The 144,179-nt window shown below is 39.9% G+C and overlaps 2 long non-coding RNA genes and 2 other non-coding genes across 4 annotated transcripts; 2 read left to right on the plus strand and 2 right to left on the minus strand.

The window, feature by feature from the left end:
• The first annotated feature begins 3,978 nt into the window (after positions 1-3,978).
• On the plus strand, positions 3,979-26,650 carry LOC129630001 (uncharacterized). Its single transcript, XR_008703457.1, has 3 exons — positions 3,979-4,055; positions 25,171-25,230; positions 26,476-26,650. It is a non-coding gene; the product is annotated as an uncharacterized LOC129630001 (long non-coding RNA).
• Positions 26,651-61,812: 35,162 nt separating this feature from the next.
• On the minus strand, positions 61,813-61,885 carry TRNAG-CCC (transfer RNA glycine (anticodon CCC)). Its single transcript has one exon. It is a non-coding gene; the product is annotated as a tRNA-Gly (tRNA).
• A 4,120-nt stretch (positions 61,886-66,005) lies between these two features.
• Positions 66,006-68,686, plus strand: LOC129630007 (uncharacterized). Its single transcript, XR_008703461.1, has 3 exons — positions 66,006-67,211; positions 67,344-67,641; positions 67,746-68,686. It is a non-coding gene; the product is annotated as an uncharacterized LOC129630007 (long non-coding RNA).
• A 157-nt stretch (positions 68,687-68,843) lies between these two features.
• TRNAG-UCC (transfer RNA glycine (anticodon UCC)) lies at positions 68,844-68,917 on the minus strand. The gene has a single exon. It is a non-coding gene; the product is annotated as a tRNA-Gly (tRNA).
• Positions 68,918-144,179: the final 75,262 nt, after the last annotated feature.

Here is a 144,179-nt window from a genome sequence, read left to right on the forward strand (position 1 = left end):
AAATTCAGTATGGTGAGTACGTTGGGGTCCAGGGGAAAGAGAAACTGAGAATGAGATCATTAGGGCTTCAATTACATTTGTAATGCTTTATTACTTAAGCTGTGTAGTGTATACCCAGAGGCTTATTATATTCTTTATATTTTTAAAAGTATATATCTGAGACACTTCATCATAAAAATGATTATAAAAGAGATTGTCACCATAGTGATGTTGTACTGTGTATTTTATTTCATTTAATGGAAGATACACAGGGCATTTGTCATCGTCATGTGTGTGTGTCAAGCGAAAAGATAGTTTTCCATCCTAATGAGATAAAGAAAGGAGTAAGTTACTTCAACTACTGCTAGATTTAGTTATTTCCATATTAGACTCTGTTTCCTCATGCCTGTTAAAAATGTCACATACTATGCTATGCTATGCTAAGTCACTTCAGAATTTTAACCTACCCAGTGATCATGCTATTTCCAACGTGGGGAATAATTCTAGATTATCCAGAATAACAGCAGGATATATCTGAATCCTCTTTTGTGTTAAAAAGTCCCTATTAAATGTTTTTGCAACCAAATATTCTGTGGACGTTCTTTGTTCGTGCTGACTACAAGCATTACTGTTTAGTGATCTTGTTCACACAATATCTCTTAATCCAAGAATAGGCAAAGAGGAAGGAAGGGTTGGCATATAGAGGGCCCAGATTCTTTCGCATGTTTACTTAGGCTGGGTACTCGACTTGACTCCTTGTACAGACTCCCTCTTGTCCTCACAGCATTAAAAATAGTTAACATTTGGGGCTCCCCTGGTGGTCTAGTGGTTAGGGCTCTGTGCTTCCACTGCAGAGGGCACCAGTTCAATCCCTGGTCAGGGAACTAAGATCCTACAAGCTGTTCAGCATGGCCAAAAAAAACCCTTAATAATCACTGAGCACTTTTTTTGTGCTAGTGGTTATGATAAAACATTCTTGATGTATTATTGTAGTTAATCCCCACTATATCCTATAATTATCATTATCCCCTTTTATAATGAGGGAAACAGATTGATTAGCTTGACGAGATTTCACAGTTACTAGAACTAAGTTGAATATTCTAAGTAATTATAAAGGAGCTGTCTTCTCTCTGTCATATATGTATGTATGTATATATATATATATATATATATATATATACACACACACATATATATTGGAGAAGGCAATGGCACCCCACTCCAGTACTCTTGCCTGAAAAATCCCATGGATGGAGGAGCCTGGTAGGCTGTAGTCCATGGGGTCGCTAGGAGTCGGGCACGACTGAACGACTTCAGTTTCACTTTTCGCTTTCATGCATTGGAGAAAGAAATGGCAACCCACTCCAGTGTTCTTGCCTGGAGAATCCCAGGGACGGGGGAGCCTGGTGGGGTGCCGTCTATGGGGTTGCACAGAGTCGGACAAGACTGAAGCAACTTAGCAGCAACCAATGCAGGAGACTTAAGAGATATGGGTTTGATCCCTGGGTCAGGAAGATTCCCTGGAGGAGGAAATGGCAACCCACTCTAGTATTCTTGCCTGGAGAAGCCCATGGACGAGGAGCTTGGTGGGCTGTAGTCTCCAGGGTTTCAAAGAGTTGGACATGACTGAAGCGACTTAGCATGTGTGTGTGTGTGTGTGTGTTGTTAGAAACAGGGGTAGGGGGAGATTCCATTGTTCTATATTATATCCTCTAGTTTGGATTTGTTGTTGTTCAGTTGCTAAGTCATGTCCAGCACTTTGAGACCCCAAGGACTGTAGCACACCAGGCTTCCCTGTCCTTCACTATCTCCCAGAGGTTGCTCTGAATCATGTCCATTGAGTTGGTGATGTATCTAATCATCTCGTCCTCTGCCACCCTCTTCTCTTTTTGCCTTCAATCCTTCCCAGCATCAGGGTCTCTGAATACCACATAGCAGTAACTTAATATTACTAGAGCATCAGAAAGATTGGTGTAGCTGTTATAAAATGTAGAATTTAACTGATTTCTATTTAAAAACAATAAAATGTGAAACAGGAAAAGACAGGATGAATGAGCAGTGAAAAGCAGACTGGTTCATCAGGATACAAGAGTGGCTGGAGGGCAGAATACTTGTAAAAATAAGCTGCCTCTGACCATGGTAGAATACTTATTGCTGCTGATGGTATGTGTGGATAAGATAGATATGTAGCCTCTGGTTCTATGGTTTCTGTCATACCAAAGACTATTAAAAGGACAATATTGTCCTGGGATTCTCACCTTTGACCTAACCAAATAAAACCCTCCCCACATCACTAATGTTAGGAGAGAGGGGCGGGTGCAGGATTGGGACACAAAGATAAAGAATATAATGAATTGCCTGCTACAGGAAACATCCTATTTCTTTACAGATTAAACTCATTGCTTTTCAGAAAAGGAGAAAGAAGGGAGAATGGAGGGACAGAGAGATAGGCAGGAGGAAAAACTGATCCAATGCAGAGAAAATTATTCACTTCTATTTCTCTCTGTGACTTAGAGAAGATGCTTGTGTGACTATTTTGTGAACTTAACAACTTTGAAATCAAGTGATTTCATTTTAATGGAGCCTTGTAAAGAGCAAGGAAGGGATTGCTTTCCCTCAAGTTTTCTTAGAGAAATTCACATATCTCCAAATTTCATCTTGAAATTTTATTTATATTTCTGACTGGGGCTTGTGTTTAATTATGTTGGTCTGTTTCCATAATTCTGGGCTTGGGGGCACTTAGACATGTAGGGGCCCTTCATTAGATTAGCAATAAATCATAAATGAGTAAGTATAATCTCAATTACAATAATGCTTCCTCTATCCAGTTTACCACTGGCATCTATATGTGATCTAAGCTAAATCCCGCTATGATAGTATTATAATAATTATTAACAAGTTAATAATAACATTGGCTCATAGGACCCAGAAGCATGATTTAGGGGTGTGAGCAGATGTTTTCTTTTGCCTTCAGAATTTCACAGGTGTCCAACAACATTGTAAATGCAAGAAGGGGCCAGTCTAAGGACAAGTGCCCTGGGGTGACCAATAAATAGTTCTGCTTGCATGAATATTTTACTGTTTTGTAGTTTTAGAAATCCGTAATTAAATTAAAGGTCTTGTGGAAAACTGTGAATCTCTTTTCTCCAAACTTTCTTAGAAAGATTCAAGTATTTTCAGGGTGCTCTCTGAAGCTACATTTTGAGCTCTATTTGATTTCTTGGGCAGCTGCTCCTTCACTACCCTCTTCCCTTATGTTTCCTATAAGAAGAGTACAAAATTTTATGAGGAATCTTTTGCAGTTCTTTTGAAAATCTTTAATAAAATTTTCTTTGAAAAATTTATTCCATTTTCTGTACACAGGAAGTGAATAATTCAAATATTTTATAAGGTCCTTTATTGTTTACAAAGAATATTTATGCCCATTGCCTCATGTAGATGTTTAAAACAAATTTGTCAGGTAGATAATGTAGGTCACCCCATAATACAGAGGAAGCTGAAACCGCAGATAGTAAATGACCTAAGTCTTCTGACTGTTCATCTAGCAGTTTTTCCTTATTTCAACTTATTCCTTGACCAACTGCCAATGAAAGACTTCCATTTAAATATAGATTCTTGGGTTTTCATGCATGTGTGTGTGTGCTAAGTCATGTTCAACTCTTTAGACCCTATCCTATAGACCGTATAGGGTCCTCTGTCCGCCAGGCTGCTCTGTCCATGGGATTCTCCAGGCAAGAATACTAGAATGCGTTGCCATGCCCTCCTCCAGGGGATCTTCCCAACCCAGGGATTGAACTTGCATCTCTTACATCTTCTGCATTGGCAGGTGGGTTCTTTATCATTAACACCACCTGGGAAGCCCATCTCTAATACTGATTTTTTTGAAACTTTATGGAATCATTAGAACTATAAAGGTTGTTTGAGGGACAATCAGTAGTTGATAACAGTCTACCATTAACTGACTTTAGTTTCCTTTTCTGTGTATGTTCTGGGTCTCAGAAGTACAAGACCAAGTGTGAATGAGCTAAGGGGACCCTTCATCACTAAACAAGCATTTAACTGATTCCTGCTGAATGGTAAGCATATAATAAATGATGGCTTCAAAGAATATTTCAACATGATACAGAGGGAGAGTCTTAATTCAAAATTGTAAGATGTCAACAGCTTCATTAATGGAAGTTATGTGGGGATAAACTCACTTCTGGTTGCTTCTTTCTAGAACTTTGGTATTCTTCATATTCCTGTGTCATTACACAAGAGCAGTGTTAGCTCCAAGAATACAACCATGGTGCCCAAAGGTTGTGAACTCTAACACCACTGTGTTTATTTTTATGAGAATTAGGTCAAGATTAGCCTAAGCAAAGGCACCGAATAATTTAGGATCACAAGCAAAATGGGAAGGCTTCCCTTGTAGTTCAGTTGGTGAAAAATCTGCCTGCAGTGCAGGAGACCCAGGTTCGATTCCTGGGTTGGGAAGATCCCCTGGAGAAGGAAATGGCAACCCACTCCAGTATTCTTGCCTGGAGAATCCCATGGACAGAGGAGCCTGGCGGGCTACAGTCTATGAGGTTGCAAGAGTAGGACATGACTTAGCGACCAAACCACCACCACCAAGCAAAATGGGAAATAAAATGTATTTTATACTGAATCTTTACAGATGGATTTTGCAAAGAACCGTTAATTAACTGTAGTCCCAACTGGGGATACATTTTTAATGATTTACAGGAAGTTTAGGAAAAAGCTAGATAAAAAAAAAAAATTCTAGTCTCAATTGCTCTATAGCTGGGAATTAAAATAACCTGTGAATTTTTCTAACCAAAATACAAATACTAGTTATGAAATATTTCTTTTACTCATTGCCAATTCTTTAATAGTCCATTAGGTATTTCTAGGAGGTGGTGTAGTTGAAATGAAAATTTGAGCTCAGAAATCTGAAAGGCCAGAATCTTGGATAAACTGGCTGAGGTGAGATAGACCTGGGTGTGAAAGGAGGCTTTTTCTGTGGTAGATTTGCCTTCGAACTGGGCATGTGTTTCATTTGGGTAAGTCTTCGAAAGTTCCAGGAATCACTGAAAAGGGAGAGTTGAAGAAACTTTGAAATAACTACTTTAATCCTACTGCAACTGAAGAGTAGACTATTTCATGGAGAAGGCATTCAGTTGCTTCTGTACGACTTAGCTTAACTTCACTGTCCTTTGCAGCTTAAAAGTTAAGTTACTCAACTTGGTTACAGAATCCACTCTTTAAACCCATTCCATCTCCACATTAGACCCTTGTTATAAAACCAAGTTTCTTGTATATTGCCCCTCTAGATGGATTGGGATAGATATGGGCATTTGGAATTGACAGGTATACACTGTTATATTTAAACTAGGTAACCAAAAAAGATCTACCATATAGCACAAGGAACTCTGCTCAGTGTTCTGTAATAACCTGAATGAAAGAATTTGAAAAAGGACAAATACATGTATATGTATAATGGAATAATTTTGCTATACACCTAAAGCTAATACAACATTGTTAATCAACTGTACTAAAAAAAAATAGAAAGTAAAGAAAGGAAAAAGAGAAAGAAAGCAGTCCCTTTTCAGGGGCCCCTTCTTTCTAAGCCCACTTCTAACATAGGGACACAGGCATTATATTTATACCTACATTAAAAAGAAGATGCACTCATATGTGGCCTTATTTCATTGAGAACAGTTTTCACTTTCAGTTATAACTTTTATTCTTTTTTTCTATATGACCACTTCTTTAAATAGCAGCCATTTCTAGTTTCCTTCTTTAAAAACCACCTTAAGAAATAAAGCTAAAATAGGTACCTTCAACTTTTTTGTACCGTCGAGATTTTATTTCAAAAAAGGTGAAATCAAATTTCCTTGAGGCGAAAGCCGAAAATTCAGCTTTACTCAGGGTTCTTCAAGCTACTGGTTACCCAAAGCGGGGAAAAAATGAGATAGAATTATGGAATGTTAGCTCTAGGCACCATTTAGTTTAATCTCTTAACAGTCAAAGAAGCTAGAGCCCTATTGGCCAGCCAGTTCTCTAGTAGGTTATACAGATGGGTAGAAGTCTGTGGGGATTTCTTTCAACTCAGAACGATGTTGAACCCTGTGTATTTGGTTGGATTTGGCTTGAGAAGTGGTGAAAGAAGGGAGGCTAAGGAAAAACAACCCATGACAGCTTTATGGCCAGCTCGTTAAATTAAATCCTTCGCTTGACACTGTATTGCTTTCTTTGCTGGGTGTGGATTGACAGGTATTGATGAAACGTCTTGGTTCTAACTCAAAATGCAGGAGTGACAAGTTATAACTTTGACAAGTTGAGGTTATCAACAAGCCACAGGGTGAGTCTATGGATCCCAGGCTGCAGCAGCCACTCTACCACCTCTAGCAAGCCTCTTGCTTTAACAGGGATGCACTTGATCTCTTCACCCTCAAGGAGTAGATTAAGAGCTTCAGTAAATGTGCCATTAAGATACTTCATTGTACTAAGCCATTAATACACACCTCAAAGACACTGGAAGCTGAGGGCCTTCAGCCACCCAAGAAGCAAGCATATGAATAGCCTAGAGGAATGCCTAATGCTGTATCTGTGTTGATATTTCATTATTAAACACAGTTTAAAAATTGCTCTGAAGTAATTTTTCTATGGCTTTGAATAAAACCAAAGTGGATACAATAGCAAATTCCTTTCCAAACTACTCTAAATGTCTACTTTGTTGTGGTTCTGACTATATTAATTCCTTGACCTTGGGCCTGAGTCAGGCTAAAGGCTTTAGCCTTTTCACCACCAACTAAGCCTTTTTGAGATTTCACTTTCTTACTGAAGAAGCTAAATTCGAAGGACTTTAGAGATGTTTACTGTGAATGTATTTTTTTTTTAAGTTGTTTTTTTATGTGGACCATTTTTAAACTGTTTATTGAATTTGTTACAGTATTGCTTCTGTCTATTATATTTTTTTGGATTTTTGGCTACAAGGCCTGTGGGATCTTGTGGGATCTTAACTTCCTGACCAGGGATTGAACCCACACCCCCAGCGCTGGAAGGCAAAGTCTTAACCACTGGACCACCAGGGAAGTCCCTAGATATACTGTTTTGTTCTCTGCTATTTTTTTCTTTTCTTGACATAATTCTTACAATAATAGAATAACATGATAGAAGAATTTTAAACCACATTGGACCCAAGAGATATTTAACTCAACTCTTCATTTTAGAGGTGAAGAAATCATAGGTCAAAACTGTGAACGCACAATTTTCGTGTTGCCTTTTTGCCTTAAAGGAATTTGGTATCTGTAGCTTATTCTTTTCTTAAAACTATGAACTTATTTATCCTCTCTAATCCTTAGTCACAGTTTGGTTTTCATCACCTTCTAGTGATCGACTGAAGCGACTTAGCAGCAGTAGCAGCAGCAGTGATTGATATAATGTATTAGGTGTGAAAACTTAGAAACAAAGAGATGACTTGGCAAAGTCAGAGAGATTGAGGTAAGATAGAGAAAAATTTGGTGTTGAATTTTGGAGTGCTATTCCTGAGGAGAGACTCTTTTTTAAAAAGATTTATACTCATTCCTTTTGATATATAAAGAAAATTAAAAATCTGCATTTCCACATTGATCTTCAATATTTTCTGTGGTTCAAGAAAGTCTTCTGAGAGTCAGATACATCCTGCAAATTTTGTAGAACAGTCTTTCAAATGGCTCACCTGGAAAGACACATGGACTTATTAACTGCAGATAATTTTATAGCTCTCTTGTCTTTGTTGAGAGGAAAGGGTGGTTATGATTGACTTCAGTGAATGACTTAAGGCTAAATTGACAGAACCAATAATGGATGTGAATGTTGGAAAAGTGTTGTCCATGGAGAGCCTCTTGAAAGGAACTCTTGTGGTACTAATATCCAATCATGTAAGAAGCCGTCTGCCTCATCATATAATGATCACTATGTATTCTACAGATTCAACTCATTCACTAAGTTATTGTTGTTGTTCAGTAACTAAGTCATGTCTGACTCTTTGCGACCCCATGGACTGCAGCCCTCCGGGCTCCTCTGTCCGTGGGATTCTCCAGGCAAGAATACTGGAGTGGGTTGCCATTTCCTTTTCAAGGGAATCTTCCCAACCCAAGGATTGAACCCAAGTCTCGTGCATTGCAGGCATGTTCTTTACCATCTGAGCCACCAGGGAAGCCCCAAGTTAGGATCTAGTAATTCTTATTATCACTTATAGTTGAAACAACCAAACCAAACAAAAGCCATTGCTCTTAGGCAAACCCCTTTTTCCCTAATTAGCTCTCAGGATATATTTTATCTGAAAAATGAGCAGGTTTCAGGTGTTTATTATTCAGAAATATAATAGTTAAGAATAATGAAGTCATGGGATTTTGAATGATTTTTTAATATTTTATTTGTTACTTTTATTATTTCAGTTTTTTAAAATATCAGAAATAAAAACCAAAAAGTGACATTTTATGTTGATTTTATTTTCTGATCAGATCCCTTGTTAGTGCCTCCATAATGCCATATCATAATACCACCGTTGAATTTCATTTCTATTCAAGTGCACACATTTCTAGGGATCCTAGGCATCAGGAATACAACAGTGACTGATAGCCCTATCCTGTAAAACTATGTAATATTCATTTGCACTCTCTTCTCCACTAAATCTTAAGTTGTCCCAGGACAGAGACTGTGTCTTACTCATCTTTATGTCTCCAGTTTATAGAACAGTGATGCAATCAAAGAATATCTTTTGGATGAATCTGTGAATTAAGCTCTATAATCCTGGTGTCCCTCTGAATTTCCTCGGAGGGGCATAGAATTCCAATTCTGAATGTATAAAACAGGGTAGTGTCCTAATTTGGCATCATAGCTCACTTCTGTATAACTTGATACTGCTGTTAAATAAACAGGGTGGATGCTGCAAAGCATAAGAAACAGTGAAGTATGTGTCCCTATCCAAGCTGATGACATGGTTTTATTAACACAAACCAGGATTTTCCTTTAGAAGCTGCAGAACCTGTTGTTGCCTATTTACTGTCAGAACAGTTTAACATCAGCTGTGCTCAAGGAAAACCATTGTATTTGACAGACATTCTCCAGTATTTAAATGAACAATACTAAGTAACCCCATACAACAGGTCAACTCATTCAGCTATTGGAATGTATATTTTGCAGCCAACCTACCCGGGTGGGTCCATGCAGACACAATTCTATTAAAAAAAAAAAAAAAAAAGCAGACATTCACCAAAGGCTAGGCTGAACTGCTTTTATGGTCAAGGCAGCCAACTGGTAGTTTTTAAGAGTGGCTGCTTGGTAGGAACCTCCCCTCCTCCCGGTTTAGCCAAGGGGATCCTAATCCCTCCTCCCAGCCTGCTGCTTGCTCAAGATTACAGGAGTCTTGAGATTCTGAATAAAACTGCCAGCTGTCTTGACAGGAATAGAGATAAGAGAAGCATTCCTGAGAAGAGGGAGTGGCCTGGGGTAGCAGGGAATGGAGTAGGGTTCTGGGAGGGAGCTGAGGGGATAAAACCAAAAGAAACACCCCCAGAACAAGTTCAGAGAAGCAAACAAAGGCAGCTCAGCGCCTGGGTCAAGATAGGAGAGACCACCAGGGTGGCGCAGGAGGATGGCCAAGGGGTACGTAACTCACTGAGCACATGTGTCATGGGAGAGAGCCTTAGGAGGGAGGGGCTCAGCTGCCCACCCCGTTTCTGCCTTTGCATCCAGGGCCTAACTCGCAGGGAGAAACCATTGCTCTACTAATTTGTTGTTGTTCAGTCACTGAGTTATGTCCGACTCTTTGTGACCTCGTGGATTGCAGCACACTCATTCCATTGAGTCCGTGATCCCATCCAACTGTCTCATCCTCTGCCTCCCCCTTCTACTTTTGCCATCAATCTTTCCCAGCATCAGGGTCTTTTCCAATCAGTTGGCTCTATGAATCAGGTGGCTAAAGCCTGGGAGCTTCAGCATCAGTCCTTCTAATGAATATTCAGGCTTGATTTCCTTTAGGATTCACTGGTTTGATCTCCTTGTAGAACAAGGAATTCTCAAGAGCATATTAAGAAGTAGAGACATCACTTTGCTAACAAAGGTCCATATAATCAAAGCTATGGTTTTTCCAGTAGTCATATGGATGTGAGAATTATACCATAAAGAAGGAAACTATAAGCAAGGTGAAAAGACAGCCTTCAGAATGGGAGAAAATAATAACAAATGAAGCAACTGACCAAGAATTAATCTCAAAAATATACAAGCAGCTCATGCAGCTCAATTCCAGAAAAATAAATGACCCAATCAAAAAATGGGCCAAAGAACTAAACAGACATCTCTCCAAAGAAGACATACAGATGGCTAATAAACACATGAAAAGATGCTCAACATCACTCATTATCAGGGAAATGCAAATCAAAACCACAATGAGGTAGCATCTCACATGGGTCAGAATGGCTGCTATCAAAGTCTACAAACAATAAATGTTGGAGAGGGTGTGGAGAAAAGGGAACCCTCTTACACTCTTGGTGGGAATGCAAACTAGTACAGCCACTATGGAGAACAGTGTGGAGATTCCTTAAAAAACTGGAAATAGAACTGCCATATGACCCAGCAATCCCACTGCTGGGCATACACACTGAGGAAACCAGAATTGAAAGAGACACGTGTACCCCAATGTTCATTGCAGCACTGTTTACAATAGCCAGGACATGGAAGCAACCTAGACGCCCATCAGCAGACGAATGGAAAACAAAGCTGTGGTACATATACACAATGGAGTATTACTCAGCCATTAAAAAGAATACATTTGAATCAGTTCTAATGAGGTGGATGAAACTGGAGCCTATTATACAGAGTGAAGTAAGTCAGAAAGAAAAACACCAATACAGTATATTAATGCATATATATGGAATTTAGAAAGATGGTAACAATGACCCTATCCGTGAAACAGCAAAAGAGACACAGATGTAAAGAACAGTCTTTTGGACTCTGTGGGAGAGGGAGAGGGTGGGATGATTTGAGAGAATAGCATTGAAACATGCATATTATCATATGTGAAACAGATCTCCAGTCCAGGCTCGATGCATGAGACAGGGCTCTCAGGGCCGGTGCACTGGGATGACCCTGAAGGATGGGATGGGGAGGGAGGTGGGGGGGGGTGTTCAGGATGGGGAACACATGTACACCCATGCCTGATTCATGTGAATGTATGGCAAAAACCACTACAATGTTGTAATTAGCCTCCAATTTAAAAAAAAAGTCTTGAGCAACAAAAAATTGATGCTTTTCAACTGTGGTGCTGGAGAAGGCTCTACTGATTGGGTGACTGACATAGAAGAGCACAGACACCACTGAGACTGGTTCTCAACCTATGGAAACACTCTGAGCGGTCAGAGAGATGATGCTGTTCCTAAAGGAATTATTGCCAAGTATGAAGCCTGGTGACTAGTAACACCAGGCTTCAGAATGTCTCAAGCCCAAATTATCTTTCATGTTTATGGCACAGAACCCTAGGGTCTCGACTGAATACTCATCTGAGGATATGAGCAGAGTCAACAGTACTTTTTTAAAAGAAATATTTGTTTATTTCGCTGCCTCGGGTCTTAGTTGCCATGCATGGGCTAACCACCATCCCCATGCCCTGCCCCTCACCACCCCCCAGCATGCAGGATCCTTATTCCCTGACCAGGGATCAGACCTGCATCCCCTGCCTGGAAGGCAGAGTCTCAGCCACTGGACTGCCAGGGAAGTCCCCATCATTACTTTTTGAAGAAAATAATTTGGCCTTGTTTATAAGGAACACCCATGTCCCATTTCTGCACCAGAATGCAGCATGTCTAATACGGAATATCAGGTTTTCAAAAACTTTGAAAACGTAAGGTCAGTTCTATCACACAGGGATCTCTGATATAAAAATGGGCTCTTTTTTAGTGAGCACCGTAGATTAGCGGTGTCTCAGATTCCCTTTCACTTTTCACTTTCATGCATTGGAGAAGGAAATGGCAACCCACTCCAGTGTTCTTGCCTGGAGAATCCCAGGGACGGGGGAGCCTGGTGGGCTTCCGTCTATGGGGTCGCACAGAGTCGGACACGACTGAAGCGACTTAGCAGCAGCAGCAGCAGCAGATACCAGGAGAGAATTCAGTTACGAAATTCCAACAATTCGATTGCCAACGCATGGCTGAAATATCTGTTAGGTTAGAAAGATCAAGTAAACACTGTAGAAAAAAAAGTCTGTTTTAATGGAAAATTGTGTCTCACCTGTAGCCTACCTTTCCAAATAGTCTGTTTCTAGCCTGGTTTGTTGTCATGGAGCTATTTTAAGAGTCCCTGTAAGTTTTAGGTAACTGATAGATGTGTGTTATGTCTATTCTACTAGTGATTTTATTTCCTCTCACACATGGAAAAGCTAGTTTTGGCCCTCTAAACTCAGGACTAGTTTACTCCTTATAAATTTGTGTTTAGATTTTTCCTTTGAATGGTTATAACATCTGTCTGGTTCTCTCATATCATATAATTTGTTAAAAAATCTTTAACACATGTTTATTTTTATACCTCTATGGGAGTCTTGCATTTACCTTTTTCTGAAAATTATCGTTTAGTCTCTAGACTCTTACCCCTGTTTCTCGACTAGAGGTAAGAAGGGACACTAATAGTTACATATTTTATAAAATGTTCAAGTGACCCAAGGAATCTCTGAAGCAAATTTGTACTCCAGCCTAGCTCAAGTCCTACCACTAGCCTGACACTTTTATCGTTTATCTAGACATTCAGGTGCTCTCTCTGGTACCTATTTCCTTTCCTCATCACCCAGACTCTTGCAGGCTTGTTCTCTCCATGGAGAAGTAGCATCAGAGCTTCTAAGCATCCATAAGGCAAAGCTTGCCAATTCCTGCCTATTTGGGTATGTTGCAAACTGCCCTAAAGCTTTTTTGAAGAAGGTGGATTATATTAATCCATAATGGCTTCCCCTCCCCACCTCCATTTCCCAACTCTTAAAGAGTCAAAAGAGCTGAAAGTTTCCCTGATAAAGTTGAAAATTACAAATCATATCTTAAGATGACATTTTCCCGGTGTAAGGAACTGTTAAGAACTATAAGGAAAACTTATTTTGCTCAAGAGCAGAGTATTTGGGGTATTGTGACTTAGTTCTTATTATACAGTAATAATTGTAGTCCAGTCAATGCTTACTGAGGCCCACTGTGAGCTAATAACTCTGCAAGAAGCTCAGGGTACAAGACCAAGTAAAACAAAATCTCTGCCTTCAAGGAGCTCGCAGAAGAAAAACACATGTGCACCACTAATCATAAAATACTTAGCAGTATGAATGCCATGGGAGAAACAAAATGGATCTGAAAAGTGAATATGATTGTTTGGTAAAGAAATTTATCTACAATTTTAATTGAAGGATTGTCCAGTCACTTTACAGATAAGGAAACCAAGTCCCCCAAATGTTATAGGATCACAATTCATCCATAATGTAAGCAAGCATAGATAAAAGTTATAATGGGTGATTGCAAGATGATTGAATGGCATGTACATTTCAACTCTTAAACTAGAGCTGCTATTTCTTCCATACAGTGAATTAACCTGCAAAGTGGGTTGCTGTGTTTCCAGCCTACTTCTGAATGTAAAGGAGTCATTTGTAAAAGGCTTTTGGCAGGCCTGGGGGAGAATTTACTGTTATCTGAGCTGTTATCTGAGCTGCAGTCTTGGGAGGTCTCCCTGGGCTAAGCGGACAATCCAGTGTCTGGGGAGACTGGGATGGTAGTGGTGGCGGTACCCCTCGCACTGCCTGCCTCCTGGGCTGGCAAGAATTCTGCGGAGTGAGGGCTACAGCTTTTTTGGCTGAAGTTCAAGGCTGGGCTTCTATCCCAGCAGGGAGCTAGGGTGAAAACCAGAAGCTGGGCAGAAGGCCAGTGAGATCAAATGGTAGCTCATTCCCAGGAGTCTCAATTCACCTCCAGGAGCATTGGATAAACTGCTTCCAGATTCTGCTCACTCATGAGATGGAAGCTTCTGACATGGGGACCAACTGAGCCATTCCCAGCTGAGATGGGGAGCAGCTGGGTGGTGTTGGGACACTCAGAGATTGGTAAGGATGAGCATGATCTGTCATAGACTTGGGGTTTCTTATATAAAAAATATACTTGTTTATAGGAGAAATTACAGGAAAAAAAAAAAGAGGAAGATTTAGAATGAACAATGAATTCAAACACTTTCAGGCTTTTCTACGTATGTGTGTATGCACACATATATAACAAATGAAGATAATATTGTATGTAGTATTATTGTTTTTCCAGCCAATATTTTGTACACATTTTTGAAATTATTGAATGTCTATTTTTTATTGGAAATAACTTTTCTTATTACACAAATATAATGGACAGTTGTCTAAATTGATCTTCTCCCTGTTTGTATAATTAATTTTAACCCTAATCATGGAGAGAATTTAAGAGTTGAGGGGCATGTGATAGTCATCCTGTCACTTTCCTACAGATACAGAGACCGAGGTCCAATTTGATTGAGTGATTTGCAAGTTTAAACACAGCAGGTTTAAACAGAAACAAGGCTAAAGACACTCCAGGGTACTTTCTGCTGTATAGTGATACCCTGAATTATTTATTTCATGTGTGTATGGCTTGTCTGCTTTGCCAGAGATAGTGTTATGTGATGCCTTGCTACTTTAAGTGTGTCTGCCAGCCTTAATGGCATCATCTGGGAGCTGGTTGGAAATGCAGATTCCTGGGCTCCACCCCAGGCCTTATGAATCAGAACCTACCTCTAACCAGATGCCTGGGTGATTCATATCCACGCTAAAGCTTGAGTAGCACAGGAGGAATGATCATTAAATATCTGTGGTTGCTATGGTGTCTGTGACCCCACCAACTTCACACGTTGAGACCTAAACCCCAGTGTGATGGGGCTTGGAGGAGGGTCTTTGGGAGATGATTAAGTCATCAGGGTTGAGCCCTCCATCTGTGAATCAGGAAGTGGGTCTTCACCAAATACCAAATCTCCGTGTACCTTGATCTTAGACTATCCAGCCTCCAGATTGGTGAGAGATACACTTATGTTGTTGATATCTGGTATTTTGTCATAGCATCCTGAACAGATTAAGACAATGGTATTACTTGAGTCTTTTGTTAATAGCAAAACTGACTTCAACTACCTTAAAGCAGAAACAGGTATGATAGTATTTGTTAGAAAGAGACAGGTGTACCGAAAACCAAACCTTAGAGATAAAGCTTCTAAAGGACATTAGAAGTGGAACTTGGTTGACCCTGTTGGGGAGCTCTCCCATAAGCCTGATGCCCAGTTTCAGTGTCTTTACATAAGTTTTGGGCTTTCCTGGTGGCTCAGACGGTAAAGAATCCGCCTGCAGTGCAGGAGACCTGGGTTCAATCCCTGGGTCAGGAAGATCCCCTGGAGAAGAGAAAGGCTACCCACAACAGTATTCTTGCCTGGAGAATTTCATGGACAGAGGAGCCTGGTGGGTTATGGGATCACAAAGAATCGGACACAACTGAGCGACTAGCACTGACTATGTAAATTTTAAATGTGCGCATGTGAGAGTAAGGGGGCGATGAGGGAAAGAGAGAGAGAGAGAGGGAGAGAAGGAGAATGTTTGTTTAGGTTAGGTTTTATGTTCTCTTGATCAGTAAAGGTGCAGGGTCATGTTGCAGCATGGCCACTGGACCTCACTGCTATAACTGTGATACATTCCCAGAGATGGGAGATGGTTCAGAGATGGGTATCATTACAAAAGTTGCCTGCTGTAATTTTTAAACCATATTGGTCACATTTTCCATAAATAATTGGGCATAAAAGTATTTCTAGTCTTTCTACCTCTGCAGCCCCTGTTTCTCTGACTTTCATTGTTGCAATTTTACCATCAACGAGAGCATACATCCTACTGATTTCAGCAATTAACATTTTGCTGATGACACCCAAATGTGCCTCCAGCTTGAATCTCTTTTCTGAGTTCCAGCCTCCTATCTCCAAATGTTCTGTCACTACTTAAAGTTCAACAGGGCCAAAACTGAGTTCATCATATGTCCTTCCCAATTTCTTTATTTTTATCAAGATGTGACTGTTTTCCATGATAACTAGCATCTGTGCCTCCTTCCTTATTTTTCAAATGCCAAATCCTGAACTTTAAAATGTGAATGTCTTTAATATCTCCCTTGCATCCTTGCTGCCAACCAGAATGCAAATCCTTATCCTTTCTCATTACCTAACCATGACCCTCCTCCTTTCCAATCTTTCTGTCTCACCAGTAGATTTTTCTTAGACTTCACTTATATCATCTATGGCCTACTTCAGAAAATATTTAATGTTATTTCAGGGCATTTTATATATAGGTCTGAGGTCATCACCACAAGATAACATTAGTCACTCAAAGATCCCCATTGTCAGGGATGTACTTAAAAATTATTTGAAAAGACAATTTTTCTAGAAATGTTCTATGAAACATTTAATAGATGCCAATCTATTAAATCTATTAATCTATTTAATTAACATCCAATAGAGTAGACAACTCTATTACAAATGAGGGACTTCTCCGGTGGTCCAGTGGCTAAGACTCCACACTCCCAATGTAGGGGGCCTGGGTTCAATCCCTGGTAAGGGAACTAGATCCCACATGCTGCAAATAAGAGTTTGCAGACTGCAACTGAAAGTTCTGCATGCTGCAACTGAGAAAAACAACAACAAACTCCACATGCCACAACTTAGACCAGGCACAGACAAATAAATAAATAAAAATTTTAAAAAATAGTCCATTCCTTAAAAAAAGAAATGAATAGCATAGTGTTGACATAAAGAATAATACGTTAGTATAACCGTTAACCCATTAAAGGAAAAACTGTTTTTTTCTATTCACACAGACGCTCTGACACCAAATCTGTAGGTTTCCCACACCAAGCAATTCTGTATCTGTCTGGACACCCAACTGGGTGTTCTATAATTCAGTTATAACGCTAACTACCTGAAGTTAGCAGAGACCCCACAGATCAAGCGCTCTGGCATACAACACTGCCCCTCGCTTCAGATGCCAATCCCAAGTACAGGCTGTTAAACTGTGCTCCTGACTAAATGTCTATGTCAGTTTAAAGAAAAATGCGCGACGTGAGAGTTGGGAGCTTAAGTTTTATTTAGGGTCTTTTTGTGGACAGTAGCCAAAGAGACAGTCTCTCAATAGCTCTGAGGAAACCACTTAGTTTTAGACTAACCACCTAAGACTTAGAGGGAAAGCCAGCTTCTAGATGATTTTCGGCTAGGGAATACATGCAGTCAGGCATAAGTAAGTGAAAGTGTAATGGCTCAGTCATGTTGGACTCTTTGCGACCACATGGACTGTAGCCCGCCAGGTTCCTCGTCCATGGGATTCTCCAGGCAAGAATACTGGAGTGGGTAGCTATTTATCCCCTTTTTCAGGGGGTCTTCCTGACCCAGGGATTGAACCCAGGTTTCCCACATTGCAATGCAGTCAGGCATGTATCTCAGGAAGAGATTACTGCTACTCAGAAGGAACAAACATCTCTAGTTAATGATTTTAGTGCTTTTCTGCTCTGGGAAGATGTAGCAATCTGAGTTCATTAAATTTTTTCTGAGATACACACTAAGAGGCGTGTTTTCTAAACTTTTACTTTTAAACACATGGATATAAGGAAGTATGTAAAAAAAATAGTAACTGATAAGCATAATTTATTTTAGGTTTCAATCGTTTTCTGTTCCCTAGAGAAATCCTCTAGGTGAGACATTCTTGACTCCTGGTCTCATGATATTGTTCACAGTATCATCGTGAATGTGTATGAGCACTTTCCTAGAGAGAGGAGCATAATTTTATTCAGATACTCAAAAGAGTTTTCGATTAAGACAGGGATGTCTTCTTCATGTCTAGATTCCCAGTATCTACAACAGACCCTATTACAATGATAGGTATGCAATAAAGATTTCTTAGATAAATAAAGCTTATTTATTTCTGAATTCCATTCCATGTATAGCTTTAAAGTGTTAGATGATTATTACTTAGTTATAGACTATTTTTATATTATCCACTGATTGTTATATAATTCATTCTTTCATTTTAGTTTCTTATCCACGAACCTAGATTGTAAGGACAGAGATCATGCCCTATGTTTATTTTCTTTGTCGTATAATACCCAGCACAGTGCCTTGCATCTAGAAAACTTAAAAAGAAGTCTGTTAATTGGCTTGTCTCACTGGCTCATTGACCCAGGAATTTAATTTCTATATACTTAAACAGAAATGTGAAGGGCAGATCCACAGGTGGCCTGGAGAATATGATGGAGACCTGAACAGCTACTACATCCTTCTAAGGCAACTTGCAGGTCCTTACACTTATGGGAATACAAAAAAATAATTATTAATTTCATTCATGTTTTTTTCACTGCCTACATATTCATTCATTGATTTATTTAACAAATACTTGTTGGGTTTCTACTCTGTATCTGGTGCTGTCTGAGGCACTAAAGAAAAAAGAAGATGGTTGTTCCCTGTCATTGAAGACTTTATAGCCTATTTGTAGGACCAGACCTGTAACAATAAACTGTAATGCATTATGCTGAGTCCTGTTATGGAACTAGCTTCAGGATGTTATCAAAGAGTGAATAAGTAGCTACAGAATCCTGTAAGTCTTTATAGAAGAGGTGACATTTGACATTTGGTGAATCAGACTGACATAAGCCCTTATCTTCTGAAACTTACAATGTAGCAGAGAGGGCAGAAGTTAAAGACACAGTGCAATGTGGGCATTTAATACGGGACCTTACTTACTCTGAGAGGGAGGGAGCAGGTATCCAAGGAAGGTAAGCTGAGCCTTAAAAGATACACATAGAGGGGCTGGACAGGAGAGGTAAAAAGAGATGGGGGAAAAGATAGAAAAAAGTTCTGTTACAGTTCTGGGACAACTGAATATTCACATGCAAAAGAATCAAACTGGACCTTTACCTCACACCATATATAAAAATTAACTCAAAATGGACCAATGACATGAATATGAGTTAAATGCTATAAAACTCTTTGAAGAAAGTTCAGTTCAGTTCAGTTGCTCAGTCATGTGTGACTCTTTGTGACCCCATGAACTGCAGCATGCTAGGATTCCCTGTCCATCACCAGCTCCTGGAGCTTGCTCAAATTCATGTACATCAAGTTGGTGATACCATCCAACCATCTCATCCTCTGTTGTCCCCTTCTCCTCCCGCCTTCAACCTTTCTCAGCATCAGGGTCTTTTCCAGTGAGTCACTTCTTCACCTCAGGCGGCCAAAATATTGGAGTTCCAGCTTCAGCACCAGTCCTTCCAATGAATATTCAGGACTGATTTCCTTTAAAATGGACTGGTTGGATCTCCTTGCTGTCCAAGGGACATTCAAGAGTCTTCTCCAACACCACAGTTCAAAACCATCAATTCTTCTGTGCTCAGCTTTCTTTATAGTCCAACTCTCACATCCATACATGACTACTGGAAAAACCATAGCTTTGACTAGACAGACCTTTGTTGACAAAGTAATGTCTCTGCTTTTTAATATGCTGTCTAGGTTGGTCATAACTTTTCTTCCAAGGAGTAAGTGTCTTTTAATTTAATAGCTGCAGTCACCATCTGCAGTGATTTTGGAGCCCAACAAAATAAAGTCTGTCACTGTTTCCATTATTTCCCCATCTATTTGCCATGAAGTGATGGGACCGGATGCCATGGTCTTAGTTTTCTGAATGTTGAGCTTTAAGCCAGCTTTTTCACTCTCCTCTTTCATTTTCAAGAGGCTCTTTAGTTCTTCTTCACTTTCTGCCATAAGGGTGGTGTCATCTGCATATCTAAAGTTATTGATATTTCTCCTGGCAATCTTGATTCCAGCTTATGCTTCATCCAGTCCAGCATTTCTCATGATGTACTCTGCATATAAGTTAAATAAGCAGGGTGACAATATACAGCCTTGACGTACTCCTTTCCTGATTTGGAACCAGTCTATTATTCCATGTTCAGTTCTAACTGTTGCTTCTTGACCTGCATGCAGATTTCTCAGGAGGCAGGTCAGGTGGTCTTATGTTCCCATCTCTTGAAGAATTTTCCACAGTTTGTTGTGATCCACACAATCAAAGGCTTTGGCATAGTCAATAAAGCAGAAGTTTTTCTGGAATTTTTCTGGAACTCTCTTGCTTTTTAGATAATCCAATGGATGTTGGCAATTTGATCTCTGGTTCTTCTGCGTTTTCTAAATCCAGCTTGAACATCTGGAAGTTCACAGTTCACATATGGTTGAAGCCTAGTTTGGAAAATTTTGAGCATTACTGTGCTAGCGTATGAGGTAGTTTGAGCATTCTTTGGCATTGCCTTTCTTTGCGATTAGAATGAAAACCGACCTTTTCCAGTCCTGTGGCCACTGCTGAGTTTTCCAAATTTGTTGGCATATTGAGTGCAGCACTTTCACAGCATCATCTTTTAGGATTTGAAATAGCTCAACTGGAATTCCATCACCTCCACTAGCTTTGTTCGTAGTGATGCTTCTTTAAGACCCAGTTTACTTCACATTCCAGGATGTCTGGTTCTAGGTGAAGAACATGTTCCTTTCTTTGAAGAAAATGTAGGAATAAATCTTCATGGCCAGGGATTTGACAATTGATTCTTAGATATGACACCAAAAGCACAAGCAACAAAAGAAAAAAAAATAAGCAGACTTCATGAAAATTAAAAACTTCTGTACATCAAAGGGCATTACCAAGAAAGTGAAAAGACAACCTACAGAATGGGAGAAAGTATTTGCAAAATATTTATCTCATAAAGGTTTAGTATCCAGAATATATAAAGAACTCTTACAACTCAACAACAGAAAGACAAACAGCCCAGTTTAAAAAAATATCTGAAAAACAGATATACAAATGGCCAACTAGCATATGCAAAGGGTATAATCAAAATATTAGATAATAACAAGAATTGATGAGCAAAAAGTCTACAAACAATAAATGCTGGAGAGGGTGTGGAGAAAAGGGAACACTCTTGCACTGTTGGTGGGAATGTAAATTGATAGAGCCACTAAGGAAGATGGTATGGAGATTCCTTAAAAAACTAGCAATAAAATCACCATATGACCCAGCAATCCCACCCCTAGGCATATACCCTGAGGAAACCAAAATTGAAAGAGACACATATATCCCATTGTTCATTACAGCACTATTTACAATAGCTAGAACATGGAAGCAACCTACATGTCCATCAACAGATGAATGGATAATGAAGCTGTGGTACATATACACAATGGAATATTACTCAGCCATAAAAAGGAATTTATGGCATTTAAGTCAGTTCTAATGAAAGGGATGAAACTAGAACCTATTATACAGAGTGAAGTAAGTCAGAAAGAGAAAGATGGATATAGTATTCTAATGCATATATATGGAATCTAGAAAAATGGTACTGAAGAATTTATTTACAGGGCAGCAATGGAGAAACAGACATATAGAAGAGACTTATGGACATGGGGAGAGGGGAGGAGAGGGTGAGATGTATGGAAAGAGTAAGATGGAAACTTAACATTACCATATGTAAAATAGATAGCCAATGGGAATTTGCTGTATGGCTAAGAAACTCAAACGGGCTCTGTATCAACTTCGAGGGGTGGGGTGGGGAGGGAGATGGGAGGGAAGTTCAAAAGAGAGGGGATATATATATATACTGATGGCTGATTCAGGTTGAGGTTTGACAGAAAACAACAAAATTCTGTAAAGCAATTACCCTTCAATAAAAAAATTTTTTAAAAAGAGATGATGAGGATATGAAGAAGTTGGAACCCTCATTCATTGCTGATAGGAATGTAAAATAGTTCAGCTGCTGTGGAAAACCATTTAGTGGTTCTTCAAAAAGTTAGTAGTTAAGCTACAGTTACCGTATGACTTGAAATTCCATGCTTAGATATATACCCCAAAGTAGCAAAAAACATGTTCAAACAAGTGCACGTACAAGCACATTCAAGCTGTATTACTCACAATATCCAAAAGATGGAAGTAGCCTGGATGTTCATTGATAAATGAATGAATAAACAAGTTGTAGTATATATGTACAATGGAATATTATTCAGCAACAAAAAGGAATGAAGAACTGATACTTGCCACAAAATGAATGAACCTCTACAACATTATGTTAAATGAGAGAAACCAGACCCTAAAGGCCACATATTGTATGGTTCTATTATATTTACATGAAATGTCCAAAATATGCAAATACACAGAGAGAGAGCAGGTTGATGGATGCGGGGAGATGAGAGCAGGGAAGAGAAACTGCTTACTGAGTAAAGGGCTTTACTTTGACTTTTTTTCAGCGGTGAAGCATGCCACATGGCTTGCAGATCTTAGTTTCCCAACCAAAGATTGAAAGTACAGAGTGGAAGCATGGAGCCCTAACCACGGGACTACCGGGGATTTCCGTAAAGGGTTTTACGATGGTATGATGGAAATATTCTAGAACAATATGGAGGTAGCGCTTGTACAACAGTGTGAATGTACTAAATGCCACTGAATTAATCATTTTAAAATGGTTAATTTTGTCCTATGTGAATTTCACCTCAGTAAATTTCTTTAAAAATTATGTTATCAGTGGTCTATAAAGCTGAGGCAGTGGAAATTGTCTGTGTGAAGGCAGGAAGACTCCAAAAGAGTCTGAAGCATTGAAATACGATAATTGTGGCCCAAATGTAATAAACTCAATAGAAGAACTAAAATGTAGGCTGGAGGGGGTAGACAGAGGCCAATACTGAGGTGTTAATAATAAGGAATTTGTTGAGAGGAAATTTAAGGATATATCATCATGATATAATTCATGTCTTTTAGAAATTTTCTCTGCTGTTTAGAGAGTAGATTTTACGGGGTCATGGAGCATTCAGGGAGTCTGTTTGAGAGGTTCTATTAGAGATCTAATCAAGAGACAATGGTGGCTAAATCTAGGATGAAAGCAATGGGAAATAAAGGGACATGAAAAGATTTGAGAAATATTTAGGAGCTAAATGTTTGGTTAGATTTAGAGGTGCTGTGCTGTGCTCAGTCGTGTCTGACTCTTTGTGACCCCATAGACTGTAGCCCACCAGGCTCTTCTGTGCATGGGATTCTCCAGGCAAGAATACTGGAGTGGGTAGCCATTTCCTTCTCCAGGGGATCTTCCCAACCCAGGGATCGAACCTGCATCTCTTACATCTCCTGCTTTGGCAGGTGGATTCTTCGCTACTAGTGTCAGCTGGGAAACCCAGATGTAGAGATAAGATTGCCAAATACAGTTACATTTAATTATTTGGGAAATATTAATACAAAAATTTAACTTTAGGATATGTTGAGGTACAGGGAAGCCTCTCATGCTGCACTCCATGGGGTTGCAGAGTTGGACATGATTGAGTGACTGAACATCAACAACAAAACAAAATTATTCATTCTTTGTTTTTTAAAAATATTTTTTGATGTGGATCATTTTTAAAGTCTTTATTGAATTTGTTATAGTATTGCTTCTGTTTTATATTTTGGCTGTTTTAGCCATGAGGCATGTGGGATCTTAGCTCTCCAACCAGGGATAGGACCCTCGCCCCTTGCAAGACAAGGCAAAGTCTTAACCTCTGGACCACCAGGGAAGTCCCTTCGTTGTTTATTGAAATTAAAATTCAGTTGAGTGTCCTGTATTTTTAATTGCTAAATTGGGTAACTCTACACGGAAGGTAAAGGAAAGAGAGAATTCTGACATTTTGATTTCTGGCGCTAGCACCTGGCAGGTGATATCTGTTCTTACTGAGACGAGGAACACTGGGGGAGGAATGGATTTTTCTTGGAGGAGGAAGACATCATACATTCAATTTGAAAGTAATTGTATAGTCAGTCGACTAATAAGATTTACAGAATCACTCAGGGAGTGTTTGAAGAATGAAAAGAGAAAAATGTCCAGGATGTTATAGGCCCATCAGTAATTAAAAGATGATCAGAGAAAAAGAAGCCTGCAAAGGAGACTGAGAAGGATCTAGAACATTGGAGGATGAGATCCAGGATGGTGATTGTGTGGAAACCCAAGTTGGAAAGGGTTTCATGGAGGAAAAAGTGCTCTACCTTATAAGGTAGAAGTTACAGAGAAGTCAAATCACTTTTGACTGAAAAGAGACAAGCAGTTTTGGCAATTAGGAGATTTGGGAATACTTGAGAACTACATCCGGTCCCATTACTTCATGGCAGATAGATGGGGAAACAGTGGAAACAGCGGCTGACTTTATTTTTCTGGGCTCCAAAATCACTGCAGATGGTGATTGCAGCCGTGAAATTAAAAGACGGTTACTCCTTGGAAGGAAAGTTATGACCAACCTAGTCAGCATATTAAAAAGCAGAGACATTACTTTGTCAACAAAGGTCTGTCTAGTCAAGGCTATGGTTTTTCCAGTAGTCATGTATGGATGTGAGAGTTGGACTATAAAGAAGGCTGAGCACCGAAGAATTGATGCTTTTGAACTATGGTGTTGGAGAAGACTCTTGAGAGTCCCTTGGACTGCAAGGAGATCCAACCAGTCCATTTTAAAGGAAATCAGTCCTGAATATTCATTGGAAGGACTGGTGCTGAAGCTGGAACTCCAATATTTTGGCCACCTGATGCGAAGAACTGGCTCATTGGAAAAGATCCTCATGTTGGGAAAGATTGAGGGCAGGAAGAGAAGCGGATGACAGAGGATGAGATGGTTGGATGGCATCACTGGCTCAATGGATGTGGGTTTGGGTGGACTCCAAGAGTTGGTGTTGGACAGGGAGGCCTGGCGTGCTGTGGTTCATGGGGTCTCAAAGAGTCAGACACGACTGAGGGAATGAACTGAACAGAACTGAAGAACTCCTTTGGTGTGATGGTTCAGAGGAAGGAATGCACAGATCTAAATTTAATGGATTATGGAATGACCAGGTAAGGAATAGAAGAATCTACAAATTAGTATTTAAAGGAGTTTTGCTGAAATAGTTGTGGTGGTATAGAACATCAGTTCTGTATTCTATATGTTGTCTTCATCTGATCATTTACTTTCTGCAGACCACTGAAGCAAAAAATTAATAAGAATCCACTTTCTAGACTCTAGACAAATGTAAAATGAAGGCATTCAGTTTTTCAAGGTACTTCCTTTTGTTTTTTTTTTGTTTTGTTTTTTTTTTTAATTTTATTTTATTTTTAAATTTTACATAAGGTACTTCCTTTTGTTCTGCAGAGGAAGACCACAACTTTCGGAATGAGAATCAACTTTGATGTAAGTAGTACCACTACAACTAGACTCTAGACAAATGAAAAATGAAGTTTTCCCCCACCCTGTTCTTAAAAAAAAAAGATTTGTTTGATTTTTCAGTCCCAGTGATTAATTTTTTTATTTTTTATGTTAAAACTTTTTTGAATTAAAATTTTTTCCCAGTGATTTTTATAGTCATTCTTTTTAATATATGGAGGGTTGATTAACTGTATTTATCACTTTATAGTATGCAGGACAGGTGTGTTTGTGGCTTATAAGCTAGAGATAGGAGATTGTGTCAAATGCTAAGTCAATTAACATTGATTTGGTACATAGTGAAGCCTACCATGTTATAAAAAACAAATATAACTTAAAGGCAAAGAAACACTAAACACCCAGCTAATTTATGGCAAAGCATACTTAGTTTATGATTTTGGTTAATACGTACTTTAACTAGAACAGTGTTCTATGCTCATTTTTATTAAATACTGTAGGTGTTTGCTGGGGCATGAGGTAATAACCCAAATACAATTAAAATGACCATAAAATTAGGGTCTCCACACAGGCTCCCAAGGATGGGTCTGTTTGAGGCTTCTAGTCATCAGCATTGGGTGGTCTGCTATTGGTGCATGATACTTAAATAGAGCTTTTTCCCCTTTAGGTCTGTAAGGTGTTAAGGTGTTTTTATAAAACCCCATAAACCCTCGTTAAACACTTTTTTTTTCATAAAGAAAACTTCAATCTTTATTTGACGTATTTTCTGTGGCACTATTTTGGCATTTTAACAAGTTCTTTAAAGAATCACTCTAATAATTGCATGCACCTCTGGGTGGGGGTGGAGGGGTATTTATTCAGGTTTTTGTACATCACACTGCCTGATCCACTAAGCAACAAGCACAGCATTTTGGTACACTTTAATTTAATAAGGAAAAAAAGATCAAAAGAATCTCCAGGTGGAGAAAGTTAGGCTAATTTGGGTGTTGCATATTAACTGATTGAAAGGAAGGCTTGACTACTGACTGAATTAACTATAATTCAACTGTATTAGATTATTTACTACCGCGAGGGCTTCCAACACTGCAGAAGAAATAGCAGCACTTTTCCCCACCTTGACACTCCTTATTCCCTTTCCCTGCTTTATGATCCCTGCCTTTGAAAATAGTGTATAACATTTGTTGGTGTTTACTATTTTTGTGTCTGTCAGAATGTAAGATTTATGAGAAACAGACTTTGTCTTTTTGTTCCCTGTTGTATTTTTTTATTGTCTAGGACAGTGCTTGGGACATAATGGCATGCAATAAATATTCCCTGAATGAATGAATGAATGAGTAAAGGAGTGAACGAATAAATCACATTCTATTTGTTTTCCAAGATATATCATGAATATCAGCTCTCTCAGAGTCCAGATTTCATATGCATGTAAGTTTCTCATAAAGATCTAATTTCTCTCCGCTTTCACTCCACATTTTGAATCACAGAATCTTGGCATCATTAGGAATAATATTTGTATGTTTATAGGAATCACGTGAAGTCAGATCATGGTTTTTTTGATGATGTCATGAAGCACTATTCCATATAAATACATTTGCACTCTAGAATTTCTTCCAAGTAAAAACAGGTGGTCATGTTAATGTTTTCTTTTTTCTTTTTTTACTTTAAAAGAAAGAAATCACCTCAGTTACAGCAATGTTGATATTTGCAGACTCTGTATTTTTAAAAAATATTTAACTGAGGAGGGGGATTCTGGGAAGATGGCAGAGTAGAAAGCACCAGAAATCTGTCCTCTCACCTAGAAAACAAATGCACTAGAAGATGCAATTATTTTGTAATCTGGAGTCTATAGAAAGCTTGCAGCTTCCAGGGAAAGGCTTGGACAGTAAATTGCAATTAATTTTAATTGATTTCAACTGTTAGCACTGTAGCAGCTCCTCCCTCTCCAAAGCACCAGCCAAGGTAGATAGCTGTGTACTTGATCTTGGAGCAGCTTGAATGCAGTTTGCAAGAGCAAAGATAGGCATTGAGGACTCTGTACTCTAAATATTGAAGATGTGTTCTGATTGCTTCTTCTGATTGCCTGATCATGGAAGTTCAGACACAGAGGTGGCCAACTATTATTTGTACCACCCCCCTCCAATGTTGAAAGCCTTTCTGCTTCTGGTCCAAGTGAATTCCAGGGAAGGTAATGAGTTGGCACCTTCCTTTTTTTTACCCTCCTTCATTTTTCTCTTTTTCCTCTTTTGAAGTCAGACAGAGAAGAAAAGGACATTCAAAAGGAACTGCATATCCAGGGGAAATTAGAAAGTCATTATACATGCCTAGGAAAAGGCACAGGCTCAGAAAAGCCCTGCAAAGACCGTAAGTTTATACTTCAGGGCAAGCTTAATCAAAATAAGAAAAAACTGAAACAAGCAGACTCTTTAGAAAGGAGGAGAATCTAATTTTGAGAGAACCACATTATTAGATTCAAATATCCATTTTCAACAAAATAAAATCTCAAGAAATATAAAGAAACCAGGACGTATTGGCCAATCAAAGGAAAGAAATAAACAGAAACTATCATTGAGATAGACAAGAAAGACATACTGCACAAAGATTTTCAAACAATTGCTGTAAAAATACTCAGAGAACTAAAGAAATATGTGGGCAAGATCATAAGAACAATGTATGAACAAAATGGAAATGCCAATAAAGAGAAAATTTAAAAAGATGCCCCAAAGAAATTCTAGAGTTGAAAAGTACAGTAACTGAAATGAAAAAGTCACTGGAGGAATTCAAAGTCATATTTGAACAGGCAGAAGGAAGAGTCAGCAAACTTGAAAATAGGAAAATGGGAATTATCAAGTCTGAGGAACAGGAAAAAAAAAAAAAAAGAAAGTTCAAGAAAAGTGAACAGATCCTAAGGGACCTGTGGGACATCATCATGTGGAACAACTTACACATTGTGAGAGTACAACAAGGAGAAGAGTGAAAGGGAAGGAGAGATTATTTGAAGAAATAAAGGCCAGAAATCTCCAAAATTTGGTGAAAGACAGAAGATAAACAACTAAGGTTGATGAAATTCAAGTAGCATGGATTGAAAGAGGTTCACACTGATATATACATTTTAAGAAACAGTTAAAAGTCAAAGACAAAGAGAATCTTAAATGCAACAAGAGGAAAGCAAATGGTAACGTACTAAGTGTCCTCAATAAGATTATCAGTAAGTAGTTTTATTATCAGAAAATTTGGAGGCAGGAAGGCAATGGGTGCATATTTTCAAGTGTTAAAGAATCTGTCAACCAAGAATCCTATATCCAGCAAAACTGTCCTTGAAAAGTGAAGGAGAAATTAAGACATTCCCAAAATCTGAGCTATTTCTTTGCCAGGAGACTTGCCTTGCAAGAAATCCAAAAGGGAGTCCTGCATGTTGAAACAAAAAGATACTAGACAATAGCTTGAAACTTTATGAGGAAATAGAGATTGTAGTAAAGGTAAGCATATGGATATTTATTAAAGTTAGTATTACTGTAACAATAGTCTGCAAGGAGATCCAACTAGTCCATCCTAAAGGAAATCAGTCCTGGGTGTTCATTGGAAGGACTGATGTTGAAGCTGAAACTTCAATATTTTGGTCACCTGATGTGAAGAGCTGACTCATTTGAAAATACCTTGATGTTGGGAAAGATTGAAGGCAGGTGAAGGGGACGACAGAGAATGAGATGGTTAGATGGCATCACCGACTCAATGGACATGAGTTTGGGTAAACTTCGGGAGTTGGTGATGGACAGGGAGGCCTGGCATGCTGCGGTTCATGGGGTTGCAAAGAGTCAGACATGACTGAACAACTGAACTGAACTGAACAATAGTCTATGATTCCTTTTATTTTTTATTTTTTTGTTTTCCTCATGATTTAAGAGGCTAATATATTTTAAAAATTTCTTGCTGTAAAAGTATTGTAACTTTTGTCTGTAACTTCACATTTTGTTTTCTACATAATTTCAAGAGGCTAATGCGTTCAAAAAACAAATTAGTAGTTTAAGTTTTGGACACACAATATACACAATATTGGACACACAATAAAATTTTGTGACACCAATAACTGAAAGAAATGAGGACATACCTATAAATGAGCAGAGTTTTTTAATGTTTTTGGAGTGAAGTCAGTATGAATTCAAATTAGAGTATTATAACTTTAGGATGTCAAATGTAATTATCATGATAACCATAAGGAAAATAGCTATAGAATATGCACAAAAGGAAATTATAAAAGAATGAAAGCATTTCACTATAGGAAAATTAGCTAAATTTTTACAAAAGAGACTATAATGCAGGAAATGAGGGACAAGAAAGCTATAGAGCATATAGAAAACAAATAGCAAAATGACAGAAGTGAGTCCTTCTTATCAACAAGGACTTTAAATGTAAATTGATTAAACTCACCAATCAAAAGACAGAGATTGGAAGAATGTGTTAATAAACAGAGCCAACTAACTGCTGTCGACAAGAGACTCATTTTAGATCCAAAGACACAAATAGGTTGAAAATGAAAGAATGGAAAAAGTTATTCCATGCAAATGCTAATCAAAATTTAGCAGGGGTGGCTATATTAATATTAGACAAAATTGACTTTAAATCAAAAAGTTACAAAAGACAAATGAAGACATTGTATATTAATAAAAGATTCAGTACATCAATAAGATATTACCATTATAAATACTTATGCACCTAATAATGGACCATCAAAATATATGAGGCAAAAATTGACAGAATTGAAGAGAGACATTTTCTACAATAATAGTTAGAGACACCAATGTTTTTGTTTTTTCAGTCGCTAAGTCATGTCTGACTCTTTGCAACCTCATGGACTGCAGCATGCCAGGCTACTCTGTCCTCCACTGTCTCCTGGATTTTGCTCAAATTCATGTCCATTGAGTCAGTGATGCCATCTAACCATCTCATCCTCTGCCGCTCCCTTCTCCTTTTGCCTTCAATCTTGCCCATCATCAGGGTCTTTTCCAATGAACTGGCTCATTGCCATCAGGTGGCCAAAAATATTTAACTGTCAATAATGTATAGAACAACCAGACAGTAAGGAAATAGAGGGCTTGAACAATGCAGTAAAGCATAATAATAGGTGTAATGCAGGACATTCTATTTAATAACAATGAAATGCACATTTTTGTCAAGTGAATTTGAGATGAGTATTCTCCAGAATAGACATATATTACATCACAAATGAAATCTCAATAGATCTAAAGATAAAGATATCATACAATTATCTTGCACTCATTTGACATGCTAGCAAAGTAATGCTCAAAACCCTTCAAGCTAGGCTTCAATAGTATGTGAACCAAGAACTTCCACATGTACAAGCTGGATTTAGAAAAGGAAGAGGAACCAGAGATCAAATTGCCAACATCCATTGGATCAAAAAGAAAAACAAGAGAATTCCAGAAAAACCTTTACTTCTGCTTCATTGACTTCACTAAAGCCTTTGACTGGGTGGATCACAACAAACTGTGGAAAATTCTTAAAGAGATGGGAATATAAGACCACTTTACCTGCCTCCTGAGAAACATGTATGCAGATCAAGAAGCAACAGTTAGAACCAGACATGGAACAATGCGCTGGTTCAAAACTGGAAAGGAATACAACAAGGCTGTATATTGTCACCCTGCTTATTTAACATATATGCAGAGTACATCACACAAAATGCCAGGCTGGATGAAGCACAAGTTGGAATGAAGGTTGAGGGGAGAAGTATCAATAACCTCAGATATGCAGATGACACCACCCTTATGGTGCAAAGAGGAATTAAAGAGCCTCCTGGTGAAGGTGAAAGATGAGAGTGAAAAAGCTGGCTTAAAGCTCAACATTCAAAAAACGAAGATCTTGGAATCTGATCCCATCACTTCATGGCAAATAGATGGGGAAACAATGGAAACAGTGGCTGACTTTATTTTCTTGGGCTCCAAAATCACTGTGGACAGTGAATGCAGCCATGAAATTAAAAAACACTTGCTCCCTTGGAAGAAAAGCAACGGCAAACCTAGACAGCATATTAAAAAGCAGAGACATTATTTTGCCTACAAAGGTCCACATAGTCAAAGCTACGGTTTTTCCAGTAGTCATGTACGGACATGAGAGCTGGACCATAAAAAAGGCTGAGCGCCGAAGAACTGATGCATTCAAACTGTGATGCTGGAGAAGACTTGGGAGTCCCTTGGACTGCAAGAGATCAAACCAGTCAATCCTAAAGGAAACTAACCCTCAATATTCATTGGAAGGACTGGTGCTGAAGCTGAAGCTCCAATACTTTGGCCACTTGATGTGAAGAGCTGACTCATTAGAAAAGACCCTGATGCTGGGAAAGATTGAACGCAGGAGGAGAAGAGCATGACAGAGGATGAGATGGTTGGATGGCATCATCGACTCAATGGACATGCGTTTGAGCAAACTCCAGGAGATGATGAAGGACAGGACGTTTGGTGTGCTACAGTCCATGGAGTCGCAAAGAGTTGAACATGACTGGGCAACTGAACAACAACAACAGCGCAAAGTATCTTCTCTGACCACAGTATAATGAAGTTAAAAGTCAATAACAAGAAAAACTGAAAAACTCACAAATTTGTGGAAATTAAACAACCAATGGATTAAAGAAAATAATCACAAGGGAAATTAGAAAGTGCTTAAAGACTATTATTGTGGGTTTCCCTGGTAGCTCAGATGGTAAAGAATCCACCTGCAATGCAGGAGACTTGGGTTTGATCACTGGAACAAGAAGATCCCCTGGAGAAGCAAATGACAACCCACTCCAGTATTCTTTTTTTTTAATGATGATAAATTTTGGTACAATTTGTATTGATAATAATATATTATGCAGTATTATAATATTTTTAATTTTTTATTTTAAATTATTTTAATTGGAGGATAATTAGTTTACAATATCATGGTGGTTTTTGCCATACATCGACATGAATCAAGCCTCGGGTGTACATGTGTCCCCCATTCTGAACCCCCCTCCCCCATTCCAGTATTCTTGCCTGGAGAATTCCATGAACAGAGGACCCTGGTGGGCTTCAGTCCATGGAGTTACAATGAGTTGGATAATACTGAGTGAATCACATTTTGTGTGTGTGTTTTTGTCTTTTAGAGACTATTATGGACTTAATGTTTGTGTCCCCCTCAAATCCATATATTGAAAATTCAACCGCCAGTGTATCTGTATTTTGAGATGAGACTCTTAGGAAGTAATTACAGTTAAATGATGTAGTAAGTGTGGGGCCTTGAGCTGATAGAATTAGTATCCTTATAAGAAGAAACACTAGAGAGTTCTATCTTCCTCTCTTTCTTCACTCTCCAGAGAAAGGCCATGTGAGGGCACGCTGAGAAGGTGACCATCTGTAAACTAGGAAGAGAGCTCTCACTTTGATCCTTCCAGCTTCCAGAATTTTGAGAAAATAAATTATTGTTATTTGAGCCACAGAATCTGTGATATTTTGTTACAGCTGCCCTAGCAGATAGATTTTGGTACCATGAAGTAGGTTGCTGCTGTAAAAAAAAAAAATACCTGAAAATATAGAAGTGGCTTTGGAACTGGGTAAAGGGTAGAGGCTGGAAGATGTGGGGATACATGCTAAAAAGAAATAAGCCTCGATTGCCATGAAGGGGCTGTTGGTAGAAATATTGATGTTAAAGGTGTTCTGCTGAGGAATCTTAGAGCAAAGAGAAGAGCCTCCACCTTCTTAGGGAATACATAAATAAACATAAAGAGAATGTTGATAGAAATATAGATGTTAAAGGCCTTTCTAGGGGAGATCTTAGATGGAAATGAAAAACAGGTTATTGAAAATTGGAAGAAAGGCGATCCTTGTTATAAAAGGGCAAAGAAGTTGACTGACTTGTGTTCTAGTATTTTGTGAAACATGGAAGTTGTGAACGATGAAATTAGATATTTAGCTGAGGAGATTTCTAAGCATAATGTTGAAAGTGAAACCAGGGCCCCTTGACTGCTTACAGTAAAATGCAAGAGGAGAGCTATGAATTAAAGAAGGGATTGTTAAACAAAAAAGAACCAGAACTTAAAGATTTGGAAAATTCTTAGCCTTTTCATATTGCAAAAAAAACAAGAAAGCATGCTGTAAAGAGAACACCAAGAATGTGGTTAGACTGTAACTCAGTGAAAAGATTATGGGATTATAAGAGCAGAAACACTACCAGTTTGAATGGAAGGGGACAGGGGTGAACTAAATGAAGGAAGGGGTGAACTAATTTTGGAATTCTTGGATTTTACAGGAAAGGACAGTATGGCTATTTGGCTGTAAACATGTGCTATCCTTCAAGAAAAGGGAAACATGGTTCGGAAGGTAATTCAGAGATCATCAGGGTCAGGGCCTCAGTTTCAATGAGCCAGACAGCCTCTTTCCAGCAGAGCTGTGGGGACAAGTTCCTGCCTGGGAGAACTGCAGGGGCATGACTCTTACCCAGTAGAGCTGTGGAGTTGGGGCCTCTGCCCCAGTGAGTCCAGAAGGTGGGTCAACCATCACAGTGGGTCCAGAAGGCAGAGCATCAGACAAAATAGGGTTACAACTGGGCCTTAAGATCTAATGTAATTTGCCTTGCTAGATTTTGAACTTGCTTGGGAGCCATCACCCCTTTCTTCCTTCCAGCGTTTCTCTTTTGGAATGAGAATGTCTATTCTATGCCTGTCCCACCAGTTGTATTTTGGAGGAACATGACCTGTCTGGTTAATAGCTGGACAGGAATTTTGCCTCAGTACAAATTGTACCTGGAGTTTCACCCATATGTGATTTAGATGGACTTTAAACTTTAGAATTTGGTGTTAAGACTTTTGGGGCTGTTGAAATGGAATAAATGTATTTTGCATGTGAGGAGGACATGAATTTTGAAGGCATAATGTTATGGATTTAAGGTTTATGTCCTCTCAAAATTCATATGTTGAAGCCCTAACCCTGGTGTGACTGTATTTGGAGATGGGGCCTCTAGGGAAGAACTAAGGTTAAATGAGGTAAGAAAGCAGTGTCATGATCCAATAGGATTAGTGCCTTATAAAGAGATATCAGAGAGTTCTTCCTGTCTCTCTTTCTATGTCTCTCTCTCTCTCCCTCTCTCCACATTCATAAGAGTTCATGTTAGCACATAGTAAGGATAAAACCCAAAGGGAAAGTTCTTACCAGACACCAGCTCTGCAGGCACTTGATCACTCCCCAAAACTGTGAGAAAGTAAATTTTTTTTGCTTAAGCCACCCAGTCAATGATTTTCTGTTACAACATCCCAAGCTCACTAAGACAGAGACAAATCAAAATGAAAGCGCAGCATACCATTTATGGGATGCTGTGAAAATAGTGCTAAGGGGGAAGTTTATGGTTATAAACACTTACATTAAAAAACCAAAAAAATTGTAAATCAAATAAACTTAATTTCACAATTTATGAAACTAGAAAAAGAGAATAAACCCAAAGTTAGAAGAAGGAAGGAAATAATAAAAAGTAGAGCAGAGATAAATGAAATTGAGAATAGAAAAGCAATAAAGAAAATCAACAAAACAAAAAGTTATCTATAGTATGGAAATGGGTATGAAAATATGAAAATGGGTATGATACATTCAAATAAAATGTTTCAATAAATATTCTAATTAAAAACAAAACAAAACAAAAATGATCAACAAATGATCAAATGATCAAACAAAATGTACAAACTGTTAGCTAGACTGACTAAGAAAATAAGAGAGAAGAGTCAAATCACTAAAATCAGAATAGAAAGTGGGAACATTGCTAATGACTTTATTAGAATTAAAAGGATTATAAGAGAGTATTGTAAGTGATTGTATGTCAACAAATTAGATAATTTAAACGAAATGAACAAATTCTTAGAAACACAAAACCTACCAAGACTGAATCATGGAGGATTAGAAAATCTGAATAGACCTGTAACTAGTAATGAAATTTAATCATTAATCAAAAATTTCCTAACAAGGGAATCCCTGGAGTTGGTGACTACACAGGTGAATTCTACCAAACATTTAAATAAGAATTAGTGTCAATCCTCAAACTTTTCCAAAAATTGATGAGAAGGAAATACTTCATAATTCATTCTATGAAGCTACCATTACCCTGATAACAAAGCCAGAAAAAGAAACTACAAAAAAAAGAAAGTAGACCAATATCTTATGAATGTTGATGCAAAAATTGTCAACAAAATACTAAGAAACTGAATTCAATAGCATATTAAAAGGATTATACACTGTCACCAAGTCGGATTATTTCTGGAGTACAAGAATAATTTAACATATGAAAATCAATGTAATATACCACATTAACAGAATGAAGGGGAAAAAAATCCATATGATCATCTCAATTGATGACGAAAAAGCAACTGACAAAATTCAACACCCTTTCATGATGAAACCGTTCAACAAACTAGGAACAAAAGGAGACTACCCGAAAAACATAATAAAAGTAATACAAATATATGAAAAACCCCACAGCAAACATCATTCTCAATCATGAAAGGCTGAATGCTGTTCCTCTATGATCAGGAAAAAAGTAAGCATTCCTGCTTTTGCTATGTCTGTTCAGTGTCTGAAAAGCAGAGACATCACTTTGCTGACAAAGATCCATATAGTAAAAAATCAAAGCTATGGTTTTTCCAGTACTCATGTACGGATGTGAGAGTTGGCCCATAAAGAAGGCTGAGCACTGAAGAATTGATGCTTTTGAACTGTAGTGCTGGAGAAGATTCTTGAGAGTCCTTGGACTGGAAGGAGATAGAACCAGTCAATCCTAAAAGAAATTGACCCGGAATATTCATTGGAAGGACTGATGCTGAAACTGATGCTCCAATACTTTGGCTACCTCATGCGTAGAGCTAACTCATTAGAAAAGACCATGATGTTAGAAAAGATTGATGGCAGGAGGAGGAGAGGGTGACAGAGGATGAGATGGTTGGATGGCATCATTGACTCAATGGACATGAGTTTGAGCAAACTATGGGAGATGATGAACGACAGAGAAGCCTGGAGTGCTACAGTCCATTGGGTCCCAAAGAGTTGGACATGACTTAGCAACTGAGCAAAAACAATTCAATATAGTATTGAAAGTCCTATCAAGAGCAATTAGGCAAGACAAAGAAATAAAAGACATCCATGTGAAAGAAGCAAGTAAGATTATCTCCATTCATAGATGATAAGATCTTATATGTAGACTCTTTTTCTGCCCAGAGCTTTAGGTAGATACACTTTATTTCTACAGCTCAGTTAGTACATTTTGTCTAGTCTTTTTTTTTTAGTTACTAGAAGCACTCTTGGATCCCTGAACTTATGTATGCAGTTCTGTTTTAGCTCCCGGGATAAAGGTCTAGCCTTGAATTCCTTTTCTTTTCCAGGTTTGACACTCTAGCTCTTAGATAGTAAGGCTTATCACTGGTCCTCATTACTTAGTGAACCTCATTTTTTTTTTTTTGGCTTCAGCTTACCATTTTCATTAGTTTGATGGGTCTGCTGTAACACAGTACCCCAGACTGAGTGACTTAAACAATGAAAATTTATTGTCTCGTAGTTCTAGAGGTTAGAAGTCTGAGATCAAGGTATCAGCAGGCTTAGTTCTTTCTAAGGGCCCGGAAAGAAAATCTGTTCCATGCTTCTCACCCAGCTTCTGGTGCTTTGTTGGCTATCTTTGATGTTCTTTAGCGTGTAAGACGGAGAAGGCAATGGCACCCCACTCCAGTACTTTGCCTGGAGAATCCCATGGATGAAGGAGCCTGGTGGGCTGCAGTCCATGGGGTCGCTAAGAGTCGGACATGACTGAGCGTCTTCACTTTCACTTTTCACTTTCATGCATTGGAGAAGGAAATGGCAACCCACTCCAGTGTTCTTGCCTGGAGAATCCCAGGGACGGGGGAGCCTGGTGGCTGCCGTCTATGGGGTCGCAGAGTCGGACATGACTGAAATGACTTAGCTTAGCTAGCATGTAAGAACATCACCCTAGCCTCTGCCTTCATCTTCACATGATGTTTTTTACATGTGTGTGTCTGTGTCTAAACTTCTTTGTTTTATAAAGATACCAGTCATATTGAATTAGGGGCTTGCCCTACTCCTATTATGACCTTATCCTAACTCAAATAATTGCATTTGCAGAGAAACTAATTCCAAATCAGATCATATTCTGAGGTACTGTGGGTTAGGACTTCAGTGTATGAGTTTTGGGGAAGGCACAATTCAACCCATAACACCGCTCTTCAAGTTCCTTCTTCATTTCTAGCACCTGCATGTTTTCTTTCAAAAACTTATAACTCAGTTATTTAATTTTGTTCAGTTGTACTATTTTGTTCAGCATAGGTTTGTATTTGAAGTGAGGGGGCAATGTCCCACATCAATAAAATCCACAAATTGACTGGAATTTTTTTTCCCATGATTTAAATGGTAAGAAAATTAAAAAAGAATCACCAACTAATATTTTAAAGAAAATTAAATAATTAAGGGCATAAAAGAAGGAACATAAAATGTAAAAAAGATATTATCAATAAAAAAAGGTAGATTTGAAAAATAACAGAGCTTCTAGCAATGAAAAATATAGATATTCAAAATATAGAATTCAATGGATACATTAAACTGTATGCTAGACCCAGCTGAAGAAAGAGTTCGTGAACTGAAAGATTGATCTGAGGAGGTAACAATAATGCAGCACAGAGGGGAAAACGGGAGAAAAGGTAAGAAGAAAAGAGTAAGAAAGAGGGGTTGAAAGATGAATTTTAATTTAAAATTGATATAGTTTTAACTTAAAATGATATCAGATGTTTGCTTCATGAGGAGCTTCAGAAAACATGGGAGGAATAGAGAGAACTAGAAATTCCCATATACGAACAGATAAAGCAGGGACTTCTTCAGAATTGAGAAAGGCATTGATTTAGAAAATGTCAACTGTGGTTAATTCCTAATTATTCAAGAGTTGACACTTGCCCCACTGACTAGGTAAGAAAATGCAAAGGAAGATTTTTAATTTTGTGTTGGTATCTCTGGGAAAAGATTTTGTTGTGGAAGAGGTTGAAACCACTGGCTATGAGGTAAAAAAGACTTATCTGAAGCCTTCTTACATTTTTCTTCATTTCCAACTCATATTAATGACAATGATAAAAATTATGCCCTTTTAGTTTTTGAATGATATAGCATCAAACTAGAATTTAGTGCATTTGTGATATTGACCAGGTTAATGAATTAAATACTATATTAAGTTCAACTTTTCCCTTAAAGAAAATTTAGAAAATGTTTAGACTTGAAGCTATGGACATACATTCTTAGGGTGTGGATTATAATGTTAACTAGTATGCAGTTCTTATTCTGAATGTAATTCTTGTTTTGAAATTTAAACAATAAACAATATTTTATACATATTTTTGCTTAAAGTCACATTTTGTCATATTTGGCTGCAAAGCATATAGTAGAATCAGCACAGTGCCTGTCCAATGGAAATATGAACAGGACCACACAAAACGGTTCCACTGTGTCATTTTGTTCAACGTGGCTTCAAGAAAATAAACTTTTCTCACCACAAAAACTTGCTTGTCGTTTCCCACTTTTTAAAATGATCACTTTTAACTTTATTTCCAGCACCTTATCCCTTTTCTAACCGTTGTCTACTCTAAAGTGATTTGTTTCTTTTGCTCTGGAATCCCTCATTCTTCATTTTTTTTTTAACCACATTTCTAACTATAAAATGCATATTATTAAAACATGTTAAGCTTTTGGGATAGTTTGATGTTGGTAATGTAAGACTTTTGGCTCATTCACTTAGAATTTTGTGGTATTTATATTTTCAGTATATTTGATATTTTTTCTATGTGTTTTAACTTTTAGAGATTTTCTTTTAGTGCATAGTTGAGAACTGGCTTAATTCTCTAAAACATTCAACTTAAATTTTATTCCATTTTCTTTTTCAGTCTGTTTATCAGACAATGTATTGATGGGCATTTTTTTATCCGAGAATCTTAGATTTTCTTGATTCTAACCCAAGACATAGAACTGAGCTTCAAAACAGACATGAATTATTTCCAGATATTCTAATAGGTGAGAGACAGAGTAACAGCCTCATGTGCCTTGCACCAGCAGAAGCTCAAGACTTGGGCAATCATGATACTATTTCCAATCCTTCACAGGCTGTACTTTCTAAATGGTAACATCCTAAACAGAACCCAATATTCTGATAAGGATTTGGTACAGAATATTGTTGAGGGGAATTTTAAGTTCCTAATGTCATTCATTTTAATACATCCTTATATCACATAATGTTTTTACTTATTTGCTTCTCAATTTCAGTTCCACTGAAAATTTGGACCAGAGAGTTCTCTGTTGTGGACAGCTTTTGTTGTGTGTAGGAGGTGTAGTAGTTCCCTGGTTTCTATCCACTAGATGCCGGTAGCACCCTGGTCAATCACGACAGTCAAAAATGTCTCCAGACAAGCTGCCAAATGCGTCCGTGTGATGAAACCATCTCTTGTTGAGAACAACTGGTTTAGGGCATTGTATTGCAAACTCATTCTGCTCGTGATCAAATCTAGTCTTGACTCACTCCCAGGTGTTTTTTCCTTAAAAACCTGTCAACTATGCTTTATTCTGCATATGAATGATTTATTTTAGTTTCTAAGCATACACATTTTGTCTTCATTTTCACCTCATTGTATAAGAAATTTACCCAGCTCATCAAAGTCATTTGAAACTTATCTTTAACAGAATACAAACAACTTTATATATTCAATGTTTAAAAATTTCGAACATTAGTAAAGATAAGAAATATAGGGATTATCCCTGTGAAGCACAACTTGGAAGTGTTCTCCAACTTGATAATGTATCACTAGTAATTGGCCTTGGAGAAGGCAATGGCACCCCACTCCACTACTCTTGACTGGAAAATCTCATGGACAGAGGAGCCTGGTAGGCTGCAGTACATGGGGTCTCGAAGAGTCGGATATGACTGAGTGACTTCACTTTCACTTTTCACTTGCATGCATTGGAGAAGGAAATGGCAGCCCACTCCAGTGTTCTTGCCTGGAGAATCCCAGGGACGGGGGAGCCTGGTGGGCTGCTGTCTATAGGGTCGCACAGAGTCGGACACGACTGAAGCGACTTAGCAGCAGCAGTAATTGGCCTTTGAATGTGACCCCCAAATCAGTCATTCATTTCTTTAATATAACATGGCCCCAAGCCTACTTTTCTAAATGTCTTTAACTTTGTTTTGTGAAACAGTGAGAATGCCCTATCAAAATCAGGAAAGATTACTTCTGTACTTACTCCATTTAATTGTCTCTCAGAGTTTCTTTTTCACACAGTCACATTGGCTGCTTGCTAGTGAGTGAGTGGAATCTTTCTTGAATTACAGAGGAGGGCACTGTGTAGTCTGTGCTATTCTTTGAAAATGGGGTATACTGAGGATGGTCAACATCTGGTGATAAACACATTTTTATAAGTCACAGATGGTGAGGAGTGGCACTTCTCTTATAGACAAGAAAACCTATATGGTAGGCAGTGCAGTGGTAAAGAATCGGCTGTCAATGCAGGAGACATAAGAGACGCAGGTTCAATCCCTGGGTCAGGAAGATTCCCTGGAAAAGGGAATGGCAACCCAGTCCAGTAATCTTGCCTGGAGAATTCCATTGACAGAGGAGCCTGGCAAGCTACAGTTCATGGGATCGCAGAATCAGACATGACTGAGCACTCTCACTTTTTCAGGCATTGTCAATCATCTTTTCTCCCAGACTTCTTCCATCCCTCCCATTCTTCCTTCATTTGTTTATTGTCCATTGACCTATTTAGTCAACTAACAATTACTGATTACTCACTGTGTGCCAGGCATTAAGAATACAATGAAAAAAACAGTAGGGACCTTGGTTTCACATAGCAGAGAGACAGGTTTAAGGAGAGAGGTGCTAGTGGTAAAAGAATCCATCTGCCAATGCAGGAGATGCAAGAGACACGTGGGTTTGATCCTTAGGTCAGAAAGGTCCCCTGGGGAAGGACATGGCAACCCGTGCCTGTATTCTTGCCTGGAAAATTCCATGGATAGAGGAGACTGGCGGGCTGTAGTCCGTGTGGTTACAAAGAGTCGGACACGACTAAGCACACAGACACAACAACATGTGAAGGAGACAAGTGAACAGTTATCTGTATGACAATGTACTGGATGTGGTGATATACGCTTATATTCCATTAGAGGAATGTGCACGGGAGGTGGTGCCAGGGAGTGCTTCTCAGAGTGATGTCTAAATTCAGAATTAGGAATTGTTCTGGAGAAAAAGTGGGAAAGATATTCCAGGTTATAGGAGGGGAATGAAAGAAGGCATGATTGGGGAAACACAAATGATTCAGTCTTGATAGAAAGTTCTCCTCTTTCATCAGAAATAAATTGAGGAGGAGACACTGAATATAGACCACCTGTGATTTATATAAATATAGTTAGTGCCCACAGCTCATGACTATTTGTTTTTTCCTCCCAAGTGTCTACTGGCAATGGGAATATCTAAAAATTGTCACATCATTTTTGAGTGGATATTTCTTTATGGAGACATAGATGGCTTTTTCTAATGGAGTATCAGCTAAAACACTATTGCTTGACATGATGCTGACTTTCAAGTTGGCATTAATTTATTCTATTTCTCTATGAGAATAATACCATAATACCACATTATGCTATTTTATGCCAGTATTTTTAATTGTCATGCCTAGTGAAAAAAGAAGGTAGACACTATATAACCACTGTTTAAATCCCAAGGAAATAAACATTCTCTTTCACTTATTCACAATAGTGATGCCCTCTTTTCTTTCTACGTCTTTTTTCTTTTCTCATTCCTTATTTTCTAATTCATTCTTTCTTTATCTCTGGCTTTAGAACTCTTGCCTTCATCCTACCATATCTTGTTATATATAAGACTAGACTATGCTGGCTGTTCTTTAAGGGGATAAAGATTTAGATCATAGATAATAAATAATACTCATATTTGCTTGTAGATGGGCAGAATCATTTTTGTACCAGTTTATTATAAGTTGAGAGCAGAGACTAATCTTTCTCATCTTTATTTAGTAATTCAAAAAAATTAAACCAAGACATGGATAACTACCTCAAAATTACTATCCTACACTTTGCAGATAAGGGAAGATGTAAAATAAGCAGTGGCCCTGCAGAGAGTTTGTAGTAAGTCAAAGAATCTATCAATATCAAGCATGATGCTTTGAATTGATTCTGCATGTAATTTATCAATAATATACAGAATAATTGAGGTCATTGGATGATTTTTTAATCCAACTGTTAATTGAATTTCTCTTTAATTTTTTAAAATACTTAGTTATAATACATTAAATTACAATGGATGTTCATTTCTGCCCCAATTTGATTCCCTATATTAAAGTTCTTGTTGTTTTATTCTATTTTCCTATTTACTGTCATCACTGCTGGTGAGTGCATGCCAAGTTGCTTCAGTCACGTCTGACTCTTTGTGACCCTCTGGACTATAGACCACCAAGCTCCCCTGTCCATGGGATTTTCCAGGCAAGTATACTGAAGTGGGTTGCCATGCCCTCCTCCAGGGGGTCTTCCTGACCCAGATATCGAACCCACATCTCTTTTGTCCTGCATTGGCAGGTGGGTTCTTTACCACTAGCACCACTTGGAAAGCCCTCAATAATATATACAATATTCCTATGTGCTTTCAAATAACCATTCTTATAGTTGAAAAACCATGATATATTCTTGTACGTTTCAACAATGATTGCTATTTCAGTGATAGTTGACATTTCTAGAATTTACATTGGGAAGATATAATTTGTTGTCATAAACTCTCCTTGATATCATAAGCATGTCCTAAACAGCCTCGCTTGAGAAGGTTTGGCTCACACTGTTAGGCATCAATATCTAAGGTAGTCGGAAAAAAGAGGTGGGATAGCCTTGGTTTTATAGAAGGCAGTTATGGCCCTCAAAGATGTCCATGCCCTAATCTCTACAACCTGTTAATGTACTATGTTACAGGGCAAAGAGGAATTAAGGTAGAAGACAGATTGAAGATTCCTACTCAGCTGATTTTAAAATAGGTGAGTTTGATGTAATCCCATGGGCTTTTAAGAGTGCAAGTGGGAGGTAGGAGAAGTCAGAGTAGAGAGATGTGAAAAAGTCTCAATCCCTTGCTGGATCTGAAGGTGGGAGGAGGCCAGAAGCCAAGGAACGTAGGCAGCCTGGAGAAGCTCAAAAATATAAGGAAAGAGTCTTGCTTGGAGCCCCCAGAAAGGGATGCAGTCTGTTGACACCCTTATTTTAACTCAATGATACTCATGTCACACATCTGACCTCCAGAACTATGAGATAATAAATTTGTGTTGTTTTAGACCACTGTGTTTATGGTTAATGATTACCAGACCAACAGAAAGCTGATATACAATTACAGAGAGGGAGTTGAGATTGGATGAGAATTCATCCAAGTAGAGTCTACCACAATACCAACTTTCCTGTGATTTAGAAGAAAAGATTATATAAGAAGAATTAGAGCATTGGAATATCAAACAAGATGTCTTCTAATTAGACATAAATAGCCTGTGGTAATGGCAGAGTCTGATGTAAACTAAATGCATCTGAATAAAGAACTCACATTTTGCTAAATCCAATCAATTATTCTCAATTATATACTGAATTTCCTATCATCAGTTGTTTTTTGTCTAGTCTTTCTAGGGGGTAAGAATAAGATTACACTCGACATATCGACAGCCAATTTTCTAAAACATTTGCTTATTTATGGCCGTCCTGGATCTTTGTTGCTGCGTGGACTTTTCTCTAGCTGTGGAGAGAGGGGCTACTCTCTAGTTGCAACGTGCAAGTTGCTCATCCTGATGGCTTGTTGTGGAGCGCAGGCTCTAGGCTCATGGGCTTCAGTAGCTGTAGCACCTGGATTCTGGAACGCAGGCTCAGTAGTTGTGGCACATGGCTTGGTTGCTCTGCGGCATGTGGGATCTTCCTGGATGAGGGGTCAAACCCATGTCTGTACACTGGCAGGCAGATTCTTTACCACAGAGCCACCAGGGAAGCCCCAACAACTGACTTTTTGACGATGCTATAGCAATCACTGTTCATACTGTTCAAAAAGAATACCCAGCTGTGGATGTGACTGGTGATAAAAGCAAGGTCCGATGCTGTAAAGAGCAATATTGCATAGGAACCTGGAATGTCAGGTCCATGAATCAAGGCAAATTGGAATCAAATAAATAACCTAATTCTACATCTAAAGCAATTAGAAAAGGAAGAAATGAAGAACCCCAGGGTTAGTAGAAGGAAAGAAATCTTAAAAATTAGAGCAGAAATAAATGCAAAAGAAACAAAAGAGACCATAGCAAAAATCAACAAAACCAAAAGCTGGTTCTTTGAAAGGATAAATAAAATTGACAAACCATTAGCCAGACTCATCAAGAAACAAAGGGAGAAAAGTCAAATCAATAAAATTAGAAATGAAAATGGAGAGATCACAACAGACAACACAGAAATACAAAGGATCATAAGAGAATACTATCAACAATTATATGCCAATAAAATGGACAACGAGGAAGAAATGGACAAATTCTTAGAAAAGTACAACTTTCCAAAACTCGACCAGGAAGAAATAGAAAATCTTAACAGACCCATCACAAGCACGGAAATTGAAACTGTAATCAAAAATCTTCCAGCAAACAAAAGCCCAGGTCCAGACGGCTTCACAGCTGAATTCTACTAAAAATTTAGAGAAGAGCTAACACCTATCCTGCTCAAACTCTTCCAGAAAATTTCGGAGGATGGTAAACTTCCAAACTCATTCTATGAGGCCACCATCACCCTAATACCAAAACCCGACAAAGATCCCACAAAAAAAGAAAACTACAGGCCAATATCACTGATGAACATAGATGCAAAAATCCTTAACAAAATTCTAGCAATCAGAATCCAACAACACATTAAAAAGATCATACACCATGACCAAGTGGGCTTTATCCCAGGGATGCAAGGATTCTTTAATATCCGCAAATCAATCAATGTAATACACCACATTAACAAATTGAAAAACAAAAACCATATGATTATCTCAATAGATGCAGAGAAAGCCTTTGACAAAATTCAACATCCATTTATGATAAAAACTCTCCAGAAAGCAGGAATAGAAGGAACATACCTCAACATAATAAAAGCTATATATGACAAACCCACAGCAAACATTATCCTCAATGGTGAAAAATTGAAAGCATTTCCTCTAAAGTCAGGAACAAGACAAGGGTGCCCACTTTCACCATTACTATTCAACATAGTTTTGGAAGTTTGGGCCACAGCAACCAGAACAGAAAAAGAAATAAAAGGAATCCAAATTGGAAAAGAAGAAGTAAAGCTCTCACTGTTTGCAGATGACATGATCCTCTACATAGAAAACCCTAAAGACTCCACCAGAAAACTACTAGAACTAATCAATGACTATAGTAAAGTTTCAGGATATAAAATCAACACACAGAAATCCCTTGCATTCCTATACACTAATAATGAGAAAACAGAAAGAGAAATTAAGGAAACAATTCCATTCACCATTGCAATGGAAAGAATAAAATACTTAGGAATATATCTACCTAAAGAAACTAAAGACCTATATATAGAAAACTATAAAACACTGGTGAAAGAAATCAAAGAGGACACTAACAGATGGAGAAATATACCATGTTCATGGATTGGAAGAATCAATGTAGTGAAAATGAGTATACTACCCAAAGCAATCTATAGATTCAATGCAATCCCTATCAAGCTACCAACAGCATTCTTCACAGAGCTAGAACAAATAATTTCACAATTTGTATGGAAATACAAAAAACCTCGAATAGCCAAAGCGATCTTGAGAAAGAAGAATGGAACTGGAGGAATCAACCTCCCTGACTTCAGGCTCTACTACAAAGCCACAGTCATCAAGACAGTATGGTACTGGCACAAAGACAGAAATATAGATCAATGGAACAAAATAGAAAGCCCAGAGATAAATCCACGCACATATGGACACCTTATCTTTGACAAAGGAGGCAAGAATATACAATGGATTAAAGACAATCTCTTTAACAAGTGGTGCTGGGAAATCTGGTCAACCACTTGTAAAAGAATGAAACTAGAACACTTTCTAACACCATACACAAAAATAAACTCAAAATGGATTAAAGATCTCAACGTAAGACCAGAAACTATAAAACTCCTAGAGGAGAACATAGGCAAAACACTCTCCGACATACATCACAGCAGGATCCTCTATGACCCACCTCCCAGAATATTGGAAATAAAAGCAAAAATAAACAAATGGGACCTAATTAACCTTAAAAGCTTCTGCACATCAAAGGAAACTATTAGCAAGGTGAAAAGACAGCCTTCAGAATGGGAGAAGATAATAGCAAATGAAGCAACTGACAAACAACTAATCTCGAGAATATACAAGCAACTCCTACAGCTCAACTCCAGAAAAATAAATGACCCAATCAAAAAATGGGCCAAAGAACTAAATAGACATTTCTCCAAAGAAGACATACAGATGGCTAACAAAGACATGAAAAGATGCTCAACATCACTCATTATCAGAGAAATGCAAATCAAAACCACTATGAGGTACCATTTCACACCAGTCAGAATGGCTGTGATCCAAAAGTCTACAAGTAATAAATGCTGGAGAGGGTGTGGAGAAAAGGGAACCCTCTTACACTGTTGGTGGGAATGCAAACTAGTACAGCCACTATGGAGAACAGTGTGGAGATTCCTTAAAAAACTGGAAATAGACCTGCCTTATGATCCAGCAATCCCACTGCTGGGCATACACACTGAGGAAACCAGAAGGAAAAGAGACACGTGTACCCCAATGTTCATCGCAGCACTGTTTATAATAGCCAGGACATGGAAGCAACCTAGATGTCCATCAGCAGATGAATGGATAAGAAAACAGTGGTACATATACACAATGGAGTATTATTCAGCCATTAAAAAGAATACATTTGAATCAGTTCTAATGAGGTGGATGAAACTGGAGCCTATTATACAGAGTGAAGTAAGCCAGAAAGAAAAACACCAATACAGTATACTAACGCATATATATGGAATTTAGAAAGATGGTAACAATAACCCTGTGTACGAGACAGCAAAAGAGACACTGATGTATAGAACAGTCTTATGGACTCTGTGAGAGAGGGAGAGGGTGGGAAGATTTGGGAGAATGGCATTGAAACATGTAAAATATCATGTATGAAACGAAAAAATAAAATAAAATAAAAAAAAAGGCAAATTGGAAGTGGTCAAACAAGAGATAGCAAGAGTGAATGTCAACATTCTAGGAATCAGCGAACTGAAATGGACTGCAATGGGTGAATTTAACTCAGATGACCATTATATCTACTACTGTGGGCAGGAATCCCTCAGAAGAAATGGAGTAGCCATCATGGTCAACAAAAGACTCTGAAATGCAGTACTTGGATGCAATCTCAAAAACGACAGAATGATCTCTGTTTGTCTCCAAGGCAAACCATTCAATATCACAGTAATCCAAGTCTATGCCCCAACCAGTAATGCTGAAGAAGCTGAAGTTGAACAGTTCTATGAAGACCTACAAGACCTTTTAGAACTAACACCCCAAAAAGATGTCCTTTTCATTATAGGGGACTGGAATGCAAAAGTAGGAAGTCAAGAAACACCTGGAGTAACAGGCAAATTTGGCCTTGGAATATGGAATGAAGCAGGGCAAAGACTAATAGAGTTTTGCCAAGAAAATGCACTGGTCATAGCAAACACCCTCTTCCAACAACACAAGAGAAGACTCTATACATGGACATCACCAGATGGTCAACACCAAAATCAGATTGATTATATTCTTTGCAGCCAAACATAGAGAAGCTCTATACAGTCAGCAAAAACAAGACCAGGAGCTGACTGTGGCTCAGACCATGAAGTCCTTATTGCCACATTCAGACTGAAATTGAAGAAAGTAGGGAAAACCACTAGACCATTCAGATATGACCTAAATCAAATCCCTTATGATAGTACAGTGGAATTGAGAAATATATTTAAGGGCCTAGATCTGATAGATAGAGTGCCTGATGAACTATGGAATGAGGCTCATGACATTGTACAGGAGACAGGGATCAAGACCATCCCCATGGAAAAGAAATGCAAAAAAGCAAAATGGCTGTCTGGGGAGGCTTTACAAATAGCTGTGAAAAGAAGAGAAGTGAAAAGCAAAGGAGAAAAGGAAAGATATAAACATCTGAATGCAGAGTTCCAAAGAATAGCAAAAAGAGATAAGAAAGCCTTCTTCAGCAATCAATGCAAAGAAATAGAGGAAAACAGCAGAATGGGAAAGACTAGAGATCTCTTCAAGAAAATCAGAGATACCAAAGGAACATTTCATGCAAAGATGGGCTCGATAAAGGACAGAAATGGTGTGGACCTAACAGAAGCAGAAGATATTAAGAAGAGATGGCAAGAATACACAGAAGAACTGTACAAAAAAGAGCTTCACAACCCAGATAATCACGATGGTGTGATCACTCACCTACAGCCAGACATCCTGGAATGTGAAGTCAAGTGGGCCTTAGAAAGAGCATCACTACGAACAAAGCTAGTGGAGGTGATGGAATTCCAGTTGAGCTATTCCAAATCCTGAAAGATGATGCTGTGAAAGTGCTGCACTCAATATGCCAGCAACTTTGGAAAACTCAGCAGTGGCCACAGGACTGGAAAAGGTCAGTTTTCATTCCAATCCCAAAGAAAGGCAATGCCAAAGAATGTTCAAACTACCGCACAATTGCACTCATCTCACACGCTAGCAAAGTAATGCTCAAAATTCTCCAAACTAGGCTTCAAGAGTACGTGAACTGTGAACTTCCAGATGTTCAAGCTGGATTTAGAAAAGGCCGATGAACCAGAGATCACATTGCCCACATCTGTTGGATCATCGAAAAAGCAAGAGAGTTCCAGAAAAGCATCTACTTCTGCTTTATTGACTATGCCAAACCCTTTGTCTGTCTTGATCACAGTAAACTGTGGAAAATTCTGAAAGAGATAGAATACCAGACCACTTGACCTGCCTCCTGAGAAATCTATATGCAGGTCAAGAAGCAACATTTAGAACTGGACATGGAACAACAGACTGGTTCCAAATAGGAAAAGGAGTTTGTCAAGGCTGTGTATTGTCACCCTGCTTATTTAACTTCTATGCAGAGTACATCATGAGAAACTCTGGGCTGGATGAAGCACAAGCTGGAATCAAGATTGCCAGGAGAAATATCAATCGCTTCAGATATGCAGATGACACCACCCTTATGGCAGAAAGTGAAGAAGAACACAAAAGCCTCTTGATGATAGTGAAAGAGCAGAGTGAAAAAGTTGGCTTAAAACTCAACATTCAGAAAAATAAGGTCATGGCATCTGGTCCCATCACTTCATGGCAAATAGATGGGGAAACAATGGAAACAGTAACAAACTATTGTTTTGGGCTCCAAAATCACTGCAGAGGGTGACTGTAGCTATGAATTCAGAAGACACTTGCTCCTTGGAAGAACAGTTATGACCAACCTAGACAGCATATTAAAAATCAGAGACATTATTTTGCCAACAAACGTCTGTCTAGTCAAAGCTATGGTTTTTCCAGTAGTCATGTATGGATGTGAGAGTTGTACTATAAAGAAAGCTGAGCGCTGAAGAATGGATGCTTTTGAACTGTGGTGTTGGAGAAGACTCTTGAGAGTCCCTGGACTGCAAGGAGATCCAACCAGTCCATCCTAAAGGAGATCAGTCCTGAATATTCATTGGAAGGACTGATGTTGAAGCTGAAACTCCAATACTTTGGCCACCTGATGCAAGGGACTGAGTCATGAGAAGAGACCCTGATGCTGGGAAAGATTGAAGGCAGGAGGAGAAGGGGACGACAGAAGTGACTGAACTGAACTATATCACTGTCCTCCTCTAGTCCATCGATATTGCTAACTTTACCCTACTAAATATATGCAAAATCCATGGTATCCTATTTTGATGCCAAAATGAGAACTTAAAGCCATGTGGAGTGTATTTATTTTCTAAAATATTATCTTTCAGAAGGAAAAGCATTGCTGGTTTCTTGCTTGTCCCTAGGGAAATGGTCTTCTATTGGCTCTGGACTTCTTTTTTTGGAATGTCAGTTGTTAGTTTGTGCCCTCGTATGTCACAGTAAAAATATTCTCTTGCTTTTTTCTTTTAACCCCTATTATTTCATTTTCGGTGAAGAAAATCATTAACCTATATTCATGATTGGTGTGATAAATTGATGAAAAAATTGGTCTCAATTCTCTATCCCTTTTTGTAATGATACCCTTTGCAATATGATTTTATAACATCTTCAATCCCCTGAATCTGGGATGGCTTTGTGACTTGCTTTGATCAAAAGAATGAAGCAGTAGCAACAGTTATGAAATTAGGCCTTCATTATTTCAACTCTCTCTTGGACACCTGTCTCCACTATGAGAATAAGTCCAAGCAGCTTGCTTGAGGATGATAAACTGTATGAAATGGGGCCGAGGTGTCCTTGCCTCTAAGAGCCAGCACCCAGAAGCATAAGTGACACCCATCATTGACCTACGGCTCACCAGAGTGGTAGAGGGGAACCCATGTAAGACTAGAGAAATCACTCAGCTGAATCCAGCCTAAACTGTCATCAAAGAAGTTTCAGGTAAATTGTGTGGTCTTAAGCTATTACTTTTAGGTTGGTGTGTTATGCAGTCAGTAATAGCTAACTGATGCAACATGGAGGCCTATGAATGCTCTGAAATTTTGTTAAAATTTGGTGTGTATTTTTGTTTTTATAGGAAGAACTTTTAGCATTTAGCAGTTCTCAGACAGCTGTGGTCCAGAAATGTTTTATAAATCATTGCCTTCCTTACTGATTTAGTGATATACTTAATCACATTCACCTATTACATGAAACTATTTGGATTCTGATGAAGGCAACTTTTCATTAGAATGGGAATAAAAACAACAAACAAACAAAAAACAAAAAGAAACATTTCATGAGTATAGGTGTGCATGCCCATGCACACTTCTGTCAATTGAACTGAAAATCTTTGGATCTTTTGTCTAGGTAATATATCTTTGATGTCATTGATTGTGTAGTACTGAAGTCTTTTGTGCATTGCTTATAATTAAACACTAGAGATATATAATTAGATTAAAAGATGAATTTCAAATGCTAATTCTCTGCTTAATCAGATTGCCACTGCAGATTACATTTGTTACATAAATTCTTTGATGAATTTGCTATTAAAATACCTTCATAATTGATGGTGTAGGATGCTCTTTCATCCCTTGCCACTTGGATCCTCATTCTGAGCTGATCCCCTCCTACTTCACAGAAAGAAGGCAAATCCTCAGAAGGTACCTTTGTGACCTCTCGGATAGGACAGCAATCATGTGAAGTCAGTAAAACATGTGACATAATGACCTGTTGCTTAGTTAATAAGGCTGATGGAAGCTTTAGCAATTGTCCAATTGTTTTAACATTGAAAAGCTAATTTTTTAAAATTTTATTTTACTGGATTCCTGTCCTGAAGGTTAAGGAGTATTATATTATTTTCTAACTGATGCCTGTGTTGTCCTTGGTGGGCTGATGAGGCCAATGCACAGGCTCTGCTTGAATGCGGAGCATTTGCTCTGCACTTATCTACCATGTGCCAAACCTTGAGAGCCGTGCATTTTCCTCAAACTCAGATCTTCTGGCTCATTGTCAGTCAAGTCATGCCAGAGCTGCTAGCCAACAAAAGCATATAGGGAAAATAAATTTGTCATAGGAAAAGTACAGAGAAGTGATCACTTTCGGGCAGGACTACAGTAAGAACACTGTTAGGCTGCATTGCACTAATGTTAAAAACAAAATGCCTTGCCAAATATCTTAAAAAAAATTTTTGTTTTTGGTGTGTGTCAATTAAAGTGCAAGTGTTTGGATACTTTGAGCATAGAATTAGACCCAAATTCAATTATCCACAGTAAACCATAGATATTGGCAAGAAGTATTTATTCAGGAACGAAGATGGTTTTGTTTTAACCCTTCCCCCACACCCAAGCTAATGTGCTTTCACTAGCCAGTGCCCAGGTGTGAGTAGTGGAGGGGTGGGGGTGGGGCAGGTGGGATGGCTTGTATTTCAGTAACGCATAGCAGGTGTAATGGTGGTCTCAGAGAAACACCTCCTTTCTTTCCACAGAATAACAGGTCATTTTATTGAGAAAAGAGCTGCGTTTTCACCAGCACTTACACCTTAAAGCTTCAAATTCAGACCACATAGAGAGGATTTCCAGTGATTACAGAAGGGCTGCTCTAAACACCTAGTGGCTGGGAATAGAGGTTTCTATCAGTGCTTTGTCTCTCCTCTAAGGGAAAGCACAGTAGTCAAAGTTTTGTTCCCTTCTTTTTGGCTCTGAAATACTTGGAAAAGCATTAACAAAGATAAAAAGAAGGTTTCCCTGGTGGCTCAGACGGTAAAGAATCTGCCTGCAATGCAGGAGACTAGGGTTTGACTCCTGGGTTGGGAAGATCCCCTGGAGAAGAGAATGGCAACCCACTCCAGGATTCTTGCCTGGAGAATCCTATGGACAAAGGAGCCTGGCGGGCTACAGTCCATGGGGTCACAACAACAGCACTTTTAAAATTATTTTCATTTTTGGCCACGCTGTGTGGCAAGTGGAATCTTAGTTCCTTGACCAGGAATGAAACCCATGCCCCCTGCATTGGCAGTGTGGAGTCTTAACCACTGGATTGCCAGGAAAAGTACCCTGATTCTACGAGATTGTGTCACCCAACACGTTGAATGGAATAGAAAGAGAAATCTGAGGGGCCCTTCACATGCCATATTTGCCACAAAATATGTTTTGTACATTGCTCTGACAGGAACTTGACGTTTGGTGGGCTCATATATTGATGCCGTGAGGGCCTGGCACCAGAATTTTCTCAGTGGGCAAAGTAGGCGCTTGCTACCCAGTGAAAAGGGGAATAAACCACACATAAAATCTATACAGCATGCAGCAGTGATAGAGGGTCCCTTTATTCCTTCCAGATTCCCCAAGTCACGTGTTCTTTGGTTCCATCTGCATCCTTTCTTTTCTTCAGCAAGGTGGGCATCAGTGTCCATTTCCTCTAGATATCTGTATAAACATTTCAGATCTGCAAGATGGGAGATACACACTGTGTTTTGCCCTGACCCGCATGTCTCCTTAAGGAAGGCTGTGTTTATTACATATCATCTTCAGAAGATGAACACGATTTAGGGACTGCTGTTGTGCTTGTCCTGGGAGGTACGTGTTGGAATGAAAAAATCCCACACAAAGAGATTAGGCACAAGTTGAGTGCTGAAGTTGCATGCTCTGTTTCCTTTCATTTTTTTCTTTTTAAGAAAATGTTCTCAGATTTTCCTCTTGCATCAACTCAAGATAGTCTTCTGAGCAACTTAAAATTTTTCAGCTGCCTCCACCCTCTGTTTTTGGATTGGTTTTGTTTTTGAACTCTTGCGGCCACTTAGTTATTTACTCATGGTTGAAGAAGTGTCATAAAGCAGCAATGTTACTTGCTAGATATTCATAAATACTGACACACACAGAAAATATATACACACATCCACTCATGTATAAATTGATCTCTGAATGGATTCTAAGCTAGCAGGGAGAGAATATACAATTGATCTCATGGAGCTAAACTTGTTTGGATTAATTTTTTCTTATAGCAAAAAGAACTTTAAAAAAAGATTCTGCAATAGATGAACCTTAACAATTTTTTTTCTTAAAAGTATTTTGTGTCATACAGACATGCTCAACTATTTTAAAATTTTACTGAATCTGTTTCAACTTAGGCTTTTCAGAAACTTTAGGGCTCGACTTTTTCCTTAGTTCGTATGATGATTATCTACAGCTTAGAAGCAAGAATGCAGGCAATGATGGAGTCCCTGAAAACAAACTTGGTTCTCTGAATTGTCATCACTGACGTTCTGAACTTGGTCTGAAATCAGGAATATAAAAATGTTAGTATTTAGGAAAAGTTAGGGGATCATATGGTTGCAATTTGAGCTATACATTAAATGCCATAGAATTTTATAGTTAAAAGAATTCTATGGTGAATATGTTTATATGTATGTGTGTGTGTATATATATATATATATATATATTCATGAAAAAAGTGAAAAGTGAAAGTGTTAGTCACTCAGTCTGTCAGACTCTTTAAGACCCCCATGGACTGTAGCCTGCCAGGCTCCTCTGTCCATGAATTCTCCAGGCAAGAATACTGAAGTTGGTAGCCATTCCCTTCTCTAGGGGATCTTTCTGACCCAGGGATCAAACCCAAGTCACCTGCATTGCAGGCAGATTGTTTACCATCTGAGCCACCAGGGAAGCCTGGTGTAAGAACTGTCTTGGAGTCTATTGGAGTCTATTTTGGATACAAATCCAGACCTTCGTCTTTCTGGCTGAGGTGATGCCCTTCCCTTTTGCAGATTCCCAGTTTCTTAAAAGTAGTTTGTGTCATACAGACATGCTCAACTATTTTAAAATTTTACTTAATCTGTTTCAACTTAGGCTTTTCAGAAACTTTAGGGCTCAACTTTTTCCTTAGTTTGTATGATGATTATCTACAGCTTAGAAGCAAGAATGCAGGCAATACTGGAGTCCCCCTAAACAAACTTGGTTCTCTGAATTGTCATCACTGACTTTCTGAACTTGGTAGTATTATCTATATCATGAGTTCCATTTCATTACTTACAATGCATACAATCCTCTAACATGACTTCTGAAATTTTACACCAAAGTTCCCTCAGTGGTACCTGACCATGAACTCTGAATTCATCTGCCCTGAGGAAGTCCAGCCCAAACTGGTCCAAATCATATTCAAATTTTCTTTGAATACTTTACCTCCAATATTAATGCAACGTTTATACTATGATTCATAACAAGTCCTTGCTTACTTTAATGTAAAATGTTTAAAATGACTTCCCATTGTGTAAATTTGGGGCATTAGAAAGAGGTGCCGGGTTCATTCCAGCATGCCCCGCATGGCTCTAAGACAGTAAAGAGGATTCACATTTTTATCCATTCATTCATTGACATATTTAGCAAGTGGTTTCCTTTTTTTTTTTCTTTTGAGTGCTTCCTCTGTGTTCAGCACTGTGCAAGGTACTGAAAGAAGAGAGATTCTTTCTTTAATGATTTAGTAATGTAGTGCTGGGGGAATGGGGGAATAAACATGGAAACTCTTAAATATAATAAAGTCTATCAAGGCTATGATTGAATTGTGTACAGTTTACACAGTTGGGAGTTTGGAGATGTTTCAATCTTGGAGTCCTTGGTGGTACAGTAGGAGGGGAAAGGCGTGAGATGAGAGATAGGCAGAAGCTAGATTGTATTGGGATTCATCTGCCATATTTCAGCACAGGGTTTGTCTCACAGATAGGAATCCCCAAAGAGTTTTAGGTGTGGGGCTGATGTGATCAGTTTCATAGCAAAGCGGATAATGAATGGAAGAAAGCAAGACTTGAGGAGAGAAATGGTACAAAGAGTCTGGTACAAAGTCATGACGGCTTGAACTAAAGCCATAAAATGGAGGATAAAGATATCAGACTCCCTGGAGGTCCAGTGGTTAGGGCTCCATGCTTCCACTACAGGGGGCACTGGTTCGATCCCTGGTAGGGGAAGATCTCACGTGCCAGGTGGCAAAAATAAAAAGAGGAAGGGCCATATGTGGGACATGTTACAGAGCTAGAATCAACAGAACTGGGTCATCAATGTGATATGGGAGGTGAAGAGAGAAAATAAGAGTTTAGAATGATTCTGGAGTTTTGGTTGCTGCTGCTGCTACTGCTGCTAAGTCGCTTCAGTCATGTCCGACTCTGCGCGACCCCATAGATGGCAGCCCACCAGGCTCCCCCGTCCCTGGGATTCTCCAGGCAAGAACACTGGACTGGGTTGCCATTTCCTTCTCCAATGCATGCAAGTGAAAAGTGAAAGTGAAGTCACTCAGTCATGTCCGACTCTTAGCGACCCCATGGACTGCAGCCCACCAGGCTCCTCCATCCATGGGATTTTCCAGGCAAGAGTTTTGGTGGGGGATGGCAAATAGTGCCTTAACTTAACACAAGAGGAAGATCATTTTTGTTTATCTGTTGGTCGATCCTGGGTGTTTGCCTTTGCCAACACAAATGGTACACCTTGTTCCATCACAAGAGCCTCCACTGGGGCAGCAGGAAGTGTGCATTTTGAGACAAAGAATAGGCGTCTTCCTCAGTGACTGAAGTACCCGGTGATCTCTAAGTTCTGCTACCTCTGCTCTTGGCCAGCCTCCCATTGAGGCCCTCAGATGGATATTCTGCCCAAACATTTCTAATTCCAGCCTCTGCTAACCCAATGCCAAACTTTTTAAATTCAGTATCATGGCCATTTCCTTCCCTGTCTAGGCAAATAATTATAATGAGGCCAAGCAATCTCTAAAGTGACAGGGACTAATGCCACTGCTAGGCTGTCTGGCCACACTCCTGTAAATGCAGCTGAAAAGGAAACTATGAACCAAACCAGGTTGCTTTTACTCATGGCTCAGCAGGAGAATTAGCTTCATGCTTGCATCCTCCTTGTATTCCCCGAGTCTTAGGGACCATATGGAACCCCCCAGTGAGCACCAAGCATTCAGTGGTCTTAATACTGACTAGGGTCCTTGGCCATCCCCAATCCATAGAAATTCACTAGAGGCCAGATGAATGATTCAAGCAAGGTTTTATTGGGGCCCCTGTGCCAGCTGCAGGAGAGAGTGAAAATAAGTAATGTGTTCCCTTGCTCACTCTCCAGCAGGGTAGGGGCAGTGAGCTCATTCCTTATATGGGGTGGCGTGTGACCAGAGGTTGGTCTGGAGAGGTGGCTTAGGTGGTTTGCCCACCTCTTTTGTGATGTTCAGTTCAGGGGGGCATGTGCAGTACCCTACTTTTGCTCCTGACACCCAGTTTTTTGCTCCTAGCTCTTCAAAAATGGCAGAAATGGTTTTTTATTTTATTTTTTGTCATTTTGTATCTTTTGGTACAGGACTGCCCCAGTGCATGCACACATTTATTTTTAGTCCCATATGGTTTCTTTGAATTTTGTATCTCAAAGAGAGGTGTGTCTAGGGGCAAGGTTTGCAGTACTGCAGGAAAGGGTCCCACCCAGGTCTCAGGCCTGTCTCAGTCTGTCAGAGATGAGGAACTCTGCATGAAAACACCCTCCAATCTGAAAGGCACTGCTAGCAAAGCTGCCCAATCTGGGCCCATGAGGGGGAAATTATTTTCCTGGTTAAGTGTCAGGTCAGTTTATTTCTCTCCCTTGGTTCTTGTCTCAGTGCAACAAAAATTTGGAACAATGGACTAAAAGGGTTTAAAACAGTGGACAAGTTACAGCTTAAGTAGACAAATTTTTTATTAAACAGACACTCCGAAGATACAGGAGCAGGCCAACCTGCAAGGAATCGTCATAACAATCCCTCTTGACTTTACCCTTTTCATACTTCCTGTCTCTTCCTTTTGGATGTGCCCTGGGTGGGCTTCTCGTTTTGGTGGCTTTTTCTTGTTGCAGAACACAGACTGTAGGTGCCTGGACTCCATAGTTGTGGCTTGTGAGCTCTAGAGAGTAGGCTCAGTAGTTGTGGCACATGGGCTTAGTTGCTCCATAGCATCGAAGGATCTTCCTGAACCAGGGATCAAACCCATGTCCCCTGCGGTGGCAGGTGGATTCTTATCCACTGTAGCACCAGAGAAGTCCCCCTACCTTGCGTCTTGTAGCTTCTGGAGATGGCTGGCTTTCCTTGGCACTCCTTGACTGTGGCCTCATCCCTTTAGTCTTTACCAGCAGACAATGGCACCCCACTCCAGCACTCTTGCCTGGAAAATCCCATGGACAGAGGAGCCTGGTGGGCTGCAGTCCATGGGATCGTGAAGAGTCGGACATGACTGAGCGACTTCACTTTCACTTTCATGCATTGGAGAAGGAAATGGCAACCCACTCCAGTATTCTTGCCTGGAGAATCCCAGGGACGGGGGAGTCTGGTGGGCTGCCATCCATGGGGTTGCACAGAGTTGGACACGACTGAAACGACTTAGCAGCAGCAGCAGCAGCATCTTCACATCACTATCTCCTCTATGCGTTTGTGTCTTCTCCTCTTCTGTTTGTTACACATCCTACAAGGACACTTGTTATTGAATTTCGGGGCACCTTGGATCATCCAGAATGATCTCCTTGTCTCAAGACCCTAACCTAATTAGATCTTTAAAGAACCCCCCTTTTTTTTTCAAATAAGATAACATGTACACTTCCACAGAGTAGGACATGAAATTTCTTTTTAGGTGACTGTCATACAGCCTACTACAGAAAGGGTCAAGAATAGAGGTAGAAGGAAGAGTCCAAAAATAGGATACAAAGAGACTGGAGGAAGGAAGTGAAATAAGGATGTGTAGAAATTGGAGTGGGTGGTCAGAACCCAAAGAATTCTCACCTAGCAGCCTCAGATGTCTCTGTGAAGCAGCAGAGAGGGTCATATGTTCAGAGGACTTGCAGTAGGGATAGGCCTGAAGATAGGAGAGAAGTGAAATATTCTAAAATGGCATGATGTGGGAGGAAACATTGACAAAGAACAGATGAAGGGCAAAGGGGCGGAAGAGGGTGAGATGTGGGGGATGATATGTTTGTGGACCTTACATTTGTAGACTTGACCATATCTTTATGCACATTTTGTTATATTTTTCATCAAGAGGGTGCAGTAAAACAAAACAATTAGAGCATCAAAAAAAGAAAAGCAGGGCTTTCTAGTAGCTCAGTGGTAAAGAATCCACCTGCCAATGCAGGAGACATGGGTTCAATTCCTGATGGGGGAAGATTCTATGCACTGCAGAGCAACTGAGCCCATGTGCCACAACTACTGAGCCTGAGCTCTAGAGCTCATGAGTCACAATTACTGAGCCCCTGTGCCCTGGAGCCCATGCTCCCCAAAAGAAGCAATGGCAACGAGAAGCCTGCGCACCACAGCTAAAGGGTAACCCCCGCTCTCCGCAATTAGAGGAAAATCCATGCAGCAATGAAGACCCAGCACAGCCCCAAAATAAGTACACAAATACAATTATTTTTAAAAAATGTTATAAAGGAAAAGCAAAACAAATGCCCATGAAAATGAAGCAACAGCCTGCTAACTTCGTCTAGACCAGCCCAGCAAATCCACTGCTTTCTCACCGTGAAACCTAGGGCAACACCGGGTGGCTAAGGCACAGCCAGGATTAATGTGGGAGAGAAGGGAATGAAAGCCTTCAGTCATTGGGAGCTCCATGGGGAACAGGGCAAATTGAGCTGCATTTTCTTTGGCTTCTGATCTAAAGTTTCTCTAGAAAAGGCTTTTCGAGGAAATGAGAGAAATGCCAAGAAGGGGAGTGTGCTAACTGTGGGGTAGATAAGCCTCTGAACTGAACATACTGTACTTGTCCAAATGATCAAACCATAGGAACAAACTTCAGTCTGTAACTTTAGCCTTATTATCATTTTAAAAAATTAACAGGGGGCTATTTACTGGGCACCAGCCATGCGTTGGCCTCCATATTGCCCTGAGTCCATATTTTGGTGGAAATAGTGCCAGCGTTTATATAAATGACTCCGAGCCAGTTCTGATCTTGAGTCTTCCCACAGTATACCATTAAACCCATGTCCAAATGTCTAGACTTTCATATGATCAGAAGAAAGGATCAGACATTTTTTCTGGCCTGTTTATAAGTCCATGAGTTTAAATGGAATCTTGATACTTGGATTAATGAAACAGAGATTACGAATGAACAAGAGTTTATTGTCTGAGTCCATGATATTCATTTCTTGGTCCCTCAAGTTGAAAGCTGAAATGATGTGGATTATAGTACATTGTAGTTGCTAGATTTCATATTCTGTGTTTGTGTCCTCTAGGCACCAGGAGCCTAGAGAGTGGCTGTATATACCTTATAGTAGGACTTCTCAAACTTTATTTTTTTTCATAATTTTAGTAATAGCTAATATTTATTGAACACTTACTCTGTGACAAGGTCTTTACTCTGTCTTTATAGCAACTTAAGATGTAGACATTTTTACCTTATCCTTATTTTTTTTAAACGGGCCTCCCTGGTAGCGCAGTATTCTTGGGCTTCTCTGGTGACTCAGAGGGTAAAGAATCCGTCTGCAGTGTGGGAGACCTGGGTTCGATCCCTGGGTTGGGAAGATCCCCTGGAATAGGGAACGGCTACCCACTCTAGTATTCTTGCCTGGAGAATTCCATGGACGGAGGAGCCTGGCAAGCACCCTGATGCTGGGAAAGATTGAAGGCAGGAGGAGAAGGGGACGACAGAGGGTGAGGAGGTTGGATGGCATCACTGACTCAATGGCCATGAGTCTAAGCAAGCTATGGGAGATGGTGAAGGACAGGGAAGCCTGACGTGCTGCAGTCCATGGGGTCACAAAGAGTCGAACATGCCAGAGCGACTTTCACACACAAGTATTTAAAAACATTTTTGCTCTGTTTTTATTTTGGGCTGTACTGGGTGTTAGTTGTGCATGCAGGATCTTGGTTGCAGCACACAGGCTTCTCTCTAACTATGGCATGAGGGCTCCAGAGCCCGGGTTCAGTAGTTGTAGCACAGACAGTTGCCCCTTGACAGCATGTGGGATTTTAGTTCCCAGAGCAGAATCGAACCGGAACCCCCTGCAGTGGAAGGTGGGTTCTTAACCTCGGACCCACCAGAGAAGTCCCTATCATCCTTATTTTATTGCAATGGACAGAAGGATTAAACAATATGCCCAAAGTTGCCGTTTTTAAAGGTTGAAATCCATATTCAAACCTGGACAACCTGACTCTGGAGCTAAGCAACTACCTCTTCATTGCTATTACTTTTCCTAGTTTGTCTCCATAACGTCCAATTCCTGTCCCGCCACTCTACAGTATTGCATTCTTATAGTCACAAATAATCATCTCATCATCAGTTCTCAATGTCCCCTTCTTGACTTCTCTATAATTTTCAGTGCAGTCTGTCTTGAAGCATTCTCTTCCCTTGATATCCGTAAATATTCTTGTTTTTCTTCTGCCCTTTTCAACACCTCTATCTCCTTTTTGGACTCTCTTGCATTTTTCCCTCTAAGGGAGGGTTTGTCTCAAGCCTTCAAATCTGGGCCCCCATCTACATATAGTACTTTAATCTCCTTTAGGAATAAAAGATCCTTGAAGGAAATTCTCTGAACAAAACCCCTTTTACCCTAGTAGAGCGACATACTGTAACTTCCACTCCAGGCCCAGCCCGGGGTTAGTGCTTCTCAAACTTTAATGTGCTTACGAATCTCCCGGGAATCTTGTTAAAATGTGGATTCTGTAGGATTGGGGATGGGCCTGAGATTTTTGCATTTCAAACAGGCTCCCAGATGACTGATACTACTGGTCCAAGGGATATATTTTGAGAAGCAAGATGTTAGACTATTTTTTTTAAATATTTATTTATTTACTTGGCTGTGCTGGGTCTTAGTTGTAGCACTCAGGGTCTTTGATGTTTGTTACAGTATGTGGGATCTTTAGTTGCAGCATGTGGGATCTAATTCCCTGACCAGGGATTGAACCCGGGCCCCCTGCATTGGGAGCACAGAGTCTTAACCACTGGACCACCAGGAAAGTCCCCAGACTATTTTAAAAACTTGTAGAATACTTGCATATTGATCCAAAAGTTTGTGGATTTGTAAATATAGGGTCCGAAAAAATCATGTATAATAATAAGCTGGAAATGTTTCCCTTATTTTTTGAGAAGATTCACAATTTTTTAGACTCTCAGTGTCTTCATATTGACCATAAATCCACTTAGTTTTCTCTATGGTGAGTACCTAGCAATTAAAAGGAGCCAAAATATCTACTGTAAAGATAGTGAGAAATTTCTTAGTTTTGAGGTTGATGGGTTCCAAAAGTACATCCCCAAGAATGTATAGGATTTTTCTTTTTTCTTTTTCTTCTTAATATTAAACCTCATGAAGAAACTAGACAATCTCTTGAGAAGATAGAGCTTTTTGTTTTTATAATCAAGATTTCAGTTGTAGTGTTGGAGGCACTTTTACTAAGATTAATTAAGCTATTTGCAGAGTTAGCTATCGGAGAGGATTGTATCGGTTCCTTATTCAGCATCCATGTTCTTCCTTCTTTTCTATCAAAGTGCAATTTTGTGAAAGTATTACCCGGATACCATGGAGCTACATGTTTGGGGATAACTGATGCCTCCCCAGCTCCAACAGTGAGTCTAGTCCACTGAAGGGTAACCCATTCCTTTGGCCAGTGGTGACTCAGAAATGAGATATAGAAGCTCCCAGGGGAGCCTCTTGGACACATTTTCTTACTCCTAGGAGAGATCCACAGGACAGAAAAGTCTGTCATCTGTAATTTGAGGACGCAAGCTCTGAAACTGCTGAAATCATCTTGCAACCAGCTTGAGAATAAAGCCAACAACAGTGGAGAGATGGAGTGAACTGATAATCTCATTAGCCACTGACTTAACCAATCTCACAACCCTCCCGACTTCTGGGCCTTTTAATATGTGAACTAATTTCTATTCTGTAGTATTCTGCCTAGTCTGGTTTGAGATCTCTGTTACTAATAATTGAAAACATCCTTCTTTTTTTTTTTATCTTCACACCAAATAAAGTTGAGAAGGACGAGGCCTGGGGAGCACACATCTCTACATAACTTGCTCTTTGAATCCTCAAGAGGACACAGTGCAGCACGAATACATAACGATCTTATTAAAGCTTTAGAAACTCAGTTTGGCGACACTGAAATAACCAGGCACAGTGATTCTCATCTGCTTGGTGAATAGATGAATTTCTTGAATGTTAACAAAGTTTTCCCCCAAAAGATATTATTTAAAAAAAAAATGTTCACATTACACTGATAAATCTGAGAACCAAGCAGCTTTTTAAAACATTGATTTATTTACTTTTATTTTCCATTTTACGTACTCTGTGTGGCTCCTGATGAGTGGCCCTAGATTATTCATGACTGCTTCTACTGTGCGGAGGTATATTTTAAGAAAAACAAGTCACCAGCCACTCTTTCTGCACTTTGAGCACACACATCGCTAGAGTGGATACTGTTCAAATGTGAAAAATTAGAACTCACGTTACAGTTCAGGCTGCTGCAATGCTTTGACACTGGCTTCTCCCAAAAGTAAATAGTCTGAGTTTGTTGATCATTTGTTGTTAAAACTCCATTTGTGAGTGCTGTGAAACATGAAATAATCTGTACATTTGCAGCACTGAGAATGATGCTGTGTGAAGCAAAGTGGCTGAAGAATGACTTCTTTATAATAGCATATGGCAAATCTCTCTAATGAGAGGCAGTTTACTGGACGAGCCTACACGTGGTCCTTGACAGCAGGTGTCTGGAGAAAATCCTGTGAACATTTTCAAGTATACTGTTCCTGGCAATTGGCAAGAAAAGGGGGAAGAGCTGAATGTGGAGGATCGAACCAGAAAGGGGAAGAAAATGCAAAACGATAATGAAAGAGAGGGGAAAAAAGGAAAACCTAAACTCCCCAGCTCACCAGCTTGTTTCTGCATTAAGGAAGCGCATAAATAACTCCATTAGAGGGCACTAAACATGACATATTACCTCCATGGAAGAGAAAGGTCTTATTGTGCCCACACCACTAAGTTACCTAAGGCTCCTTTCTCAATAGAGAATGGATGCAAGTGACCAGCTCATGTCAGTGGGGAGTTTAATTAAACCACTCAACGCTGGTCTGCAGCAGCTGAGAATGAAATTTATTGGGGGAAAATATTCATTTGGACAAGTTTTACATGAGGGTTTTGCATCCCATGCTTAATGTCAAATGCAGGGCTGTCACTCATAATTGTGTTCTTGTGCGCTTGAACAAAGGCGCCTGGTCCAGGAGGTGAGTGGGGGCTGCCGTCAAAGCCACGTTGCACTTGCCAAGCCGGAACCCTGGCTGAGCGCTGCATTTGCCGGGAGCCAGGGGTGCATTTTTTTTCATCCCACAAAGGTACTTTCTTCAGTGAAGCCATGGGCTCTCCCACAGGGGCATCTTTTACTAATTCGCCAGATGGGAATGAGGGACTTTTTTTTTTTTTAATGGCGCTTTTTCTAATTGGTCCACCTTGAGAAGACACCTTTCTTCCTTCTTTGGCACAAAGGCCCATATAAACGAACAGCTGCCCTGTTCAAGAAAGCTGAGTCTGCCCCCCAGATTGGACCCTAGGAAAAGACTAACATAGAGGGCGATGGGCATGTGGCTGCTGATGTGTAGGTAGGCTACGTTTGTACTTTGAGAACTCTTATTTTGGAAGGGTGGCCATGGGCTTGCTCTGTGCATGCCCTTCCAGGAACTGGCCTAGTCTGCTGATGAAAGTTAATCAGTTGCAGGAAGAAGGAATAGGCTTATGTCCCTGAAATGTGGACTCTATAATCTTACCTTTCCATTGCCACTGAGTGTCTGCCTGGTCTGGTTGTCTTAGGAATGCAAACTGCGCAGAGTTGATGGGGAACAGTTTTTCTTTTATTCCATACAACATATTACACTTTATGGATGACTAGAGAAGGAGAGAAAACAAAGCAATCAAGAGCAAAAGGAAGGACTTCCCTGGTAGCCCAGTGGCTGAGGTTCTGTCCTCCTGCTGCAGAGGGCCCATGTTCGATCTCTGGTTAGGGAACTAGATCTCATATGCCGCGACTAAGAGCTGGTGTAGCCAAATAAGTAAATACATAAGCATTCTTCTTATCACAATGTTAGTGATGATTTTTTTTTATAACTCTTTCATTAATTCTTTTGCTTTGAGAAAAGGCACAGTTCTCAAAAATTCTATTCTTTACCAATGTGGTCAATTTTATTATTTAATATTTCTCCAATTACTTAGTCTCCTTTCCTTATGAGAAGATTGTACATTTTTACCCTGCAGTTCCCACTGGTTAAGAAGTATTCTTCCAGGCTTCCCTGGTGTCACAGTGGGTAAGAATCCACCTGCCAATACAGGGGATACGGGTTCGATCCCTGGTCCCAGAAAATTCCACACATGGAGAAGCAACTAAGCCCCTGAACCACAACTACTGAAATCCAAGAGCCAAGAGCCCATGCTCCACAATAAGAGAAGCCACGGCAATGAGAAGCTGGAGCCCCACAACAAAGAGTAGCCCCCAGTCTGCAGCTAGAGAAAGCCCACACAAAGCAACAAAGGCCCCATGCAGCCAAAAAAAAAATTAATTAATTAAAAAAAAAAGAAGTATTCTTCCTTGTCCCACTGGTATTGGGTTTGGCCATGTGGCTTCCTTTGGCCAATCATATCTGAGCAGATGTGCTCAGATATAAATAGTTGGCATTTATATTTACAACTCAGTCTTACCTATGCCACCCATTTACTTCCCTTTGCCACTGAGGATGACATATCCTTTATAAGGGCTGCTTCCCTAGCCCGAATCTGAGAATGAGAAGTCCTGTGGAGCAGACACACAACCTACCTGCAGCCTACGTGTAACACTAGTGCCCAAAAAAAGCCTTTATTTGATACATCACAGAGATTTGATGGATCATTTGTTATTATAGCAAAGCTGTCCTAACGAAAATCTTACAAGAAGTGGCATTGGCTTTTGGTCAGTGTATGGCAAGAAAACTTTAATTAAAGATGGGGGAGAATGGCAATCTACTGGATTGGCCAAAATGTTCTTTTGGGCTTTTCTGTCACATCATATGGAAAAACCTGAACGAACTTATTGGCCTACCCAATATGTTATGGAATGGTGATTATTTGGTGTATTGTCCATCCACAATCATTTGAAGACAGAAATACACTGAATGTACCCATGACTTTCGGTTAGGATGTTGTAAAACAGAATGTCCCTGAAGTGCCATAATTACTATTAGATAGATTAGATTAGGCAAGTAACTGTAAAGTAGTGAACTCAGAAAAGAATTATGTAAGCTGGGATGAGAGGGAAAAGAGAATTTAGAAGTGTTGAGATTTGCAGGGTTGAAATATATAACCATTTCTTCCATCAACCAGTAAAAGATAAAATTTAGAAATGCTTTGCAGAGAAGGCAATGGCACCCCACTCCAGTACTCTTGCCTAGAAAATCCCATGGACAGAGGAGCCTGGTAGGCTGCAGTCCATGGGGGTCGCTAAGAGTCGGACACGACTGAGCGACTTCACTTTCATGCATTGGAGAAGGAAATGGCAACCCACTCCAGTGTTCTTGCCTGGAGAATCCTAGGGACGGGGGAGCCTGGTAGGCTGCCGTCTATGGGGTCGCACAGAGTCGGACACGACTGAAGTGACCTAACAGCAGCAGCAGAAATACTCTGAGTTCTGGGAGTAACAGCAGTCAATTACAACTTAATCTTGGTCAAAGGTCATGATGACCACATCCCTTGTTAAAATCTCTAAATATATTATGGCATCCCCCTCCTGCAAAGAAATTGTCTCAACTGGACAGAGTGGATCAGAGAAAAGAGAGAAGGGCAGGCCTATCTCATAAAAGACCAACAATCTTGAACTACCTGTAAGGGAAGGTGTGGAGGAGTGTCTTGAAAAAAAACCGTGGGTGTGGCACAGGGCTCTAACTGGAATCAAATAGGTATAAAGCCAAGAGTATTTTGTGTATGTGCGATGTGAGTGGGGAGAGAGAGAGAGATCAAGAGATCGTCAGAAGAGCTACCAGCTTGAATTAGAAGAAAAAAAGAAAAGACTGTTCAAGACATAAAAGCAAACCTTTGGGTCCCTGAATATCTACAGGCAGAAAGCAGGCTGAGAAGGATGCTGACAAAGACCCTCAGCAGCCCTCTTTTTGACTAGTTCCCCTTCCCACCTCCACTCTCGCGAGAATTCCTCCCATTTCTGGGAGGAATCACCCTCAATATCTGGGTCAAACAGTCCCTCCTCTCCCACCCTTGATATCTGATCACCCTGGCTTGCCTTCAGCAAGAACCACGTTACCTTGTTTTCGCAAGTACCTCTCGCCTTGATGTCTTCCTCTTAGTAATTTTCCACCCACTGACCCCCTCATTCTGCTTATTGACCGTAAATCCCTACTTGTGCTTGCTATCTGCAAACTGAGCCCAATTTCTCTCCCCTATTTCAGGAGTCTCGACATCAGGAGTCTCAGCAACAGTTGAAGTGGTCCTGAATAAAGTCTTCACCATTTCAGCAAGTGTCCTTAGCAGAGCTCAGCCACAAAGGAGGGGATACTGTCCAGTGGCCTCTGCAGACGAGGTCAGGGAGGATAATAACAAAAGAAGGTCCTCTGGGAGGGCAGAGGCAAGAGCCATGGAGAGAAGGACTTGTAGGAAGTAGAACTAGTGCTGGATCCAGGAGCACTTACTCTCCACTGAGAAGGAGGCCTTTGCAACACTTTGCCCCGGAGGTTAACATTGTTATCGGTAAGTGACCAATACGTATCTCCCTTTCTTTCTGAATGGTGTTTCTTACTGTTATCATATTTCTGAGATACTACTATGTCTTGTGTTTGTAACTTGTGGTTTAGTCCATGCCTCTGAACAGAGACTAGACCTACCCAGATATGGAATAGAGACAATTAGGAGAACCTGGACTTTTGAGTGTGATTGGATGGAATTGCGCACCTGTGCGGAGGATGAGAGCAACTCTCCATGATCCAGAGGGTGGACTAAGGTAGCCTGTGCCATTGTCCCCTCTCTAATTACTCTCCCTTTTCCTTAAAGAAGATGATTCATTCATCCTCACTCATTGCCATGTGATTTGCAGGAGCCCTCCCCATCCTCCCTGCCACCATAGGAGGGGTGTACTTTGTGGAAACAAGCAAAGACCACCCAAAGGAGAACAAACAGAGGCTATTTATTCAGAGGCTGTTACATAGCAAGGCAGTCAGCCTCCATCACTTGCCTTTGGCAGAGAGTCAAATGCAGGCAAGGGAGCAGGAGAGCTATTTTACAGTGAAAGAAAAGGAAGGCTTCAGGTATACTGATTGAGGTTGTTGGCACGGAGACCCTGGAGGCAAGCTCGCTGGAAACGGGGAATGTTGTGTGATTAGTTTGGGAGGATATTTGGCTTCTCTGGTCAATCCTGAGTTGGAAGCAGGGGCAAAAAAATCTGGCAGTCATTGACCAAGCGCTGACCATGTGGAGCTGACTGCTACAGATGTTGTGGTTTGGCTTCCTGGGCCGGTTGCTGCCGAGGCTGGAGGTCAGGGTTTTATTGCGTAGGTCTGGCCATTATCCACTTGTGTGTTCAGTCTCCACTTTATCTCATTGACATTGAGCTTAGCAACGGGAATTCTTCAGCCAATAGGATGTGAGTGGGCATCCTCTACGTCATGTTTGAGCAGAAGGCTTGAGAGCCCTTGTGTGTTTTATTCTGAACTTCTTTCCCTTCTGCTGTGAGACTGGCATTTCTGATGTAAGGGGCTGCTTCTTTAATCTGGGTTCCCGAATGTGAAGACACGTGGAGCAGGGCCATTGCCTACCCTCTGCCAAAAACACAGCTGCGGTGGACCTGGAGTCCCCATGAAATGTCAATGAAAAAATAAACCATTGTTTTGAAAGCTATTATCAATTGAGTTTCTTTCTTTTTTTTCGGTCGAGTTGCACAGCTTGTGGAGTCTTAGTTCCCCAAGCAGGGATCGAACCCTGTGCCCCCTGCAGTGGAAGCACAGAGTCCTAACCACTGGACCACCAGGGAATTCCTGAGGTTCCTTGTTTAAGCAAAGAAGCTAACTAATGCAGTCATCCTAGATCAGAGAGACTCTGATGGTTCCAGACCCTAAATAAAGAGTTAAAGGCATGTTTTTTTTTTTTGTATATTAAGAAACAGAATATCTGCACCAATGAATAATCATAATAAAGATATTGATAACAGCAGCTACCGTCTATGTAAAGTAAGCTTGTTTGAAGGCTCTCAGTCGTGTCTGACTTTGTGACCCTCTGTCAGTGGAATTCTCCAGGCAAGGATACTGGAGTGGGTAGCCATTCCCTTCTCCAAAGGATCTTTCCAACCCAGGTCTCCTGCATTGCAGGAAGACTTTTTACCATCTGACCCAGCAGGGAAGCCCACCATCTATACTTAGTCATTTAAAAATTTTTCATGTAGTTCATGAAAAAAATGTCATTTACCAGAAATTCTCTTAAGAATCTGTCTTTCTAGAATAATACTCAAGTGACTGGCAAGGTGAGACAGTGGGAGGATGTAGGTGGGACAGAACTCCTCTGAACAAGTAGAGGGGTGGTTTTTTAGGTTGTTGTTGAACCAGAGAAAAAGGGAGACAAAGACAAGAGGGAGATAGGAGGTGGAACCAGTGACGTGGGAAACCCTGGGGCTCAGTGTGCTCTATTAGCCCTTCCCTCTAAATCTCAAATACATTTGTGAAACTGATGCAATGTCTGGGTCAGAAAACTTGGTGAACCTGCAAGGGACTGGGGCTTCCCTCCAGATTGATATGCTGAAGTTGCCTGATGGGTGTAGAGATATCAAAGTAGAGATTACTATGGCCATGGGACACTACAGGAAGTTATAGAAAGGGATTTTAATGGTCACAGGCTGAAGAGTTGGACCAAATTTAACTAAATTTCTTAAGTCTTAGAGGGCTGCTGTTGGTAGAGAAATGGCATTAACCAAAGCCTACATGTAAATACTATTCCCGTTTCACCGATGAGGAAACTGAGACCCATAACAGTGGCATAACTTGCCTTGAATCATGCAGTGAGAGATTTGAATAGATGGGATGAAAGTCTGATAGGAATTCTTTTAAGGCTGTGCTCTTTATTCTGTTATTCTGATTCCATGTGAAATGTAAATCTTGATGATACATTGGTAGCCTCTCAGGAAAATTTTAATAAAGGTAATTATTTAGGGTAATTTTTACTAAAAGTTTTCCTTTCTTAATGAAATTTTAGTATTGTGCCTACTTGGCTGTATTCAACACCCCTTTTAAAACCCACAAATTGTTCATGTGACTCCTGGCTTAAGACCCCGTGGAGGTGAAGGATCAAGTCCAAATCCCTTCGTGGGGCCCCATGTCCAGGCTGACCTGGGCTACCAGGCCCCCCGCTCAGCTCACACCACACTCGGCCTCTGTCTGAGTTCCAGCTGCAGTGACTTCCTCAAAGGCACCACTGTGCTCTTCATTTACCCTTTTCCTAGAAGGTTCTTTCCACTACTCACACACTCTTCTCAAAAAAGAAGGGGAAAAAAAGACTTTCATGGAACTAAACCCTACTCATCTTTCAGGTTTCAGTTTAAAATATTTCTCTTCAGTGTAACCTTTTCTAACTCCCTGTCCATTCACTCCAGATTAGGTCATGTCCTTCTGTTAAGTATTCTTATAGCTCTTTGTGGTGGTGCTTTAGTCGCTAAGTTGTGCCCATTCGCAACCCCATGGACTGTAGCCCGCCAGGCTCCTCTGTCCATGGAATTTTCCAGGCAAGAATACTGGAGTGGGTTGCCATTTCCTTCTCCTTTATAAGTACTTACCTTTGGTTGTCACTATCAATATAAATCCCTATGATCATTAGCTTAATGAGAGGCAGTAGGGTTATCCTGTTTACAAGAGAAAGTGACGCGGCCACATTGCCTGGATTCAAGCCTCCGTTGTGGGACGTATTAGCAGGGAGGGCCTGGCCCTGTTGTGTGAGATCTGTGTCTTCTTTTCCTCTTCTGAATAATGGACATGAGATAATAGTACCTACTATCTGGGAAATCACTGTTCCTCTCCCATCTCAGATCACTTTTTAATCTGATTCTATTTATTTATCTTAATTGAAGGATAATTGCTTTACAGAATTTTGTTGTTTTCTACCAAATATCAGCATGAGTCAGCCATAGGGATACAGATGTCCCCTCTCTCTTAAACCTCCCTCCCATGTCCCTCCCCATCTCACCCCTCTAGGTTGTTATAGACTCCCCATTTGAGTTCTCTGAGTCACACAGCAAATTTCCATTGGCTATCTATTTTACATATGGTAATGTAAGTTTCCATATTATTCTCTCCATACATCTCACCCTCTCCTTCCTCCACCAACCCCCACCCTGCCCACCCTGTGTCTGTAAGTCTGTTCTTTATGTCAAAATAGATCACTTTGGATGTGTGTGATTTTTCTCCCCATAACAGAACAACTCAGGGACTTCCCTGGTGTTGAGGGGCAAAGACTCCATGCTCCCAATGTGGGGGCCTGGGGATCAATCCCTGGTCAGGGAACTAGATTCCACATGACACAGCTAAGAGTTCTCATGCTACAACTAAAGCTCTCACATGACACAGCTGAGATCTGGCATAGCCAAATAAATAATAAAAATAAATACTGAAAAAAATTAAAAAGCAATGCAACTCAATTTTCAGGTGAAATCTACTGGATGTCCCACAACTTAACTCAATTATGACTCTGCCCAGAGTTTGCACAAACTTCACAGGTTAAGGGCTCAGTCCAGCTAGACCATCTCTATTTCAGACACCAGTCACAGTTGGTGGGTCCCCAGCATACCTACAACTTTTGTCTGACTTGGCTACAAATCCGGGGTTTCCATAATCCCCTCCTCAGGCTTAACTATATGCTACAATGACTCACAAAACTCCAGTAAACATATACTTGGGTTTTCCAGGTGGTGCTAGTGGAAAAGAACCAGTCTGCCAATGCAGGAGACTTAAGAGACACCGGTTTTATCCTTGGGTCAGGAAGATCCCCTGCAGAAGGAAATGACAATTCACTCTAGTATTCTTCCCTGGAGAATCCCATGGACAGAATTAGCCTGGTGGGCTGCAGTCCACAGGGTTGCAAAGTGTTGGAAATGACTAAAGCAACTTAGCACACATGCATGCACCATTTTGTTACAAAAGAAACAGAGAAATGACCAGATGAAGAGGTCCATTGGTGAAGTCTAAAAGGGTCCTGAGTTCAGGAGCGTCTGTCCCTGTGGAGTTGCATTTTGCCAACCTGGAAGCTCATCAAATCTCTTCTTTCAAGAGTTTTTGCAGGGCCTTAATTCCCAGCCCTGCTCCACCCACTACTTCTTAAAAGGGTTGGTGATTGGGGCTGACCATTATCTCTTAGTCTTTCTGGTGACCAACCCCGCTGTGAAGCCGTGTAACATAAACTCAGATGTGATCTTTCTTCATATGGAGGTTATAAGTGCTAACTGAGTCAGTTCTATGGAGTGCTTTGCTGTTGTTGTTTTAATAGTTTTTTAAAAAATATCTTGGCCCAATTTATTTACTTATTTTTATTTTTAATTTTTTAAACTTTTTGACCACTTGGCATATGGGATCTTAGTTGCCTGACCAGGGATTAAACCCAAGCCCCTGTAGGAGAATCATGGAATCTCAATCACTGGACTGGTAGGGAAGTTCTTCTATGGAGGGCATTGTATGAAGAGGGATCATTCTTCAATTTAAATGAGAAACAGACTTACTCTTACAATAGTTTCCTTGGAGGTAAAGCAAATCAAAAGATAAATGATATATACAAGTGCACATACATCTTTCAGGACTGAAGGAAATTAGTATACTCAGAGATAAACAGATTGAAAGTGTCATTTTGTAATATGGCTTTTTATTGGAGGTAGAATGGTATGGTTGTGAAAACTAAGTTTAAAAAAATGAGTTTCAGTATCCTCTGATCTACTTGATGAATGATGTGTAATTATTGCTTGTTAACCAGTATGAGCGAAAGTTATTTAAGTTGAAGGTCCAAAACTTAATATAATAAATTTAGTCAGGGGAAAACATATTGACAGAATCTAAAAGACAGCATTTATTTGTTAAATAGTCAGTCATGTGATACTTTATAATTTCTCTCATTTCTGTAGTCGAAAAATATAGCTTCTTGTGTATTAGAATAGCCAAAACAATTTTTGAGAACATCCTGTGAAACTTACCCTACCAGATATCAAGGCTTATAAAAATTAAGACAATGTGTTGCTGCTACAAATACAGATAAGTAAGCAATCAAAAGCTAGAGGACCCAGAAAGAGTCCTGCGAGTATATAGAATCCTGGAATAGGACAGAAGTAGTATAACAATTTGGAGAAGGCAATGGCACCCCACTCCAGTACTCTTGCCTGGAAAATCCCATGGATGGAGGAGCCTGGTGGGCTGCAGTCCATGGGGTCGCTAAGAGTCAGACACGACTGAAGAACTTAGCAGCAGCAGCAGCATAACAATTAGTGCAGTAAGAATGAACCACTTAGCGGACAGTTCCAGAATAATCAGTTATCCACATGCAAAACATAAAATCACATTTCTGTCTCATAGATCCACAAAAGTAAATTCCAGATCAGTTACAGAGGTAAGAATGAAAAAGTTCAAGACCTTAAAAGAACACATAGAAAAATATCTTTATGACATGTAAAAAAAGATTTCTTAGATAAGACAAAAGCATGAACAATGAAGGAAAAGCTTAATACATTTAATGTGAAACTTTGTTGTCTAGCAAAAAATAACTTCAGTAAAATGAAAAGGCATGCCACTAGATAGAAGGTATATGCCATAGCCAAGACTTAGTAGCCTTACTATATAAAGAACTCACATAAATCAATAAAGAAATAAGCAATTAAACACAAAAATGAGCAGATTCACTGAATTTGTTCCCTGTGGACTATAGCCCGCCAGACTCCTCTGTCCATGGGATTCTCCAGGCAAGAATACTGGAGTGGGTTGCCATGCCCTCTTCCAAGGGATCGGCTTGACCCAGGGATCTCCTGTGTCTCCTGCATGGGCAGGCGGGTTCTTTAACTGGCACCACCTGGGAAGCCCAGTAATATCTTTCTCCAGAACTGAGGGACAACCTTATACGGTTTAAACTGGTAATATATGCTGCTGCTGCTAAGTCACTTCAGTTGTGTCCGACTCTGTGCGACCTCAGAGACGGCCGCCCACAAGGCTCCCCCATCCCTGGGATTCTCCAGGCAAGAACACTGGAGTGGGTTGCCATTTCCTTCTCCAATGCATGAAAGTGAAAAGTGAAAGTGAAGTTGCTCAGTCATGTCTGACTCCTAGCGACTGCATGGACTGAAGCCTACCAGGCTACTCTGTCCATGGGATTTTCCAGGCAAGAGTACTGGAGTGGGTTGCCATTGCCTTCTCCCCAGGTAATATCTAGTACAGTTTAAAATGTATGCAGTTGTCCCTCAGTTATGGGGGAGACTAGTTCCAGGACCCAGCAGATACCAAAATCTGTGGACACTCAAGTCCCTTATATAAAATGACATAGCATTTGCACCAAACCTTTGCACATCCTCCTATATACTTTAAATCACCTCTGGATTACTTGTAATACCCAATGCAGTGTAACTAGTTGTTAATACAGAGCTAGAGCTATGTAAGTAGTTGCTGGTGTGTGACAAATTCAACTTTTGCTTTTTGGAACTTTCTGGAATGGAGGGGTGATATTTTCAATCTGCGGTTATTTGAATCCACAGATGTGGAACCCATGGATATGGAGGGCTGACTGTATATGCCATGACCCAGTTAGTAGACTCCTGGGTATATACTGTGGAGAAACTGACATATGTGTGCTCTGTATCAATCAGGGTTCATTTTCAAGGAACAGAATCCAGTCTAACTATAAAGCAGACAGGTGTTTATTAGAAGTTATTTAATGGCTTTAGAATTTTCAAGAAGGCTAAAAACTCTAGGCTGGGCTTTCAGAAATGACTCCCCCAAATCATGGAATTGGGCCAGCAAAGGAGCTGTCACCTCATCTACAGTCAAGACACCTCTGGCTCCAGAATCTTGTCACTGCTGTCAGAGTCAATAAGTTGTCACAGGAAGTAACTGTCATACTCAGGAAATCATCACAGTCAGAAAGTTACTGCTAGTGCTGCTGGATCCAGATCAATGCCGTGTCTGCTGTGATCCACCCAACAGAACAGATACCTTGCCCCAGCTCTCGACACCTGCAAAGCTCATGACTGGCCCCTGGGATGTGGCCAGCACTCATGGCATGGTTATGCTTGCCAGCAGAGGATACCGAGCACAGGCAGGCAGGCTCTGCTTCCCTTTTGCGTCCCACATCTTGAGTTCATCTGATTGGCAGAATGTGAATTAATTATACATAATCACTAATTTCTGTGATTCTTCTTAGAGATGTTGTATTACCTTTGGTTTGCTATTGTGGAAAGAACTAGTAGTTCTGGAAGTTTCCATTTGGCTTTTCTGCCATATATAATGGACTTCCCTGGTGGCTCAGATGGTTAAAAAATCCACCTGTAATGCAGGAGGCTTGGGTTCAGTCCCTGGGCCAGGAAGATCTCCTGGAGAAGGGAATGTCTACCCACTCCAGTATTTTTGCCTGGAGAATTCCGTGGACAGAGGAGTCTGACAGGCTGCAGTCCATGGGGTTGCAAAGAGTCAGACATGACTTAGTGACTAACACTTTTTTCTCCATATATAATAGCCATAACTCCAGAAGTCAGAAAGCTATGTGAGGATTCTTCTAGTTGTTGTTGTTGTTTTTTTTTCAAGTCTGCATACAAGTATGGAGATATAACCACAAGATGTGTTCAAGAACACACTGGGCTCAGTGTGAGATCAACTTGGATCAAAATTCCATGTATCACTTGACCACAGGAAGTCCCCCTTCTTAATAGTTGATCACAGGAGCAATGCTGGACCTCAAGGATTAGCATTCACTTAGAGTCAGAGCCCAATAAGTCTTTAGATAAAGATCTAGCTAGTTCCCTTTTCCCGGGGCACAATTATGATAGTAAATATCAACAGGTCTTTGGGGGCAGCCTAGCTTACAGCCATGTCTCAGCTCTCAGCTTTCTTCTTCAGGTGATCCTAGATTCCTCATTCATGGGACTCTGGTTCTCAGATCTTGGAACTGGGCCAGCAGCACCCTTGGTTCTCTGTCATTTTGATTCAAGCCAGGCCTCCATTTATCAGTCAAAGAGGCTTTGGGTCTTTGTTGAGTGGTATGGAGAATAGAGCAAACTGTCCTATCATCAAACCCTTGCTTTCTATGTAATGAGTCTATTCCTTTATCTCTAGTTGTTACCTGCTGCTACATGGTTTTTGCTACTCTGGGTTGGCTTTGTCCTTATTTAACTCAGGGTTCTATTTCTGAGTGACTTCCCTGGTGGCTCAGATGGTAAAGCATCTGTCTACAATGCAGGAGACCCGGGTTCAATCCCTGGGTTGGGAAGATCTCCTGGAGAAGGAAATGGCAACCCACTTCAGTACTCTTGCCTGGAAAATCCCACAGATGGAGGAGCCTGGTAGGCTACAGTCCATGGGGTCGCAAAGAGTCGGACACGACTGAGTGACTTCGCTGTCACTGTCAATGTCTATTTCTGAAGAAATATCACTGCCTTGATCCCCAACCTGCAAAAATTGAGGCTGTGATGATTTCCAATGTTTTGGTAAAGAGAGGTCCTCTGAGCACTTTCAAGGCCCACAGCTATGAATGAGTAAGTCAGGCAGGCACGTTAAGCTTTCTTAGATTTCCCTACCTCCCAAAGTCTCTGAAAACTTTCCTCTACCTTATATCAAGGAATTTCTAGTAACTAGCTTTATTTAGTATAGGCCACTGTTGAGCTCAGGTTCAGTTAACTGGGTAAGTGAGCACTTAAGACTACTTCCAGCTCTGTGAACTAGAGCACCGAATCCCGAGTCTCTGGTAAATGCATGTATATTCAGCCTCAACTCTCACTCCCAGAATCCATCCTCATAATCCTCTAGGTATTTATTTGTTTGTTTTACTTTTTGAAATTTAATGAGTTTGTTTTTATTGGAGTATAGTTGACATACAATTTTGCGTTAGTTTTGGGTGTATAGCAAAGTGATTCAGTTATGTGTATGTTTCCTCAGATGATTTTCCATTATAGATGACTATGAGATAATTGAATACAGTTCCCTGTATAGTGCTATTGTTTATATATTTTATGTACAATAGTTTGTATCTGTTAATCTCATACTCCTAACTTATCCTTTCCCTTTCTCCTCTGGAGAAGAGACTCGGTACCCACTCCAGTAGTCTCTCCTGGACAGTTCCACGGACAGAGGAGCCTGGGGGGCTACAGTCCATGGAGTTGCAAAGAGCTGGACACGACTGAGTGACTAATGCTTTCACTTTCACAATCATAAGTTTGTTTTCCATGTCTGTAAGTCTGTTTCTATTTTGTATGTAGATTCATTTGTATTATTTTTAGATTCCACATATGAGTGATATTTATATCACATATATAATATTTGTCTTTTTCTATCTGACTTACTTTACTAATTATAATATTCTCAGGTCCATCCATGTTGTTCCAAATGGCAATATTTCATTCTTTTTAAAGGCTGAGTAATATTCCATTGTATATGTATAACACATCTTCTTAGGCCAATCATCTGTTGATAGGCCCTTGGGTTATTTTCTGTGTCTTGGTTATGCCTGGGTAACATAGTTTTAAGCTTTATAAGATAACTATCTTGATTATTGTAAATAGTGCTCTATTTGATAGTAATTTTGTAGTATCACTTTTATAAAGAGAATAAGGTATTTTAGTCTTTTTGTTGTAACTGGAGTTTCGTTTTATTGATAGTTTAGAAAATTCCTTTCATCTTTACAACTCATTATTGATAATGCCATGTAAAGTTTTAGAACTATTGCCAAATTGTTTAGAAAATTGAGAAAACCACTGTCAAATATCTCATTTTTTTATATGAACTATAAGATTTGGGAGTTTTCTACAGATTGGCCCCTGGCTCTGTCAGTTTTAAACTTTGCTGCTCTTCTACCACTCAGTGGAACTTACAGGCATGTTCAGACTGTGGTATGATCTTTGGATCTGTCTTCTCATATCACAAAGCCATGAGATCACACACTGGGCATTAGGAGACATTGTAAACACAAAACTGTGCCTGTTAATCTAAATGTATACCTAACTCAGTTTTTTCTTAACTAGACCCCAAAATGCCTAAGGCCACTCCATCAACACTGGAAGCAAGTGTAACTGAGGGGAAGTTTGAGTGGAAAGAGACAGTAGCCTTAATTTATAGCAGTTAAAATATCTTACTTTTGCAGTTTTTATAAAAAACACATAAATCCATCTCTGATGATAGAGTATTGAATAAAATCATTAGTAGGATGAAGAAATAGACCCTTGGTTGAACTTTCAGGTATGACATCCGAAGCTACAGGAGAGAACAGATGACTGAGCCATAAACACAAACCATCCAACCCGCTGAGCAAGAAACTGCCTCAATCACAAGATGATCATGTCATCAGGAAGCAGTTGCTGCCACTGCCAGTTCCAGACCCACAGCAGAGCTGCCATGATTCACAGTGACAAAACAGATGCATGACACCCTGCCTCTCAAACCTCATGAGTAACTGGACATTAGGACCCCTTCCATCACTGTGTGAAAAAACCCAGTACCTCCATGACCACATTTATCAGCAGCAGCAGAAATGGCAGGCATACAGAGTCTATCTTACTATCATGTTGAACACCTTTCATGGTTGCCTTTGATTGGCCAGACCTAATCATACATGGATCTCGTGCTATGAGGCAGCCTGGTAAATTTTTAAAAATTATTATTTATTTATGTTGGCTGTGCTCGGTCTTCATTACGGCACATGGGCTTTCTCTGGTTGTGGCACCCAGGCTGAAGAGCATGTGGGCTCCCTACTTGTGCCTCACAGGCTTAGTTGCTCATGGCATGTGAGATCTTAGTTCCCTGACCAGCGATCAAACCCACATCCCCTGCACTGGAAGGTGGATTCTTAACCACAGGACCACTAGGGAAGTTCCCAAGTCTAGGTAACATAGTTTTAAGCCTTTTAAGATAACTGAATTAAAGGAAGCACACAGAAGGAGCATAGAATAGATATTGTTCACTAAGGTAGTGAATGCAAAACAAGAGGTGCAATAATAGCTTACATTTATTGAAAGCTTTTGATGCTCTCATTTTAAAAAAACAGAAAGAAGGAAACCCCTGAGCGTGCCCTGAAAGGCATATGTCTAATTAAGTAAACTGGTTTATTCATATAGTCATCCTATTCAACTGTTAAATTGAATGAACTGGAACTAGATGGATGTATCTTAGAAAGATAATGTTTTTTCATAAAAAGCAAGTTGCAGAAGGATTCATAAAGAATGATAATTTCATACTAAGTACAAAGAGAGGAAATCAATACTAAGAGATACATATATAATAAAGGTATAAAAATGGGCTTGAGACTAATCAACAGCAGATTCTGGACAGAGTTCCTGAGTGATCCAAGGAAGTGGTTACTGGAGTTCTTGACTGCATGCAGGTTTTGCTCAATCCCAGGGGACACCCTTCACGTAGAATACAATGTGTTATCACCCACAGGGGTCATTCACATTCCATTCTAAGAAAAGTACCTTCTGCAATTGCTCCACATGGCAGCCCCATGCTCTGTATTTTCTGCTGACAAGTGTGCTCAGTAGGCTGTCTGTTTTTAAAAACCTGGATGAGATGAGTATACCATTGTTCATTACAATATTTTCTACAAATTTGTATAGATAAGAAAGGTTTATAATAAAATACACTATGGATCACAATACAAAGTTCTAATTTCACCTTTGAAATTCTGTGTAAGCCGATCTGAGAAACATCATCTTTCAAATTGATAAGTTTGTTAGCCACGTTCTACTTCACAGCTCTTGTTCCTAGAATTTTATGTTGAATGATGAGACATACCTTTTTTCAGTGATAGGCCTCATTTTAGCAGTTCTTTGGCACTGATGGACCAAAAGTGGCTAAGAGAGCAAAGCCTAAGTGTGTGATAAATGATCCTAAATTTTAATGAGAATTTTTAAGAACTGACTCATGGCATTTTGAGGTTATTAATTTTCACTGGCCTTACTGCTTGGGCTCAGGATTCTGATAGTTGAACAATAATTTTTCTAGTTGAATTTTTTCCCCTTTGTTTTAAATACAACAATGATAATTATCCCTAACATTTATTGAGTACTTAATGATGTACTAGGCACTCTTGTAAGTGCTTTATATACAGTAATTCATTTAAATCTCACAACAATTTTAGGAGGTAGGTGCTTTTATTATCTTAACTTTACAGATGAGAGCATTGAGTAATAAAGGTTAAAGAACTTGTCCTAGGTCACAAGACCAAAAAAGCGATAGGGCTGAATCCAAGTATCTTGTTGTTTTAGTCACTAAATCTTGTCCAACTCTTTTGCAACCCCACGGACTGTAGCCTGCCAGGCTCTTCCATCCGTGGGATTTCCCAGGCAACAATACTGAGTGGGTTGCCATTTCCTTCTCCCGGGGATTTTCCCAACCCAGAGATTGAACCTGTGTCTTCAGCACTAGCAGGTGGATTCTTTACCACCGAGTCACCTGGGAAGCCTGAATCCAAGTATAGCTAACCCTAAAGCTTTTGTAAATGTTCTATCTCTAAAACACATTTTCCTAAATTCTCTTAGTTTTTCACGCAGATGCTGTAGAAGTAGATTCCCCACTTTCCCTTAACCCCCACTTTCCAGATTTATGTACCTTAAATATTTAATACTATAGGAGATATAACTTTCATCCAGGTGAGAAAGTCACTCTAGAATATCAAGTTGAAGATTAGTCAGTAGACAGAGGAAATTCTAATGTTACTCTGGAATCCAGTAAAATTCATATACACCAAACCCATACATCTTTAAAGTGAGGATTTCTGAATATTAGTTTCATATTATTTACATAGTCTGGTGAATATAGCCTTTTTGACAATTCCAAACCTATCTCTCACTCTGTGTTTTTGGTTTGTATAACCAATTGTTTGACCACTTCTAAAATTACTCTCCAAAGCTACATGGAAGAACCACCTCAAACATTCCCATCTAGAGCATTTATCAGGGAGAAAGACATCTGGTGAGAAGCAAAGTGTATTCATGGAAATATTATGTTTTCAAAAACAAACAAATATGAGCAGTGAGACCTAGGGTCCTGGTTCAAAGATTTGGCGTATTTTGTGCATCGTTTGTAAGAGTGTGAGCCAAAGCCTTCCTATTTTTAATAGTTCATTTTAGAGAGATTAAAAAGTGATTTCTCTGAATGTTGACAGAGAAAGAAAAGTCGAAGAGGCCCTGCACACTCAACCTTGGCCCAGCGCAGTAGCCAGGGGGCTAGAGGTCTCTGTAGCAATGACCTATATTGCATAATGCCTCCCATCTGCCCACAGCTGTGAGTTTGCTCAAATGTTTTATTAGATTTTTATTACACATTCATACAGCTCCAACCCATCTGCATTTGCCAGCCTGGGTGCAATTTCTAAACTATCTAATCCATTAACTATTCAATACATGCAGATATATGTTGAGATACATTCTCTGACCAGGTCCTTGGTACTGTTTGGGTGATACCGACACATATTTCATGGATATAATAAATAAAATTGATAAGGGGGCGATGATGACAGAGATGTCTGTCTGGGTCAGCTCAGAGCCAGCAAAACTTTAAATGAGAATTAGTGTTGCGTGGTTGATAACATTCATCTTTCTCCCATCCATTCATCATCTGATCTTCAAGGAAACAAGACAAGGAAAACAATAATAAAACAAAAACAGTTCACATCAACTTTGCCTTAGCTCAGGCATCTATAACAAAAATATCACAGACTGGGTGGCTTATAAACAGCAGACATTTATCTCTCATTTGGAGGGTTCTGTAGCCCAGATTGTTCTCCAGACAGTTCTGGAGGCCAAAAGTCCAAAAAGGAGGTGCTAGAATGGGTGGGTTCCAGAGAGAGCCTTCCTCGGGGTTACAGACAGCTGACTTCTCCTTGTACCCTCACGTGGTGGATGGCAGAGAGGGGAAGAAAGCTCTCCTGAGACTCTTTTAAGGGCACTAATCTCATTCACAAAGAATTCACCTTCATGGACTCATGTAATTCTAATTACCTCTCAAAGGCCCCACCTCCTAATACCATTACATTGAGAGGTAGGGGTTTTTGGACTTGTTTTTAAATATCCACCTATTGTGGTTTATTCATATAGTGAAAAAACAATACCCAGTTGTGGATGTGACTGGTGATAGAAGCAAGGTCCGATGCTGTAAAGAGCAATATTGCATAGGAACCTGGAATGTTAGGTCCATGAATCAAGGCAAATTGGAAGTAGTCAAACAAGAGATGGCAAGAGTGAACGTCGACATTCTAGGAATCAGCTAACTAAAATGGACTGCAATGGGTGAATTTAACTCAGATGACCATTATATCTACTACTGTGGGCAAGAATCCCTCAGAAGAAATGGAGTAGCCATCATGGTCAACAAAAGACTCCGAAATGCAGTACTTGGATGCAATCTCAAAAACAACAGAATGATCTCTGTTCATTTCCAAGGCAAACCATTCAATATCACAGTAATCCAAGCCTATGCCCCAACCAGTAATGCTGAAGAAGCTGAAGTTGAACGGTTCTGTGAAGACCTACAGGACCTTTTAGAACTAACACCCCAAAAAGATGTCCTTTTCATTATAGGGGACTGGAATGCAAAAGTAGGAAGTCAACAAACACCTGGAGTAACAGGCAAATTTGGCCTTGGAATACAGAATGAAGCAGGGCCAAGACTAATAGAGTTTTGCCAAGAAAATGCACTGGTCATAACAAACACCCTCTTCCAACAACACAAGAGAAGACTCTACACATGGACATCATCAGATGGTCAACACTGAAATCAGATTGATTATCTTCTTTGCAGCCAAAGATGGAGAAGCTCTATACAGTCAGCAAAAACAAGACCAGGAGCTCACTGTGACTCAGATCATGAACTCCTTATTGCTAAATTCAGACTTAAATTGAAGAAAGTAGGGAAAACCACTAGACCATTCAGGTATGACCTAAATCAAATCCCTTATGATTATACAGTGGAAATGAGAAATAGATTTTAGGGCCTAGATCTGATAGACAGAGTACCTGATGAACTATGGACGGAGATTCATGACATTGTACAGGAGACAGGGATCAAGACCATCCCCATGGAAAAGAAATGCAAAAAAAGCAAAATGGCTGTCTGAGGAGGCCTGACAAATAGCTGTGAAAAGAAGAGAAGTGAAAAGCAAAGGAGATAAGGAAAGATATAAGCATCTGAATGCAGAGTTCCAAAGAATAGCAAGGAGTGATAAGAAAGCCTTCCTCAGTGATCAATGCAAAGAAATAGAGGAAAACAACAGAATGGGAAAGACTAGAGATCTCTTCAAGAAAATCATAGATACCAAGGGAACACTTCATGCAAAGATGGGCTCGATAAAGGACAGAAATGGTATGGACCTAACAGAAGCAGAAGATATTAAGAAGAGGTGGCAAGAATACACGGAAGAACTGTACAAAAAAGATCTTCATGACCAAGATAATCACAATGGTGTGATCACTCACCTAGAGCCAGATATCCTGCAATGTGAAGTCAAGTGGGCCTTAGAAAGAGCATCACTACGAACAAAGTTAGTGGAGGTGATGGAATTCCAGTTGAGCTATTTCAAATCCTGAAAGATGATGCTGTGAAAGTGCTGCACTCAATATGCCAGCAAATTTGGAAAGCTCAGCAGTGGCCACAGGACTGGAAAAGGTCAGTTTTCATTCCAATCCCAAAGAAAGGCAATGCCAAAGAATGCTCAAACTACAGCACAACTGCACTCATCTCACATGCTAGTAAAGTAATGCTCAAAATTCTCCAAGCCAGGCTTCAGCAATACATGAACCGTGAATTTCCAGATGTTCAAGCTGGTTTTAGAAAAGGCAGAGGAACCAGAGATCAAATTGCCAACATCCGCTGGATCATGGAAAAAGCTAGAGAATTCCAGAAAAACATCTATTTCTGCTTTATTGACTATGCCAAAGCCTTTGACTGTGTGGATCACAATAAACTGTGGAAAATTCTGAAAGAGATGGGAATACCAGACCACCTGACCTGCCTCTTGAGAAATCTATATGCAGGTCAGGAAGCAACAGTTAGAACTGGACATGGAACCACAGACTGGTTCCAAATAGGAAAAGGAGTACGTCAAGGCTGTATATTGTCACCCTACTTATTTAACTTCTATGCAGAGTACATCATGAGAAACACTGGGCTGGAAGAAGCACAAGCTGGAATCAAGATTGTAGGGAGAAATATCAATAACCTCAGATATGCAGACGACACCACCCTTATGGCAGGAGGTGAAGAGGAATTAAAAAGCCTCTTGATGAAAGTGAAAGAGGAGAGTGAAAAAGTTGGCTTAAAGCTCAACATTCAGAAAACGAAGATCATGGCATCTGGTCCCATCACTTTATGCGAAATAGATGGGAAAACAATGGAAACAGTTACAGACTTTATTTTTTGATGCTCCAAAATCACTCCAGATGGTGACTGCAGTCATGAAATTAAAAGATGCTTCCTCCTTGGAAGGAAAGTTATGACCAACCTAGATAGCATATTAAAAAGCAGAGATATTACTTTGCCAACAAAGGTCCATCTTGTCAAGGCTATGGTTTTTCCACTGGTTCATGTATGGATGTGAGAGTTGGACTGTGAAGAAAGCTGAATGCCAAAGAATTGATGTTTTTGAACTGTGGTGTTGGAGAAGACTCTTGAGAGTCCCTTGGACTGCAAGGAGATCCAAGCAAAGGATCAACCTAAAGGAGATCAGTCCTGGGTGTTCATTGGAAGGACTGATGTTGAAGCTGAAACTCCAATACTTTGGCCACCTCATGCGAAAAGTTGACTCATTGGAAAAGACCCTGATGCTGGGAGAGATTGGTGGCAGGAGAAGAAGGGGACGACAGAGGATGAGATGGCTGGATGGCATCCCCGACTCGATGGACGTGAGTCTGAGTGAACTCCGGGTGTTGGTGATGGACAGGGAGGCCTGGCGTGCTGCGATTCATGGAGTTGCAATAGTCGGACACGACTGAGCGACTGAACTGAACTGAACTGATAGTGACAACAAACTATAACATCACGAATAAACATGAACGAAAAATTTCAAACACAATATTGTGCAAAAATCAAAGTTATGGAAGAACCCATATGATATACTAGTTGAAATCATGCATCACTGTACTTTTTTAAAATGGAGGTATAGTTGATTTACAATGTTGTGTTAGCTTCAGCTGTATAGCAAAGTGACTGTGTTAGCTATATATATGTGTATCTATTCTTTTTGAGACTTTTCCATTGTAGGTTATTACAAGAGAATGACTATAGTTCCCTGTGCTATACAGTAGGTCCTTGCTATTTATCTGTTTTATACATAGTAGTGTATATCTGTTAATCCTAAACTCCTAGTTTTCCTCCCCATTCCTTTCCCTTGTAGTAACCATACATTTGTTTTCTACATCTGTGAGTCTATTTTGTAAAGAAGTTAATTTGTGTCCTTTTTAAAGATTCCACATATAAGCGATATCATGTGGTATTGTTTTTCTCGGTCTGATTTTCTTCACTTAGTATGATAATCTATCCATGCTGCTGCAAATGACATTATTTAATTTTTTTATGGTCCATAGTCCATTGTTATATGTACCACATCTTCTTTATGGGAGTTGGGATTTTAGCATATACATTTGGCAGGGCAACACAAACATTCTATTGCAAACTCCATGTAATTTTTTTTTTCACGGATAAAAGTGATTTGAACAATTTTTTTCTCTGTTCCCCATCAATCATTTGGCCTTGTGAGTAATGGAACTAAGAGTTCTCTCATTTTGACACCAATAATAATAACACCTTCATCATTCTGAGACATTGCTACCATGAGTAGCTTGAGAGGTTCGGGATGAGAGAATTAGACCCTTTTCCTTCTCCACGAGAAGAAGCCATATCTATCTTGTTCACACCCCAGCTTCCATCATGAGACTCAGTGTGTGGTGGGCCCTCAATAAATATATACTTAGTCAGTGATGGAACGGATATAGGTTTGTACTGGGTGTGTCTTTTCTGGGTAGCTCCTAGTGACCAAATGCTTGACGAATCAATAGATTTCTAGTCTACAGCCCACTTTATATTTTGTGGTAGAATTTTAGTTAGTCATAACCACCATCCGTCATAAAAAATGCAATCTTGTAACTCCTCTGAGATCCTAAGAAAACTTTCAATTGCGTATTAGAGATTCCATGCTGGATAATAGTGGCTTTCTTAGGCTGAATTATTCATATGGTTAGTTGGAAAGGTCTGTATAATAAAGCTGGATGATTTTCATCTTTTGATTTAAGGGTAGGATTTGTAGGAGACTAATTTTATTCCTTAACTTAAACCGAGAAAGCTTTTGGTTTTGTTTTTTTTCTAGTATTTCTGGCAGCCCTCTATCAATGGTTGGAGTTTCTCTCTTTTACAGTCACATAAGCAACTGTTCTCTTCAGATGCCATTTGTGAATGTAATACATTTTCAAGTTGTTTGTTCCAGTACAAAATGTGCTTCACATATACTGGAAAGTCAAGAAACAATGTCTTCTCTTTTATATTTTAGCATGTGCAAAAGTCATCATGAAGTTATCATGTGATTCGTTATTTCACTTTTAGTTAAGAGGAAAGTAACAACAAAAGCAACATGCAGTAGCATTTGTCTGGTGGGTAGGTCCCTGACTTCCTAGTTCTGATTCCATGCCTGGCCAGATTCAGTCAGAAGAGGAGAAATGTTTGCAGGTGTCATGGGATTCCTATGCTTCATTTGTACTGGGTAACCTTAGAAAGGGGAATTTCTGTATGTGAAGCCAATGTTGATTTGTCCAAAGAAAGCATCCTTGAGTCTCAGGCTGAAAATAAGGTATTTGGTTCTATGAGAGGATGAGCCTAGCAGTTGGTAACCCACCAGAAGATTCTTCCCTGAAAAATTGTGATTATTTTCCACATAAGGAAAGAGACAAAGGAATATCATTTTGAAACCTGTATCTGATTAAACACACAAACCAAAAATGCATCTACCTACATCATTTTAAAAGAAATCCAGTGGGGCTTTGACAGCATGTGAGCTATTCCCATTGACCTTCTTTCACTGAATGTTTCTCACACTTATTTGCTCTTTATTTTCCTGTTTGTAAAATGTGTTCCCAAGCCCTTTAGGATAAAATCAACAATAGTGCCCAGGGCTCCAGCTAAAGATTCCCAGTGGGAGGGTCTGAACCTTTTGTTCTGGATGATCTAATAGAGTGCGGAGCTGACACAGAAATGGGAGGATCATTCACTTAAATAAGTCTTCGTCCCTTCATTAGCTGAACTTGAAACTTCACGTTTCTGAAGTTCTGCTAGGTTACTTTTTCCTAAAATTCTGATTTAATCAAGATGAACAGGGAAGCTCGTTAAAATCTCTCTTATTTTTAAAAAAGAGAGTACAAAAAATCCCATTTGTTTGGTTTAGTTAATATTCCTGATTTTTTAAAATGAAATTTTGGAAAAATTAACTTGACTCTCAAGGGTACATTATTCTTAATCATTAATGAAGGGATCTTTTTTTTTTCCAAATTTCTGGTTAGAGACTTCATTTTATTTTATTAGTTTGTTGACTTTCTCAGCCCCACTGGGAAAGGTGAAGAGTCAACAGCCAGGCCTTTATGTGATTAATGAGCTAATGTGATTAAATAAAATTTATCTTTATTATTTTTGGTTTGAGGGAACTGTTGAAAGTGAGAGGAAACTTTTGACCACAAGTGTTATTTTTGATCTCCTAACTACCATTTCAGACTTGCTGTATCTTATTTCTAATATCAGCTCATTTCTTGCTTTCTTCAGTTGGCAGAAGAACAGTGAGAAAATTAAAATACAATGATTGAGGCTGTGCAGATAAGTGACTCTGGCATTTCTATGATATTGATTGTACAATTCCTTTGTATTTCCAAATTGCAGGAAGAATTTATTGCCAAAGCCAGTGAAACTTGGTCAGATTCTAATACAGTAGACTCTATGAGGTAGCAGTTTTCCTTCTTTTTGAGAATGGAAATTTCTCCTCTTTCTATCTCCCTGGTTACTTCATTCATCAAGACGTATGATCTCAGTTCTTCTGTATTATCTTTCCAAGTGAAGGATGGTAGGGAAAACTAAGGAAAAGCCTGATCAACTGAAAAGGAAATTTCATTTCATATTTTTTAAGTCTTTATTAAATTCTTTGCATTACACAGAACTCCCTATATTACCCAACTCTGTGTGTGCAAATTCTTACTGCTCACAGCTGCTGCTGCTGCTAAGTCGCTTCAGTCGTGTCTGACTCTGTGCGACCCCATAGACTGCAGCCCACCAGGCTCCGCCATCCCTGGGATTCTCCGGGCAAGAACACTGGAGTGGGTTGCCGTTTCCTTCTCCAATGCATGAAAGTGAAAAGTCAAAGAGAAGTCGCTCAGTCGTGTCCAACTCTTAGTGACCCCATGGACTGGAGCCTACCAGGCTCCTCCATCCATGGGATTTTCCAGGCAAGAGTACTGGAGTGGGGTGCCATTGCTAATCTCCCTAAATTTCTCTAAATGTTGACATTTTGTTGCAGTGGCTTGCCTATGAATGAGCATTTTGTTGCATTGACTTGTCTATGAATGTCTGTGAATGGTGGAGCAAATATGTTTGTGCCACCTCAGTAAACTCATCCCAGAAAACTTTTCTAACATTACAGTCAAAGTAGTTGCTCCATCAGTGGATACACTTAAACAATTTTCTCTTAAAATATGTTTTTATTAAATTTACTATTGACACCAATGAAGACTCCATGAGTATGAATAGGTACTCGATAATAAATGTTGGTTGAATGACTGCTGAGAATATACATTCTCTAGTATATAGATAGATAGATAGATAGATCTATATATAGATAGATAGAGAGAGAGAGAGCAAGAGTATATATATATAGATAGAGAGAGAGAGAGACAGAGAAAGAGAGAGCAAGAGAGAGAGGTGCCTATGCACTGATGCACACATTCATACACATGAATCATTGTATGTTTAACTATTGAAAATGATCTAGCAAGTACCATAACCTGAGATATATAGAAACACCTGTGCTTTCATTCATCTATAAATCAAACTCCAATGCTGCACAATACACTTTAATTATTTCTAAAAACTTTAGCATTTTTCTGTGTGATAAAGGAATATACCTTTGTTTGTTGCCATATTGTTATACATATATTATTTTGCCATTTTAATACAAAGGAAAGAAAAAATGAGGAGAATCCAATTGTTTGTGGGTTTTGTATTTTGTTATTGAATCGGTAATCTCAAAAGAGGCTTCTAAACATCTATCAGCAAGGTTAATAAGTTCTTTTCAAAATAAGAGATTGGGTATAGCATGAATTTAAGCTGCTAAATTTAAATAACCTAGATTAAATCAATATAATCTAATATAGAAGCTTATCTCCAGCTTATTTTACATTTACTTAAGTATTTTGTTAATTATGATATGTTCACATTCTTATTAGCAATGTTATATATGTATGATGTGTATATATATATATAGACATATATATAGTGAGGTTCTTTATTATAAGTGGATATAAATATGCATTTTAAATAAATGTACTTTCTTTGAGAATTTTTAATCTGCTTCAGATTTTAATTTTTAATTTTAATTTGCTTTAATTTTAATCTGCTTCAGATTTTAAAGTAATTTAATAGTCTTTTTTCAAGCCTCAGACTATGACTGATAGAGTTAAAAATATGAGACGCTGCAACTCTGGTCTTCTCTTCTTACTGGCTTGTGCTCGGATTATTAGTATTATTTTTCAATTTGTGACATTTTTGTAGAAATCTTTTTAAGCCACCTGTTCATTTCACGAGATTAAGTTTCATGACAATGGTAAAATCTGTGAGAAGGGAACACATAGAGAGAGATACACTGCATTACTCTGAGTGCGTGAGGACCTCTGTGGTGGAGGCTGTGCGCTGTTCAGCGGGATCCTTTTTCCTCTTCCTGGGCTAATAACCAGGTACATTTTCCGCCCCACTCCTCCCCTTTGTGGTACTTGGCTATGAGACCAAGTTCTAGTCAAAGACAGGGGAGCTGAAACAATATGTGCGACTTCTAGGCTGGGACCATAAAAAAACATTCGTAGGGCTGATTCTCCATGTCCTGTCCTCCTTCGGGCTGGGAGACATGCAGATGGCCATGCTGACCCTGAGTGGAAGTTGGCAGAGTTTCATTAACCTGAGTGCCTGAGTGACTTGAGTTACTCTGCTGATCTGATCACCAGAATGACTCCCTGAGCTAAAAATAAAACTTCTTTTGTGCCAAGCCATGACATATTTGGTCCATAATTACTGCAGTCCAGCCTCCCTGCACTGAGGCAACCTGTGTCACACCGTCAGCACGGTAGAACCCTGAGCTTCCTTCAGGAAGACTCACAAGCCCCAGGTGCTACGGGATCCTCAGTCTATATCTGAACCAAGCTGACCATCAGATCAGATCAGATCAGTTGCTCAGTCGTGTCCGACTCTTTGCGACCCCATGAATCGCAGCACTCCAGGCCTCCCTGTCCATCACCAACTCCCGGAGTTTACTCAGACTCACGTCCATCGAGTCAGTGATGCCATCCAGCCATCTCATCCTCTGGCATCCCCTTCTCCTCCTGCCCCCAATCCCTCCCAGCATGAGAGTCTTTTCCAATGAGTCAACCCTTCGCATGAAATGGCCAAAGTACTGGAGTTTCAGCTTTAGCATCATTCCTTCCAAAGAAATCCCAGGGCTGATCTCCTTCAGAATGGACTGGTTGGATCTCCTTGCAGTCCAAGGGACTCTCAAGAGTCTTCTCCAACACCACAGTTCAAAAGCATCAATTCTTTGGCGCTCAGCCTTCTTCACAGTCCAACTCTCACATCTATACATGATCACAGGAAAAACCATAGCCTTGACTAGACGAACCTTTGTTGGCAAAGTAATGTCTCTGCTTTTGAATATGCTATCTAGTTTGGTCATAACTTTCCTTCCAAGGAGTAAGCGTCTTTTAATTTCATGGCTGCAGTCACCATCTGTAGTGATTTACCTGGTGTCATTTTCATTTTAACTATTAGCAAGGCTTACTCTCTTATTTTTTTAGATAAAAAGTCAATAGAACTAAAAGTTCTAATATTTCTTCCTGCATCCTGGGATATGTTGTACTTAACTTAGCAACTATTACATTAAGAAACTGCAGTCTGTGGATTTCCCATTTCTTCACTGGGTCAACCTTGTAAGTGCTTTACGATGACAGTGTAAGTAGGAGTTTGGCATTGTTAAGATGCATTATTCTGTAAGAAGAGGGAAAGAGATCTGATTCTCATTCTCCTGGTAACAGAAATAAGAACAGCATGAAACGTGACTTTCATTTGTTTTTCATTGTATATATGCCTTACACGGCATTTCACGATGAACCTTCCTTACTCCATAGATCCATCAGTTGTTAATTTGCCATGGGCAGAGAGTTTCAATGTTGCTACCATTTTCTTTTTTCTTTTTTAAGTGAATGATGGGAAATAGAGTTACATTTGAGTTCCATTCCCATTTGGTGGGAGACTGGGCAACGCGATCCAGCCCAGATCTGACTCTCTCTCACTGGGGTTAGTTTTTGCTTGTGAAAGAATGCTCTTCAGTGAGCTCTGTCCCCTGTCCTCCCACGCGTGGAATAAATCACAAATGCAGAAGAGAGCTGCAATCCAGTTGAGACACTGCCACTAAATAGCTTCATCCTATTTTCCTGGCCCCTTCCCCACCTGCCCATCTTCATTTTATATGAATCAATATTAAGCAAATCTATAACCACCCAAAGTAGACGGCACTTTTAAAATGAGCAGGGCAGGCTGAATCTCTACACCCTGGTTGACAGAATTAAAACTGATGAGAGAGTAAAACATTACTTCAAATGTTTGCTTAAGGATGGGGAAGTCGGGCCCAACCCCTTTGTATAGCCAAATGTTACATGGAGGATTGTAAAATCAAATTCTCACATCTTCTTGTCCTCCCATTAGATCACATTAAGCTCTGGCAGCGAGGCCAGCCCGCCTTGGTGGTTTTCTGATTTGTGGTTTGCACTTGGCTCTCCTCGCAGGCTTTAAAAATGATTTTATTTTGTGAACAGCCAGTGATAGTCAGACTCTAGAGTAAACTTGCCTGGGCCAACATTTGCAGTAATAACATTTCACATTATCAAGAGTTTCCTGAAGGACTGCAAAGAATGAAAACAAAGAGGAGCCTTTCTGGTAGTGGTTGTTTTTCTTCAGATGCTGGTAACCTCCCGCGTGGAGAGGCTGTGAATTTAGGCTTTGAAAAGCTGTTCATAAGCATCTACAGTCTTGTGCCTTTAAGGTGAAACTGGAGAACTGGAACAGATTTGCGTTTTCTTGTTCCTTGCCTTGTTGAATATGTAGCTGATTCTTCCTTCTTTTCTTGAGTGGCTTTTCTGATTATCTCGTTTAGCTTTCTTGTGGCTGGGAGGTGGAAGGTGCTGGGCTGGGGAGAGGTTTCCCTGGGGGGCAACGAAAGGAATGTTGAGGTTAGGTGAATCCATCGAAGAATTCCAAAGAAGGACTTTCTCAGAGCTCTTCTAGTGTTTTTCACCAAAAAATATGTATGCTGCTTGTATGATGAAATGAAAAGCAATCTTTGGAGTAAAGCACGCAACTGGTTTCCTAGACCATCTGATGATGACAGTCTAGATGAAAATGATGATTATGATCATAATGATGAAAAATAACAAATAAATGAGTTTCAGAAATTTAAAATGAATGCCAGCTAGGTACATACTACCTTGAAATGTTTAGAGATTCAATTTCTTTTATGTTTAGTTTCTGTAGTTTATTTTTAAAATTGTGGTAGAATATACATGGCATAAAATTTTCCATTTTACCATTTTTAAGGGCACCATTCAGTGGGATTCAGTACACTCATATGGTCGTGCAACCATCCACCTCCAGGGCTATTTTTCATCTTAAAAACTGAAGCTCTGTACCCATTAAACAATAACTCGTCATTCACCCCTCCTCTCAGTCCCTGGCAAACACCATTCTTCTTTCTGTTTCTATGAATTTGGCTAGTCTAAGTACCTCGGAGGAGTGGAATCATATAATGTGTCTGTTTATCACTGGCTTATTTCACTTAGTATAATGTCTTCAAGGCTTATCCATGTTGTAACATGTGTCAGAATTTCTTTCTCTTTAAAGGCTGAATAATACTTCATTCTCTATAAAGGCCGTGTTTTGTTTATCTATTTATCCACAAATAGACACTTGGATTTATAGACTCAGTTTTTTCCAACTAAGTTTGAATGGCAAGGCCAATCTTTTGGAGAGAACTGAATAGTCATCCATATTATCTTAGTTTGAAATTCTTATGAGCCAAGCCAGGTGGTCAAAACTATATCAATTTACTGAATTGTATTTACCAAATGTCATAAGTGACCTCTTTCTCGCTTTAAAAAATAGTTATAGTCTTTTATTATTACACAGATATGTCACTGTAAAAAAAGAGACATATAGAAAAATTTAAAGACAAATATAAAGGACACTTGAAAATTGTAACCTGTTAATACTGTGAATATTTCGGGGGTTCGTGATATAAAAAATGATATAAATCTTAATACAAGAACTACAGATATAAATATAAAGAAGGATTTTTGTAGTTTTGCAGAACTGGGAACATGTTTAACTGCTTGAAAACTACCTTCCTCAATTAGCAATATATTGGGAACAAAGATATAGCTGTATTTTGGTAGCTTTTAAATACTTTAAAGTAGTAGGAAGGTAGCTATTTTGAAGTAAAGGAAGGTAGAAGACCCTTCCTTCACAGGAACACTCAGAATACAAATTTATAAAAAATGGAAAGTTTCTAGTTGAAGTGGGCAATAGAATTCCAGAATTTACCATCTCAGGACCAATAGTTCCAGTGGTTTTTGGGGAATCTTCAGAAACCCTAAGACTCTGTTGTGGGTTAAACTGTATCTCTCCTCCCAAAGATGGTGAAGTCCAACCCCAGTGCCTGTAACCTGATTTGGAAATAGACTTTGCAAATGATCAAGTTAAGATGAGGTCTTTAGGGTGGGCTCCAATCCAATATGACAGGTGTCCTTATAAAAAAAGGAGAAGTTGGACACAGAAACAGGGACAAACACGCATACACAGAGAACACTATGTGAGAGGAAGGCAGAGATAAGGGTGAGGTAGCCACAAGCCAGGGAGCCCCAGAGATCACCAGCCACACAGAAAGCTAGGAGAGAAGCATGGAAGGGGTTCTCCCTCCCAACCCTTGGAAGGAGCTGACACTCGAGGCACCCTGACCTAAGACTCGTTCTAGCCTGTTGAACTGTGAGACGGTACAGCTCTGCTGTTCTAAACCACCTAGTTTTTAGTACTTTGCTGTGGCAGCCCTGGAAAGCTAATGCAGACTCCAGAAGCATGATTTGAGAATCACTGCATTACACATGCGTGTGTGCTCAGTCGCGTCTGATTCTTAGCGACCCTGTGGACTGTAGCCCACCAGACTCCCCTGTCCATGGATTCTCCAGGCAAAAATACTGGAGTGGGTTGCTATTTCTTCCTCCAGGGATCTTCCCAGTCCAGGGCTGGAACCCGGGTCTCCTGCATTGGCAGGTGGATGCTATACTGCTGAGCCAACTGGGAATCCCCCTACTGCGTTATACTCTCATGCTAAAAAGCCTACAAGTATTCCATTGTACAGAAGAGCATAATCTACTTAATCATTCCCTTATTAATGTACATGAATAGTGAGAGTGTCCCAATATTTTAAAGAATGATGCTGTGACACCCTTTTCGGTAAATCTTTGCATATCTGCCGTGTTGTTTTTCTTGAAATAATTCACCAGAGGAGGAATTGTTGGATTTGAAATTTTGGTATTTTCTGTCAACACACTCTCTGGAAAGCTCATAATAATTTATTCTCTCCCTATAGTGTCAGAGGATACTCTGACAGAAAGTACCTGATATACCTTTCTCCACATCCTTACTGGGTATTGTTACTCTTTCTTTTTTAAAATCTGAATTTAATGTTAATTTTTTTTTTTTTTTTACCAAAGTACTACATGCAGATACTTAAATAAGTGAATGAGTTTTAGGAGACTTGCAACAACAAAGCCCTGCAGTCCTAGACACATCCCTCTTGACATCAGTTGGCACCACTATCAATTCTTAATTCTCACAGCTTCGTCTGGCTTTCACATTTATATTTCTAAATATAAACATTTCTAAAGAACATGCTACTTCTTTTTTAAAGTTTTAGATATTATCTACTGACTTCCTACTATGGAACCTAAGGAATTGGCTTTCATACATAAACAACTCCTCTTCTCATCCCATTTTCCCAAACTGGTTCTCAGCACCATTTTGGTTAAATCAATATTTAGACTTTACCTTTAACATTATTGTGACAATATATATTATTTGCCACTGAGTCATATAGTGTACTCGAATTCAATTAATTTTCTTAAATAACTCTCCCCCAAGTTAATAGGTAACTAATTTTTTCTCTTTGCTTACTTTTCTAGATTCCTATTACTAATTCACATGAAAACTCTGCTGAAGTCTCCACCTCTGCATAATACATGCTAATACTGTTCTATCAGTTTCGTCTCTTCCTTTTTCTTGGAATTATCCTTCCTGTAGCCGTTCAACCCCCTACCATTACTCCCTAGACCTGATGCACATCTGTCAGCCTGGATTTTTTTTCCGCCAGATTTTTGGGGCTTTCCGTTGCCTTTTTCCTGTGTTGAATCACCTGTTTCCTGGATCATATGTCTTCCTTGCGGTAGAATAGTTTCTACTGAAGCATTACAAGAGTGGCGGAAACTTTCACTTTAGTGAGAATGATCTTTATGATTCATGGAAGGCATCGTGTAGGTTTCTGGCAGTATCGTCTATCAAGTTGCTTAACACAACTTTTCTTATCAGGATAATCAGTAATTTTGGTAAAAGTCTTTTCATGTGTACTGAGAGAATGATATAATTTTTCTCTTTTAAGCTCTTAGTGTTATGAATTACAGTAAAGGACAGGCTAATGTTAAACTATCCCAGCATTTCTGTGAAAAAGACTACTAGTCCATGATGTAATTCTCCTAGTGTAGTGTTGAGTTAAATTTCCTAGTATTTTATTTGGCATTTTTGCCTCTATTTGTCTTTGAGTTTCTTGTTTTGTTTGTGGATGGTTCCCCGCCCCCTCTATTTTTATCTGGTTATGATTCAGTGTTATGCTATATTTGTAGAATGAGCTGAAAGCTTTCCATCTCTTTTTATGTTCTTAAACAGTGTCAATAATACAGGAATTATCTGTTCTTTGCAGGTTTAGTACAGTGTGCCCAGAAGATCATCTGGGCATTGTGCCCTTTTTAGGGTTTCTGTTACCTCTTAAATTTCTTTTGTGGTTATTGGTCTTTTCAGGATTTCAGTTCCTTTCTGAGTCAATTTTGATTAGTCAGTTTTTCCTAAAGTATAATCAATTTCAACTAATTTTCAAATTTATTTGGTATAAATTTGTATTTGACTTGCTTATAATTAATTTTTTTCCATCTTTTCTTTCTCAGTCCTAAGATTATTATATGTCTTCCTTCTTCACCATGATCACATTTGACAAAGTCTGCTTATTTAATTGCTCTTTTAAAAGAACGCTTATAGGAAGAACTAGCTTTTCATTTGATTAGTCATCTACTTATTTTTGTTTACTACTTTTATGTTTATTAACTTATTTTTTAGCTTATTCAGTTATTTGTTCCTCCTCTCTGTCTTTCTCTCTGTCTTTAGCTTGAATTGGTTCTTAGTTCATTTAGTCACAGGATCTTCCTCCTATTCCAACATGTAGATTTTGATTGTATTTGCATCAGTTGTAGATTCTGCAAATATATTGATGTAATTTATGCCAATATCAGTATAAATGTTCTAACAATTTTTTAAAATTTATTTGACTGTGCTGAGTCTTTGTTGCTGCACATGGGCTTCCTCTGGGAGCAGCGAGTGGGGGCTGCTCTCTAGCTGTGCCGTGGGCTTCTCACTGCGGTGGCTTCTCTTGTTGTTGAGCACAGGCTCTAGGGCTCGTGGGCTCAGTAGTTGTGCAGCTGGGTTCAGTTGCTCCTCGGCATGTGCAGTCGTCCCAGACCAGGGATTGAACCCATGTCCCTTGCATTGGCAGGAGGATTCTTAACCACTGACCACCAGGGAAGTTCTAAATGTTCTTAATTACTTTTATCTTATTCCTGTTTTTTTTCTTATATTAATATTCCAGAATTATTTGTCTAGTACTTATCTTTTAAATTCTTTGCAGTAGATTTTTTCCGTGTCATTTTATTTTACACATACCTATTACAATCATCATATAGCCGGCTCCTGCCTCCTGTCTCTTTGCTCTGAACTTAGCTGTATTTTGTATTGATTGCTGATTTGCTTGGATTTATTGTTTCCATTGTATTTACTGTGCATTTTTTCTTTTTCTTTCTGATTTCCTGTCACTGTCTTCCAGCATCGAATTTTAGAGATAAGAAAATGGATACCAATCCGATACTTATTTTTTTGTGAGCAACTCCTTACTCTACTCTTGACATTTTTAAGATTTGTTCTTTATGCTTGGAGTTCTGAAATTTCACCAGAATGTACGTAAGGCATTTTTTTCTTCATTACTTTTAAAGCTTTAAAATCTTTGTGTTCATTACTTTGGATAATTTTATTTTTTTATTTTTAATAATTTCATTTTTTCATCATCTTTCTTCTGGAGTTTCTATTTGGCATGTGTTAGAACTCCTGTATGTATTTTTCATGTCTCCATTTTTTCTGCTTGCATATAGTACCATGCTGTAGTATTGTGTTTTGGGATAATCTTTCATTTCAGTCCTCCAGCTAAAATATTTGATGTTCCTCTATGTCCATACTCCTATTCAGTCTATGTATTGAATTATTTAAATCAATAATTATGTCTTAAATTTCCAAGTCTTTCTAAAATAATTTCGTATTATTTTTCATACATAGATGTTTTATTTTATGAATTCAATATATTTAAATCTCTCTGAGAATATATATACTCTGATATATGTGTATGTGTGTGTCTGTGTTAGTCGCTCAGTCCGTCCAGCTCTTTGTGACCTGATGGAATTCTCCAGGCAAGAATGTTGGAGTGGATTATCATTCCCTTTTCCAGAGGATCTTCCCACAGGGATCAAACCTGGGTTTCTTGCATTACAGGCAGATTCTTTACCATCTGAGCCACCAGGGAAGCCCATGTGTACCATATGGTTTATATATGTACCATTTAGAGGCCCAATAGTTTCTTTGGGAGGTGGGATAGGGATGCAGGGAAAGAGTTATCTGTCCTTAGATGTATGTCAAGTTCTCACTAGGTCTCTGTACTGAAGATTCAATTGTTTTTATAAATTCACTTTTCATCTACTCTGTTCTTTGTGTAAAAAAAAAAAAAGAAAGAAAGAAAGAAAGAAAGAAAAGAAACACACGCATCTAGGGAAACATAGTTTAAATTCAGTATTTAAGATAATGAAAGTAAGTAACGCTCATTATTTAATAAATTTTGTAAAATACAAAGTAAAAGAAATACTACTATGTATTAAAAAAACAAAACAAAACAAAACAACTTTTCTGATGGTTCCCTGAAGCAAGCAGCATTCAGCAGCAACATTTTCTGCATCTCCCCAAGTGAGAGAAAGTCTGCTCTCAGGGCCAGTCAAGCTCTAGGGTAGCCAGGGAAACAGGCTGACTGAAATTCACAGAATACGTTTTGTCCTCCAGATGAGGCTTCACCTAAGGAGGTTCCCCTTTGGTGAATTTTCAGTGGAACATAGATACTCTTTCATTCTTTGCAATTTTTGGGAATCCCTCCACAGACCTTTTCTGCAGACGTTCTCACAATCAATTCTCTAATTTTGTTCCTTTAGCATCCACAACCATCTGGCCAAACCATATTCGATTGCCTATGAGTGACTGAAGAATCCATATGTACATGCTAAGTATCTTCATTCGTGTCCGACTCTCTGCGACCCTATGGATTTAGCCTGCTGGGCTCCTCTGTCCATGGGATTCTCCAGGCAAGAATACTGGAGTGGGTTGCTGTGCCCTTTTCCAGGGGATCTTTCTGACCCAGGGGATCAAACTCGCATCTATTTTGTCTCCTGCATTGGCAGATCAGTTCTGTACCTGGGAACCCCGAAGAATCCATACCTATCTCTATCTCTCCTTTCAGAAAAAGTGAAGAACTAGGTACACAGCTTACAGTTTTGCCTGTTGGAATCCTGATGACCTGACAGTGCTGTCTCAAACACCATTTCCTCTAGTTACGCTTTATGCATACCTCCAGGAGGATATGCTTCCTCTCCTTTCAAATTGCTTCACATTTTATACTTTTCTCACGATACTCCTCTTACTTCACCTGGCATTACTGTAATATTTGCAAATCACTAATCACCTTCTCCTATAGCACAAAGATCTTGGGATCATTTCTTAGTCACTTTTATGTCCCATGTAATACTAACAAAGTATTTTAGACGTGTGTGTCTAATAAATATTTGTTGACCAATTGAAATACATCCACTAACACTCTAGTAGATATTGTGCTAAATATTAAGATGAATATAGATGGTACTCTTCAAAAAGTTTGTAGACTGCTCATATTGAAGGATATCTCAGCTCTGCATCCTCAAAAAGGACAAAGTTTATAATATTTCAAGTGGCGCTATAATGAGTGGGTTGTGCTGTTTGTAACCTACTGGGTCAAGATTAATAGAAGTGTGCAGATAAGGGAACTTATTTCCTTAGAGCTCATTTTTTCATGAATAAGGCTTTACCATAGGAAGTACTTGAGCCATAGGAAAGAATTAATAAAAGTGTCATAAATTTCTTTTTTTTGCATCTAAGTACTGCATTTTGGACTCTTTTGTTGGCTATGATGTCTACTCCATTTCTTCTAAGCGATTCTTGCCCACAGTGGTAGATATAATGAGTTAAATTCACCTATTCCAGTTCATTTTAGTTCGCTGATTCCTAAAATGTTGATATTCACTCTCGCTATCTCCTGTTTGACCACTTCCAATTTGCCTTGATTCATGGACCTAACATTCCAGGTTCCCGTGCAATATTGCTCTGTACAGCATCGGACCTTGCTTCTATCACCAGTCACATCCACAACTGGGTGTTGTTTATGCTTTGGCTCCATCTCTTCATTCTTTCTGGAGTTATTTCTCCACTGATCTCCAGTAGCATATTGGGCACCTACTGACCTGGGGAGTTCATCTTTCAGTATCCTATCTTTTTGCCTTTTCATACTGTTCATGGGGAGTACATCATGAGAAATGCTGGACTGGATGAAGCACAAGCTGGAATCAAGATTGCCAGGAGAAATATCAATAACCTCAGATATGCAGATGACACTACCCTTATGGCAGAAAGCAAAGAAGAACTAAAGAGCCTCTTGATGAAAGTGAAAGAGGAGAGTGAAAAAGTTGGCTTAAAACTCAATATTCAGAAAACTAAGATCATGGCATTCAATCCCATCACTTCATGGCAAATAGATGGGGAAACAATGGAAACAGTGACAGACTTTATTTTTGGGGGCTCCAAAATCACTGCAGATGGTGGCTGCAGCCATGAAATTAAAAGACACTTGCTCCTTGGAAGGAAAGTTATGACCAACCTAGACAGCATATTAAAAAGCAGAGAGATTACTTTGCCAACAAAGTCCGTCTAGTCAAAGATATGGTTTTTCCAGTAGTCATGTATAGATGTGAGAGTTGGACTATAAAGAAAGCTGAGCACCAAAGAATTGATGCTTTTGATTTGTGATGTTGGAGAAGACTCTTGAGAGTCCTTTGGACAGCAAGGAGATCCAAGCAGTCCATCCTAAAGGAAATCAGTCCTGAATATTCATTGGAAGGACTGATGCTGAAGCTGAAACTCCAATACTTTGGCCACCTGATGTGAAGAACTGACTTATTTGAAAAGACCCTGATGCTGGAAAAGATTGAAGGTGGGAGGAGAAGGGGACGACAGAGGATGAGATGATTGGATGGCATCACCAACTCAATGGACATGAGTTTGAGTAAACTCCAGAAGTTGGTGATGGACAGGGAGGCCTGGCATGCTGCAGTCCATGGGGTTGCAAAGAGTCTGATACGACTGAGCAACTGAACTGATGGACTGAAATTTGTTTTCCTTTCTAGCCAGAGCTTCCCCGGTGGCACTAATGGTAAAGAATCCGCCTTTAAAATGCAGGAGCCAACAGAGATATAGTTTCTATCCCTATGTCAGGAAGATTCTCTGGAGCAGGAAATGGCAACCCACTCCTGTATTCTTGCCTGGAGAATCCCATGGACAGAGGAGCCTGGTCAGCTACATACAGTTCATGGAGTCACAAAGAATTGGACACAACTGACCACATCGAGCACTAGCCAGTCCTAGCTTAAACATGGTGAAAAAGCAGCTTTGGGCTATATTAGTTATGATAGGATCTACTCTGTCTTCTCAGTTTCTGCAGTACATGCAACTTCATAGTGTGTGTTATTCTCAAGTTCTATGACAAGGAACTGGTGACACCCCCTCCCCTACCCACCCAGCTCCCCTTCTTCCTTCTGATGGAAGAGACTCCAGATTGAGTTTGACTCCACTTGGGCCATCTTTAGTTGAATCGGCTGTTGACTTGTTGAGTCACAGGGTCTTTCTTCTGCCATATTCTATTAGGAAGGAGAAATGGGTAGAGAAGAAACCTCTTGTGCCGCATTCTATCCAGCTGCTGGTTGTGCTTCGGGAAATGGAGGACGCCAAGAAGGAAAGGGAGAGGTACAGTCTGTGGTGACTTTGAATCCACCAGACTGCGGGTATATAAATTTCTCCAGTCTGCCTGAGTGAGACGGATGTTTTGCAGCCTCACAGAAGATGATCTCTCTATGAAAACATGGATGTCAAGTGTCATATGCAGACATGAGCAATGACTGCCCTCTGTTGTTCTTGAGCTTGGAGAATGGGTGCCAGTGGAAAAATCAACGAGTCTAGCTGTCACTGAGGAAAGCAGTTCAGGGAGATTTTTGTTTTTATCCTCTGCCAATCTCAACTCACCAATGTGCAGGCTACATATGTTTAGAATTAGCAAGTAACGCTGTATCCTTCATTTCCCCATTGCCCATCTCCCACTCTTGAGGTTGCTTGTGCAAAATGGAACTAAGCTTCCATGGTCCCTGGAGGTCACTCATCTCTCTTTACAGGTGCAGTGAAAAGAGCTCCCCACGACTTAGGTCTTCCAAATGACCACCTTGCTTACTGAGCTCTCATTAGGTCTGGAGCTCTTTTATTTTCATAGCTCTCCAGAGGGCTAACGCACTTTTAAGGGACACCTGCAGCAAGCCCCGATTCTACATAGCCACCTAAGTTTTCAGAGAATGTTTTCAAGAGCACTGTGGTGGTGGTGGGGAACCAGTGGTGGAAGGTGGGGGGCAAATTCCTTGCCCAGATAAATGGAATAAGGACTATGAGGGAAGTTAATCCAACATTCACATTTACTTTTCTTTTTTTTTAACTGATATACCCAAGCTCTAATGCCTTCATTTCCCCTTCATTTGCAACAGCAAAGCCTTCTTGACCAGAAAAATAAATGCGTAGTTGGCAAGAGCTGAATAGAGGTCTGCTTAAATGATTCTTAATTTATGTTAAAATGCTAAGAGCAGTTTTCCAGGTCCCTGTTGAATACCTCACAAAATGAAGTTTCAAATCCTACCTTTAAAAAAGGAGCTAAAAGACTGAAAAACATTCCCTTTAATTTTAGCTGCCCCAGCTCGATCTTTTAATCTTGCCCCACTGAGATCCAGCAACTGGATCTTAGAGCCCTGGTCTGGAAGTCAGAGACCTGTTTTCTAGTCTCTCCTCCAAAACAACAACAACAAAATGGTGTTGGTTTGAGGTCATCAAACTGCACCTTTGCTTGTCTTCTTAGACACTGGACAGTGACTTGAGGAAAGTATGTAAAGAATCATAATCACGTCATTGGAAAATAGTGTTTCTTGGCATTTTTTTACATTTGTAACATGTTATTCTTCTTCTTTAATTCTTGTCTTCTTGGAAGGAAACCATGAAGTAATTGACTGTTTAAACTGTGAACTCTTTACACTCTTGGTTGTTCTGGCCTAATCTTTAAACCAGGTTGATTTTCATCTGCCACTCAACATATTGAAGACATCTAGCTTAAAATTTTAACAATGTTTACTGAACAAAGATATAGTCTTGGTGATATACACCAGGAGATAAGTGCTTAAAGATAAGTGTTGAAACAGTTTTAAAATGTGCTATTTTTAAAGAAAATTTATAACAGGCTTTCTCCAAATAAATAGAAATATCTTTTAAAATGATCTTTACAGCGATGCCACTTCATAACTTGGGATAATAGCTGTCAATTATTATTCTTAACTGAGGTGGTTAATCATCCAATGCAGTTCTGGCTTTTTAAAAAATCATTTAAAAATTTTTTAATTTAGGTTTTTGCCTATAACTATGTTGAGTTCCATAGTAGATCAAAAAGACATATAAGATCTTATGCTCATACAATTTATAGTTTAGATCAATGTGTGTGTGTATGTGTGTGTGTAGCGGAGGGTGTAACACAAATGATCAGTGTTAAATGAGGCATGCCAATTCTTTTTAAAAAAATGTTTAAATTTTATATTGTAGTACATTGATTAACAATGCTGTGTTGGTTTTAGGTATACGGCTAAGTGATTCAGTTATATATATGCATGTATCTTTTTTTTTTCAAATTCTTTTTTAATTTAGGTTATTATAGGATATTGAGCAGAGTTCCCCGGGCTATACAGTAGGTCCTTGTTAGTTATCTATTTTATTTTATTGTTTTTAAATAAATATTTATAGAACATTTGTTGAAGACCTACTAAGTCTCTAGGTACAAAAATAATCATGAAACATAAATAGTTTCCAGTTGAGAGAAATTGAGTATGTGAAAGGAAGCTGTGAGTAGCCGAGGTTATCTCTAATTGTTCAGATGGTGTTAAATACTCCTTATTTGGGGGCTTTATAGAATGTTGCTATGGCAACAAAGTGGAGGCCCTATAGGCTTTCTTTTTTTTTTTTCCGGGCTGGGCTGCACCACACTGCTTGTGGGATCCTACTTCCCCAACCAGGGATTGACCCCAGGCCCTTGGCAGTGAGAGCACAGAGCTCTAACCATTGGACCACCAGGGAAGTCTTTGGTTATCTATTTTCTTTTATTTTTTCTTTTTTTTAAAAATTTTATTTTATTTAACTTTACAATATTGTATTGGTTTTGCCATATATCAAAATGAATCTGCCACAGGTATACATGTGTTCCCCATCCTGAACCCTCCTCCCTCCTTCCTCCCCATACCATCCCTCTCGGTCGTCCCAGTGCACCAGCCCCTGGTTATCTATTTTAAACACAGCAGTGTGCATCTCTCAATCCATGGTTCCCAGAGGCACGCTGATTCTAAACGCAAGCCGCTCAGAGAAGAAAGACCAGGGGAACATCTAAAGGATCATGACTACAATTTCAGACTTAGGCTAGGTAGGAGAGCAGAGATTGGGGATGTGAAAACAGTGTCAAAGACTAAAAGGCGCTCCATAGCTTGGCATTCAGTTCTCCGCTAGGCATGCCCACCTAGATGGCTCCAATCTAAAAGCAAACCAGAGTGAACTTACCGCCTTCTCTCTGAAACTCTCTCCTTTTGGGTTCCAGAGCCCAGCAGGGGACACTAGTAACCCACCCAGTTTCTTAGACTAGAAAACTGGGAAGGATCCTAGATTCTCCTCCATCCCCTTCTTTCTCTTCTCTTCTGTCCTCTCTCTCTGCCCTGGGGCTGTCTTTTGAGAGCTGCCAGGAAGGTCACTGCCACAGATCTGAGGTCAGCTCCATATCATCATGATCTCCTATCGTCCTCCTCATTTCAATTCTCCTTCTTCATTATTCCTTTCGAGAGATGTGTTTCTGAATTTCTAACCTTGGTGGGAATATTGTCAGATCCGTGAATGGATCCAGAGTGACTATCCAATTCTCCCAAGCCCTTTCCTGAGGTAAAGCTTCTGACGTAGTTTCCAGGTGTCCCCACATGGCAATCCACCCCTGCCCAGGCCAACCAGCTTGGACACAATCTCTGGTTATGGTCCCAGCTTTCCTGATGCCCTTTGTCCAGTCCTCCTCTGTCTGCCCTAGTTTGGATGGTCAAAATCTTTAGCTTGGTAGATTACATTAACACATGTGTATGTTAGTTGCTCAGTGGTGGTCGACTCTTTGTGACCCCATGGACTGTAACCCTCCAGGCTCCTCTGTCCATGGGATTCTCCAGGCAAGAATACTGGAGTGGGTTGCCGTGCCCTTCTGCAGGGGATCTTCCCCAGCCAGGGATCAAACCTGGATCTCCTGCATTGCAGGCAGATTCTTTACCATCTGAGCCACCAGGGAAGCCCAGATTGAGTTAGTAAGTTCAGCCAATATTTACTCTCCCCCTCATCATCCTATGGGTGGGGAATCCCGCTGTGCGCTCCAGACTCTGAGCTTGGCCATGAAGCTTAGCGTGGCCAAGCTTAGTCTGTCCACTACACTAGCGTAGTGTGGACAGAAGGGACGGTGTACTAGCTCTGAGCAGAGGCTTCAGGAGACCTTGCACGTTTCTGCCCTGCGCTCCTGCCATCCACCCATAGGAGAGCATGGCCCAGAGAAGCCATCGCTCGTTCATCCTGGGTCCAGAAAGGAAAGACCCAGGGAACACATGTGAATCAGCCAAGCCCAGCTCAGTTAAAACCAACCCTCAGTTGACCCGCAGATGCATGAGTGAAAAATAAATGTTTGTGGTCGTAAGACACCAAGGTTTTGGAGGAAATGAATATTTGTTGTTATAAATCACTGAGATTTTGGATTGTTTATTACTGTGGTAAAACCTGACAGATATATCTGAATTTTTCAGAACCTCCTTCCTAATCTTCCAGTCTCAAATCATACCTTCCAACCGTCTATCCTTCACGTTGGATTAAATAAAATTTCTTCAGTAGCTCTTATGTCCCACAGGATAAAAAACCAAGATGCAATAAAAGACTTACCTGCTCAGCCTCCCCTCCCACTTTTTTCTGTCTTGCTTTTTAAACTCTAGCTATACCTCACACCCTTATGTTCCTATGATTCACATATTTGAATTATATTTGTCTATGTTCCCTTTTGCAAATGCTGTCAATTCTGAGTCCAATACGTCTGTCTGATCCCTACTCTCAATCCAGCACATTCACCTGCAAAATCCTGATAAGTTTTCAGCGTTGGCACATCTGAGCATCTTCCCTGGCTTCTCAAAGCTCTGAAAATAATTTGTACAATTCCATAAGAGGGCATTTTGTTTTGAAATAGGTTACTTTTTTTTTTTTTTAATCTCTCTTTCTGTTAGATTGTGAACAATTTGCTAATAACAAAGTTTCTCTCTTCCTGTTTTTACTCTCAGGACTTAACAATAAATGAACCAATAAATGTTTAGTTGGTTTGGAAATTTAATCTGCATAATGTCTCTATCATCCAGTTGAATCACTTACACTGACTGTAACACTGAATGTAAGTGGTTCTCACCAAGATGCTACTTCTAGAACTATGCTTGAATCCTCGAATGAACACTCTCACGCACCCATTGACCAGGTTAAGAAATAAAGCATTTCTAGCCCCCTCATTCTTCTCTTACTGGTCACTACAACATTTTGGCAGAGGAAAGCACTGTTCTGACTTCTAACACCATGGATTTGTTTTGCCTGTTTTAAAACAATACATGAATGGAATCACAGGTGCACTTTTGTGTCTGGCTTCTTTTGCTCAACATTATAGTTTGCGAAGATGCATTCAGGCTGCTGGGAACAGCAGTAGCCCATTTCACTGCTGTGCAGCACTCCATGGCAAACATATAACACATTTTATCCGTCCATTCCACCATCGATAGATATTTAGATTGCTTCCAGTTTTTGACTCTTATGAATAAAGGGATTATGAACATTTTAATCTGTGTCTTTTGCTGTGCATATACGAATTTCTATTGAGTATAAACCTAAGAGTGGAATTTTCAGGCCACAGAGTATGTATACATTCGCTTTTGACAGATACTTCTAGACTCTTCTTCAAGGCAATTGTACCAGTTTGTGTCCCCATCCGTGGTGTGTGAGAGTACTTATTTTGCATCCTCACCAATACCTAATATTTTCAGTCTTTTTAACTTTAGTGATTCTGGTAGATGTGCTTTGGCTTTAACTTAAGCATAACTTTTTTTTTTTTGGCCATGCCATGTGGCATGCAGGATCTTCCCCAACCAGGGATCGAGCTCATGCCCTTTGCGTTGGGAGTATGGAGCCTTAACCACTGGACCACCAGGGAAGTCCTATTTTGGCTTTAATTTGCCTTTCCCCAAAGACTAATGACACTGAACACTTAAATAATGTGTTTATTTAATATTTAGATATCTTTTGTGAAATCCTTTCTTTTTTTCTATCAGATTACCTTTTCCTTATCTATCTAATATTTTATACTATGTTTTGCTTCTATCTTCCTAAGAGAGATTCACTTATACTTTTCCTTTGTTATATTTTTTATCAAGTTTTGAGTCATGGTTATTCTGGTCTCATAAAATGAGTTGAAAAATGTTCTTTCTGTAGTCTCTGGAAAAGTTTACTTTTAATGTATTTTATGGAAGTATAGTTGATTTACAATGATGTGTTAATATCTGCTGAACAGTGAATTGATTCAGTTATATTCTTTTTCATATTTTTTTCCATTATGGTTCATCACAGGATACTGTGTTATATAGTAGGACTTTGTTGTTTATCAATTCTATATATATGGAAAAGTTAAATGTGAGAGTTGTATTATTTCTAATTTCTTCTCTAAAAGTCAATATGTATGCACGCTAAGTTGCTTCTGTTGTGCCTGACTCTTTGCCACGCTATGGACTGTAGGCCGCCAGGCTCCTCTCTCCATGGAATTTCCCAGGTAAGAATATTGGAGTGGGTTACCATGTCCTCCTATAGGGGATCTTACCGACCCAGGGATAGAACCCCCATCTCTTATGTCTCTTCCATTGGCAGGCAGGTTCTTTACCACTAGCACCATCTGCAAAGCCCAAGAGTCAGTATGAAAGAAAGTGAAAGTCACTCAGTTGTGTCTGACTCTTTGCAACCCCATGGACTATACAGTCCATGGAATTCCCCAGGCCAGAATACTGGAGTGGGTAGCCTTTCCTTTCTCCAGGGGATCTTCCCAACCCAGGGATCAAACCCAGGTATCCTGCATTGCAGGTGAATTCTTTATCAACTTAGCCACAAGGGAAGCCCAAGAATACTGGAATGGGTAGCCTATCCCTTCCCCAGGGGATCTTTCTGACCCAGGAATGGAAGCGGGGTCTCCTGCATTGCAGGGGGATTGTTTACCAACTGAGCTATCAGGGAAGCCCAAGAGTCAGTATACACAGTGCTTAAGCTTATGGGCCTGGGAATCAGACTGCTGAGACTGAATCATGGCTTTCTGCTTTCTTATCATGTTGACTTTGGAGAATTTATATAACCAATTTGCTCCTCAGCTCTCCCATCTGTAAAATGGGGGTAAAAAAGTACCAACGTTATAAAATTATTGTCAAGACCTTAAGAGTTTTACATGTCAAATTTTTAGTAATGTGCTTGGCCCATAGTAGGAGTTTAATAATAATTAGCTATTATAATTATTTATTCATCAAATCAGTGCTTTGGTTATAATACAGTCTTTCATAGAAGCTGAAGCTGTATTCTCTTTATGGTGTTGGTTCAACAAGAAGCCTTACGTGGGTTGAGGGTCTAAGTACAACCTTCTAAATGGGATGCCAAAAATCAAATTCTTCCTCACACTTGGCTTTTTCTCTGTTTTGTGAAATATGAGGCAAAAGGCATCAGAAGCTTTCTGTAGAAACAGTACCCAGAGAAAGACACGGGTCTTAGTCCTGGTACCTTCAGCAGTGTTGTAGGTGGGTGTGGGTCCACACGGCAGATAATCCAGTGGTTAGAAAGGAGTCAGGACTTCTGATTTTCGCTGCCTGGGTAACTGACCTCAGAGATTCACAGTTTTTCTTTTTAACAAAAGGAAGTCCAGCCTTCCCAGGGTGTGGTTTGAATTCCTGATTTGGCGGTTGTTAGGGACTCTAAAAATGCTGTGGAGCTTTAAAGCGAAGATAGAATCATTACTATGCAAATCTTTTTTTTTTTTTTCTTTCAGCCTTTGTGCCCCTAAAACACCACTTAAGTGGGATGTCTTTTTTCATCTGGCTTAGAGCCGAGATTTAAGACACATGGTTCTCTGATTAACTCTGAAACCATTAGCACCACATCTTCATCAGGAAAACCACAGAAATTAGGGTTAAATGGGTCCCCTTGTGACTTTTCTCTTTTTCCAGCTTTACTGGTTTCTCTCTGCTTCCACTGTGTCTTCTCTGTCTGCTTTTTATTTGGGAACATATTATCTGTTCCAGATCTCCACGCATAGTCTTATTTTTGCATAGTTCCTGCCCTATAGTAAGTACTTCATGTAGGCAGTGTTCCTCTCAGTCATTTTCTTCTGAGCAACAAAAGACAGAAAGATAACAAAAACTGCTGTAGATTCCTATTGTTTACAGGTGTCTGGTCTCCTGAAGACAATTGTTCCCCTCTGCATGCTCAATACACCTACAGAAATCTCTGCCATTTCAAAAAATAATTTTTATAATGTTGTGCTTTCACGTAACCTCATCTGTTATAGCACAGATCGTGTGTGCATGCTAAGTCATTTCAGTCGTGTCTGATTCTGTGCGACCTTATGGACTGTAGCCCGCCAGGCTCCTCTGTCCATGGGATTCTCCAGGCAAGAATACTGGAGTGGGTTGCCATGCCCTCCTCCAGGGGATCTTCCCGACCCAAGGATCGAACCCGTGTCTCTTTCTTCTAACCTGCATCTGTAGGCAGATTCTTTACCACTAGCACCACCTGGGAAGCCAATCACACTTGTGATTATTTGCACCTAAAATAGATCATCCCCTTTGTGCAGCTCCTACCAAGCTAAGATTTTATTATGGATACTAATCTTTTTCTTTTGTTCTGCTGATATATAACCTTTTCCTTCTATGTGTGTGTCCTACTTACATTTTAAAAATATTTTGATTACATAAGTATTATATGAGTACTGCTGCTGCTGCTGCTAAGTCACTTCAGTCGTGTCCGACTCTGTGTGACCCCATAGATGGCAGCCCACCAGGCTCCCCCGTCCCTGGGATTCTCCAGGCAAGAACACTGGAGTGGGTTGCCATTTCCTTCTCCAGTGCATAAAAGTGAAAAGTGAAAGTGAGGTCGCTCAGTCGTGTCTGACTCTTCGTGACCCCATGGACTGCAGCCCACCAGGCTCCTCTGTCCATGGGATTTTCCAGGCAAGAGTACTGGAGTGGGGTGCCATCGCCTTCTCCGTATATGAGTTCAGTCTCCTTTTAAAAAACTTAAGACATTATGAAGACAACTAAGATCTTCTGATCAAAACTTTCAATTTGGAATGGATTTTTTTCAGGTTTTTAAAAATATTTCTTATAAATGGGAACTAAGATCCCACAAACCAAAATAATAATAATAATAATGTTATTATTATTAAATAAAGTCAGTGTCTGACAATTGTGTCATGTTCATCAGTTCTTTTTCTATATTTGTCTATGGATTTTTTCTCCTGGACATATAGTGACATTTTCATGCCTCTTTGTCTGCCTGATTATTTTCTTATTGGATTCTGGACACTTAATCTTACATTGTTGAGCTCCTGATTTTGCTGTCTTCTTTTAGCAAGTGTTATGATTGTTCCAGCAAGCAGTGAAACTATGCAGTACATTTCATTCCTCTTGATTCTTTGAGCTTTGCTAGGGTAAGTTTTGGAGAAGGTGATGGCACCCCACTCCAGTACTCTTGCCTGGAAAATCCCATGGACGGAGGAGCCTGATGGGCTGCAGTCCATGGGGTCGCTAAGGGTCGGACACAACTGAGCGACTTCACTTTCACTTTTCACTTTCGTGCATTGGAGAAGGAAATGGCAACCCACTCCAGTGTTCTTGCCTGGAGAATCCCAGGGACGGGGGAGCCTGGTGGGCTGCCATCTATGGGGTTGCACAGAGTCAGACACGACTGAAGCGACTTGGCAGCATCAGCAGCAGGGTAAGTTTAGAACAGTCTTCACTCTGGTGCTAATTTAGCCCTAGTATAAAGTTTGGCCTCTCTGAGGTCTTTACTAAATGCTCTTCATATTATGAAGTTTCTTTGCTTTGAGTGTTGAACTATCCTAGCCCCATCCTGGGAATGCTTCAGCCCACTGCTTTCCTACTTTCAGCCTCAGGGAGTTTTATTCCACTGATGTGGAGATTGGTACCCTGCCAAACACTCCAGAGAACTCCTTTGCAGATCTTTAAAACGGTCTCTCCAGTTTCCTCATCTCTGGTGTTCTGTTCCATAAATTCTAGTTACCTGGACGTCCCTGAACTATAATCTCTGTTCCTCTTAACCCTGTTAAGATACTGAAGATACTGGGGTGTGTCTAATCCCTTCCTTGAGCACCCTAGACACAGTCACCTGGCAGAGAGCCAAGATGATCCTAGGACTTAACCTTGTTTGCTTCCCTCTTTCCAAAGATCACAGGCTAATGCTGCCCACTGCCCAGTGTCTGAACAGAGTTACTTTATGTATTTTGTCCAGTTTCCTTGTTATTTTCAGTGGGAGGGTAATTCTGTTAGCCCTTCCATGGTGCTTGCAGCCATGAAATTAAAAGACGCTTACTCCTTGGAAGAAAAGTTATGACCAACCTAGATAGCATATTGAAAAGCAGAGACATTACTTTGCCAACAAAGGTCCGTCTAGTCAAGGCTATGGTTTTTCCTGTGGTCATGTATGGATGTGAGAGTTGGACTGTGAAGAAGGCTGAGCGCCAAAGAATTGATGCTTTTGAATTGTGGTGTTGGAGAAGACTCTTGAGAGTCCCTTGGACTGCAACGAGATCCAACCAGTCCATTCTGAAGGAGATCAGCCCTGGGATTTCTTTGGAAGGAATGATGCTAAAGCTGAAACTCCAGTACTTGGGCCACCTCATGGGAAGAGTTGACTCATTGGAAAAGACTCTGATGCTGGGAGGGATTGGGGGGAGGAGGAGAAGGGGACGACAGAGGATGAGATGGCTGGATGGCATCACTGACTTGATGGACGTGAGTCTGAGTGAACTCCGGGAGTTGGTGATGGACAGGGAGGCCTGGAGTGCTGCGATTCATGGGGTCATAAAGAGTCGGACACGACTGAGTGACTGAACTGAACTGAACTGAACCATATTTAAAATTATTTTATTCTTTCCTTCTTTTGAAGCAATTGAATTTCTGTGTTTCATAATTTTACTTTTTGGTCTAGAAAATGTCCTATTCTTCTAGTAGTCACCCTTGAATTTAGGTTTCTTCCAATGAGGATATTGGATCAGAGTTACCACATACACTGCACAGGCTGTGTACTTAATGACTCTAGGGAAAATCACTTATATGTACTTGTGCAACATTACAGCTGGTATGCATTATAATCTATACATATTTGATCATATTTTTATTTTTTTATTACTATTGAATGATAGTTTGTATGGATATAGTACTTTATGTTCAAAATTATTTCTCTTTAGATATATAAAAATAACAGTTCATTAAAAAGTAGTCACCTATGTTACTTTTGAGATTTTGGATATAAATCTGATTCTCCTTGCATTTTAGATGATCCATGTTTCTGGTAGCTTTTAGGATTTTCTCTTTATCCTTGATATACTAGATTTTCAGTGCCAGTACTCAAAGTATAGATTTTAAAAATTTTTTTTTTTTTTTCTGCTTGGCAGTCTGTTTTTTTTTTTTTTTTTTTAGGAATCATGATGTTCTTAATTTCTGAGAAAATTTTGTTATTATTACTTTATTGCTTGTCCTATAATGTCTCTGGGGCTTCCCTGGTGGCTCAGTGGTAAAGAATCCGCCTGCAAATGCAGGATACACGGGTTCGATCCCTGGGTTGGGAAGATTCCCTGGAGAAAGGTGTGAGAACCTATTTCAGTATTCTTGCCTGGAGAATTCCATGGGCAGAGGAGCCTGGCTGGTTACAGTCCATGGGGTTGCAAGAGAGTTGGACACAACCTAGCAACTAGACAATAATTACGACAACAACAATAATCTTTCTAGTCTGTTTGAAAGTGCATTCTTGCCTAGTTGCTTCAGTCGGGTCTGACACTGCAACCCAATGGACTGTAGTCCGCCAGACTCCTCTGTCCATGGGATTCTCCAGGCAAGAGTACTGGAGTGGGTGGGTTGCCATGCCCTCCTCCAGGGGATCTTCCCGACCCAGGGACTGAACCCACATCTCTTATGTCTAAACAAATGTTGGTACTTTTGTACCTATTCTTGTCATTCAAATTTTTTTCATTAAAAAAAAACTTTTACTACGATTCTTCAGCCACATTTTCCAGTTCAGTAGTTCTTTAATTTTGTAGTAAAAGAATTACTTTAATTGATAATTACTCCATATATTAGATTTTTTAAAAATATTTTTATTTTTAAATAATTTTAGGTTTAAAAATGTGTTGTAAAGTTCGAGTTCCCATATACTTTCATCCAGCTTCCCTTAATGTTAACATCTTATGCAATCATAGTACAATTATCAAAACTAATATACTAACATTGGTATAGCAGTGTTAAATATCCTTATGTGAATATTACCAGTTTTTCCACTGATGTCCTTTTTGTGTTTTGTTTCAGGATCCAACACAAGATCTCACATTGTGTTTAGTTGTCACATCTTCTTATTCTCTTCCAAACTGTGACAGTTCTTTAGTCTTTCACTGTCTTTCATGAACTTGGTGCTTTTAAAAATAGCGTTGTTGGGGTAAATTAATACTGTAAAGTGCACGGATTTAAAGTGGATAATTTTATATTTTTGCTTATGTATACACCTATGAAACCATCACCCCGATCAAAACAATGAACCCACCCGTTGTTACTGAATTCCAGAATGTCCTTGTGTCCCATTGGAATCCTGCTCCATTGCCTTCCTTCATCTCCTGTGACCTGGCAACCATGGATCTGCTACCTCTCACTTTAGTTTTTTTTTTTTTTTTTTTTACATTTTAATGCAATTTTAAAGGTTATAATCCATTCATAGTTATTGCAGAATACTAGCTATATTCCTTGTGTTGTGCAATACATCCCCGAACATATCTTACACCCAACAGTTCATGCCTCCCACTCCCCTACCCCTATACTGCTCCCACCCACCCCTGTCCCCACTGATAGCCAGTAGTTTATTCTCTGTATCTGTGAGTCTCCTTTTTTTTGTTGTTGTATTCACTAGCTTGTATTTTTCAGGTTCTACATATAAGCAATATCATACAGTATCATTCTCTGTCTGACTTATTTCACTTAACATAATGCCCTTCAAGTCCATCCACGTTGCTACAAATGGCAGAATTTCATTCTTTTTTATGGTTTAGTGGTATTCCACTGTATATATTCACTACATCTTTTTTATCCGTTTATCTGTTGATGGACACTTAGGTTGCTTCCATATCTTTGCAATTATAAATAACGCTGCTATGAACATTGGGGTGCATATATCTTCTCGAATCAGTGCTTTGGGGTTTTTTATATATATCCAAGAGTGGGATTTCTGGGTCATATAGTAATTCTATTTCTAGTTTTATGAGAAATCTCCATGCCATTTTCCACAGTGACTGCAACAATTTGCATTCCCACCAAGAGTGTAGAAGGGTTCCTTTTTCTCTCAGCATTTGTTATTTGTGTTCTTTTTGATGATAGCCATTCTGACAGGTGTGAAGTGGTATCTTATTGTGGTTTTGATTTCCACTTCTCAGACAGTTAATGATGTTGAGCATGTTTTTGTGTGCCTCTTGGCCATCTGCATTTCCTCTCTGGAAAACTATCTATTCATTTCTGCCTATTTTTAATCAAGTTGTTTGCTTTTTGGTACTGAGTTGGTGTGCCATTTATGTAGGTTGGCTATTAACCCCTTACATTTGCAATTATTTTCTCCCACTCAGTAGGTTCTCTTTTCCTTCTGTTTCCTTTGCTGTGCAAAAGCTTTTAAGTTTAGTTAAGTCCTATTTGTTTTTGCTTTTATTTCCTTTACTTTAGGAGATAGATCCAAAAAATGTATTGCTGTAATTTATGTCAAAGAGGGTTCTGCCTATGTTCTCCTCTAGATGTTTTATAGTAGCTAGTCTTACATTTAGGTCATTAATCCATTTTGAGTTTATCATTGCTTATAGTGTTAGAGAACATTCTAATTTCATTATTTTACATGTAGTTGTCCAGTTTTCTCAGCACCACTTTTGGGAGAGAGTTTCTTTTCTGTATTGTATATTCTTGCCTCCTTTGTTGTAGATTATTTGGCCAGATTAATTCATAATTAACCACATTAAAATTAGTTTTAATTTGATGGAAATTCACATAAATGAGAACTCCCTTGGTGATCCAGTGGTTAGGACTCCATGCTTTCACTGCCTAGGGCCCGGATTCAATACTGGAGGGAGAACTAAGATCCCACAAACTGTTGGTGCAGCAGCCCCAAATTTATATAAATGAAGTAATACGGTATAGTATATACTCTTTTTTGGGGGGGGGGTCTAGCTTCTTTCTTTCAGAATAATTAATCATACAATGCGTGTGTGCTTAGTCATGTCTGACTCTCTGCAACTCCATGGACTGTAGGCCACCAGGCTCCTCTGTCCATGGAGTTTTCCAGGCATGAATACTGGAGTGGGTTGCCATTTCCTACTCCAGGGGATCTTCCCAACCCAGTGATTGAACCCAAGTCTCCTGTGTCTCCTGCGTTGGCTGGTGGATTCTTTACCATTGAACCACCTGGGAAGCCCATCAATAGTTCATAACTAAAGAGCATTTCATTGTGTTGATTGATATGCCATAGTTATATATTCACCTGTAGATGGACATTTGGGGTTGTTTCCCATTTTTGGTAATAACCAAAATAAACATAAAAATAAATTTAAAATAAAAATTAAAAACAAATTTGGCATGGACATTCCTGTACAAATGTTTTGTATGGGCCTATACCTACATTTCTACTGAGTCAGTGGGTAGGAGTGGAATATCTTGATTGTATGATAGATGTGTGTTTAACAATTTAAGAAAACTGTCAAACTATTTGTGAAGTGGTTGTATTATTTTAGATTCCCTCCAGCAGTTTATGCAATGAGATTTCCCCTTTTTCCACATCTTCACCAACAATTGGTATCATTAGTCTTTTTACTTTTAGCCCTTATAACAGATGCATCAGTTCAGTTCAGTTCAGTCACTCAGTCGTGTCCGACTCTTTGCGACCCCATGAATCGCAGCACATCAGGCCTCCCTGTCCATCACCAACTCCCGGAGTTCACTCAGACTCACGTCCCTCGAGGCAGTGATGCCATCCAGCCATCTCATCCTCTGGCGGCCCCTTCTCCTCCTCCCCCCAATCCCTCCCAGCATCAGAGTCTTTTCCAATGAGTCAACTCTTCGCATGAGGTGGCCCAAGTACTGGAGTTTCAGCTTTAGCATCATTCCTTCCAAAGAAATCCCAGGGCTGATCTCCTTCAGAATGGACTGGTTGGATCTCGTTGCAGTCCAAGGGACTCTCAAGAGTCTTCTCCAACACCACAGTTCAAAAGCATCAATTCTTTGGCGCTCAGCCTTCTTCACAGTCCACCTCTCACATCCATACATGACCACAGGAAAAACCATAGCCTTGACTAGACGGACCTTTGTTGGCAAAGTAATGTCTCTGCTTTTGAGTATGCTATCTAGGTTGGTCATAACTTTCCTTCCAAGGAGTAAGCGTCTTTTAATTTTATGGCTGCAGTCAAGTATATTATTGTAGCTTTCATTTACATTTTCTAAATGACTAAGGATGTTGAGTACTTTTAAAGGTGTTTAGTTGCCATCTGCATATCTTATTTGGTAAAGGATCTGTTCAGATATTTTGTGCATTTTTGTTGTTGTTGTGTTTGCTTTCCTATAATTGAGTTTTGAGAGCTCCTTATTTGTTCTGTATTCAAGTTCATTGTTAGATATATAGTTTGTAGATATTTTATCCTAGTCTCTGTCTTGTTTTCTCATTCCCTTAACAGCATCTTTCAAGAGTCAGACACGACTGAGCGACTAAACCACTAAGTTGAGTCTACCTCTGCTGCCTCTTAATCCTCAGTTGTATGCCTTACTGTTCCTCTTCCTTAAGGGAAAATGAGGCTTTGACTATCTTCTCCCTGTGTTAAACATACATGCATACTTTGCATCTTCAGCATACTTCTCAGAATAGCTGTATATTTATTTTGTTGAGAGCAGTATTTATTGCTATTGTCTTTATGAATTGATAAAGTCTACAAAATAACTTATGACAGACAACTACTTGTGTCTTAGGCTTCTTGGAGTTAACAACTTTCTTTCTGGGGGCATGGAGGATTATTTGCTTAGTTTTCTAGGTATATGTCCAACTCCAAACCCTGCCAACTGAGCATCTGCTGACGCTCAGACATAACAGGCACTTAAGGTAAAATTTCACATTTTTGAAGGAATTTCACGGACAGGTTGTCCTCTGTTACTGAAGAGAGGTCATTCTAGGATCCCCAGCACCATCAGTTCAAAATTCCTTTTGGCCTGAATTTCCTGTTTTCAGAATCCTATGTATTACTCTTTCTTCACGCACTCCTTCAGTTTGGTGGAATATAGCCTCTAATAACTTCCTGAGAAAGGATCTGTGGGAGACAGATTTATGAGACCTTACATGTCTAAAATATTCTTTTCCTCTACCTTCACACTTTATTGATAGTTTCTTTGGATACATATGCCTAGGTGGTAAATCCTTTCCTGGATAATTTTAAAAAACATTTCTCAATTGTCCTCTAGATTCCAGTGTTGCTTATAAAAATGTGGAGGACATTCTGATTCCTGAATTTGTATATTTTATCTGTTTTTACTCCTTGGAATCTATCAACAAACCTTCCTTAGATTAGCACCATCCCCCTGCTTCTGTTTTCAGTGGTAACTTCTGCAGTAACTCACAGACTTCTTGGAGATTCTGTGGTCTACACTAGATTGGGATTGGCTTTTCTCTACAGGTAGCTTAGGAGTTAGTCTTCTTGAGACACTTATTTAATTCATGTCCAGTGGCTTTCTAGCTTCAGATATTTTATAGTGTCCTTTCCTATTCTCACCTTGTGGATTGTTGCCTTAAAAAACTTTAACCATATTTCAGAATGAACCCTCAAAAATGTGTGTGCTCAATTGACCATGTTTACCCATGGATAGGGCTTCCCTGGTGGGTCAGCTGGTAAAGAATCTGCCTACAATGCAAGAGACCCTGGGTTGGGAAGATTCTCATGGAGGAGGGCATGGCAGCCCACTCCAGCATTCTGGAGTCACAAAGATTTGGACATGGACTAAGTGACTAAGCACAGCACAGCAGCCATGGGTATCCTGGTTTGTTTGTTTTTTGCCCCACCACGTGGCTTGCAGGATCCTGGTTCCCTAACTAGGGCTCAAACCTGTGCCTCTTGCAGCAGAGGCATGGAATCCTAACCACTGGATCACCAGGGAATTTGCAGCATTTTGTTTTAACTGATGTATGAAATATATAAAGTGAGCAAAACACAGTGATTTTAAGTTTACAGCTTGATGGATTTTTACATCTATCTACCTACCTACCTTAGTTATCTGTCTGTACAACTATCTTAATCATTAGATAAATTAGGAGATAGATTATTTCTAGCATCCCCAAAAGAAGATTTATGTTCCTTCTGTGTCAATACCAATTCCCTCTTGTGATCTCTTCTGACTTCTATCACCATCAAATAATTTTGCTTGTTCTTTTGATTAATAGGAAGGTAAATTATTATGCAGTCTTTTGTTTTTGGCTTATTTCACTCAACATAGCCTCTGGAGGATTTGTCACTGTTGTTACACGTATCAGTAAAGCAGTGCTGTGCTGAAGCTGACTCATTTCAGCTTGCAATTGTGTGCCTGACTTTCTGATTCTGTATTTTATGACTTCATGCTGATAACATGAAATTGGCTATATTGGAAGTATTTATTCCATAAAAGTTAGAAAACACTACCAACCAGGACTTCTTTCCTCCTTAAGGAGCCAGTTGTTAAGTGTTTGTGAGCATATCACTGCAGTAGTTTTTTTCTTTATATTGCTGTGTAGTATTCCATTATATGACTATAATATATTACTTATTCACTGTCTTATTGATGGACATTTTTGTTATTTCCAGTTTTGCCTATTATGAATAAAGCTGCTTTGAGCATTCGTATTCATATCTTTTAAATAACATATGTATTTATTTCTTTTGGAAGTATTTACTCTTGGAAGTATGATCACTGGGTCATGCATTGGGTAGATATTTTGTTTTAGGAGATACTGCCAAACAGTTTTTTAAAGAAGTTTCACCAGTTTATACTTCCACCACCAATGCAGTTTTTCCACATTCTTGTTAACTCTTGGTTTATCTGTCTTTTCAATTTTGCCGTTTTGCTAGAGGTGTGATGTCTCTCATCGTGGTTTAAATTTGCTTGCCTTGATGAATAATGAATTGGGATCCCTTTCCTTACATTCATAATCTTAGCCACTGGGCCACCAGGGAAGTCCCCCAAGTCCTTTAAATTTCCATGTAAATTTTAGATTCATTTGTTAATTTCCAAAAAAAAAAAAAAAAGAGAGAGAGAGAAAAGAAAAAGAAAGATCCTTGCTTAAGTTTGGTTTTGGATTTTATTGAATCTATAGATAAATTTGGAGAGAATTAAAATATTGATGATCTTGAATTCTGCCAATCTACTTACATGGTGTGTCTCTGAATTTATTTAGGTCTTTAATTTCTCTTTAATATTTTGCAGTTCTTAGTGTAGTGGTCATATACATCTTTTGATAGATTCATTTCTAGTTATTTGATTTTTGAATAAAATTTGTATAAAATTGTGTTTTTTAAAATTTCACTTACCAAAGTTAGGTCCTAAAAAACACAATTTAATTTTATATATCAATTTTGTTCTTAGTGGTACTTTAAATTTGCTTATTAATTCTCATAGTTTGCAGATTGCTTTTGATTTCCATGTAGTCGTGTTTTCTGCAAATAAGGGTAGAGCACTTTTCTTTTCCAATCCTCATACCTTTTCCTTCCCTTTCTTTCCAATTGCACTTGAGTAGGGCCTCCAGAACAATGCTGAAAATATTTGATAATGGTGCACATTCTTGTCCTTAACAGAGTGGTACTGGCATCTGGAAGGGAGAGGCCGGAGATGCTGCTGATCATCCTACAGTGCATGAGCCATACGCCCACAACAAAGGATTATTCAGTCACAGTGTCAACAACACTGATCTGAAAGACCCTGGTGTAAAGGAAAGTAGACTAACAGCTCATAAACCTTAGGGCATGGCTGCTAATATTTATGACCTTGACCTTGAATCATTCAGGAAACATTAGATTATGATCAGCACACTCCAAAATGTAATTCAGTCTAGAAAAATTTACGTAAAAATGGTTAAGATTTGCAATGATTTGGGGCTTAAAGATCTGTTTCAATTGTCTAAAATAATTAATTTATGTGGAAGATCTCATTGGCAAATCATGCCAAATGCAAGAAGTATTACAGAAAGGCAAGACCTCTTTACAATTTTTATATTGTTCAACGATAATTTAAAAAACACTTCTGGCTTGCTGGTTTGATATTTGCATAAAGAGAGTATTAAAAAAAAAAGTTCTAAAACAAACTGTGGAGTGGACATCAGGGCCCCAGTGAACATTCTTCCTGTCTATACTGACTTACATAATCATGGACGTGGACCTCAGCAGCATCTCGCTATCAGCTGGAGCTCACTCAGCAGGGGCTTCTCCTGCAGAGGAAGAAGGATCTCCATCATCTCTTTCACCTTCAGGGCAGAGGCATCCTTAACTGGGGCATGGAAGAGCCAACTACATTTTGGTGTAATTGCAGCAGCTTTCTGGAATTCTTAATGGGCTGGAGGAGCTGGTGGAGAAGGTGGTATGGAAGGGAATTATACAGAAGTTCAGGAAAGGATAAACTGTGCTGAAAATAAAAAGAATATGCAACAACATCTGGAAATTGATTGAAAAAAGGCAACAACTAAAAATGCATCTGGTGAAGAGAAAACAAGACCCAGATTGCCACAAATCTGGAAAGATCTGGAGACTAGAGAAAGTTCTATTTAAAAAAGAAGAAGAAGAAGACCCTGTGGCTATGCACCAAGAAGCAAACAAAATTGTTTGGCTTCCTGACCCAGAAATCTCTGTCTGTATCTCAGCATGCTTTCTGTTGTGAAATCTGCACAGAAAGGAAGCCAGAAGAGCCATAAATTCCTGTGATAAGGAAAGATGGCACTGCTGTGGCAGCTCAGAGCTGAATGAAGGCTGTCTCTGGAGCTAACAGGTCATCTGTTAGGCAGAAATAAGCAAATTTCATTGCCTCTTTGCTCACTGCATTCCACCCATCTCCTCAATGGACTATCTTCTTGAGTCCTAGATCACAGTATCAGCCAATGGCTCAGATGACACTGGCTTGTGAAGTGGCCCATGTGTATTTCTCGGTGTGTTTTTATAACACAACAGTGCATGATAACCACTTCTGCTGCTCTGGTCATAAATCATGCTATCGTCACAGTCTCCGATCATGCAGAGCCGATCGCGGTCCTCCCTGTCCATCTGAAGAATGAAGAGAGCCTAGCATTTTCCCGTGGACCTCGGTATCCTCACTGGAGTCGCGGAGGGATGACTGTGTAGTGCAATCTTCAGTTACAAAGTGAATGTCATATCAAGTCTCCAGGGACGATGAGGTGAAGACCACCAGAGCCGCTGGCTGGTGTTTCTTGTGGAGACGCCAAACGAGGACAAAAAGCCCTTCTCTGTTAGGACTGCCGTAGGATTGTTTGTCAAGAACCTGGTCATGTTTCTCAGGAAGCTCACAGATTTCTTCCTGCTGTAGTGTTTTCATCCTTTGTTAACAAGCCCTTTCCCCTTAGCTCTTTTGGGAGAGGAAGCTTGGCCCACTCTGTAACATTGAGGCTTGAATTTCAAAGACGGATGCCTTTTGTAGGCCCTGTTATATTTACTAACCTGTGGAGAGGAGGAAGGCAGGAAAATCTTCTATTTGGAAAGCATTTTGCCTCCGAAGACAAGAATGACACAGTACACAGAAAACCACGGTTATGGATTGAATCCATCCACCCCAAATTTGTAACTCCCAGTGCCACATGATTTATTTGGAATAAGACATTGAAAGAAGTAATTACGTTAAAATGAGGCCATTAAGGTGGGCCCTAATACAATATGGGGCTTCCCAGGTGGCTCAGTCGTAAAGAATCTGCCTGCAATGCAGGAAATGTGGTTTGATCCCTGGGTCAGGAAGATCCCCTGGAGAAGGAAATGGTAACCCACTCCAGTATTCTTGCCTAGAGAATCCCCATGGACAGAGGAGCCTGTCGGGCTACAGTCCATGGGGTTGCAAAGAGTTGGACATGACTGAAGTGACTAAACAATACAACATGACTGGTGTCTTTATAAAAAGAGAAGATTTGGACACAGAGGGACAATCATGTGAAGCTATACAGAGAGATGGCTATCTGCAAGCCAAGGAGCAAGACCTCAGAAAAAGTCAGTGCTGCCGACGCCTTGATCTTAGACTGCTAGCCTCCAGGACTGGGGAGTGAGTACATTTTCATTAAGCCATCCAGTTGGTGGGTAGTTCATTATGACAGCCCTAGCAAACTAATACACCCATAGACAGTTTGATGCATTTTTCTGGATACGCTATAGGGGAATATAGAAGTGAAGGGCTGCCCTGGTAGCTCAGTCAGTAAAGAATCTGCCTGCAATGCAGGAGACCTGGGTTCAATCCCTGTGTTGGGAAGATCCCCTGGAGAAGGGCATGGCAACCCACTCCAGTATTCTGGCCTGGAGAATCCCCATGGACAGAGGAGCTTGGTGCGCTACAGTTCATGGGGTCACAAAGAGTCAGACACGATAGAGCAACTAAGCACAGCACAGCACATAGAAGTGAAACAGAAAACTTGGGTTAGGAAGCAGGCTACCATTGTTGGCACCTGGGGCTCATTCCCACAGGAGAGTCCTGGGACAGGGTACAGAACAGACCTCAGAGGTGTTGCTCTTACCCACAGTAAAATTGCTGGGTCCCATTAGCTCTTTATTGAACATTTTGAGGGAGTGCCAAACCATAATTCACAGAGGCTGCATCAATTTAAACACCCACTGGCAATGTTTGAGAGTTTTAATTCTCCACATCATCATCAATATTTGCTGTTATCCATCTTTTGTTATAGTCATCCTAGTGGTTATAAAGTGATATCTATTTTTATTTGCATTTCTCTGATGAGTAATGATTGTTGAGCATCTTTTCATGTGCTATTTTCTTTGGAGTAGTATTTATTCAAATCCCTTGTTAAATTTCTAATGAGGTTATTTGTCTTTTATTGTTTAATTGTAAGAATTATGATTTGGGTACCATTTGTTGAAAGACTATTCTTTTCTTTACTGAATGGTCTTGGTACCCTTTTCTAAATCAACTGATCATAGATGTATGGGTTTATTTTTGGATTTTCAATTCCATATGGTTGATCTACATGTCTGTCTTTATGCAAGCACTACAAAGTCTTAATTACTGTGGCTTTAAAATACATTTGAAATTGGGAAGCATAAATTTTCCAGCATAAATGTTTTTCTGTAAGATTATCTTGGCTATTTTGAGTTTCTTGGATTTCCATATGAACTTTAGGATCAGCTTGTTAATTTCATCAAATGGAAAACTTCCTTTGCATTTAGTTTTTTCCTCTAAATGTGCAAGGATAGGTTATTGATTTGAGATCTTTCTTTTTTCTTAACATAGGCATTTATAGCTATAAACTTTCCTCTAACAACTGCTTTAAGTACTTCCATAAGTTTTGGTAAGTTGTGTTTTAGATGCATTCATCTCGAAGTATTTTCTAATTTCCCCATGATTTCTTCTTTGAAACATTGTTTTTTAAAGAATGTGTTGTTTAATTTTCACATACTTGGGAATTTTTCCAATTTTCTTCTGTTATTGATTTCCTATTTCATTCTATTGTGGTCAGAGAGTATACTTTGTATGAATTCAAGTCTTTTAAATTTGCTGGTACTTATTTTATGTCCTAGCATGTGATCTCACCTGGAGAATGCTTCATGTACGATTGAGGAGAATGTGTGTTGTTTGTCGTTGGGTGGTGTTCTATAGATCTCTGCTAGGTGCAGTTGGTTTATAATGCTATATTTGTCTTTGATTTAGTTGTTGACCTTTTATCTAGTTGTTCCATCTTTTATTGTAAGTAAAGTATTGGAGTCCCCAACCGTTGTTAAATTGTCTGTCTCCTTTCAATGTTGCCAACGCACAAAACATGTATTTCGGTGTGCTGTTATTAGATGCTGTTGTCTTTTGAATCAGATAGGAGGGGAAAAAGCAAGTTATAAACAGAATTTTATTTAATCCATCTTTTATTTTTACCCATATTGTTACCTTTGGCCACTGCCTCTTCTTGATGAGGGTAAAAGAGGAGAGTGAAAAAACTGGCTTAAAACTCAACATTCAAAAAACTAAGATTATGGCATCCAGTCCCATCACTTCATGGCAAATAGTTGGGAAAACAATGGACATAGTGACAGACTTTATTTTCTTGGGCTCCAAAATCACTGTGGACAGTGACTGCAGCCATGGAATTAAAAGATGCCGCTCCTTGGAAGGAAAGCTATGACAAAGCTGTGCTGTGCTTAGTCACTCAGTCGTGCCCAACTCTTTGCAACCTCATGGACTGGAGCCCATCAGGTTCCTCTGTCCATGGGATTCTCCAGGCCAGGATGCTGGAGTGGGTTGCCATGCCCTCCTCCAGAGGATTTTCCCATCCCAGGGATTGAACCCAGGTCTCCTGTGTTGCAGGCAGATTCTTTACCTTTTGAGCCACCAGGGAAGCCCATGACAAAGCTAGACAACATGTTAAAAAGCAGAGACATCACTTTACCAGCAAAGGTCTGTATAGTCAAAGCTATGGTTTTTCCAGTAGTTTTGCATGGATGTGAAAGTTGGGGCATAAAGAAGGCTGAGCACCAAAGAGTTGATACTTTTGAGCTGTGGACCTGGAGAAGACTCTTGAGAGTCCCTTGGACAGCTAGGAGATCAAAACAGTCAATCCTATAGGAAATCAACCCTGAATATTCTTCGGAAGGACTGACGCTGAAGCTCCATTACTTTGTTCACATGATGCAAAAAGCCTACTCGTTGAAGAAGACCCTGATGCTGGGAAAGACTGAGGGCAGGAGGAGAAGAGGGTGGCAAAGATGAGATGGTTGGATGACTCATCAACTCAATGGACATGAGTTTGAACAGACTCTGGGAGATGGTGAAGGACAGGGAAGCCTGGCGTACTGCAGTTCCTGGGGTAGTAAAGAGTTGGACAGGACTTAGTAACTAAAGAATGTTGTTACCTTTACTGGCACCTATTTTTTCTCATATAGACTTTAGTCACTGTCTAGTGTCCTTTAATTTCACTTTAGTAAATTTTCTTTAGTATTTCTTGTAGGGCAGGTCTTAAGTTTGCTTATGGTTTCTCATTTCTTTCTTTCAGAAAGACCATGTAACCATTCGAGTGGCTATAAAATCATTATAAATGACTGATAAAATGATAAAACAATAATAACTCTTTATTACAAAAATATTTCATGTTCTTTGGAAACACTATAGTTATTTTACTTTAAACCAGTTTTAAAAGTTCTCGTTTTTAAAACTGAAAAAAAAAAATCTTCTGTAAGATTGATGGAAAAACACTTCCTGAATGTAGCAATACTAATAATTAAATTATGAAAAGCACTTCAGTTTAAATTATGAAATAAATTCTTTGTGAAATCAAACCTGGATCTGTAAACAATGGTATTTGCTTTAAAAACCGAACAAATAATGGAAAGCTTGTATAAAGGCACAGAACATAATTCTTGAATATTGAGTGGTACGGTTGACTTTCATAATTCCTTTCAAAGTGTTTTATACATATTAAGTTAAACCTCACAAATGTTCACTGGTAGATCAGTTATCCACAAGTGTTGGCCTGGAAATTATTTATCCTAGAGTTAGGAGATGGAATTGAAGATACAACTAATGGAGTCTGGGGTCACAATTTTCTTACCAGAAGCAAATGTTTTTTGCCTCTGAATAGTTCTGGACTTTTAGAAAGAATAGTAGACATTTTCCTAATAGCATTTGCATTTAATCATGGACGAAGGAGAATCCAGTGTAGGCCTTGGCACGTGAAGAGGGGTATTCAGTGGCCTTACATCATAAAAACACATCCATTTGTAGTGCACAGTATTCACACACTATTTCTTTTTTATTTTATTTTTTTGGATGATAGTGGTATTCTAGGATCCTAGTTCTCTCTGATTCTTTTATTTATTTTAATTTTTTAAATCATGCAAGTATGATAACGCATTTATAAGAGACTTGGACAACACAGAATAAAGTTTCACTATATATTACAATTATTTTTTAAGTAGACAAATTAAGGTTTTTAGTTGGAATTTCAGCATCAAACTCTCAATAATTAACAGAATGAATAGACAGAAAAGTAGAAGGTTAGAGTAGACCTGAAAAACACCATGAACCAATTCAACATAATTAAGATTTATACAGTTTTTACACAACAGTAGGATACAAATTCTATTCAAGTTCCCATAGATTATAAACTAGGAGACACTGAAATATATCTAGGAACAGAAAACATGGTGCAAAAATTTCATGGTCTAAAGGTATTGAGATCATACAGAGTCTGTTCTCTTATCACTGTTCACACACTGTCTCTAATCTTGTTCACTGCAGACTCTCATGTTTCCTCAATCAGGTAGGCGAAGGACCAAGTTCACTCCTTCAAGTCACTGAGGAATTGATTGCTGTCATAACACATCAGTTGCTATCGCTGGAGCCATGCATGCATTGTAGATCTTACTTAGAATGGTACTTTGCTCAAAGCCTTTCTGGAGAGTTTCTTCTCAGCGTGACTCATCAGGAAATTTTCTCAGAAATTTAGGGGCTATCTGGGAGGTCCAGCCACTAATGATCTACCTTCCTGTTCAGACAGGATATTTTCCCTTAGCCAACTAAAGAAATCCCTTTTATAAGGAGTTGTCCTGCTGAGCTTTTGCAGGATTAAGTGCCTAGTTGAGTGCCCTCTACCAGGGAAAGCTGGAATGGATTTGGTTTATTTCTTAGCTCTGTGGAATCCATTTTGAAAACTGTCAGCCAAAGCAGATTAACAGAGCGATTACCATAAGCTATTTTGTGGACTTCATCCAAGTTCTGAGGGCTTGAACTCAAGTCTTTCTTGTCTTGAATGTCATGCATTTGAACAGGAAGGAGTAAAATGACCCATTTTGGTGCATCTTGGCACTTTATTAAAATCAGGTCTAAGGCTAACCCAGTATGATTCTCTCCCCCCCCAAAGGAAGTCTTATTGATAGAGGAGTTACTTTTTCCCAAGATTGCTCCATCTAGCAGGTTACTTGAGGTCTAGTTTATTTACTTCCTCCACTAAGTGGAAGGACTTTAAAGCAATGTTGCAGACATGTTCCAGAAAGTTCTCTTGAAACAGAGAAATTAGAATTGTCAGTATTTGAGTAAGGTCAAGGAGTTTAACTGGATTATGCCTCTGGGTTTCTGTGACTACCTTACTCTCTACACTTCTCCCTGGGATGGAGTTGATTTTTCCAAGTAGACAATGCATTAAGAATGTGTGTTGGGGGGCCTGCCTGGTGGCTCTGTGGTAAAGAATTCACCTGCCAATGCAGGAGACATGGGTTCCATCCCTTATTGGAGCCCCACATGCCACAGACCAGCTAAGCCTGTGCGTCCTAACTATTGAGCCTGTGCTCTAGATCCTGGGAACCACACTCCTGAGCCCACCACCCTGGAGCCCACGCTCTGTAACAAGAGAACCCATCACAGTGAAAAGTCCACGGACTGGAGAGTAGCCCTTGCTCACCGCAACTAGGGGGAAATTGGTGCAGTGGTGAAGACCCAGCACAGCCAAAAATAAACAAATATGAAATTTTTAAAAAGAATGTATTTTTGTTTTTGGCATCATGTCTCAGTTGCAGAAGTGATTTGGTCACAGATCATCGGCTGAACCATCTGTGGTTTCTTGATTTGGGGAAGAAAGGGAGATGCTCTTTGGACTTGGACATGACAGAGGATAGAGTCTTTCAGTTCCATCTAACATGGCAGGGGAGGAGGATGCAGCACTGGGGCTGGTGGAAGAAGGTTGGAGTGTTTGAGCCTGCATCGAATGAAAATGCATGAAAAGAAGTAAAAGTAATAATATTCAGTTCAGTTCAGTAGCTCAGTTGTGTCCGACTCTTTGCGACCCCATGAATCGCAGCACGCCAGGCCTCCCTGTCCATCACCTACTCCCAGAGTTCTAGGAAGTGGCCAACACTATGCCTGTGAGGGAAAGCCCATTGCTTCTATGCATTAATATCTTATGGAATATTGGGTTCAAATTATGTTTTGCTTTAGTTTTTATCACTGAATAAGGGCCTTTTGAGTCCATGGTTCAATGTAAGTGGCATTTGGGGCGATCCTGGCTAATTAAGAAATTAGTCAAGATGCTTTAGAAATCATGTCATCAAATACAAGTCAAAAATATTTTCCCAGCTATCTGAAAAATAAACCAGCAAAAAATGAAAAGGTCAAGTTGCTATAAACCCTTTGGCTTTTGTTATGGGCAGTTGCAAATAACATCACTCATTCTCAGATAACTGGAGCTTGGAGCTTGAGTTACATAAAATAAGCCTTCGGAATTAAGCTGATGGGTGGTCTTTAGCTTGTTACTCTGGCACTTGGGTACCAATACTTAATATTCATGATTAAATCCAAGGAGAAAAATTCTTGAAATTACAACCTCCTTTTGTGTTTGGAGAAGAATCTAGTTACAGCCAAAATTTTCATTTTACCAACATGTTTTAACCTCACTTAACAGAAAAGGGGTAGACTTCCAAGTACTATTCAATGTTTACCTTTGGTCCGCCTGCTGGAGAATGTGACAGGTTTGCAGATGTGTTTCTAATGCAAAGATAAGGAACCTGTTTCTCTCTTTCTCTTGCAACACAACACCTCACAAAAGCCTCTATAGTGCAGATCCAGCTGTTGGTAGAGTTTAGGCACAAAAACTCTGCAAACATATAATCTGTTGTCTCCTTGGTTCACCTATGAATGTCTGGCTTTCACAGACAGGTGCCCTTATTTATAAACTCCCGTGAAGACAGCCAGAGGTGTGAGCTGTGCCTGTCAGGGTGAATGATGGGTGCAGAGGAGTACAGAGGAGTAAATGGTAGGACTGTCCTGAGTTAAAACCTGAACTCTTCCAGTCCCTCGGGGCAGGACACCTGGAGCTCATTCTGCCAGGTCACCCTAACAGGTTTTGTCAGACATGGCCCGTGGTGAGAAGTAAATAAATAGAGTGTGTGTATGGGAGGGGAGGGCTTCCCAGGTGGTGCTAGTGACAAAGAATTTGCCTGCCCGTGCAGGAGACATAAGAGAGGTAGATTCGATCCCTGGATTGAGAAGATTCTCTGGAGGGCATGGCAACCCACTCCAGTATTCTTGCCTGGAGAATCCCATGGACAGAGGAGCCTGGCGGGCTACAGTCCATAGAGTCTCAAAGAGTTGGACAGTACTGAAGCAACTTGAAGGGGAATGGGATAAAGGATGTTTGGGGAATTTAATCCAACCAGTGAACTTCAAAATGCCTCTCACGACTGAAAAAAGAGCTCTCGGGCAGGGCTGGTTCTTTGATTGTTCACTCAGGTGATGCCCCCACGCCACCAGGCATGCCGTCAACTTCCTACCCTGCCAGCCTAACTTCTCATTTCCGCCCCTTTTGCTCCTTGAAATTCAGGGTTGAAACCAGGATGAGGTGGGGAGATAACTTGGAAAGAACCATTGGGCGGCTTTTGACACATTGGTTGGATCTTTCACAAAGGCAATTGATCACACATTGGTTTTCATGCTTGTGAAATGTGAAATACTCTTTTCTCTTTTATTTTGAATTTATGTGACTACTCATCAAATCCAAGAATTAGTGCCTAATGGTTTAAATAAACCATTATAATAACATGACTCTGTATGCAGTTTGTCTCTTAAGAAAGGAAGCTTAACTTAGATACCATAATTAAGTTAATATTTTTTTATTTTTATTTTTTAAAAATTAAAAATTTTTAAATTTTTTGAAAGATTTTTTTATATGACCCATTTTTTTTAAAGTCTTTATTGAGTTTGTTACAATGCTGCTTCTATTTTATGGGTTGGTTTTTTTTTTTTTTTTGGCCATGAGGCATGTGGAATCTTACATCCCTGACCAGGGATCGAACCTGCATCCTTTGCATTGGAAGTTAAAGTCTTAACCACTGGACCACCAGGGAAGTCCCTAAATTTAAAAAAATTGAAGTATAGTTGATTTACAGTGTTTCAGGTATACAACAAAACAATTATATATTTGTGTATAAATATATTTTTTCAGATTCTTTTCTATTATAGGTTGTAACAAGATATTAAATATAGTTCCCCATGCTGTACAGGAGGTCCTTGTAAGCTAGTCTTTTTAGGTGGCAAAGCACTGGGCAAATAAGCTCCTCTGTTGTAGAGGAAAGGTTTTATAGTTAGATACGTCGGATTTAAACTTCTGTTCCAGCCTCTATTACATATGAATGACCTTGGACAAGTGGTTATACGCTGTGCCTTAGTGTTCTGCCTCTGTGAGATGGGGTATTACTGTTTCTCTTTAGTGCTGTGATAGTGAGTCCATGGACTGTACCTGCGGAGCACTCATTCTGATGCAGAGGGTGCCTCCGTGCACGTTAGCACCTCCCTTCAACAATTCCTGATAGAACCTCTTTTAAAACAAGGATTATACCAAGGGGGAAGAGAAGACGGGATGAACTGGGAGACTGGGATTGACATATGCACTCTTGGTACCATGTAGAAAATAGATAACTAATGAGAACCTACTGTATACGCCAGGAATTTACTCAGTGCTCTGTGGTGACCTGAATGGGAAGGAAGTCCAAAAGAGAGGGGATGCATGTATGTGTGTGGCTGAATCACTTTGCTGGACAGCAGTAACTAATACAATGTTATAAAGCAATTGTACTCCAATACAAATTAATTTAAAAAAAGAAAAAAAAGAAAAAGAAGGATTATCCATGTTGCAGTGTCTCCAAAAGATTATCTTGGTTGCTTTTTAATCTGTAGAAAAAATTTCCCTGGATGCAGAGTTTTCTGCTGTTTTTCACTCTCCTGGAAGAGAGCTGAGTACAGAAAGCAACAGTTAAAAACAATGTTTGGTGACTGGGAAATGGATAGAAACATGAGAAGTATCCTTATCCGGAAGATTTTTTCCCCCTGTTCTTGGAACTTTGGTTTTCCCTCATTAAACCCCTCTCTAGGGATATAAGCATGACTTTTCTCCACCCATGTGTCACATTAGTGATGATATTGATGCCTGTGTGATAGAAATCTAATTTTGGGGATAATAAAGGAAGAATATTAGAGCTGGAAGAAATTATCCCTGTTAGCAAAATAGGACACTTATGGGCCCAGAAGGAATTTGGGAACCCATAGTATAGTATAGCATAGAGATGTCACATGGTGAGTTCACGGCAAAGAAAGGATTAAGATCCAGAACATTAGATTTTTAACCCAAAGCCCTTTATTTCAGAAAGGGTGTTTCATTATAAACGTTTGTTTTTCTCTCAGTTGCTGCTCTTGGTGAACTGGAAAGATGGAAGCCGATATTAAGAAGCTGGGCTCTTTTTACTGTCCTTCAGAGGTCTTCTAAGTGATTTGAAAGAGCAGAGTCAGGTGGATTCGAGTTGGAGAAAGAATGGCCTTCCCAGATTGGAACCCCTACAACAGTTTCTGTTTGGGGCAACTACTGGACCATCATACCTTGAGTTTCTCACTTATTCTACTCATCAGCACACTTACTGATTTTAAGGAGCAAAAAATTCATATAATTTGGGGAAAATCAGAAGGAGTATTTCTTAAAGCTGTGTGAGGAACAATCTCTTATATGGACTTGTTTTGATTGCTCTATGAAACGAAATCATAGTGAGATTTCTCAGGCTTTACAACTATGAATTAAAAATTAACAACCAGTCTCTGGCCAAAATCTGCTCCTTAACCTGTGTTCCGCATCTTGTTCCAAGAGCAGCACGGCCTGCCAAGCATACCGGATGGCACATCAGCAGCGAGAACTGGAAAGGAGAATTTTGCCCTGAGTTTGAAGGTGTTATTTTTCCCATGGTTTGATTTGCCTGGCATTCTTTGCCTGGCTTTTTTTTTTTTTCCTTTTCCTTTGCAAGGAAAGGGAGAAATGAGCATTGCTGACGAAGTCGAGAGGGCGCTGAGGCTGGCTGGCTTTATTACTTTTGGCAGATGAATGGTGTGATGTGGTTTTACTTCCTATTTGCAGAGCCTTTCTAGAAACCTGGGCTCTGTTCTCTGGTGAGTCCTCCCTGTCAGTTTATATATATTTTAGAAAGAGAAAATGAAAATGCAAAAGGTGGAATGGAATTTTTAAAAGCAGATTGTTAAAGAGAACCAGAGGACCCCATGGGAAGGCAGGGGCGTCAGAAGGGATGGAGCAGAAGATGATTGTCAGCTTCCAAAAACTGCTTTTCTTTCTAGCACAGAATTTGTAGAATTTGCATGTTGCAGTCTCCCTTTGACTGCAAGGAGATCAAACCAGTCAATCCTACAAGAAATCAACCCTGAATATTCATTGGAATATTGGAAGGACTGATGCTGAAGCTCCAATCCTTTGGTCACCTGATGCGAAGACCTGACTCATTGGAAAAGACCCGATGCTGGGAAACATTGAAGACAGAAGGAGAAGGGGACAACAGAGGATTAGATGGTTAGGTAGCATCATGGACTCAATGGACATGAATTTGAGCAAACTCCGGGAGAGAGAAAAGGACAGGGGAACTTGGCACGCTGCAGTCCATGGAGTTGCAGAGTTGGACATGACTTAGTGATTGAACAAGAGGTCTCTCTCAGAAGCCTATTGTAGCTAATAATGATACTAGCAAAAGCATCAGTTACAAATGACGTGTGTGGCACATCCCAGCTTATCAGCAGCTTTTGGCACACATTATTTCATTTAAACAAAGGAACACAAAGCAAACTTAGGATTCACGGTAAAACCCCCAGAGCTTGGGCCCAGGATGATGCTCTAGTACGGAATAGACGAGGAGACAGTGGACCTGGTCTCTGGTGAATGGTTTGGGCTCAGCTCACTCATTAAAGCCTTGGATAAGGCACAAGCCCCTAGGCCTGTTTTCCTCATTTTTAATGTGATAAAATTATATTAAAGATCTCTAGAAATCTTCCCAGCACTAATATCTCATTCTGTGATCAATTTCTCTGGATGGGGAGAAAGTTTTCATCTTAAACAAGGTACCCTTTGAATATTGTAAGACTCACTCTGCTCTTTGAAGAAGTCCCTTCTTGCAGCCAACAGTCTTTCTGAAGGTTTACACTTGATTTACTAAAAGCCATTATCTTTTCAAGCATGCAGCTAGCTAAAAATTTTAGAGCTTTCATCACCCTTGCTTCTATTCTGAAGTGAAAAATTCTCCCTGAAAAGATTGAAATGGGAGTGTGTCCTGCACTTACTGTGTAACTACATGACAATGTCACAAGTCTGGAATCCATTACTGGATGCCATAAACCAACGCTTTTTAAAAAAGAATCTTAATACATTTTTTGTTTAATTTTTATTCAAGTATAGTTGAGTTATAATAGTATGTTAGTTTCAGGTGTACAGCAAAGTGATTCAGTTATACTTATATAGATATCTACCCTTTTACAGATATCTATTCTTTTCCCTTATAGGTTATTACAAAATATTGAGTAGAGTTTACTGTGCTATACACAGTATAGTCCTTGATGTTTATCTATTTTATATATAGTAGTGTGTATATGTTCAGAGAAGGCAATGGCAACCCACTCCAGTACTCTTGCCTGGAAAATCCCATGGATGGTGGAGGCTGGTGGGCTGCAGTCCATGGAGTTGCACAGAGTCAGACACGACTGAAGCGACTTAGCAAGCAGCAGCAGTGTGTATATGTTAACTCCAAACTCTTAATTTATCCCTCCCCCACTCCTTTCCCTTTAAGCCAACTCCTCTCTTTCTCTGTCTCTGACTCTCTTTTTTTTAAGCTAACACTTCTTGAATGTAATTCTAAGCCTGGAAATCTTCAATCTGTACACACGGAGCCTTGTTGTGTTACTCAAAAAGAAGTTTTTGTACAGTTAGGATAATGAAGAGCAAGTATGCAGAGAAGGAAAGGAAAGGATGAGTTAGCTGTGTTTCAGCAATGATCTGGAGTGTGAATGTGTGTGTCTGACTCAGGGAAGACAGCAATGATCGAGAGGTTGAGTGTTGCAAATTCAGAGAGTCTTTAACTTGGGACATATGATTCTTCTGCACACTTGTTGTGTCCATACACCTTAAAAGGATATCTTAAAACCTTTAAGAGCACACTCACTGTAGCATGAGAGACAGAAGGGAAAATACAACAAGAATATTGTCTTTATTGGAATACCAGTTTCTGGGTTTGGTGTTTCTAGATCTATTTCAGAATCCACCTGCCATGCGGGAGACCTGGGTTTGATCCCTGGTTTGGGAAGATCCCCTGGAAGAGGGCATGGTGACCTACTCCAGTATTCTTGCCTGCAGAATCCCCATGGACAGAGGAGTGTGGCAGGCTGCAGTAAAGAGTCAGACATGACTGAGCGACAAGCACAACACACAGATCTGCTTCTCCTTAGTTTCCAGGGAAAAACACAGCTTGTCATTGGGAGCTGTATTTTCCATGTCTACCTTGTTCTTTTTCAAGAGTAGCTTTTTATTGTTAATTTTAAGGATTCTGTTTCATAAGCAAACATTTTTAAAGTTAGCCTCTTATTTTGGAGTAGTTTTATTAATAGAGTTATAGAAAAGTTGCTCAGGCAGTACAAAGATTTCTTAAATATCACTCACTCCGTTTCCCTGGTGTTAATGTCTACATAGCCATGCTACATGAGACAAAACCAAGAAATCAATATTAAGATATTGATTTGAACTAAATCCATGAACTAAACTTCAGACTGTACAGATTTCATCTGTTTTCCACTTGTGTTCTTTTTCTGTTTCAGAATCCAATCCAGAGTTCCACATGGCATTCAGCTCACCATGTTTTACAGAGGTGAACAGAAGGGTCTGGGGAAGACCCACAGTGCCTTTTAGAGGTATTGCCTTTTATCTGGATTTTCCCTCTTGTTCTAGAGATGGTATTGTGCAGTGATTAGCTAGACTCTGCTTTTAAAAAAAAATTTATTTTATTGATGTATAGTTGTGTTGTTGAAGTAATGTACTAGTTTCTGCTCTACAGCAAAATGATTCAGTTATTTATATATATATATATATATATATATATATATATATATATATATATATGGAAATGGCAACCCACTCCAGTATTCTTGCCTAGAGAATCCTGTGGACAGAGGAGCCTGGTGGGCTGCTGTCCATGGGGTCGCACAGAGTCGGACATGACTGAAGCGACTTAGCATGTATGCATGCATTGGAGAAGGAAATGGCAACCCCACTCCAGTGTTCTTGCCTGGAGAATCCCAGGGACAGAGGAGCCTGGTGGGCTGCCGTCTATGGGGTGGCACAGAGTCGGACATGACTGAAGCGACTTAGCAGCAGCAGCAGCAGTATATATATATATATGTGTGTGTGTGTGTGTGTGTGTATACTCTTTTTCCATTATGGCTTATCACAGGATATTGAATATAATTCCGTGTGCTACACAGTAGGACCTTGTTGTTTATCTATCCTATATATAATAGTTTGCATTGGCCAACCCCAAACTCCCACTCCACTTCTCCCTTGTCCCCCTCCCCTTTGGCAACCACAGTCTGTCTTCTGTGTTTGTGTAGAGGCTGCTTTCCTGACCAATCACTGATTCCCCAAGGTAGCTTTGGCTATTCTTCCATGATAGTGTCATTCGCAAAGCTCTGTTACAACCCTCATCAGGCTGGACTGCAATCTCACTCACACATACTGGGAGTTGTTTAACATTAAAGCCATTATTGGGGGCTGAGAAGGAATGCTGGCCATTCAGGCAATGTAGTTCGCTTCAGCTGGCTTTGGTGGCATTGAGGAAAGGAGTCTTGAGACCTCTGCTTATGGCTAGACGCTCAAACTATAAGCCCCATGAAGTGAGGGATTGTTTCTGTTTTGGTTACTACAGGCTTTCCAGGTCCAACTGGTGCCTGACCCAAAGGAGGCTCTTCATAAATATTTGCTGAATGAACAAACGCATGAGAAGGTGAGAAGCTGCGGAGCTGAAGGAACACCAGCAGAGAGAGGGAACACCACAGCTGGCAAAGGAAGGCCGTTTGGCCCTCTCGGTCCCCACCCAGGCGGCCTTGGCAGAGAGAAGGAAGGAATCCTCCTCTCCCGTGGGGGGCAGCTCCGAGTTCTTCAGCTGTTCTGAGTTGGAAGGCTCCCCTCACTACATCACACCTGGCTATATTTCAAAGATTAATGAACAGCGTCTTGTCAGGTTTAATATATTGCACTCGGGGAGTTTACTTGGACGATGTAATCATAAATTCCCTGAGCTGCGAATTACACCTTAAGGACTTAAATGAAGTCCTGGTGAGACGCAAAGAAACAGGAATCAGCGTAAAATGTAAAAAGTGCCAGTTTTGAGAGAAAACTGTAAATTTTCTAGGACATTAGGTTTCAAAAGAAGGATTACACACAGACTAAACAAAGTAGAAGTCATAAAAATTTAAAGACACCACAAAACATAACAAAAATAAGATCCTTTTTAGTTATGACAGAATTCTAAAAGGAAACTTACACCAAATTATGCCACCCAAGCAGAGCCATTAATTAACCTAATGAGAAAATATGTTCCATTTCCATGGCCAAAACATGTCAGGAAGCCTTTGACATTTTAAAATAGGAAAAAAGAAAGAGAGAGGTTGGGGGTGGGGGGGATGGAGAGAGAGAGGAAGAAGGAAAGAAAAAGAAAGGTAGTTGCACCATTCTAAAAAGGTTTAAACATTCACTTATCAGTTCAGGAAATCGAAGGTACTTTTCATAATATTCTCAATGACCCCTTTGGGAAATTTTTGCAATTGTTGCATAAATAGAATGTGGATTACAAAAACAGTATTGGGAAAAAGAATTTGAAGTCAAGGGAACCATCAGGAAACCAAGGATCAGTGTCTGAAGTGGAAGCTTAGCCACTGACCTTTGGGCAGAACTTCAGAAGATGAGCTTAAGTCATGCGGACAGAGAGAAAACAACGACCTCCCTTCCACCCGCTCCCCACCAAACCTACGCTGACCCGAGGAAAGACTCAAGCAAAGCATGGAGATAGAAAAATATGTATTCTGAAACAAACCAATGACAACGAAAATTCCCCAAGTCAACTCCCCTTTCTATCTCCTAGGAATTCTATTGGTTCCGTGACTCACGTTGCTTCCAATACAACCAAAGTCGTTTTCTCTCTGGAGGGCCATATTCCACCCCCTTTCTTCCTGGGCCCTTCCTTGCTCCAAATCTCCCTACCAGCTCTCAGTCTTGAGGCTAGTTACGAGGTCTAGACCTGGGTAATTCACTGACGATCTCTTTTTCCCTCCTGAGACACGGAGATAATAATATTTCCCATATATTTTTCAGAAGTTATTATAAGGATTAGTGAGGTCACGTGGGTAGTGCTTTGAGGTCTTCAGATGAAAAGGGCCGGAGGAGGCCAACATATCATTAGTCAGCTTTATTCAATTGCTGTACATTCTTATATCAGTGTAGTTATAGTCGAGAAGGTATTAGTCAGGGGTTTATGTATTTCTCCCCAAGATTACTCTTAAAACTGAAATTGCAAAGTGGTCCCAGTTGTGAAAGTTGAAACCAGGGTAGGTAATGAAGGCTGTAGGCCTGATTCCCAGGCATCCTGGACGGGGCTTTGTGGCCTGGACAGGCTCCAGGTTCTACCTTCTCTGGTGACCTGGGGGGCAACTTGCCCTTGTGCCCTTTCAGAGGTGATAGACAGTTAACAGAGTCCTGGCAGCTCTGGAAATATTGCCTCGAGGTCTGAGGTCAGAGATGTTTTTCCAGCCTATGCTGGAAAGGTAGTCTAATTCCTACCAGCCTATTGATGTTGCCAATCATTTTAGGAAGGAGGTTCTCCACTTGACTGACTCCATTCGAACAGAAGAAACGACTCTTGAGTCAACCCTTTTTCAGCCTGAGGTATCACTGAGTTATCCATCCATCTGCCTTCGGGGATAACCCCAAGGCCACTAGAAATGTTCAAAGACGAGCCTGTGCTATGCTATTCTTAGTCGCTCAGACATGTCCGACTCTCTGAAACCCCATGGACTGTAGCCCGCCAGGCTCCTCAGTCCATGGGGATTCTCCAGGCAAGAATACTGGAGCTGGTTGCCATGCCCTCCTCCAGGGGATCTTCCCAACCAGCGACTGAACCCAGGTCTCCTGCACTGCAGGCAATTCTTTATCATCTGAGCCACCAGGGAAGCCCAAAGATGTGCCTAGACTTCAGGAACTCCAGTGCTCCTTGGCATGGTGTCCACACCAGGGTATTAAGAGCTTAACTTTGAGGATTTTGAACTTGTCCGAAGATCATATTATTGAACCAGAAGATCTTTAAATGAAGGTTGAGGGGATTCATCTTTTTAAATGTGAAAAAAAGCTGATGATTTTTATATGGTAGTTACAGTTTGATGATGAGAGGGAAACCCATCATCATCATTTCAATTCAACTCATCGTTTCAATTTGGAAATGAACTTAAACTCTAAACTCTAATTTGTGTTAAATACATCAGACGTATGGACTCGAGACTTGTTGATTCTGAGATCTAGATTTGGAGACAGTAAAATTATTTAGTTCACTTGAGTGAATCTTGAGACTGTCTTCCTTATCAGACTTCAGGATGAATTTCCTGGAGGAAATGAAGACATTTAGTGCTGAGCACCACCAGGGAAATGTCTGATCTGGTAGGTCTGAGGTGGGAGCTGAGAATTTGCCTTTTTCACAAGTTCCCAGGTGATTCTGGATGCTGCTGGTCTGGGGTCATGCTTTGGGAACCATTAAACTAAGGGTACAGGCTCATAGAATCTGGAGTCTAAACTAGACTATACCATGTGTGGTCCTGAACCAGGACGTTGATATCACTTGGAAGCTTGTTAGAAATGCAGAGTCTCAGGCCCCACTCCAGACCTTTTGTATTTAAATCTGCATTTCATAAGATGCCCAGGTAATTAATGGGATTTCCCTGATGGCTCAGACAGTAAGGAATCTGCCTGCAATGCAGGAGCTGCTGCTGCTGCTAAGTCGCTTCAGTCGTGTCCGACTCTGTGCAGCCCCATAGACGGCAGCCCACCAGGCTCCCCCGTCCCTGGGATTCTCCAGGCAAGAACACTGGAGTGAGTTGCCATTTCCTTCGCAATGCAGGAGACAAGGGTTCAATCTCTGTCGAGAAGATCCCCTGGAGAAGAGAATGGCAACCCATTCCAGTGTTCTTGCCTGGAGAATCCCATGGACAGAGGAGCCTGGTGGGCTATGGTCCGCAGAGTCACAGAGTTGGACACGACTAAGCGACTAACACTTTCACTTTCAGGTAATTAATATGGATGTGAAAGTTTGAGAAGCACCACTCTCAAGCTCCCTGTACTTGACTATCCAGTAGCCTATAAATTGTTCTTAATTCTCAGGCAGAAAGCTCTCTGAGTGACATAACTTTCCGTTCGAATACAGCTCTGATTGACTATAACCAAGGACTCCAGGAGAATCAGCGTAGCACAATAAGAAAACTCATCTCTCACTCATATCTCATCAAAGAATGAATTGGGACCTATAAAAATGGCCAATAAACAAATTCAAATGACTTCAGTACACAGACAAGCTTGCTTGTGTCACAGGAACCAAAACCCCAGGAGAGAATCTATACTTCTGAAATCACCTGTGGGGTGACTCCTTGTGAGCAAGAGTCCCCTGAACCAGGCGGGAGCTCTTGGGTGTTCACCTTTTAGCTCCGTCGTACAATTCTATAGAGCAGCAATGTCAACGCCTCTCTCAGCAGGGCCAGCCACAGCTCTCCCTGTGTGAAGGCAGGTGTTCAACATCAAATAACACTGCCCTGGACCTGAGCAACCCAGAGAAAAATGTAAATGAAACTAAACAGTTATGATAAGAACCAGTCGAGCACCCGGTCCACCCTGCCCCCAACTCATCCCACCCACCTCTCTTCTTTGCTCACAGAGCTGAAAGGCCAGGAGTTGTCTTTAGAATTTCAAATCTGTTTGGAAAAACACAGATCCTACAAACGTCAGAAATCAGGGCAGATGAATTGACGGTCCTGGCCACAGAGGATTTTACCCACAAGAACCCACCAGGCTATCCAGTGAAGGAGACAGTGAGCAGCCTGAAGTTTACTACTTGGGGCAGATCTGTCCTCTCAAATAACTGGTGCCTCTTTCATGGGTTTGTTCTAGCAAGTCATTCATTCAACAAGTACACATACCCAGTGGTAGGGTCTACAGGAAATATGAAACGAAACACCTTGTAGGGGGAATAAGTGTGAAGATTAAAAAAAGTAGAATGCAAGGTTGAGAGCATTCAGGAATCCCTGCAGAGAATCTCCGGGTGGATGGGAGAGAATCTTAGGGTACCAGTCTCTGAGATGAAGGAGATGGGGGCCACAGCAGTATGAGCAGAAACTGGTGACTGGAGTTTGGATGTACTTATCTCTTGAGGTCACTCTGCTTTGATTTCCAATGGAAACCACATTTCCAGCCCCCGTGTAAGCAGTTTGACTACCCTGGGCCAATATGCTATGAAAAAGCTAAGACTAACCTCCATAGAGAGACCACAAGAGGACAGGAAGGAGAGTGCTATCTAGCCAAGCCTGTTGGGGCAGCTCCACTCACCTCCTGAGGGCAAGGTCAGGAGAACTTCCAAGCAGAAGATACCCAACCAAGCCTCTCCTCAATTCCTGTCCTAAAGAAACTTCAAGATATAAGAGAATGATTGCCTTTGCTTTAAACCACTAAGTTTGGAGTGATCTGTTGCGTAGTCCTTGATACACGGGCTTCCCAGGGGGCACTAGTGGTAAAGAACCTGCCTGCCAACGCAGGAGACGTAAGAGACGGGGGTTCCATCCCTGGGTCAGGAAGACCCCCCCGGAGGAGGGCATGACAATCTACTCCAGTATTCTTGCCTAGAGAATCCCATGGATAGAGGAAGCTGGGGGGCTACAGTCTATAGGGTTGCAAATAGTCAAATATGACTAAAGTGACTTAGCATGCACACACGCATTGATACACAGAACAGTTAAGAAGGAAATGAACAGGTAGATGGCATACAGAGTAACTGGGAGTGAGAGCTACTTGAAATGGGGGGCGGGGAGAGGCATAGAAATCCCATCTCAGGAAAGAGAGGTGAAGAGTTTGGAAAAGGGCATCTCAGGCAGAAGAAAATACCAAAATATTAAGGGGGAAAGGACTGATCCTTGTTATGGAGGCCAAATGAAGAATAAAGTTGGAGATGCAGGCAAGAGACAGTTATGCAAGGTCCTGGAGGGACTCCTAAAGAATTGGGTTTTCATTGGAGAACCCTGGGGTGACTTAAAGCCACTAGCTAACCCCAGTTCATGCCTGTTACTCCAGCTGCCTTGGTTCCAAGGCTCTCCCCTCCAGAGGCCACCCCACTCTCTTTGTGTATGATATCAAAATCATAGGCTTCCACATCCAGTGGAACCCAAAACCTAGTGTTATCAAGAGACAGTACATCCACAACCCCAATCACCTGTTTCCACTCTTCCTGCGATGGTCCATGTCCCCTTTATCTCAGAGATTGGCACCCTCTTCTCTACGGGGTTTGGTTATTCTTGGACCACTGGCCCAAAGCGGGTGTGCATTCATTGTTTAGCTGAATGTTGAATGAATGCCCAAATGTCAGGATAAATGGATAGGTCAACTCAATTCTTTCACAAAACTAAAACATATCCTTTGTGAAATGGTCTTTCCCCTTTGACTCACCCATTTTCTAAAGGATGTAGTAATAGCCACACAGTGGCAGTAAGACATCCCCTTACCCCTTTCTCCCTTTAAACTGACATTTCTCCAGTGCCGTTTGGTTCTCAATGGAAAGACATGGACATTCTGAACGTTTCCTGTGTTCCCAACAGGTTCTGGGCTAGCCTTCAGTAACTATTCATCAGTGGATTGGTGGATTCTTACAAGTTATCCTCGATCCCTTCCAGCACTAGCCTGGATATATAGTGTTTTCTGGTCCTAACGTTAGCTTTTATTGTGCAAACGAAAAGAGAAAGTATGTAAGAAGGAAGCGTCTCAGTTTGTCCCTCCTCCTTCCCTCCATTTTCATTCTTTGATTTTTCTCTCATTATAGAAATGTAGAGGTGGGTTTGCTTTGTTTTTTCTCAAACTCTGGTAACCAAACTTCCCTTTCTCCCTTTATACTTGTGGTCAGTATGACACATTGATATGAATCTTTTTTTGAAATCTAATTTTGTAGAGAGAACTCATTAGGGAGAATAAATCACTATGAGTTCCTAAGTGAAAACAAGAAGAGGTGAAACACTATAGCAAAATTCTAAGAGATAATCATTTCTCACAATAGAACAAGGGAATATATGCAGTCAGTCATAAAGGGAAAACCAAATATCATATATGGAGGCATACATGTTGAATCCCAAAAGATGGTATAGATGATCTTATTTGCAAAGCAGAACTAGAGACGTAGACATAGAGAACGAACGCATGGATTGGGAGATTGGGATTGACATGTGCATACTAGAATGTATAAAATAGATAACAGAGAATCTACGGCATAGCTCAGGGAACTCTACTCCATGCTCTGCGGTGACCTAAATGAGAAGGAAATCCCAAAAGGAGGGGTTATATGTGTAACCGATTCACTTTGCTGTACAGAAACTAACGCGACATTGTAAAGCAACTATTCTCCAGTAAAAATTAATTGAAAAAAGAAAAAGAAACAAGGGAGTATAGAGGCCAGTCTTCACATGATTTCATGATGAGGAAGGGGTGGAAAGTAGGTAACATGTACAAGTTCATGTCCAGAGTGATGTTCCATTTGCAGCATGAGGGAAATGCATAGGCACTCCACAATGGCTGTGTTGGGTGTTCAGCATGCCGTTGAAAAACCCTGTGAACCTTCTTTTTACCAAAGTTGGTAACGTAGTGAGTCCAGCTAGATAATGAGCAAACTTACCAACAAAGCATGCTTTCATTGTAGTGTATGAAACTCATCATCAGAAATAAATGTTTGAAAATAAGATGAAAATAAATATTATTGTTAACTTGGGAGTCACGTTGTGGGAGGCAACCCAAATACCTAGAAATCTGGAGTGATTAGGTCATTGTAATCTTAATCAGTTTTTTTTTTTTTTTTTTTTAAAGGATAGACAAGACTTTCCTGGCACTACAGTGGTTGAGACTTCGCCTTCCAATGTAGGGGATGAGGTTTGATCCCCGGTCAGGGAGCTAAGATCCCACATGCCTCGCAGCCAAAAACCAAAACCTAAACCAGAAGCAATATTGTAACAAATTCAGTTGAATTTAAAAATGGTTCACATAAAAAAAAAAAATCTTAAAAAAAAATGCGGATAGGCAAACTGCAATAAACTCCAAGTCCTCTTTCCCCCTTTCTGTTTACTACTGAAACAATGACATGGTCTGTTAGGCCAAAGAGATAACTGGTCAGCTTGCTCTATCAGACTGCCAGTAAATGGATTTTGCATCCTTGAAACACCATTTTCACACATAGCACGTTCACTATGTCATCTCATTTGACGTTTGCAAAACTATGGTAGTTATCGTTATCCTTATGTCCATTTTATCAAATATGAT

This window comes from Bubalus kerabau, chromosome 16, assembly GCF_029407905.1.
Source record: "Bubalus kerabau isolate K-KA32 ecotype Philippines breed swamp buffalo chromosome 16, PCC_UOA_SB_1v2, whole genome shotgun sequence".
Taxonomy (NCBI): domain Eukaryota; kingdom Metazoa; phylum Chordata; class Mammalia; order Artiodactyla; family Bovidae; genus Bubalus; species Bubalus kerabau.